The sequence below is a fragment of the Sitophilus oryzae genome, unplaced genomic scaffold (assembly GCF_002938485.1).
Source record: "Sitophilus oryzae breed Bouriz unplaced genomic scaffold, Soryzae_2.0 scaffold_813_pilon_pilon, whole genome shotgun sequence".
Classification (NCBI taxonomy): Eukaryota; Metazoa; Arthropoda; class Insecta; order Coleoptera; family Curculionidae; genus Sitophilus; species Sitophilus oryzae.
In genome coordinates, this window is record NW_022147432.1 from 4805411 (window position 1) to 4938930 (window position 133520).

A 133520-nucleotide genomic window follows, 5' to 3' on the forward strand; every position below is an offset into this window, starting at 1 on the left:
ATTTGTAGCACCCTGTACCCTGTATACAAGGTATCCCAGAAATAAGTGCAAGCATTTTAACTGGTAGTGTAGTTCAACCCGAGAAACACGCCTATGAGGTTTTTTTGCGAAAAAAAATTTTTGAAAATTCGGAATTTTTTGAAAAAAATTTTGAAATTTTTTGAAAAAAATTTTGGAATTTTTTGAAAAAAATTTTGGAATTTTTTTTAGTTTTTAGTTAAATAAACATCATTTCTTGATAATATGGTAACATAAGTAGTAGATTAAATTTACAAGAAAGAAAATCCAAAAATGATCCAGTGGTTCTCAAAATTTGAGCAAAAAATCATTTTTTTGGGAAATTTTCAAAGTAAAATAACTCTGTTGTTTTGGACTTATTTGAAAAAGGATAAAGAGAAAATATGTTTCTTTTATCGAGATCTACCACCTCTTAAAATACTTGCACTTATTTCTGGGACACCCTATATAATTTATCCATAATCAAGGATGCAACCGATGCAACCTACAAAGAGAGATAAATGGACATTACAATAAAGAAAACACACATCAAACAACTGAAAACTATGGACGCCATACACCATATAATACACTATAAACAATAAAAGTACACAATGAATATCGAATATCGATTCGGAAATAATGTACTGCCGGACTGTCGCGTCGGCTGTCGGCAGTTTTTATCCCTTTATCTATGAGTGCTAGCAGCATTCCTAAAATAGGTTTAGCATTGGCAACGTTGCTTTAAATGTCAGAAACCTTCTCCAGAAACAACCATCAACATGTGATAGAGACCTTCATCAGTTGTCTGAGCTTCAGCTAACCGGTCAAAGTCAATGGTGATGGGTGATGTTATTGCGTCTACCTCAGGTCGTGAGAGACAGTCGGCTACAATGTTCTTTTCTCCTTGGACATGTCGGATGTCTGTGGAAAATTGACCAATAAATTCCAGCTGGCGTATCTGTCGTGGAGATTGACGGTCATGTCGCTGCTGAAAGGCATACGTCAAGGGCTTGTGGTCAGTGTATATGATGAACGGCATGCCCTCAAGAAGGTAGCGGAAATGGTGAATACCGCTAAATATTGCCAACAGCTCGCGGTCGTAGGTACTGTAGTTATGCTCCGTCTTCGACAACTTCCGTGAGAAGAAAGAAATAGGCTGTAAGTGCTCACCGACAAGCTGTTGCAATACACCACCGATCGCGGTGTCCGAAGCGTCGACTAACATGCTCAACTGAGCATGGGGTGCTGGAAAAACCAACTCGGCAGCAGTAGCTAGGAGTTCTTTAACTCTGGTGAAGGCACTTGATGCTGCTGGGGTCAAGTTGAGGTCTTGTTGCTTTTTCTTTTGGTGGGAAAGTAGCTCGGCGAGTGGCATAAGCTCTTTTGCAGCATTCGGTAACCAGCGTCGATAGAAATTAAACCATCCCTAGGAAGCGACGTAGCTGTTTGTATGTTGTTGGTTGCGGAAAACTGCGAATAGCACTGACTTTAGCTGGCCTGACTCCAGTTGGGGGAGACTGTGACGCCCAAGAAATTTGCCTCTCGTATCCGGAATTTGGACTTTTCTTTATTGATTTGGAGTCCATTTGCTTCTAGGATCTGAAGAACTACTGCTAAGTGCTGCTCGTGTTCTGCTTCCGTCTCCGAGACTACCAGTATGTCGTCGATGTACACATATACAAATGAACACCCTCGGAAGAGATGGTCGAGGTACCGCTGAAGTGTCTGGGCGGCGTTACGTAAGCCAAGGGCATACGTAGAAATTCGTACAAACCAAAAGGTGTAATAACAGCCGTTTTTGTACATCTTCTGGGCGGACTGGGATCTGGTGGAATGCATGTACAAGATCAATGGTAGAGAAAATTTTCTTTCCATGTAGCTGATTTGCAAAGTCCTGAATATGTGGCACTGGATAGCGATCAGGCTTGGTAATTGCATTTAACCGACGGAAATCCCCACAAGCACGCCACTGGCCGTTGGCTGTTTGGACCATGTGAAGCAGGCTGGCCCATGGCGATTTTGATGGCTGAACAATGCCCATTTGTATAAGTTGATTGAATTCGGCCCGTGCAGCTTGTAGACGGTCTGGTGGAAGCCTGCGCGGCTTGGAGAACACTGGTGGGCCTTGGGTGTCGATATAGTGCTGGACTCTTCCAGGGTCGTCTGGTGCATCCGTTGGTCGGTCATAAGGGTGGGCAGTAGATATTCCCACCTCCAATGCTCTTACTCGTCGAGACATACACGTAATGCTGTTTGGTATAGTTGGACTCACAAGGCGCTTGTTTCGCATATCTACAGTGAAACCATGTTGTCGAGGAAGTCAGCACCTAGGATGGCAGTGGTGACATCTGCAACAATAAAGGTCCAAGTGACTGGCTGGCCAAAACCAAGGTCAAGTGTCAACTGTTTCTGCCCAAACGTTTTAATACAGGAACCAATAGCAGAGTATAGGCGTATCATACTAGGTTTTGAAGCAGAACATGCTTTGCGTGGCAGCACACTTAAGTCCGAGTGTGAGAACTTGCTCCAGTGTCAACAAGGAACTGCAGTTTTAGGGCTTTATCTGTGACGAAAAGGCGACGTGGTGCATGGGGGGCAGTGGTTGTCATGATTACTGCGCCCCCTCTTGATCGTTTTTTTGAGAAGGTACATGGTGCTCTACACTTCTTAGCTTGGGACCCAAATCTCCTGTGATAGTAGCAGTGCCCGTCAGTTTTCTCGTCCACACTTACTTTGTTGTTTAACGCAGGCTTTCCGTCCATGGCCATGATAGGAAAACTAGAACATTGTATATATTTGTCAGCTTTCTTGGCCAATTCCTCCAGGTCTCCATCCAGGATTGCTATGACTCCCCGGGCTTGGGGTGGTAGGCGGTCTAACCAGAGTTTCTTTAGAACCTGCGTAGAAACGTTATTTGAGGCCAAAGCTTGCATTCGGTGGAGAAGCTGTGTTGGTTTAAGGTCGCCCAAGGTCATCTCCATAAGCTGGTGAATTTTGTCATCAGCGCTACTGCCATATCTCTCTAACAGTCTAGTTTTGAGGTCTTCGTAGGCCCTACCTCTAGTTGGATTTCGTAGTATGTCGGCTACCTCTAATAGGACCTCGCTGTTTAAACTTGTTACGGTGTGATCGAACTTGCAGTCATCAGATGTTATTTTGGCTTGCCTGAATTGGGCTTCCAGGCGTAGGAACCATAGTTCGGGCTCTGTGCGCCAAAACTCCGGTGCTTTAATCCCTACACGGGCAATAACGACTTGATCGTCGGTTTGGAAGTCGTTCGTGTCGGAGGTGGACATTGCGTATCTGAATTTGTTGCACTCACACGTTCGTCGGGGTCACCAATGTGGCCGTTGAGTGTAGCAAATTAGGCACACCAGAGGCACACTAAATAATTAAGTCATTTAATTAACTCGATCAATTGTTACAAACTAAATAACTATTACAAAACATAAGAATTCGGTTTCTTGGCGCGAAACGTGAATGTTGAAGGTCGAATGTCTATCTACAGAATAATCCTTCTTCTTCCCCGATTGACAGATATCAGCTGGGTGGCGATTCAAGGCATAATTCAAGGTTGCTATGCTACTCAGGGGTGACAGTAAACCGGAAAATTGGAAACAGTTGTGGCGCGGTTCTACCCAGGCAGAAAGCATGGCCTTCTAGACTGTCCTAGACAAAAATCTGAATATTTCTATATGATTTCTGTCAATTTCTGCTACGGAACATTTTTTATGCACGTCGGCGTCCTGTTCTTTTGTCTTTTGTCTGTGTGTCAGCGGCAGCTCCCGAGGCCTCTGGCAAGGTCGGGCGCCATTTTAATTTTGCCGTTTACATTTGATTGGAAGTTTGTTTTTGATATTTCGGCTGAAATTTATAAGTACAAAGATGTTTTTGATATAAAGTTCCTTGTTAACACTTTAATAAAGTATATATGATATTAATTACATGAAGAAAATGATGAAATCGACGTTTCTGCGTGTAGCAGGTATGGGCCATATTATAGGTAAAAATAGGTAATATATTAACTGTTTTTATATTTTTTAACTTTAAACCCAAGGATCTTGGGATATTCTTTGCCAAGGATTTTTCCGTATCTCTACTTTAAAGACTGATCGGTGATTTTGAGCAATTGAAAGCAAGTTATACAAGGTAAATTATAATTATTGAACTATTATTAGCCTACATTAATTTTCTACAAGATGAATAGAAATGCGTAATTACATATCACATAGGTACCTATTATGTATTTTCATAGCAATAATGCTATAAATCTATGTATGTAGATTATTTTTAAAATACAAATGAGGTATTAGATGTATATGTATCATATTTTTTATTCATTTTATTTTCATTCAAGTCCTGTTTGATTTAATTCACAAAAGTCTTATGTAGGTACCTATATTTATGTTTTTTACATATTTTTTTTGATTCCAGGTTTTGTGTGGGTTCCGGTTGCTTTTTTCCTGCTTCCAGTTATTTAGTTTTATGCCCGTGAAGCTGTGAAAACATTTATTTATCTTCAAGTTTCTGTAAGTCAATGCACTGTTACTTTACTAATTCACTTTAACACAGCATCTCTGATATTATTTAAATATTTGATATTGATACAGTAGTTTATTGGTTTATAGCTCTTTAATTGTGTTGATTTGCATATTTACATTGTTCTAAATTCCAAATAAATATTTTTGAGTAATTTTGTTGTATTATTTACTACTAGAAAAGTAAAAAGTATATTAACCCTCATTTAAACCTCCTGAACAGCCCGCCATTAAAAACCGGAAACGGAAATAAATTTCATAAAATTGAAATTGTCATGTCTATGTCATGTCAAATGTCCCAACCGCCATATCTGAAAATTAGTTACCCAGGCAGCCACGCTGTTTCCATAATTTAACATTGACTTGACACTTCTTCTTGTATTTATTATTTTATGATGCTACCAGAGATATGGAAGTGGGAGAATGAGCTTCGACGAGTGCGCATCAAATTTTTTTGTCGACGGCAAGATGGCAGACATCTTCCAGGTCTCGCTGTCACTTCCCTCTTTAATTGACATCTGTTTGTTTTGTTTTTTTCGTTTGTGTTGTTATCTAGTTAAAATTTATTATTATCTGAATTATTCTAAACACTAATACAAAAAGGCTTGTTGTATATTGTCATAGTCATTCTAAGAAAGCTAATACGCCGGGAAAAATGATTAGTTTTCATGTGTAAGTTTATACAACATAATCGTGTTTACAGATGATCCAAAACTGTTTATTTTTAGTTTTCCTAAAGGCGATTTGCAAAAATCGTGATTGTAATTGGGAATGGTCAAGAATAAGTATATGATGTGGCCATTTAAAGAGGATGTTTTTATTACGTGTGGAGGAAGAAGATACTTGGAATCAATGTTCGTGCTTCTGTAAAACAGTGCACTCTTATAGTGTCCATGAAAGCACAAGTTCAAGTGTACCAGAAATATGTCAAATATTGTATCACTCAGGCAAACAGATTGGTCCTTACTTGACAAGAAGATTATTTGGAGGAAAAGAAAACATAAGATAGGGTATTTTAATCGAACAGCGAAAATTTAACATTTTTATTGTAAAGTTTGTTGTAGGTAGTTGTAGTTTTATGCTAAATATTTCTAACATTAGCAGCAGCAGTGTTCAGAGTGTCAAGAGGAGGAGAATTCAGTTAATTAGATTTATGCACAGTTACAGGTATGAAGGCTTTTCAAACATAGTATCGAGTTCTATAGTCAACATTTTTAGTATTCCTACAACTGTAAAAACAAGGAACATTGGACTGAAAAAATGGCAAGATTTATATAGGAAGAAAGGGTATTATGCCAATAAGAAAATTAAATCTGTGGGCAGAAGTTTCTTATTTAAAAACTGTTATGGGGCATATATTAATTTGTATCTGTGCCACAAATCACTGAGAAAAATCATATAATATTCATAATTGTTAACGAGATGATATTTAAAGAGTGTTAAAAATGAGATTATTAGTCATGAAGCTTACAATGTTACTTTGTTTCAATATTACATTTTTATTCTTGTAAAATCTATGATGAAGCTCAAAAGCATTTTGCAATGGCCTTAAATTGTGAGCCAGGATTTATAGCAAAGGTATTTGATGCAATGAAGGGGATTGTCAATCCCATGTTTTTAAATAGATAAAATACAGGCCAAAGTTGACAATATTACAGTTGAGAAGAAACTATTTTATCTTAAAAAAATTCAATATAATCTAATTTTCTTAATAATAAATTAGGTATATGTATGTTGTACATACAGAATTTTGGTATGGACAAATAAGAATCGACAAGCTTCTTTTGTGCAAAAAATAAATTATTTTTTGTAGTATTAAGACAAACGATAATGTGTTTTACAAACTTACCGGTAACAGTTTTTTTTATAATAAAATATTTAGTGTAAGACCCTGTATATTTTACCTCATAATATTCTAGATATATTTTAAACGCCGTAACAAAATCACACCAATTTTGTCAAGCGAGGCTTCAAAGCTTATCGCTCCAGATTGTTTAGACTACGTAAGGGCTGTGGTAAGGGCAAGCGGCGATAATATAAACAGAACGCTGGTCACGGCACTTAAAAAAAATATCTTAAGGCTCATAGTTTTTTTATGAAAGACGCAGACAATATCGGAGAGGTTCAGTTTAATATTTAGGTTGGCATTTAGTTGCTTTTGAATCTTTTAAAGAAGTGGAGTGTCGGTAAATGTTAATTTAAATACGATTTAATAATTAATTTAAATAGTTATAAAATTGTGACAGTGTTGAGGCAGTGTTAAAGATCCATTAAAGGGTGAGTTGATTCACTGAGTATGCATTCTCTACATGTTCTGTTTTAATTTTATAATTGACTTATTTAAGAGTTATTAGTTTAAAGAGTCATCTTCTTTATAATGATTTGTTTGTATCTGTAACTGAAACAGACCTTTGCGTTTGGTGTCATTGCACGTCTCAGTACAGGGTACATATATTGTTTTTAAGTTATTATTAGTAGTGGCAAGGGTTCACTAGGCTGGTGGCAAGGGTTCACCAGTTGTTTAAAGAGCTAGTGGCAAGGGTTCACTAGACTGGTGGCAAGGGTTCACCAGTTGTTTAGAGAGCTAGTGGCAAGGGTTCACTAGGCTGGTGGCAAGGGTTCACCAGTTGTTTAGAGAGCTAGTGGCAAGGGTTCACTAGGCTGGTGGCAAGGGTTCACCAATTGTTTAAAGAGGGCACTTCGCGTTTAGTGCCGTAATATGTTTTGGACATTTGTGAAAGGGTGTTTTGCGTTTAATACCCGTTGTAACATTTGAACTGTGATATTTTACCTAAATAATAAATATCAGGAATTTTGGAGGGCCGGCATACTCACAAAGATTTATTTTTTTCAGGCAACTCTATGTTATGAACCATCCTGAACAAGAACCTGCCATACCCATAGCCGTTCGAATTAAAGTTTTTTTTTGTTTATTTACCAATGATTATTTAATATTATTTTACATTTATTAAAATCGATTAAAATTTAATGTGCTGAGGCTTTTTGGTACCATAGAATTTTTCAGAAGTGGGATAATAAAAGGTAGATCCTAGGTTCTGGATGGTCGTGACATTTTTTTTTACAAATTTAGTTTCTTGATATTTAAAGATATACCGATACATGTGGTAAAACTGGCCACATTGCCAAAAAGTGTACGGCACAGAATCTTTGTGTGCACACTTACAGTGTACGACACAGAGTAAACTTAATGAGCGAAAGTGTAACTATTGTAAACTAAGTGGGCACATTGAGGCAAATTATTATAAAAAGAAAAGGGAAAATACTAAGCCGATTGCATGACTAGGCACAACAGATGACTTATAAGAAGTATTTTAAGGGTATTTTAATCAATGATAATAGAACAAATGTATTGCTTATATATATTTAGGAAGTTCGTGTACGACAATAAGATTAAGTAATTTAAATACTTTAGGAATTAGATATCATATATGTGCACGTAAAGACTATAGACAAGGAGTTACAACCACTTTGGGTTCGGTGCAATTAAAAATTAAAATTGACCAACTAGAGGCAGAAGTAAAGATTAAGATAGTAAGGGATGATTTACAAGAATTTCCTATTTTAGTTGGTAGACATTTTACAGAACCACCTCACATAATAATAGTTAAAGATTAGTTAATTCAAAAATTATAACGAACTTCAAAACGTCGAGCCAGCTTTTCATTTAAAGAAAGTTAAATTGCATGTACATAAAGACACAAATGTTCCTACAAGCCATGTTGCGAATATTCAAGTTTATTGTAAAAATATTAAAGGTGGCATTTTTATTGAAACAGTAGTATTGTATACAAGAAAACAGAGAGTATAATATAATACCTAATACTATTATACGGTTTTTTCCTGGAAAGCTAAACGTTTTATCGTGTATTAATCTTTCTGACCAAGACATCATTTTCCGCAATAACAAGGTGTTTGCAAGAACATACCTAAGATTTGTATTTCTGAGATATTTTTGAACAGGTATATTTATAATACTGATATGTATATTTTGTGTTGGTGATAAATATAAAATGAGTTTATCACTCTTGTTTGGGATTACCAATTAAAATTTAGCCAGAAATTAGCAATAAATTGTTAGGCCAAGACTGGAAATTACTTAAAGGAAGTAAAGTAGTAGTAGTATGTTTTACAGATATCTAATATAATTAAAATGTATTGTTTGTAAAACATGTTTGAATATTTCATTATCTATGTTTATATAAAACTTCGTGCTGATTTGTAAAGATATTCAAGATATACAGTGCAAGCAATACAACACAAAAAATATAGGTGCTCTTGTTAAGATAATATAAACAATATAGGGCGTAATGAACAAAAATCGATAAACAAATTGAATAAAAAAATATCCACAGATACTAGATATAAATAAGCAGGTGAAAAGGTTAGCTTTCAGTTTACTGCTATTTAAAATAGCAACTGTGTGTGCGATAGTTTCGAAATGGTTGTTTTACTGCTTTCATATAGTATGGATTATTTTTAAATACTAAATTAAGTTAAATTAAAAAAAAATATTTTTGTTATTTAACTAAACATGTGAAGATATCTAGATTTAAAAATCCTTAATTGGGCAGTCTCTGTGTGTGATCTCATTAATAAGCCAACGATTAAGAATAACCTAAAATACTGAAATAATATATTTATTTTCTACTACATGAAAATATAATGCGAAAACTCTCCCAGATAGCACAAAAGGAACATTTACATTCTAAGAATATTCCTCCTAAGTTCTTATAAGTATATTCTTTTTTTAATAAGTATGGCATATGAATAGTACATTCTACTACGAATGTGATTTAAAGGTATGTTATCAGCATGACCTTAGAATGTCTTCTTAAATTATGGTTTACAATAAATTTTAATTTCAGAGTCGTTTCTGATTATTTTTTCTTGTGAAATTTAAAATATTGAAAGTAATTTTTCTAGAAATATAGCAATGATAATTTGTATAGATAAGTTTAGTTTCTTTTTAAATAAATAAATAAATCTTCTCTTGAGCTGGTCGAAATAGAAATTGTTTACCAATAAAATAATTTTATAACAGTAAACGAGAAGAACAATCTCAACCAGAAATCATTAACTAGTAACTAGTGTTTTTCTTGACTTTTATCCAACAAATTTGTTAGATAAATACTTAGTAGAGTTAAACTAAACTTACTCTAAAACGTCTTCAAATTTATATTTATTAATAGTTAAATTTAAACATTTTTTTCGAAACTGCGAAGTCTAATAATTCAGAATTATGAATTTGTGGCATATCATGTTATTACAATAAGTCCTTCAATTGTATAAGTGCAAACAAGGCAATAACATCTATGCAAGCAAAGTTTTAGTTTCAAAGTTAAACTTGCCGGAGGTACTACAGCGACAGTCAAATGACAGATTACGCCATCCGGTTTCTAACAAAAATATCATTCGTTTAAGCTTGAAACATTAGCTGTTGTTGAAAGTCTAAGAAAATTTATAATTTACCTATTGGATATATATTTTTTTTACTCCTGTAGCATATTGTAATTCGTTAGAGCTAAAACAAAGAAGGATATGATTTCTCGAATTGCTATATGGTGGCTGGAGTTTCAAGAATTTAATTTTATGATAGTGTACACACTTTGTAAAAGAATGAAACACATAGACGTCTTAAGTCGCAACCCTTGTGATTCACATACCTGTGAGAAAGTAATGCGTAGAGAACAAGCTGACTGGGTTTTGTCAGGGCAAAAACCAAGATATTGGCTATTAAGAATATACTTCTGTAGCCTTCTGAAACCGAACACGAACACCAAGTTTATAAAAATTATTGTTTACGTGACGAACGGATCTATCGAATTACGGCACATGGTTTAAAATGGGCAGTCCCAAAGGGAATGCGTCACCAAATTGTCCAAGTAGCTCATGACGAGTTTGAGCTGAACCTATGATGTAGTACATATCGATCATCTGGGTCCATTTCCGAAAAGTAAATATTCTAATTTATATTTAATAGTTGGCATTGATGGGTTTATTAAATTTTGGTTTTTAAAACAAGTAAAGTCTACAAAAACAAAACATGTTATAGTTTACCTTAAAGATATTTGTTCGACCTGTGGTGTTCCCAAGACTAATCATAGATCGAGGAAATTGTTTTACATCCAAAGTTTCCAAAAATTTCTGTCAACAAAATAATATTAAGCATGTTCTTAATGCCGTCGCTACTCCACGTGCTAATGGGTAGGTTGAACGTTTAAACCGAACAATCCTTGACGTTCTCCTTGCCTTAACACCCAAGTAAGGGCTTTGGGACGAAAAGGTAAGAGATATTCAATTTGGTCTCAATACTGTAGTTAATAAATCGACTGGCAAAACACCAAGCCAATTACTATTATCTTACTCCCCAAAAGGTAGTACTGAAGGCACTGACAGCATCTTAACTGATGATATTAAGCAGATACCAGTAGTCATTGAAAACCTAATCGAAGCAAGACGCGAGGCAGTTGATTTTTTTTATAGTCGCACAAAATAAACAAAATAGATTCTTCGACAAGAAATGTAAGAAACCAAGAAAATATAAAGTTGGAAATTTGGTACCGATTAAAGAATCAGCAAGCAACAGGTATTAATCGAAAATTGACATCTCCATATGATGGTTTAATGGTTATACAAGTAGTACTACCGAATGACAGATATGTAGTAGCAGACATGTCAGGGTCGTATCACTCGTAAGGTAACCTATGAGAATGTGATAGCAGTGGATCGAATGTGTTCTTGGATTCCAGTTGGTGGAGGTTTCTCTGGTGAATCCGATGAAGCTAGTGATGAAAAAGGGTTGGTTTTGTTAGATCCAGATGAAGCTGCTACTAGCCAACTCGAGACGAGTTGATAGCAGGATGGCCGAATGTAAGACCCTGTATATTTTACCTCATAATATTCTAGATATATTTTAAACGCCGTAACAAAATCACACCAATTTTGTCAAGCGAGGCTTCAAAGCTTATCGCTCCAGATTGTTTAGACTACGTAAGGGCTGTGGTAAGGGCAAGCGGCGATAATATAAACAGAACGCTGGTCACGGCACTTAAAAAAAATATCTTAAGGCTCATAGTTTTTTTTATGAAAGACGCAGACAATATCGGAGAGGTTCAGTTTAATATTTAGGTTGGCATTTAGTTGCTTTTGAATCTTTTAAAGAAGTGGAGTGTCGGTAAATGTTAATTTAAATACGATTTAATAATTAATTTAAAGAGTTATAAAATTGTGACAGTGTTGAGGCAGTGTTAAAGATCCATTAAAGGGTGAGTTGATTCACTGAGTATGCATTCTCTACATGTTCTGTTTTAATTTTATAATTGACTTATTTAAGAGTTATTAGTTTAAAGAGTCATCTTCTTTATAATGATTTGTTTGTATCTGTAACTGAAACAGACCTTTGCGTTTGGTGTTATTGCACGTCTCAGTACAGGGTAAATATATTGTTTTTAAGTTATTATTAGTAGTGGCAAGGGTTCACTAGGCTGGTGGCAAGGGTTCACCAGTTGTTTAAAGAGCTAGTGGCAAGGGTTCACTAGACTGGTGGCAAGGGTTCACCAGTTGTTTAGAGAGCTAGTGGCAAGGGTTCACTAGGCTGGTGGCAAGGGTTCACCAGTTGTTTAGAGCTAGTGGCAAGGGTTCACTAGGCTGGTGGCAAGGGTTCACCAATTGTTTAAAGAGGGCACTTCGCGTTTAGTGCCGTAATATGTTTTGGACATTTGTGAAAGGGTGTTTTGCGTTTAATACCCGTTGTAACATTTGAACTGTGATATTTTACCTAAATAATAAATATCAGGAATTTTGGAGGGCCGGCATACTCACAAAGATTTATTTTTTTCAGGCAACTCTATGTTATGAACCATCCTGAACAAGAACCTGCCATACCCATAGCCGTTCGAATTAAAGTTTTTTTTTGTTTATTTACCAATGATTATTTAATATTATTTTACATTTATTAAAATCGATTAAAATTTAATGTGCTGAGGCTTTTTGGTACCATATTAGGAATAATTTGGGTTGTTTATCAATAGGTATATTAATGACTTGAATTTTGACAAATTGAATTTGTATCAAAATAATTTTACGAAATATAAAATTGATGTTCTATTACAAGACTGAGTTTTTTTTGTCGACAAAAACCAGGATAAATACTAATAATAATACCCATAATAAAATCAATGATGTTTATGTATTATGAAAATATTTGTTAGAAGACATGTTATGTCACAATTTTTGGTAACACAATTTGAAGGGACGAATAAAAAAAATAAAACAAAAACATATTTTTTCTAGGTTTATATTAAAAATACAAGGTAAGTAATCATCAAAAATAATTATGCACCAAATGTTTTTTATGAATATACAACTTGAACAAAAAGTTGTTTAGAACAATTTTTACCAAATTTGCAAAAATTTTAAATCGAAACGCGTAATTCTGTACAAGTAAACATGAAATAATTTAAATACTTATTTAATGGCATTTCGAGTGTTTAACGACGAAAAGGTCATCTGTCCTTAGCGTCTTTTGTCAGAATATTCGTATATTTAGTGTATTATATACCAATATTGTACGCAGTTTTGAAACTGATAATTAAATAAATCATATTAATGTTAACTAACCATAATAAATGATAGAATTTCACTAAATTTAAATTGCCCCCGTATGGTTGAAAACAGCAAATTGATATTTGATTACTTATAGATTACCACCTATATACAAAATGACACGGAGACCTGGAATATGGCGCCCAACTTGATTAGACCTTCCGCGCATGTTGAAGCTCATTCTCTATCCCTTCTATTTTCTGGCCCGGCCAGCTTCTTTGTTGACAAAATGGCCGCGGTATCATGATTTAAGCAATGTGAGTGACAAAGAAAGCCAATGCCTGGCAGATGTTGCTTTCTTTGTCGTTGGTCCTGGCACGTTTAAATTTGACTGTTGCCTGTTTTCCCATACAAGTGACACCCCCGTGATTGCACGAAAGCTATGAAAATATTTTTGAGGTTAGAAAATTTTTCTCGCTTATTTTACAAAAAATCGCATTTTTCCTCACCTCAAGTTCTTTATTTTAGTCTAAAAAGGCAGAATATCCACTTTATTTTATAGAAAATTTGTTAATTTTGACAGCCCTAAAGTGAAACGGACCCCTTCCGACACGTAATCGGCATGTAACAAAACGTCTTCAAATATTATGTTTCTCGCAGAATTTATATCCTGGCTATCAAAATTTACTATAAATGTGTTAACAGCTAACGACTGAGCCACAATATGCAACACCAAAATAATTAGTTTTTTGCACTACAATAATAAATAATACCAAAAATCAAAGAGTTAAAACCAAAAATCAACCGACAAAATATGAAACGGAATCTAACCTAATATCTAAGTATGTACAGCTGATGAAGTAAACAAAAGTCCGCCCGTAGGCTGATCTTTTAATAGAAGGCACTGTTTGAGCATCTGTGGTGAAGTAAAATGTCATTTTTTCTAACCTTTGTTTTTTATCATTTTTAATTGTGAATGTTTTTTAAAAACGTGTCAAACAGTGTCAAAGGCACGGAACAGAACACATTTAATTATTTTATATCAAAAATTGGTGATCTTTTAGATTAGTATTTTACGATGAAAGTGGTTTTAAGTAATATAAATCCACCTCTCGGTAAGTTAATTCTATTTCCTGTCTTGCATCATTTTTTAATTTATTTAATTTAGGTGGATTACTTGTGGCAACTTATGTTAACATAAAAACAAACAAGGCCCTAGATATATCTTGGGGAGAAGAGTCTTCGGTGGAAAATTTCCATTGCAAAACCAGCAACGATATTGCTAGGGCAATTTCCAGAGGAGTTTTACCAGCACTTTACGGCAACGATGCAATAGAAATGACTGAAGTGGATCATTGGCTTACATTTGCGTTAGGTCCACTCACAGCAAAATATGATTTTTTTAATGCTATACAAGTTTTGGATAGAGCCTTGGCTCCTGTCACTTATTTAGCCAACAAGAGATTAAGTATTGCCGATTTTATTGTTTTTGCTACATTATATGGTAATTTCTATTATAATATGGTCTAATTGTAACATTAATACTATTTATATCTTAGCTAGCAAACAGTATGAAGATTTGGTTTTGAAAAAAGCTATCCCAGTCAATTTACAAAGATGGTTCAATTTTATTAATTCTCAAGAGGCCGTTGAAAATGCTTTGAACAGCCTCACTCCTGAGCAGAAGGCAGCTCTTAATCCACTAAAGAAAAATAGTAGACAGTCTCTTGAAAAAAGTGTTAATATTACAGCTGGTGGAAGAGCTCAAGAAGGGAAATTTGTTGAACTACCAGGAGCTGAAATGGGAAAAGTAGTTGTTAGGTTTCCACCTGAAGCTTCAGGGTAAAACATTTGGTCACAAAATATTATGATGTATTAAAAAAAATATTTTAAGGTATTTACATATTGGTCATGCTAAAGCTGCCCTGTTGAATCAATATTACCAAGAAACTTTTAAAGGCAAACTCATAATGAGGTTTGATGATACAAATCCAGCAAAGGAGAACTCTCATTTTGAAAAAGTTATTCTTGAGGATGTTGACATGCTTGAAATCAAACCTGACATGTTTACCCATACATCGCAGTATTTTGATTTAATGTTGCAGTATTGTGAAAATATGATACAGCAGGGTAAAGCCTATGTTGATAATACTGAAGCTGAACTGATGAAACAACAACGGGAACAAAAGATAGAATCTGCAAATAGAAACAACTGTAAGTGAGTTTTAAGTATCTTGAATAGTTTAATGAATTAAATATATTTAATACAGCTGTAGAGAAAAACTTACAAATATGGGAGCAGATGAAAAACGGTTCTGAAACTGGACAAAAATACTGTGTTAGAGCAAAAATTGATATGCAGTCTGTCAATGGGTGTCTTAGAGATCCTACAATATATAGGTGCAAGAATGAACCTCATCCTAGTACAGGTACCAAGTACAAGTAAGTTTTTCCAAATACTTTTTTATGAAACAAAAAACTACTTCTGATTGTTTTAAAGAGTTTATCCAACTTATGACTTTGCTTGCCCAATTGTCGATGCAATTGAAGGAGTGACCCACACATTAAGAACCATGGAATACCACGACAGAGATGCTCAATTCTACTGGTTTATAGAAGCCTTAGGTCTTAGAAAGCCTTACATTTGGGAGTATAGTCGCCTATCAATGACAAATACAGTCCTCAGCAAAAGAAAACTGACTTGGTTTGTAGATCAAGGTTTAGTTGATGGGTGGGACGATCCCAGGATGCCCACTGTTCGTGGCGTCTTACGAAGAGGAATGACTGTAGAAGGCTTAAAAGAATTTATTATAGCGCAGGGATCAAGCAAATCTGTTGTGTTCATGGAATGGGATAAAATCTGGGCTTTTAACAAGAAAGTTATCGATCCAGTGGCGCCTCGTTTTACAGCTGTAGATGTTGAAAATGTACTGGTTTTGGTCAAAGGTGTTAAAGAGGAGTGCTTATCTGTACCAAAACATCCTAAAAACGCGAGTGTTGGTAATAAGAAGGTGTGGGTGGGACCTAGGTTGTTGATAGATCGCGCCGATGCGGATCTTTTAAAGGAAGGAGAAAACGCTACTTTTATTAATTGGGGTAATTTACTGGTTAAAAAGGTAATATTAAGATTATTTTATATGTAGAACATGAAAGGGTTTTTGTTTTTTGTTTGTGTAGATCATGCGTGAAAATGGCAAGATATCGTCTGTAGAAGCTGAACCAAATTTAGATAACAAAGACTACAAGAAAACTCCAAAAATTACTTTCTTGGCACATACAAAAGAGGCTGAATTTACTCCAGCCTACTTTGTTTATTTTGATCATATCATCAGCAAACCTTTGTTGGCCAAAGACGAAGATTTTAAACAATTTGTTGGGCATGAGACAAGAAAAGAAGTTCAGGTTATCGGAGACCCTGAACTGAAAAATCTTAAAAAGGGCGATATCATTCAGATTCAACGTAAAGGTTTCTTTAAGGTAATATTTATTGTTACCTTTTTTTTAAAATTAACAAGTCAATGTATATACGTTTAGGTCGATGTAGCTTATGAACCTTTAAGCCCTTTTACCTGCCGAGAACAGTCAATTATTTTGTTCTATATTCCTGATGGACATACTAAAGACTCCATTTTTACTGCAGCTACTCAGTCTACTTCTATATCAACTAAGGTAGGTGTAATTTTATTTAAAATTTATTTTTTAAACAATTGTACTGGCATGGTTGAAAGAAAAGCGCATCATCTGTTTTCAATCAATAATTTCCAGATTAAGGTAAGCGCACATTCATAGGAAGCGGACGGACGACACGTAGCGGAAAAATATTACTAGCATAAAATTAAACAGAGCAAAGCGGTCGGCATGGGTACGCATCGGACGGAGAGCATTTTAAAAATTCGCCGGGTTGTAATTTAAATCCGTTCTCTGCGTCCGCTGCGTGCCGATGACGACAAGTGTGCGATAGCGAGTCGGAACTTGCCGATGGAAGAATAATTAAAATAGCAGCATTTTGATACGGATTTTGATTTGGTTTCGTAAGTAACAAGTAAAACACATTGGTGGTCAGTATATCGTGAACGATACATATGTTTGACATAGCCGGTCGTGCAGAAATATAGTCGTTTGACATAACCGGTCGTGCACTTCTTTTTAAATTAATTTCCTAAACCCATATTTTTCTTTTCCTTTTTTTCTGGTATTTCGATTCCAGTTCTAGCACTACAAACAGTTCCTCGTCAGAGGAATCCATTATTCAAACTGATTTCAGGAAAAATATCCAATGATTCCAATGCGCTCTGTCCATCTGCTGCCGATAAATGTGCGTCTGGGCTTCAAAAATGCGCCGTGTGCCGTCCGTCCGCTTCCGATGAATGTGCGCTTGCCTTTAATAAGATTCAGAGAGATAAAATTTAATTTCTTTGGCATCTGTGACACTATTTTTTTTTTCGTATATATTATTACTAGGGTCAAGAAAAATAGTTTTTTCTTGCCCCTCGTATCAATAAAGAATCGGCTGAATCAGCAAAAAGAGAAAGCATTAACCTGGTTTTATATTCATTTACTTTATAAAGAGTTGGCATTTTTACCATATGTCTGAAAAGTAATATTTTTAAATTCTGATCTAAAAAAATGTTAATTATTTGAAATAAGTATGTTCATAGTTTTGGTAAAGTGGTTTCTTTAATTAATGGAATTTTATTTTTATAATAAGAAATATTTTAATTGATTATTTTAGAGTGCGACGAAGGAATCTAAAGTGCTCTTGCCGTCATCTTCGAGTGTTTTGAATGAAAAAATTACAAATCAAGGGAATATAGTTCGCGATTTAAAAGCTAAAAAGGCATCTAAAGGTGAAATTGATAGTGCCGTTAAGGTACTGTTAAACTTGAAAGAGGAATATAAAAAGGTACTGTCAATTTTCCTTAACATTTGTTTAGTTTTTTATTAAAAATACTCGAAATTTTGCAGGAAACAGGTCAAGATTGGAAACCCGTAACTACAACATCAGCACCAGTTATAGTAAGTGCTCCGTTGAGTGCCGGCAATGATTTAGGAGATAAAGTTCAAGCTCAGGCTGATAAGGTTAGTATCTATACCGGGTGCGTCTCAAAAGTGGCTCATCCCCTATAACTTTTTTATTCTTTCAGATAAAAAACGAGATTTGGTATGTTTATATAAGACTTAAATTAGGACTGATTGACGTATTCAGTTGTTTTCGGTCACTTCCTGTTTCATCGGAAATAACTACAATTTTTAATTTTTAAATGGCAACCTCGGTATTTTTTTTTTACTTTATTCGATAGAAAATGACTTTCTGAATAGAATGACATATCATATGTCAATTTTTGACATTCTCGCTTAATAAAAAGTCGTATGAATTTTAAAATACGATTTTTTATTAAGCGAGAATGTAAGATGATTAAAAATTAATGTTAAAAACAGTAATTCTTAATCAAGGAGCCTTGGAAAAATAGATTTGATCGTCTAATGTTTTTAGTGTCTTGTCATGACCAATTAGAAAATGCACAAATTGTATTTTTAATCATCTCAATTTTTTCAAATGGTACGAGGGTGGCTCATTAGTGTATTTCGAAAAAGCATTTTTTTACGAATAATTTGATACCACACACTTGGTATTTCGAGTCAAATTTTTGTTACGAATCGCAAGTTATAATTTCAAATAAACCATATGCGAAATATCAAAAGTTTGACATATGATATGTCATTCTATTCAGAGTGTTAAATAAATAAATGCCTTTATTGTCAAAAATTTTTACAATTTGTAGACAAAGGAAAAGTAAACAAACAAAGTAAACAAACGAACAAACAAAAGAGAATACAAAACAAGTATAGAAATTACATTGTCAGTCTTATTGTTTAAAATAAATATTTATAAATGTTTACAATGCCAAAGAATAAAAAAATTAAAATAAGATCCAAAAATATTTAGTAAGTTTATACTAAATCCCACACCCGGCATTGCATCAGTCGACTATTTTTATTAAAATAAAAATAGTTTGGGTACCTAGGTCGACTCAGCCTTAAATGAGTACTTGGGATTCACATTCCTGAGGTAATAATAGGCAGTTGAAGCGTAGTGCTAGCCACATTACCTTCCTTGTATACCGAACGGCTCTAGTATAGCAAGCTGTACCTTGCTATTCCCAAGGCGTTAAACGCTATATACGGGAGCTATTATTATTATTATACTAAATATAGTAATAGCAAACATTAGATCAGTGTTTACAAGATCAAACAAGTTATTTTCTATTGAATAAAGTTTAAAATACCTAGGGTGCCATTTCAAAATCAAAAGCTGTAGTCATTTCCGGTGAAACAGGAAGTGACCGAAAACAATTGAATACGTCAATCAATCCTAATTTATGTCATATAGTAACATACCAAATCTCGTTTTTTTTAACTGGAAAAATAAAAAGTTTAGGGGTGAGCCACTTTTGAGACGCACCCGGTATATTTCAGTAGTAATTATATCCATATATGCATATATCTAATTTGATTGTTTAAGGTTAATTTAGTTATGTTGATAGGATTTCAAAAAAATGAAAATAATAACAATTTTTGTGCTATACATAATAACACATTACGTCGAAAAGGCGTTAAAATAATTTATATATTTGTTGTAAGTTAGAATTTTTTTATTAGATAACAGAGACGCCTATTAAATAATTATACAGGGCGAGTATAAATATTTATTGAGGCCTGGTCCTGGTCGATCTCAATAAAAGAAACACATTTTCTCTTTACCGTTTTTCAAATAAGTCCAAAATAACCCAGTTATTCAAGTTTGAAAATTTAAAAAATGTATTTATTTTTCTGTAATTGCGTTTTTTTTTCTGTAATTGCATCCCTAATTGTACCGTGAGAAAATTTGCGGTGAACAAGCAGTTATAAAAAGTTTTCTAAAATATCCAGGAAAAGAAAATGCACGATTTTCAAGATCTTTTTTTTTTCGCGAAAAAGGCCTCATAAACGTATTTCTTGGGTCGAAATATACTACCCTTAAGACACACCCTGTGTATTAAACGTATATTGTTTATCACAACCAACAAATGCAATACAATTGAAAAAAAAAACGGTGTCAGAGTTGGCTGGAAATAATGATCGCTATCATATATGTAAATTTATATAGGGATAAGATTCAAAGCCAAATTGGGGCCGTTTTTTCTCACACTACATGTTGCACTGTTGACAGTTGTTTGTCATTTTTCTATCAATTTTTGGACGAACATCTAACATACATGGTGACGCTTCTCATACCACGCGAAGTCTCCAAGGAGAACGACAGTTTGTATTGAAATGAAATTTTGTGAGATATGTAAGTTCATTTATAGCATTTTTTTAAAAATAGACTTAGAGTTCTACAGATCTTGAAAAAAAGTTACACATCAAAGTCTTTTTTTGTAATGGAACGCCCTGTATACAGGGTGCTACAAATTCGAGGTACGAGCAATGGTATCTCGGAAACCGTAAGAGATACGAAGATGGTTAAATTGGGGCAAAGTCGCGCCTTTAGGATGTTCACCAAGATACCATCAAAAAAGTTTTAAAAATTTCAAGGAATGCTGAGTTTTTTGGAAAAAACGGATTTTTTTGAAAATCAATTTTATTTTTTCCTGGCGTTACTTTTTAGAAAATCAAAAAACTAATTGCACATTCTCATGGCTACTTTATTAGGGCTATCTAATATTATTTTTAGATTTTCAAATTAGCTGATAATTTGTGAGATACAGAGGACAACTTAATTTTTTTAAATACGGACCTGCATTTTTTATTTCAGATTTTGAAAGAACTCGGTCTCCTGAGTACAATGATATGCCACATTTTTTTTTGTTTCGGACATTTGAACACAATTTAAGTTAAGTTCGGCTCTGTTTTTTTAAATATTTAATCTATTCATCGTTACAATATTGGTAAGCTTTCAAACTTAACAATGACGTGGAGTAAAACATTGAATACGGATAATCAAATGCAATTAAACAATAAAAAATAATATAAAATTATTGGGCATTACTTGACGTCATTTTTAAAAGTTTTTTGATGGCATCTTGGTGAACATCCTAAAGCGCAACTTTGCCCCAATTTAACTATCTTCGTATCTCTTACGGTTTCCGAGATACCAATGCTCGTACCTCGAATTTGTAGCACCCTGTATTACTTGATTTTCGAATTCTAGGAGAAAAATAAAGGCGAGTTTCATTAGAGAAGTATATGACTAAAATATTTAAAGTTTTTGACATATTTAACATGTAGCATAATTAATAAAATATGTGGGAAATATTAAATATAATACATTAATTTAATATAATAGTAAAACAGGTTTCTGGATCTTAACATTAGGTTTCTTATAAACTAATATATGATGGCCCTGGTAGTTCAATTTATAAATTTCGCTTTTTTGCAATAATGGAATTCGGGTGATCGCCATTTTATTTATACCGCTACAAGTGTTAACAGCCTTTGGTTTTCGACTTTTTACCAAATATATTATATTCTTATTATTTTGGGGTATAAACCTGGTGTTAGGTAAGAAATTGATTTACAACCCTTAACACGGTTACCTATTAATTATAATTTATTTTAGAACTTTATAGAACTTTTCCTAAACCACACTTACAACCATCAGCGTGGAAAATAAAAAAAGATAATATTTCCTACAGTAGTTGTTTTATTGACCAGTCTTCAGAACCTTACGTTACATCTCGAAATTTATAAATTGAACTACCAGGGCCATCTATATATTAGTTTATAAGAAACCTAATGTTAAGATCCAGAAACCTGTTTTACTATTATATTAAATTAATGTATTATATTTAATATTTCCCACATATTTTATTAATTATGCTACAAACATTTTCTAAAAATGAAGAACAAATGTTAAGTTTCAATAAAAGCTACCTAAATTGGAGTATACTATGTATAGCCCGTATAAACAAGGGTATAGCCTAATATGTAAATAGCCATTGTATACTTAGTAGTAAGTTACATACAGGGTAAGACAAAATGATTATTGAATATTGGTCATTTTTAAAAGCAAGTTACTCTTTTTAATTTAAATAGAACACCGAATATATTATTCCGATATTCATGTCTCTTTAAAATATTATTAAGGTTGCTTACTCCTCGAACAATATGTCTGACGTTAATTTAAGAAAAGTTAAGATATACGGTAAAATATTCGACGGTAATAAAAAGATACACGCTTGAAATTTATTTTAATTATTGTAGAGTTAGAAGTAGATATCTAAACATATAGTTATGTGACAAAAATTAGCTAGATGACAAAAATCTCAACAGACACCGATTTGGTCATCGAAACTGTAGGTATAGATTTTAACGTGTAAGACAGCTGTAAGAAGATGTAGACATTTTAATGGGAAATCAAATGTATTAAAAAGTGATAAAAATTGTGTCGATGCATTTCTTCTATGCGGTATTGCCAGATTTTAAATCACAATTTCAAACCGCACAAGTAAGCGTTTACGAAAATTTTTCACTATTAATTACTCATTTTACTACAGCTGTAATCTACATATATAAAATGCTAATGTTTATCTGTGTCGTCTCTACTGAAGTAACGACTTGCTCTAGAAAGTTGCTTTTTTACTAAAAGATAGCTAATTGGCTCTTCTAAAAACTGTTGTCGCCGGATTTTTTGTTTTTCATTTAATTAAAAAAAAAAAATCCTGATGTCGTACCGGATGCGCCAGGCTTCAACTAGTAGATTATATTTAGCTTAGATATATTATCTTCATTTCAGTAATATACATGAAAGTTTTTAAAATAGCTTATATTTTTCTACACACATTTTCCTACAAACGTAAAAGGGTTACCAGATGAAAACTTGTCCACCCCGGACAAGCCTCCCCAAAAATCCGGACGACATAATTTGTTAACGAAGTAGCATTTTTTACATTACCTACCTACTGATTGGTGCTAGTTATTATTTTTTATTTTATTTATAAAATATGAGCAAAAGATACATTTAAAACTTTCAAAACTTAAAACTTACGAAGTAAAAGAATGAATTTACACTGCTGTATTTATCGACGATTTTTTAAGTATCTAAACTTATTAAAACTAATATATTGTTGCGGGCCGGTGTGGACTCGACCTAACCTCACAATATGGCCCGCCCTCGGATGACCTTAACATCGCATAGACACCGCAATGATTCATTCGTTCGAGAAGAATCGAGTTCCACTGGAATGGACTAGTACATACGAGAACATTCGAAAACCTTCTCTACGCACCTAACGATCTATGGACTATTCTAGAGTTCTTTACCTGTCGGTATAAAAGCCGGCGGCGGAGGCCTACAGGGGGCAGTTATAAATATACAGTTGACGCGCTAAAATTCAAAATAAATTCTTAGTTATAAATCGTTTGTAAATAGTTCTATAAGTCTTTTATCGTTATTGTTTTTGTTAATTAGTGTTAAATAAATAGTGTTTAAATAAATTGTGACTTTCTATCCACACGGAACCGACGAAAAACGTAACAATTGGTGTCAAGTGTGGCGTGTGTGATAGACTAGAAGAATAAAAAGACTGACCATGGCTCTGAAAAAATTGTTGAAAGACTTGAAAGTGTCCGAACTGAAATGCACATTGGAAGAGAGAGAGTGCGAAACAGATGGAAAGAAAAGCATTTTGCAAGCTAGACTGAGAGACGTTTTGGTGGAGGAAGGTGAGGATCCTGACACATTTTGCTTTGAGTTGGAAGGTGACCTTGACTCGTGCCTACACAAATTAGACGACAACTTGAACAATTTGAATAGTAAAATGATTAACTTGGAAGAGAGTTTGAATGATAAAATGACAGAGAATTCTCGAAAATTAGACGACAACTTGAACAATTTGAATAGTAAAATAATTGACTTGGAAGTTAATTTAGAAGAGAAAAATCAGTGATAAAATTAATATTTTAGAAGATAAGATCGCAGAAAATTCTAAAGACATACAGGCCAGCTTTAATAATAAAATACTTAATTTAGAAGAAAAGATAACAGAAAATTCCAGGGAATTAGAAGAAAAGATTATAGAGAATTCTACGGAGCTACAAGACAAAATAACACAAATTGAGGACGATGTAAATAAAAAAATGGAAATTTTAAAACAAGAAATAGAAAAGGCCAATTCACCAAAATGTCAAGAAACATCGGAGGCACCGAAACTAGTCGAAAATAAGTATATCTCAAAGTCAGTTATTAAGCCTCCACAGTTTGACGGAAAAACCGCTTGGACCAATTATTTTTGCCAGTTTGAGGCCGCTGCGAGAGCGAACGAATGGACAATCGCTGAAAAGGCTACCGCTTTGACTGTCGCACTGCGAGGAGATGCGACTGATATCCTGCAGACATTGTCACCATCGGAACAGGGAGATTATCCGCAATTGGTACAACATTTAGAAATGAGGTACGGCCAAGCTCATTTGGAACATGTCTATCATTCCCAGCTAAAAAATCGCATTCAAAAGTCAAATGAGTCTCTGCAGGAGTTTGAAGCCGACGTAGCCCGCCTCGTTCGCCTTGCGTACCCTGCTACGCCAGAGAATGTTATGGAGCGGTTGGCAGTACAGGCATTCTCCGACGACTTACGTGATAACGAGACAAGACAAGCACTTCTCCTAGCCCACCCAACGCACTTGATGGATGCTTTAGCACGTGCCCTAGAATTTGAGGCCGCGAAACGAAGTTCTCGGTCTCTAGTGAGAGTACGGGCGGTCAACCAATGTTCCGACGAATCCGTGGAAAGCATTGTGCGGAAAGTCATGGAGGAGTACATGGGCAAGAAAGGACCGACTTGTTGCTGGAATTGCGGCCAGGCAGGACACGTAAGAAGTCACTGTAAAGAAAAGGACGTGGACCCGGTTTCGCCAAGTGTCGAATCAAAGGGACACATATCGAGCAGTACCCAACAGGTTCCAACGAAAACTGCTCAAGTCGCATCGCTACAACACAAGTTCAACAGCATTTTTGTGGATGGTTTCGTGGATGGAGAGTTACGAACCATGCTTTTGGATACGGGTGCGACCAAAACGATCATCAGGCGGATATCCTTAAAACATCAAAAAGGATTAAAACAACACAATGGCGACTACGTACAGCTACAGGAAGCTCCGCTCTCATCCATGGAGAGGTAGATCTTAATTTTGTTATCGGAAGCACCTGTTTTAATCATCGAGTGTTAGTAGCAGACATCGAAGATGAACTTATTCTCGGAATGGACATCATGACCACTAGAGGTTTTGAGCTAAACCTCAAACAAGGAATTTTGAAAATAAATGAAGAAGAAGTGGTTCTGCATCGAAAATGTGAGGAGACGCTTCGCGTGGTGGTAGCAGAAGATGTTTCGATCCCTGAGCGCTGTGAGATATTTTTGGATGGTTGCCTAGAAGGTAAAATGAATAATGGGAGTATTATTCTGTTGGAGCCAAGGAACCATGACAGCGAAATAGGACGAGGGATCGCTGTTGGAAAAGCCCTGCTACGAGCGAAGAAAACTGTACCGGTGAGAGTAATGAACACGAATTATTATTCTGTATCCTTGAAGAAGGGAACCCTCTTAGGGTACTGTTGTTCGGTCTCCTCAGTCGTTCGAAGCGTGGAAGCCTCCAAAGTTTCGACTTCAAAAATTCCGGACAAAATGGTGAAGGAGTTAGTAAACGTTAAAGGATTATCTCCCGAAAATAGAAGAAAATTGAGAAACCTGATAATCAAGTATCAAGATGTGTTTGATAAAGGAGAAGCAGGACAGAGAGGTCGTACCAATTTAGTACAACACAAAATTGATACCGGAGATGCACGACCAATCAAACAAAATCCGAGAAGACTTCCGCTCGCCAAACGTGAAGAAGCTGATAAAATCCTTCGAGAAATGAAAGAAGAGGGTGTCATCGAACCATCTAACAGCCCGTGGACATCGCCGGTAGTACTAGTAAAGAAGAAAGACGGTACCACCAGGTTCTGTGTTGATTATCGGCAGCTCAATAATGTTACCAAGAAGGATAGTTATCCCCTGCCGAGGATAGACGATACTCTAGACACGCTGGCGGGGTCAACGATATTCTCTACGTTAGATCTGAAGAGTGGATATTGGCAAGTCGACATGGCGCCGAAAGACAGAGAGAAGACAGCGTTCTCGGTGGGCTCCGGACTGTGGCAATTTACCGTCATGCCTTTTGGATTGTGCAACGCGCCAGCTACCTTTGAGAGACTAATGGAGTCTGTGTTAAAGGGACTATCCTGGACTACCTGTTTAGTGTACCTGGATGACATCATAGTGGTTGGGAAATCCTTTGATGATCATCTGAAGAATTTGGAAGAAGTTTTCAAGCGACTAGGGAGCTCTGGTTTGAAACTTAGCCCCAAGAAATGTCAACTGTGTCATTAAAAGGTACACTACTTGGGCCATGTAGTCTCCTCCCAAGGAGTTGCGGTAGATCCACAGAAGACCAAGACAGTGGAAGAGTGGCCGATACCTAAAGATAAACATGAACTACGAAGCTTTTTGGGACTATGCACAAACTATCGCCGCTATGTACAGGGTTTTGCCACCATCGCAAAACCATTGACCAGACTTACCGAAGGCGAGAGGCGTTTCTCTTGGGACTCAGATTCTGACGAGGCATTCCGAAAATTGAAGAAGGCCCTGACTAGTGCGCCCATACTTAGCTACCCTCTTGGCAACGGAAACTTTATATTGGATACCGACGCTAGCAATGTTGGTTAGGCGCTGTTCTGTCTCAGATCCAGGATGGTCAAGAAAAAGTCATTGGTTATTTTAGTAAGACCTTGTCAAAACCGGAAAGGAACTACTGTGTAACCAGACGAGAATTACTAGCAGTAGTTAAAGCAGTGGAACACTTCTACAAGTATCTCTATGGAAGAAAGTTCTTGTTAAGAACAGACCATGCTGCTTTGAAATGGCTGTTGCAATTTAAGAATCCTGAAGGGCAGGTAGCTAGATGGATTGAACGATTACAAGAATTTGACTTCGACACAGAACATCGAGCTGGGGCAATCCATCGGAATGCCGACGCACTTTCCAGAAGACCTTGCGCTAAGGACTGTAAGCATTGTTCCCGAGCTGAAGAGAAAGAAGTGAAACTCCTAAGAACAACTGTGGTTAATGATAGTTGGCAACCCGAAGATCTTGCAAATGACCAAACCAGTGACCCAGAATTAGGTTTAGTAATTAACTGGAAAAACACAGGCCAAAGACCAACGTGGGAAGAAGTTTGCAGATATTCGCCGAACGTAAAGTCGTACTGGGCCCAGTGGAATTCCTTGGTAATAGATAACGGACTACTTCGCCGTGTGATCGAGAGACCGGAGGGACAAGAAGAGAGAAGACAGATCGTCATTCCAAAGAAGAGGGTCCCAGAAGTCTTGGAGGAAGTTCACAATGGAACCAGCGGAGGACATCTTGGTGTTACCAAGACACTTGGCAAGCTGCGTGAACGGTTCTACTGAGTGAACTGCAAAGAAGATGTGAGGGCCTGGTGTAAGAAATGTGACATTTGCGCAGCCATTAATGGGCCACAAAAGCGTGGTAAAGCCCCTATGCGCCAGTACAAATGGGTCGAGGCCTACGCGTTGCCAAATCAAGAAGCGTCCACGATTGCTGATGCCTTTGTTAAAGAATGGATCTGCAGGTTTGGTGTTCCCATGGAGCTTCATTCAGATCAGGGAAGAAACTTTGAGTCCAATCTGTTCCAAGGCGTCTGTGAAGTCCTGAACGTCCGCAAGACCAGGACAACTGCTCTACATCCACAATCCGATGGGATGGTTGAACGCATGAACAGAACTATCAACCGTTATCTGGCCAAAGTAGTCTCTGACCACCAAAGAGACTGGGACAAATTTCTTCACCTGTTCCTGTTGGCCTACCGTTCATCCGTCCAAGAATCTACAGGGCAAACTCCAGCCAGCATCGTTATGGGACGGGAAGTGCGCCTACCCTGTGATCTGAAATTTGGTTGCCGACCGGGAGAAGAAGTCGCCGGAGAAGATTATGTCCACACACTACGTCAAAGGATGGACGACATTCATCAGAGAGTCCGCCTAAATATTCAAAGTGCTAGTGACCGAATGAAGGAACACTACGACATTCAAGCTGAGCATGGAGGATACCAACCAGGGAAGTTGGTGTGGCTATATAACCCGCAGAGACGTCGTGGGTTATCTCCGAAGCTACAATCCTCGTGGGAATGGCCATACGAAGTCATGGATAGGATTAATGACGTCGTATACCGTATCAGAAAATTGCCAAAAGGAAAACCGAGGGTAGTCCATTTCAACCGTTTGAGCCCCTACCAATGCGAAATAGAAGATCGTGCTGGGACCGTGAGAACCTGCAGCTTTGATCCCCCTGATTCGGAGATGTCTTTTGACGATTTCATGGCCCGATACAACAGCAGTGAGAAGGCTCGCTATGGCGTAACCAAAGAAGATCAACGAGACCTCTTTTCCGTGCCTCCTGATTATTCGCTCGCTCATTGTGTGGCTCGAGATTTGCGGATGTCCAGAGGAATCGCTGCGACGTTCAATGAGAAGTTTGGGCGTGTCGGAGAACTACGCCGACAGGATCCAGAGGTTGGAAGCGTCTTGAGGCTAACCGACAATGCACATGGTCAAGCAAGGCACATCTTCTACCTGGTCACCAAGGAATGGTCCCCGAGTAAGCCGACTTATCTCAATCTATGGAAGACCCTGATTGAACTGAGAGAAGCCCTGCTAAACAACAACATTGCACGATTAGCCATTCCGAAGCTGGCGTGTGGACTCGATGGTTTGAGTTGGCGTACAATCCGGAACATGATTGAAGTCTTGTTCAGATTTACGGGAATCGAGATCCTTGTTTGCTGCTACAACCCAAAGCTGAGATCGGGAGAAAACTGTAGACTGCTATTTCTACTAGACTTCGCAATGTACCAGGGGCCAGCTTTGCAAATACCTTCATTCACCGTATACATCTCGGGACGAGCATGTGCCTAAGAAGGGGGCAGTGTTGCGGGCCGGTGTGGACTCGACCTAACCTCACAATATGGCCCGCCCTCGGATGACCTTAACATCGCATAGACACCGCAATGATTCATTCGTTCGAGAAGAATCGAGTTCCACTGGAATGGACTAGTACATACGAGAACATTCGAAAACCTTCTCTACGCACCTAACGATCTATGGACGATTCTAGAGTTCTTTACCTGTCGGTATAAAAGCCGGCGGCGGTGGCCTACAGGGGGCAGTTATAAATATACAGTTGACGCGCTAAAATTCAAAATAAATTCTTAGTTATAAATCGTTTGTAAATAGTTCTATAAGTCTTTTATCGTTATTGTTTTTGTTAATTAGTGTTAAATAAATAGTGTTTAAATAAATTGTGACTTTCTATCCACACGGAACCGACGAAAAACGTAACAATATTATTTTGCATTATTGCGAAATTTAAAACCTGGACGCTTATAAAAAATCCGCCCGGACCCAACCGGATGTAGTGAAAATCCGGACGTCTGGTAACCCCATCTCTCTCTGTCAACCGGTCATTTATATTATCCTCTGTCACACGCATTAAAATCCAGACCACATAGTTTGGATAATCACCAGGGTATAACAAGAAATGTTTATCTTGAAATAATGAATCTGACTCGTAGAACAGTATTACTTCAAGCCTTAAATTGTATTCCTGTACGTCAAATAAAAGAAAATTCCTCTTAAATTTCTATCATTAAAATAAATCGAAATATCGTTTAGGTTAGAAGACTCAAAGGAGAAAAAGCTTCCAAAGCTATTGTCGATTCAGAGGTGAAGGTACTGCTCGCTTTGAAGACTGAATACAAAAAAGTGACAGGCAAAGATTGGGTGGCAGGTCAATCATCTGCTTCGCCTGCAGGGATCTCTAGTGGCGATAAGGCTCCTGCTACGTCAGATGTCAACGTCATTTTACAGCAGATCGGGACTCAAGGTGATAAAGTACGCGAACTAAAATCGAAAAAAGCTGACAAGGCTACTGTGGATGCAGAAGTTAAGGTACTACTATCCTCAAATATAAAGAATAACAATACCAAAATTTACAGAATTTCTGTAAACTTTGGCACTTTGGAATTCCTGTAAAATTTATTAATTTAATTAGTTACTCATTTTACTACAGCTATAATAGATTATATTTAGCTTAGATATTATCTTCGTTTCAGTAGTATACATGAAAGTTTTTAAAATAGTTTAATTTTTTCTATCACATTTTCCTACACACGTAAAAAACCGGCAACACTATATGCCGGTACAAACCGGCATATAGTGTTGCCGGCAAAATACATTTAGAAAGAGAGGCAAAATACATTTTGCCTCTCTGTCTGTCAACTGAGCATTTATATTTATCTCTGTCGCATGCAGTAAGATACAAACCACGCAGATGAACTGTCCAGGATGATATATAATTTTTGGATGGCATCCGCTGTAATCAATTATTCTCAGGCAGTATACCGGGTGCGTCTCAAAAGTGGCTCACTCCTATAACTTTTATTTTTTCAGATAAAAAGAATACATATTTGGTATGTTAGTATATGACATAAATTAGGATTGGCTGACGTATTCAATTGTTTTTAGTCACTTCCTGTTTCACCGGAATTGACTAAAACTTTTCGGTATATTTCTACTTTATTCGATAGAAAATGAAACTCATATTTGAAATGAATGACATATTATATGTCAACTTTTGACATTTTCTCATACGGTTTGTTTGAAATTGTAACATGCGGTTCATAACGAAGTGTGTGGTACCAAATTATTCGTAAAAATCCTTTTTCCATATAAAAAAAATTGAGATATAACCGGCCAGGACAAGACACGAAAACATTAATTCCAAGGCTCCTTGATTAAAAATTTGTGTTTTTAACACAGCCATGGCACTCTAGATTGAAATTTAAAATACGATTTTTTAAGCGAAAATATTATGTTCTATTCATAGTGTCATTTTCTATTGAATAAAGTAGAAATATACCGAGGGTGTCATTTAAAAATCAAAAGTTGTAGTCATTTCCGGTGAAACAGGAAGTAAAAAAAAACAATTGAATACATCAATCAATCCTAATGTATGTCATATGCATATATTAGGATTATATATTGTTACGGATTCCGTGGGTCCACTATTTAAACTCACGATAAAATACTTAACGAATTTATTTGTTTCACTCTGTACACACAACTTATACTATTTACAACACAACTTATGCAACTACTATTACTCTAACGGTATTTCGCGGTATTTTCAAACTTCAGACTTCAGACTATCTTCAGACTTGTCCAACTGTCAAAGCGCGGGCCTTATATACCCCCTGGCGATGGTTTCCGGAATTTTCTAAAGAATTCTATAATTTTCTTTTACTTTCTGGCGAATGCGCCAGGTTCCTCAATGCACGTTGCGATTATTTAGCAGTATGCAGTTATGCAACCTGTAATACACCTTGACATTGCCCCCTTCTCAAATTTGATCGTCCCGATCAAGGTTTCCTGTCTGGTATCTCTTCAATCGATCCAGATGAACTACTTTCATCTTACTTCTAGGGCTGCGTTGAATCCGGTACACAACATCATTTATCCTCTTGATGACTGTATAAGGACCTTCCCATGCTGGAGTTAACTTTGGGGACCTCCCTTTCTTGCGCTGTGGGTTATATAACCATACCATATCGTCCTGTTGAAATCCCGTAGAATTAGCTCTGAGGTCGTAACGAGCTTTCATCCGGTCACTGGCTAGCGTAATCTTACTTCTCACGGCCTTATGAATTCCCAATAACCTTTCCTTCAGTTCATCCGCGTAGTCCTCTACGTTCGTGGTGCTGTCGTCTGGTGATCCGAACACCAAGTCACAAGGCAACCGTAATTCTCGACCAAATAAAATCTTCGATGGTGAAAGTCCGGTGGTGTTGTGAACTGCACTTCTATATGCCATTAGGAATAGTGGTATATGCTGATCCCAATCTCTTTGATGTTCATCCACCATTTTCGAGAGATGTTCTTCAATGGTCTTATTGAATCTCTCGACCATCCCATCAGACTGCGGATGTAAAGCTGTTGTCCTAGTCTTGTGAATACCAAGCAGATCACACATCTTCTGGAACAGTCTTGACTCGAAGTTCCTTCCTTGGTCAGTGTGAAGCTCTAAAGGAATTCCAAATCTACTGAAGACATTATGACTAATACTTCAGCTACAGTCGATGCTTCTTGGTTTGGAATGGCAAAAACTTCTGGCCATTTACTGAAATAATCCATCGCCACTAAAACGTACTTGTTGCCCTTGTGCGTTTCAGGGAATGGGCCTGCAATGTCAACAGCGATTCTTTCGAATGGCAGTCCAACGTTATATTGTTTCATTTTTCCCCTAGATCGAGTGCTTGGTCCTTGGCTGGCTGCACAAATTTTACATTGTCGACACCATTTCTTGACATCTTCGCAATAATCCACCCAGTAAAAGCGATCTCTCAGCTTGCTCAAGGTCTTGTTTACCCCAAGATGGGCTCCAGTTTTACCACCGTGAATTTCTTCCAATACCTGGGTAACTTTCTTCCTTGGTACCAGTAACTGAGTTGTTACTGTGCTGCCATCCGCACTTTCCCATGTGCGCTTTAACAATCCATTCTCAATAACCAGTGAATTCCACTGAGCCCAGAGAGCTTTGAAAACGAGCCCTCTGTCCGCAATATCCTGCCACGGTGGTCTCTCGCCGTTACCTTCCTTGAGCCGTAGTATTGCTCCGATGTCTGGATCTTCCATTTGATCTTTCCTCAATTGTGTCGTCGTCCACTGTTCATCGGTTCCAAGTTTAAAACTCCTTATCATGACAGTGCCTTCACGTTGTTCCGTTTTACAGCAGTGCTTACAATCGGTTTGACAGGGTCTTCTGGATAAACCGTCTGCGTTACCATGCATTTTTCCAGCACGATGTTGGATGGTAAAGTGATACTGTTGGAGCTTCTCGAGCCATCGTGCTATTTGACCTTCAGGTTGTTTCATCTCCATAAGCCACTTGAGAGCCGCATGATCTGTCCTAATTAAAAATTCTTGGCCGTACAGATATTTATGAAAATGATCAACTGCCTTCACAATTGCTAGCAGCTCCTTCCGGGTAACGCAGTAATTCCTTTCTGGTTTGGATAGAACTCGACTGTAATATTCTATCACTCGTTCTTCGCCATCTTGCACTTGTGATAGCACTGCACCTATGCCGATATTGCTGGCGTCGGTATCCAGGATATACCTCCCTTGTTGTTGCGGGTAGGCTAGAATAGGACTTGAACATAAAGCCGCCTTAAGTCTTCCAAAGGCTACATCACAATCGGTGTTCCATTCGTAGCCGACTTCATCACCTGTAAGTCTATGTAAGGGTGCAGCTATATTGGCAAATCCCTTGACAAATCTTCTGTAATAGGTGCATAAACCCAGAAAACTTCTAAGTTCATGTTTGTCGCGAGGTTTAGGCCAATCCTTGATTGCAGCGATTTTCTTCTGATCGGTGTAAATTCCGTCTGCCGAAACTACATGACCCAAGAATTCCACTTGTCGCTGGAATAAGCTACACTTCTTCGGGTTCAAGTACAGGTGCGCATTCCTTATGCGGCCGAAGACTTCTTCTAAATTTCGCAAATGCTCCTCAAAAGTTCTTCCCATAACCAATACATCGTCGAGTTAAACCATGCACGTTTTCCAAGTTAATCCTCTTAACACCACCTCCATGAGACGTTCGAAAGTGGCTGGAGCATTGCATAATCCAAACGGCATGACCTTGAATTGATATAGTCCGTTTCCTGTAGAAAAAGCCGTCTTTTCTTTGTCTTCCTCGTCTAGACCAACTTGCCAGTATCCACTCTTTAAGTCGAGAGTGGAGAACCAGCACGAACCTGCCAGAGTTGTTAATGTGTCATCTATACGTGGCAGTGGGTAGCTATCTTTCTTAGTGACGTCATTGAGCTTCCTATAATCCACGCAGAATCGTGTACTACCATCTTTCTTCGTCACCAAAACAACAGGAGATGACCATGGACTTGATGATTCTTCGATTACTCCATCTTCTAACATCTTATCTACCATTGTCTCCATTTCTTGTTGTTTGGAAAAGGGCACCCTTCTAGGACGTTGTCGAATCGGCTGAGCATGACCAGTATTAATCCGGTGCTTCACAAAATCCGTTCTTCCACTGTTGTTCTTCTCAAAAATACTGCCATGCTTTAGCAGGAACTGCTTGGCCTTCTGTTTCTCCTCAGGTGTTAGGTGATCCCATGGCTGTTCTAGATGTTTTAGTGTTCTTGGGATGCCTTTTGTGTAACAGCTGACGACACTTCATCACATCGGGTGACACTTCTTACAGGTTCGCAGATGGCTATCTTGTCACCTTTTTGGATCTTGACACAATTCATTGATGATCTTGACACAAAAACATTCGCAATTCTGATCGGTATATTCTTGTCGGTGTTCACCAATGATTTTCCCACCAAGTACCTATCTTGTTTCTTGTCGACACTTTGTACCAGTCCAACACAGCACCCAGCGATTTTCTCCACTTTACCGAATACGATCTTCTCGGTATTACCAGGTATCACCACAGTTTCCGCTGATCTTACATCCATCCTTCCTGGTCCCTCGTCTGGAGATAACATGAACTCTTCGTTTCCGATATTTAGGATATTTCTTTGGTGATCGAACGAAAATCCATGTTGACGAATCACATCCATGCCCAAGATGAAGTCATCTTCAATATCTGCCACTAAGACGCTATGCTGAAACTTCAAATTTCCTAACTTCAGTTCGACGATAGCCTTTCCCCGTACAACGGTCATTTCCCCCGTAACTGTACGTAAACACACTCTTCTTCCCAGAGGCATCAGCTTCAACCCTTGCACTGAGTTGGCCCGTACCAACGATACCATAGCGCCAGTGTCCACTGTCATTCGGATTCTCCTACCATTGACCTTCCCGTCGATCACCAAACTGTCAGCGGTTCTTCCTAAACTCCTAGTGGAAAAAATCCTGGGGGCTCTGTTCTCCCCAGTCAATACTTGCCCCTTAGTATTGACAGTTTTTCGATGTTTTTGTGTGATACGCGTCGGTATAAAAAATCAGAAAATTTCACTAGTGCTTCCTGTGATTAATGTGTATCCAAATAAGATGTTTTACATCGAACTGTGACTATTTAGAGTGGATATTCTAATAAATATTTACAATGGTTAATTGCACGCTATGTGTAAATCAGATAAGCCGGAGCAGGCCGGGCGTTTTTTGCGATGGCTGCAAAAACGGATTCCACGCTGTGTGCATCACAAAAACTGCCGATATTATTCAGCTATTAAACACTATACCGGGGCTATCTTGGAAGTGCTCGGATTGTACGAAGAACTGTATTTTGCTTAATTCAGCCAATCTACAAAATATGATGGAGTCTAAGTTGAACGATGCGGTATCTTCTTTAAAAACCGAAATAAATTTGATAAAGTTGGATGTATGTCGATCTACTGAAATAGAGGGACCTACACACCCTCTAAAATATTCTGACGTGTTAAAGGACAAGTCACAACCAGTTATTCTGATTCGTCCAAAGGACAACAAACAACTACACAGTCAAACGAAAGCTGATATATTGACTAATATTAATCCTTGCGAAGAAAATGTTCAGCTTACGAAAGTAGTGAACGCTAAGGATGGTGGAATAATTATCGCATGTAAAAATAAGGATGATAATGAGAAACTGAAAGCCCTTGCAAGAAGGAAAATGTCAGGCGGGTATAACGTGAAAGAAATTGGTGGTATTCTCCAAAGAATACGAATAGTTGGTTTATCTGCCAGCTACTCGTCGGATGATCTCTATAACTATCTCTTTGCCTGTAACACAAATATATTTCATGAAGAATCTCAATGTAAAATATTAAAAATATTTCCGACCAAGAAAAATCCAAATATATTTCAAGCCATAATTCAAGTAGACAGATCAGTATACGGGCGGGCATTGGAAACTGGCAACCTGTTTGTCGCATATGATAGCTGTAGTGTGTATGATGCATTTGACATTTTCAGGTGTTTCAAATGTAATAGTTTTGGTCATTCTGCTAATAAGTGTACTAACAAGCGGTCATGTCCTATCTTGCTGAAAATCACGAGCTAAAGGACTGCAAGTCAAATACTAAAAAATGCTCAAATTGCTTAAAACTTAATGATGAAAATGTGCCTGTGGATCATGCTGTATGGGAAAAAATCAAATGTTCGGCATATACAGATGCTTTAACGAGACTTGCCCCAAAGCCAGATAGGATCTAGCAACTACAACTTTTTATTGACTCTCCTAGTAAATATCTCTTTTATATCAAGTTTAGATTAAAGTCTTCAATCCCATTAAATTTATTTAATTACTGTTTATTGTTCTTTTGTTTTTTACTTTATACCTAATTTTTTGTTTACTTTTTTTCTCTACCAAATTAATATGTTAAATATTTCTGTTGCCTTTTTTAATGTGAGATCGCTTACCTGCAACTTTGTAAAATTTAAGGACATATTAAATGCAGAGCGTTATGATGTGGTCGGTGTGGTTGAAACTAGACTAGATGCTCGAATGCTTTCTGTTAATTTGAATATATCAGGTTATGATCTTGTAAGAATGGATCGTAACAGTCGAGGAGGAGGTGTTGCAGCTTACGTAAGTAATAAGTTAAAGTATATAAATTTGGGCGGTTCGTGTGCTGATGATCTTGAACAATTATGGATAAAAGTATACCTCTCAAAATGTACTTGTATAATTGGTACACTTTATAGACCTCCGCGTACCCTAAAAGAAAATTATTCAAATTTTTTAAACTTTTTTGAGGATAATGTATCTAATTTCGTAATATCTTGTAATAAATTTATATGTGGTGGAGATATAAACATAGATTTGTTAAATACGGAAAATAAATATACTATTCAGTTTTTAGATGCATTAGATTCTTTCGGTTTGAAGCAAATTATAAATTCTGCGACACGTGTTGATCGTCAGTCTGCAACACTGCTGGATGCTTTGATAATATCATCGGACTTGGAACCAATTGATTTTGGTGTAAAATATCCTGATGTTACGGATCATTTATTAGTTTTTTGTAGATTTAAGCAACCAAAAAGTGATGCTAATAGTTTAAAATTTACTTTTCGGAATTTTAAAAGACTCGATAAGGATTGGTTAATGGAATTGCTTTTGGTAACACCTTTTGACCTAATTCTGTATATTGAGAACATAGATGAGAAAGTTGCGGCATTCAGCGGTTTGCTGATTGATTTATTTGATACTGTTTGTCCATATAAAACTATTACATTTAAGAAGAAAAAACCACCTTGGATTACAGACACAATAATTCTAATGATAACCTTACGAGACAAATCTTTTAAGAAATATAAAAACTCAAAAAATTTACAAGACTGGAATTACTATAAAACACTTAGAAATCAGATAAATATAGCAATTAGAAACGAAAAGAGGGCATATCTCCAGGAAACCATAAATAATAATAGATCTCAAAAAGAATTATGGCAAAAATTTCGCGACTTAGAGATATATTCGAGGAATAAAAAAACTATAATACCAGAGTCACTGAATAATGCTCAACTTATCAATGATTATTTTTTGCAGCATAGTGGAATAGAGACGTCGTCAAACTTGGAATTAATACATTTTTATAAAAACCACACAGTTAAAAATTTCAATGCACTTTTTGAGTTTAGTTTGGTGGACGAAGACATTATATATAAGTATTTACTGGATATTAAATCGGAAGCAATTGGCATTGACGACGTGTCCATAAAAATGATTTTGCTTTGTTGTCCGTATATATTGCCTATAATAACAAATATTATCAATAGCTGTCTTTTATCTAACACATTTCCAGATGAATGGAAAATAAGTAAAGTTCTACCAATGCCAAAGAAGTCACATCCCTTAGAGCTTAGCGATTTGCGTCCGATAAGCATTTTACCAACGCTTTCTAAGTGCTTGGAAAAGATAATGAATGCTCAAATTAAAGTATATCTAGATAGAAATGTTTTACTTCCGAAGAGGCAATCTGGTTTCAGACAGGGATATAGTTGCACAACTTCTTTACTTGATGTTGTGGATGATGTTCTTAGAATGACAGATATTGGAAAAACAACAGTCTTTAGTTTTACTGGATTATACAAAGGCATTCGACACCATTTCTCATAAACTACTTTTGGCAATATTATCCTATACAGGCTTTTCCGCGGACGCGGTTGCAATGATTCATAGCTATTTGTCTAATAGATATCAAATTGTTCATACGGAAAACAGGCAATCTACTAAAAATAAAATTCTGAGAGGTGTGCCTCAAGGAACCATATTGGGCCCATTACTTTTTAATATTTATGCAGCACAAGTTTCTACGGAAGTGGTTACATCTAAAACATACTTTTACGCAGACGACACACAGTTAAGTTATTCATTCTATCCTAATGACATAGATAATGCTAATAAAGTCTTAAATAGTGATATAGATAAATTGGTTAAAGCTCCAGTAAACATGACTTAATTATTAATCCTAATAAATCTTCAGTGTTAATTTTTGGTTATAAACGCTAAGAAGTACAAAGTAAATTAAAGATAATGGTTGACAATAAAGAATTAAGTGCTGTGTCGTGTGCTAAGAATCTGGGAGTTGAACGGGATGTGGATCTTAGATTTAAAAAACATACTGCAAAGCTACTTCAGAGAGCATATTGTAACCTTAAGATGCTTTACCCCCATCGTAAAATACTTGATATACCAACTAAAATAATATATATATAATTACCGATACATTAGTTCTTAGTCATTTTAATTATTGTGATGTATTGTATGGGCCTTGTTTAGACGTTAGAGATACCGCCAGAATAGAAAAAGTTCAGAAATCTTGTTTGCGTTATATATATGGTATTCGGAAATATGATAGAATATCTCATAAACTTAAGGAGACAAAATGGATGAACATTGCAACTAGGCGTAGACTGCACTCTCTGACTCTGTTCCATTCAATTATAATAAATAAAAGTCCACCTTACCTTTATGAAAAAATACAGTTTCGTACTGCTATTCACAATTTGAATTTGAGGCAGAGGGGTCTCATTTCACCCACTCCGCACCGATCTGCATTGTTTGAACGATCTTTTACATTTAATATTTATAGTATGTACAACAATTTAGATGTTAAGTGTAAGAACTGCTCTTTGGGTGAATTTAAGATAAAAGCAAGAAAAATACTTTCTGAATATTGATTAGGTTGCATGTTGCGTGTAGGTGCTGTTTTCTATCTGATTTTTGTGGGAAATTTTAGATTGCCTTTTAGTTGTTTTGTTTTTATTATATTTAAATTATTATTTTTATATTACTTTTTTTTTTAACTTTGAGGCTGGAACTTGATCAGCAACTGTTGTTTTTCCAGCCTTTTTGTAGTTTGTAAGATTATATTGTTGTTTTTTTTGTATGATAATGTTTTTTAAACTCATCTGTATAAATTTGTTGCATTGTATATATACAAACTTCAATAAATATATTATTATTATTATTATTATTATTATTTTAGTTTTCCTGGTGCCTACGTTCTCTGGATGGTGAACGGGATCGCATTTGAACGCGGCAATCCCGTTTGATGTGGCCATTCCTGCCACATCTATAGCACCTTCTGTCCTGTGATCTTCTATGGTTCTCTGTCTGGGTGTTGTTGCTACTCTTGTTCACTAGTAACTCACATAGTTTACTAAACATCTCCTCCAAACGTATGTGAGAACTTCCGGGCTGTTCCTCAACCGTTACCGATCTTATCTTCGGTCTAGGGATGGCGCTAAATGCAGCTTCGATTTCCAGCGCCCTGACCAGTGCTTCGCTGCTGGTAGAAAATCGGGATATTTGCAGCGCCCTCTGCAATTCGTTGTCCCTCAGTCCGCTGATAAAGCACTGAGCAGCCAGTTCTTCCCTAAATCCTTCCGGTGCTTCTGGATACGCTAGGTGTACCAGGCGACGTAAGTCTGCTTCAAATTCCTGCAGACTCTCTTCGGACCTCTGCAGCGCGATGACAAGTGCCGCTGCTTTCTCCTGGTCAGTCCATCCATTCGCAGCAGCCGCTGCTTCAAACTGGCTGTGGTACATCGTCCAGGTGGTTTGTCCATCGTAGGTCGGGGCCTTGAGGTTCGCAGTTCCATGAACGCCAGGTGTCTTTACTTGTACCTTGGTCTTCTGTAGGTCCATCTCTAATTTTTCCATTTTCTGCTGAAGGCGTTCCTCAAGATCTTCTACGGCTTCTTGAAGGTGGATGTCTTGCCTTTTTCCAGTTCTTCAAAGTTCTTCTTAAATCGGTTTTGATCTTCTAATTTTTTCTTTCTGGCGACGCACTTCTAAATCTTCAACAATTTTCTCCAACCGTTCTTGTCTAATTTCTTGATTTTCAAGAATTTTCTGAAGCCGGTTCTGTTCTTCTTGTTTGTCGTGCTCTCGTTGAACTTTGAAATCTTCGAGAATTTTCTCAAGCCGGTCCTGTTCTTCTTGTTTGTCTTGTTGTCGTTGAATTTTCAAATCTTCGAAAATTTTGTCTTGTCGGTCCTGTTCTTCTTGTTTTTCTTTCTTTTGACGCGCTTCTAAACTTTCTAACATTTTTTCTTGATTTTCCATAAGTATTTTCTGTAGACGGTCTTGTTCCTCTTCTTTCTCTCTTCTCATATTCTCCATAAAATCGCCCAATAATTTGCTTACTTCCTCCATTTTCTTCGCTTGCTCCCTTGTACCAACCATAAAAATACTTAAATTCTGGCTAAAAATCTTCCAATCCACTTAATTTCTTCTTAAAATCCTCTTGAATCGCACTTCCGACACCAATTGTTACGGATTCCGTGGGTCCACTATTTAAACTCACGATAAAATACTTAACGAATTTATTTGTTTCACTCTGTACACAATAACTTATACTATTTACAACACAACTTATGCAACTACTATTACTCTAACGGTATTTCGCGGTATTTTCAAACTTCAGACTTCAGACTATCTTCAGACTTGTCCAACTGTCAAAGCGCGGGCCTTATATACCCCCTGGCGATGGTTTCCGGAATTTTCTAAAGAATTCTATAATTTTCTTTTACTTTCTGGCGAATGCGCCAGTTTCCTCAATGCACGTTGCGATTATTTAGCAGTATGCAGTTATGCAACCAGTAATACACCTTGACAATATTATATTATATATATTAACTAACGTATATTGACTCCAAACTGCATTCTGTGAAGCCGAGCCGGTGAAATGGGTATATAAATCTTCGCTCAGTTAGTGGAGCACAAGCGTTGTGCGCAAGCGTGAATTTTTAATTATCGATCGGATAACTAAACCAATCAGAGCATAAGCTGTTCATTCGTACGACTTCGTACAGCTTCGTACGGCTTTCGTTCGCGCTTTTTCAGCTGTTCGAATTTGAAATTCGTTCCGACGATTAATATAAATAATAATGTTAATAAATTCCATTAGTAGAATAAAGTTATTTTATCCTACTAGCTTATAAAATATCACTTTAAACGTGGATAAAAAATGCTTAATATGATTGTAGATTAAATGACTTAATGTTTTAAATAATTAAATGGTTACATAGTTTTACCACGGTTTTACTACGGATATACGGCGTGGTTTTAGTACATAAATTTAATTCTTAGATTTTAAATTAAAACCACAGCTTACAGAATAATATAGCTTGGACACTCGCCAATTTTTCCCACGCTCGAATTTAAAACGCCCCGCTCCGACGATGCTTAACTGAATTAAGCGAGCGACAGTCAGCCTCATTCAGTCTATGCATAACCTCCACCGGTGACCAAGAACGGTAAACTAATAGGATTGCTCATCCTCATAAGACGTACGTTCACCTCTTCCCGCGCTTCAGCTGACAGTTGTGACGTCATTGTAGTCCTTGTCAACGCCTTCGTGGCCTTGTCATGATAGTGTGTATTATTAGTTGCCTATGGTAAACATATAAAAATAACAGCTGAGAAATTTTGAGTTATTTATTTTGTCAATTTTAAATGTGAAAAAGGTGTCTTTAAAGTTTTTAGAGCTATAGAGTGTATAAATACGTACATTTTGTGTTGTGGATTGTGACAAAGTGCTTACTAAGTGCCCACGATTTTATTTATTAATTATTTTAAAGCAAAATATGGAAGTACTCTAAAAAGAATGCTTGCAAAAGGTGATGCTGGGAACTGCTGTTCTTAAAAATGCATTATCCGAGTATTTAATACGATTTATACAGTTAATTTTCTATACTGCATACATATAATGTGTTTAAATAAATAAACTAAATAATGAACGTTTTGCATTCGGCAACCAATAATGCACGTGTATATATTATTGGTTGCCGGATAAGGACCATGACGGATAAGGACCATGACGAATAATAATAACGATGAAGGAATAATAACCATGACAAGGACTACAATTACGTCACAAAGCGAGTAGTTTTCGCATGCACCTGGCGGACACTTTTGGCTGAATGAGCAGTCCTATTAGGTTAACTGTTCTTGACCGGTGACGAGTAGGGCCGTATTACGGAAGATTTTAATTCGATTTTTTCTTATATTTAACCAGAGGTATTTGTGCTTTTATTTCAATTTTATTTTTATTGTTGGAATGGGAAAAGGTTTTCCTGGATGTGCGGCTACTGGTTACACAAATAATTATGGAAATAATTCAAAATATAGTCTGTTTAATTTTCAATTCAAAATTAATGTTCAATTCAAAAGTATTCACACTTTAGAGCTTTTCAAAACGATAAAGACCACTTATTTGGAGGCTTGCTAATGCCAAGTGACCATTTTTTTATTTAGTGTCCTCATTGGAGGCTATTTTTATAAGCTTTGTATGTAACTATCTATGTATATGAGTATGTTTTTGCGAGGCAAATCTTGTAAGCTAAATTAGAACCACTTCCTTTTATTGTAGGAGATTGAAATTTGGCATGTAGGTTCAGACCCGATGACAATACATTTTTTGCAAGGCATGACCCGAATTTTTGACAGCTGTCAAAATGGCGGCATTTTTGAGGTTTTTGATTTTTTAAAATTCTATTTATGAATGGATCGGGCTAAAATTATATATATATATATATATATATATATATATATATATATATATATATATATATATATATATATGGGTATATTGTGGAAAAAAGTATATGGACGGTCATCTTGAAAAAATGACAGTTTAATGACATGTGAAAATTTCAAAGTCAACCGATTTTGATAAAAATTGATATATAGGATGGCCATGGGCTAAAATGAAAGAAAAAAATTTTGAGCTGTCAAATTTGACAGCTGTCAAAAAAATTTCAAAGTTGTCCGATTTGGGATAAAAATCGATGATGGCCATGGGCTAAAATGAAAGAAAAAAATTTTGAGCTGTCAAACTTGACAGCTGTCAAAAAAATTTCAAATTTGTCCGATTTTGATAAAAATCGATATATTGAACTACCCCATAGTCGGTTTTTTCATTTTATTTGTCTCACATTTGAACTGTCAAATTTGACAGCTGTCGTTTTTTTTAAGTTCTCCTTTTTTAATGAAAATCGATATACATATTATTAGGATGCCCATAGAAAGTTATTTAAGAAAAAAATTGAGTTTAAATGTGTGGCACTGAGAAACCAGCATAACTAAAAAGTAGAAAATAAATTTTACAAAAAAACTTTTTTTTAAAAACAAGCTTTTATTTAAATTTAAATACACTAAAAAGAATAAAATAAACTTTTTCTTTAAAACTTTTATTATGAACTTCTAACGCCATTACATAATTTTAATATTATATAAAAGCTTGTCGCGAGATTTCTCTACATCGATAAACAAGTAAATTAACTAAAACCTGTGTCTACCTTGTCTCATTTTCAAAGTTTGTGTTATGATAGACCACTAGACCAGGAATTACAAGATAAAGTCGTACCAGATTTTTATGAGTGCAACTGTACACTCAAATCTCGCGGCAAGCTTTTATATATTAATATTAAAATTGTGTAATGACGTTATAAGTCCATAATAAAAGTTTTAAAGGAAAAGTTTATTTTATTCTTTTTAGTGTATTTAAATAAAAACTTGTTTTTAAAAAAGTTTTTTTATAAAATTTATCAGAACAATTTTGAAGAACTTTCCTTAAATGAAAATATATTATGTAAATTCGTTAAATTATTTCAGACAATTAAATTCAACCATCCTTGTCAAAATTTTCCTATAATGTATTTTTTGTTAAAATTATACGCAAAAGTTATAGTTATTAACGTAATAAGGCCGATAAACAACAAATAACGGCCGGGCTGAAGTTTGTGATCCGAGGCGATAGCCGAGGATCATAAGCAGCCAAGGCCGTTATTTGTTGCCATCGGCTTTCAATGTTGCAATTCTAGATTTTCGTCATACTGCAGATTTTTAGAGCAATAAACACTACTATTTAATAACAAATTTTATTGAACAATAACACAAGTAAGGATAAAAAATACATAATGTCTTATACTAAAATTCATTTTTCATGATAATGAACATGGAAATTAAAAAGTGCACTTGTTGTTCTTAGAAATCTGTAATCCTTCCTGAGGGATTTACAGATTTTATAGAAAAGATGATGCTACTGAAGAATGGCAAATATTTGTATCCACTAAAGACACATTATTTTTGGAGCTATCATGAAAAAGTTGATTTGTTATTTTCATTCTTTTGGAAACTGATTTTTTATGTAATTTTCTGCCACTGTTGAAGACTCCCATCCTCCTAGCTCCTTTTAGCGATAGTAAATCACCACCATTTTCGGCGAGCATGGTTGCTGATGATCTACGAAATGAATGCCCTGTATAACGTTCTGGATTCTCCAAGTTCAAAAATTTTGCAATTTTCTGCGGTACGCTCCCCGATGGTATGTATACCGACGATTTGCTTAACACACTTGCCTTTCTTTGTAACCAATGAAAAATTTTGGATTGTCAAAGTTACGAGGACGCAGGTTGATGTATTTTTGTAAACCATAGGCATCAAACGGAGGCCCGTTTTGGAATAAGAAATTTCCTATCTTTCTTATTTTAGTATTTCTTAATGAGACAAGAATATTTTCTCCGAATCTTCGAAATCATCAACTGTGAGTGACCAAAGCTCGCTGCGCCTACAAGCTCAAGAATACCAAGCACCAATACAATTTTTCGAGTAACCAGGTGTAATCATCGGCATCCAGTAGAAATTATTTATGTCATTCTCCGACAGAACTTTGGCTTTTTTGGTGAATAACCTTCGTTTTTGCGCCTCAGAAACATGAACAGTTTACCAAATCTATGAACAAATATAATTTAGATGAGTATGATTAAATATCGAAGAATATAATGGCTTTTACCTTGATATGTCGATGTTTTCATATACTCTCAACGCAAGCTTCAGCATGGAATCTTTGTCCACAGTGATGTAGGAGAATACATTTCAGACATTCTTTTAGCATAAGCCAGCAATACCGCTTCATTTACGCTGTTTATACTTCTATCCTGCCGCCACTTCAAAAAATTGTCATATTCCTGCTGATATCTCTCTCTGGTTATAGTCGGAAGTATAATTTTGAGTAGCCGCAGCCGCTTCCTCCTGTATTTCCAACGGAATTTCTCGCGACATCTCGCTATGGTCTATTTTCCCAATTTTTGAAAAGTCCAACTGACAATAAATAGTCATTGTTGCAGGTGACAGACGTTACGATTACCTTAGAAACTTAACGGCCGCCGGCCGTTATGATAACGTCCGGCGGACGTTATATGCATCTTTTCCATTCTGATTTTGCTTATGTTATAATAATATAACAATATAGTATGACGAAAATTTATTAATACCTTAAAGAATATTAATAAGAACTTAAATGTAGCAAACAAAAACCGAAAGCTCCTAATTTGGAAACATTCGTAAATAACTATAAGTAATCAATGTACCTATTTCATTTTGCTGTTATTTCTAGAAATAAATTAATTAATTTGTTTTTTAAATGTTTTTCTTTGAGAATGCATATTTATTTAAAGTCAACAATTTAAAAAACGTGTTTCTAAATTATGTTCTAGCACCAGTCGAATAATTTTTTACGTCACGTGTAAAATTTTTTTTAATACATCTCTGGGCTGACTGCCGCTTACGCGGCTATTGGTTGTGGCGAGAAAGCTCGCCGCTCTAGTGTTCTCCCTCTTTTGAATCGCAAATCCGAGCGTAAAAAGATCAAAGCGGCACGCTACACTGTCCGAGCTGTTTTTTACTTAAGCTGTGTTAAAACTATAGATAGTAAAAATTAAAATGCAATTTTACTGTAATCACTTTATTTATTAATTTTAAAATCTGTAAACTAGAGGCAATATAAGGACACAGAACTTTACCAACTATGTACATTTACTTATAAAAAATTATGTTTATTTAATACGTTGCCGTACCATGTTAGAATTTTTAATACGGAATTTTAATTTTTTTCTAGCTGATCAAATTAGCTATTTTGTAGTAATACAATTATTTTAGTATTAATATATTTATGACATTTATATTCATAAAAATTTGTACTTGTTTGTCAATTTAACATTTAATTTTTAATATGAAATGTAATTTTTCAATAATCAATTCTGCAATGTTAGTAAGGCAAATGTTATTAGATATAATTAATATATTAAACATATTTTTATAAAATATAACATAAAAAAATTGTTTATATTTAATTTTTAGTAATTATTTAAGTGACACAAAAGAGAAAAGTTAATTTTATTTTGGCCTTTATAGTCAGTTTAATAACATTACAGTTGAGGGTTGGAAACTTTGGTGATATAACAGCAAAATAAAACATCAATTCACCACAATACACCAAAACACTTTTGCACCGGACGCGCATTTCGCTAACCATGTTAGCATTAACAGCAAATGATTAAAACTAAGTTTTGTCTGCTGATGATGGTATCATAGTTAGCGAAACACGCGTCCAGTGCAAAAGTAAAGTGTTTTGGTATATCGCAGTTTAATAACATGAATATTTTAGTAGGATATAAGAAAACAAATGAGTTAGCATGAACAGTTTATTATATACTTATGGAAAGCTATTCCAACAACCTTTTTCCTGTCGCACAAAAAACACAATTTTCTACTCATTTTTGTTTCAAAGAAATAAAAACACAAGTGAAGAGTGAAGCTCAAAATACACAAAAGCCGATGCGAACACAAAGACAGTTGAATAGAAATGAGGATCGTGTTTGCGCTCCCGTTCCACCACGCGTTCCACAAGGCCAAGCTAAAACTAATCGATATTCGGAATTTTGGAGGTGTGCTATTGCGCCAGCTTTTTTTTAACAGACGAACTTATGTGAAATATACATGGACCGGTTATCTAGTTGTCTCTAACTCAGCTTCAACTCCAACACATTGCAGGGATAGGCGATAATCAGTATATATTTAATATGTATATGGTCATATGTTAACATACCAATGTCGCTTTTTTATCTGAAAAAATAAAAGAGTTATAGGCGGTGAGCCACTTTCGAGACGCACCCGGTATATAAGTCCATATACTTAGGACTTTTCGAAAAAAAGTGAGTTCGAGTGACAAAATTTGTAAGGTAAATAAAACGCGAATTAAAATATTTAGAAACAAAAGTTTTTTATTAAAGTTTTTAAAACTTTTATTAAATTTGTAAATGTTTTAGCTAATACTCTAACTAATTGTTAATGTTAACATTTTAATATGAAATCTAAAATTTGACAAGTAAACCAAGTTACACAACTCTGACTGTATACTTAATTTTCGGTTTATAGGCAAACCAGAAATACAGATGAATATCGCAATCTCAAGTTTTTCGTTTATTTTAAACATTGAACATATTGAGAATCAGAGCTTTCAACTATTAATTTTGTTAAAATTCGATGTGATCGTTGTCTTAAACTTATTAATGGTTTAATATGTAGACATTGCTTGGCTTAAAAGCGAACTACAAGAGTCTTACTGGACAAGACTGGAAACCAGGTGTTGTAGCAAGCACTCCAGTGAAGGTGGAGCCTATTTCACCACCTCCTGATTCACCACCAGCATTTACTTCGCTATCGGAAGGTGATCTACTGGATCGAGTTGCTATTCAAGGCGATAAAGTTCGGCAGTTGAAAACAGGTAATTTGTCATTTAATTTAATTCGGTAATTCGGTTTAAATATTGTTTTTTTTTTAATTCTAGCAAAAGCAGATAAAACTACTGTTGAGGGCGAAGTAAAGATCCTTCTGCAGCTTAAAGCCGACTTTAAAGCTGCCACTGGTAAAGACTGGAAGCCCGGTATGAAACCTGAAGACCCCCCAGTACCATCAACAACCCTGAATGGCGCTGGAGATAATTCCAAAGATATCTTGACAGCGAGAGTTAACGAACAAGGAACGATTGTCAGAGATTTGAAGAGTAAGAAAGCTAGCAAGGCTGAAATAGACGCTGCAGTGAAGGTTTTACTGGATCTCAAAGCCGAATATAAGAAACTAGTCGGTGAAGACTTCCCTATCGCCGGTAGAGCACCTAGCAAACCTAAAGAGCCAGCCCCAGCCAAAGAGAAGGTTTCGAAGCAGAAGCAAGCGACTGGAAAGGAGAAGAAACCGGTAGATATAGATGAGAACAATGGTGGCCCGAAAAAACAAACCCGTCTAGGCTTGGAAGCAAAAAAAGAAGAATCGTTATCGGACTGGTATTCTCAGGTAAGGATGTGTCGTAGAATCGATATTTTGTATAATATCGATATACTTATTCTATTTGCAGGTTATTACCAAGGGCGAAATGATCGAGTACTACGACGTTTCGGGATGTTACATCTTCAGGCCGTGGTCTTTCGCAATTTGGGAAGCTATAAGAGATTGGTTTGATGCAGAAATAAAAAAACTAGGCGTGCAAAATTGTTATTTTCCGATTTTCGTGTCGAGAAGTGTGTTGGAAAAAGAAAAAACGCACATTGCTGATTTCGCACCTGAGGTACATCTATATGTTATATAACCTAACCTAACCAAACCTCTATAGTACAAAAAAAATGTTTTGTAGGTAGCTTGGGTAACCAAATCAGGAGACTCAGATTTGGCCGAGCCTATCGCAGTTAGACCAACATCAGAGACAGTAATGTATCCGGCCTATGCAAAATGGATACAATCCTACCGCGATTTACCCATTAAACTGAACCAGTGGAACAACGTTGTCGTAAGTAGAAACTCTATGGTAATCGCAAAACATTTTCCGATGCACGTGATCAGCTTTGAGTGACAAGCGTGGCGACAGCGCTACCAGATTGTGATGGATTTATGAGAGAGATTTATAGCTTGGCCTGAATCTTAATTTAAAAGTGACAAACAATATATTTATTATATCATTTTTTAAAGATTTTTACGTTTTATTTTTAATTTAATAACTAATATTTGAGTAATTAATTGATTTATTTGTTTTATAGTACTATTATACTGTTTATTTTACTTATTATATATTGGCAAAAACTAGTCTATTATGAAGATTTTTCTAAGCGTTATTATGGGTTATTTATTTATTTATTGATGTACATCTTACAACGCCATAAGTGGTAATAACAAGTAAGAGGGTGCTATTAATGCACAAACTAATAATCACAGAATTTAATAAAAACTAACGTGGAAATAACTGAAAGTGGTGTAATGTGCTTATCAATCAAACTTACTTCTCTGACTGCAGTAAAGGGTAATAAAGGACCTTTATTATCACGTTCTCGTTCACAATAGTTTATCAGGGAAGCTACAAGTTCTTTACTTCGACTGTTCAAATGCTTCGGCATATTTTCAACACACAATTTCAAGAAATGCAATACAAAAACTCGAAAATTTAGTTCTTAAAAGAACTGTTTGTGCTTAAAAGTACAATTGAGCGTCCGGATTGCACAACGACCTTAGCGCGTGGTCGCAGGCAGCCCAGTAGGCAAGCGAGACAGCGACTCGCCGATTTAACAAAATAAATAATTTTAAACCTGCCGTCATTTCGTTAATAATTATCGTATCGTGTTGATTTTTGCATAGAAATACTCATGAGTCTTTGGCGCTTCCGACAAGCCTAAATAACTGGATTATTTTTTATATCTTCGATTTGTTTACATTGCCCGAGCATATTATAACTTTGAGATAAAAATCTCTGTTATAAATTTTAAAACTGACAGATATGAATACTATCATTTAATTAGTTGTACATTTAGTTACAACATATTCAAAATTTAGGTCTATCGGTTTATGCTAGCAGTAATATCGAGTATAAATAAAAAAATGGTCAGTACAACGCTCGCCGTTTTTAGCGCACGTTCAGCTTTGGTTTTAGTTTTAGCGCTATTTTTACAGAAAATAAATTCTGAACTTTGATCAAATGAAAAGAACATTATCATTGCTGATATCTCCTGGTTATAATGTAGTTATTTTTTCAAAATATTGCATTGTTTTAGCTTAAAAAAAGCTTGAATTATTCGGCTTTTTTGCGAGAGCTACCGGCGCTGCGTTAATAAAGAGATGGCTATGTACCTCAATCGAAAGGGAGTATTTGCGATAGTCTTTTGTTTACACGGAGTATAGAAAATTTTTGCCACAGTTTGTTTACTACCAGTAGTATTTGTGCGTTTTTTTAATTATTTATTATTAAATAGAGGGAAATGCGACCGAAAAGAAAGGTCAAAAGTCAGTAGAAATCCGGATAAATGGAAGTGCAATATTTCCAAAAAATCTAGTGACGATGTAAAATTACAGTCTATTGTGGCTATGATTGACGTACATAGCCATCTCTTTATTAACGCAGCTCCGGTAGCTCTCGCAAAAAAGCCGCATAATTCAAGTTTTTTTAAGCCAAAACAATGCAATATTTAAAAAAAAAGAACTACATTATAACCAGAAGAGAGATATCGGCAATGATAATGTTCTTTTCATTTGATCAAAGTTCAGAATTTATTTTCTGTAAAAATAGCGCTAAAACTAAAACCAAAGCTGAACGTGCGCTAAAAACGGCGAGCGTTGTACTGACCATTTTTTTTATTTATATACTTGGGCAATGTAAACAAATCGAAAATATAAAAAATAATCCAGTTATTTAGGCTTGTCGGAAGCGCTAAAGACTCATGAGTATTTCTATGCAAAAATCAACACGATACGATAATTATTAACGAAATGACGGCAGGTTTAAAATTATTTATTTTGTTAAATCGGCGCGTCGCTGTCTCGCTTGCCTACTGGGCTGCCCGCCGCCACGCGCTAAGGTCGTTGTGCAATCCGGACGCTCAATTTAAAAAAAAATACTATGAAAATAGGCAAAAAAAACGAGAATTACTCACAAAGATGCAAGAACAACACGATATTATACAAAATAATGACATTAGGATAATTGTCAAATAATAATAAACAACCTTGCTGAAAACGGCGCAATGTGACCAACATAGCGATAATAAAATTGGGTTTAAACTAATTTTTGCACCTTTAATCTAAATAAAATACCTGTTACAATCATTTGCTCTATAATGTAAAATGAAGAGCTGCTCGGTATCTTAAATTATTCAACAAATTTAAACATTTTTGCCAAAATTTCATTTAGCCAGGTTTATAGACTTTAGTGTCAATGTCGATATGATTGATAACGTGCATTGGAAAATGTTTTGCGATTACAACATAGTCCAATCAGCTATAGAATATATGTAAAGTCCCAATATATGATATTAGTGGGAAGATTATATTATATTATAGATTAAACTGGGAAGTAGTATTTTTTCTTTTTTGTATGACATCTATCCAAATCCTATATTCTGTGGCATAATGAATAAATTGAAACAAAAAAAATTTGATCATTTAGAGATGGGAATTTAAACATCCTCAACCTTTTCTACGCACTAGAGAATTTCTGTGGCAAGAGGGACATACGGCTTATGCTTTGAAGGATGAAGCTGATGTTGAAGTCAAAATTATACTAGGTATGTTTAAAAACAATTATGTGTTAGGTTAGGCACTATGTGCGCATATTTAAAGGACATGTTTGAAAAAGTGTAGTTTGAAATGTTGAAAAAGTAATAAATTAAAAAATTATTTTTTACGCGTAAAAATTACGTGTTAATTGTGTGTAATAGTTTTATTTTTACGTGTAACAAATATTTTTTTACGTGTAACATATAGTTTTATACGCGTAAAAAATAGTTGTTTTGCGTGTAACAAATAATTTTATACGTGTAAAATAAAAATTAATAAATAATTTGATTCACTTTTACAAAATTTGTATTGAAATATTAATATTTTTAAGAAGCACGTGGACTGCTCACAAATACACGTCGCGTCACTGCGAATTTCTAAGCCATTACCAGTAGCTCGTGTGTCACGGCCTTGAATATTTACTACCAGCGCGCGTAAAGAAGTTTTACTTACGAGTCACTTAAATTTCATTAAAATTCACTAAAAATTACTAACTACTGCTTTTAAGCCCTGTTTACAGTATAACGTTCTACCTGTCACTTTTGCGTGATGTCAGAAAGACCGTCTAGAAAATTTACGGCAGTTGTCTGACGACTGTAAGACAGTTGACTGACGGTTGTCAAGACGGTTGAAGTTTTACCTGTCAGGTGAGATGGATTAAAAGCTAGCGTACACTAGGTTTTCCAAACCGGGATCCCGGTGTATGTTTATCTCTGAGATCCCGATTCCCGATATTAAATCTCGGGATCCCGAAAATCTAAAAAAATTTAAATGCCCAATCTAAAAGGATTCCACTTTATACATTTTACTCTTTCAAAGATTATGTTTAAGTTATACTAAGCAGAACGTCAATATCTAAGAGTTAAATTTCCGTGTTTGCTATAATTTTTTTTGCAACAAGAATTGTATTTTTTTACTTACTAAATATGAATGATACTCTGTTTTGTTTATTTTAATAAAGCTATTTTTTCACTTTCTTTTTGATATACACGGTCGCTGATATGTATGGGAACGGTCGATTATTAGGTAAAATATACAAGGTACCGCAAAAAAGCTTAATACAAAAGATTTGATATCTCATTTTAATTTTATACATCTATAAATGCTAACTTGAAAACGAATGTCAAATATTATTAATTATCACAGTTTCCGCAGAATGGCATCGTTAAATGAAACAGAACATATTGAAATTAATTAAATGGAAGAATGGAATTGTTTGAATAAGTAATATTTTCAAAAGTCAATGACTCGGAAACGGTTGGGTTGAGGTACTCGATTTGGTATTAGAATTCGGTGTGTATCTCGATTTTTCCTTAGAATCGAAGGAAGAATTGAAATATGTAATAATATACAGGGGGTTCCATTTAAAAAATTAAACTTTGATGCCTTGGACTATATGACCGATTCTGTATACTTAAATTTAATACTCGCTAATAGACATTTAAAAACGCTCTAACTTTTATATTTAACTTTTTGCGGTACCTAGTATGTATGTAGCTGCATTTTTTAATAGTATTTCTTTAGATAAAATGTCTCATTCTGATAGCCAATCCTGGGACTATAGGTTCTTACACCGGGATTTCAAAACTACCGCCTGGGACGTGGTAAAACACTGTACTATAGATAGAATTAATTTGTTTTAGACTTGTATGCTCAAATCTACGAACATCTGCTTGCCATACCCGTCATTAAAGGTCGCAAAACCGAAAAAGAAAAGTTTGCAGGCGGTGACTACACCCTCACAGTCGAAGCTTTCGTTTCTGCCAGCGGCAGAGGTATCCAAGGTGGTACCTCCCACCACTTAGGTCAAAATTTCTCAAAAATGTTCGAGATCGTCTACGAGGACCCCGAGACCCAGGACAAGAAATACGTATTTCAGAATTCGTGGGGCCTCACCACCAGGACGATTGGCGTCATGATTATGGTACACGCTGATAACCAGGGCCTGGTGCTGCCCCCTAGGGTAGCCAGCGTGCAAGTTGTTATTGTGCCATGCGGTATAACTGCAAATCTGTCGGAAGAAGTCAAGAAAAAACTGCAGGAATCTTGCGATAGCTTGGAGAAGGATTTAAAAAAATCTGGAGTTAAAGTTAAGGGAGATTACAGACAGAATTATTCACCTGGATGGAAGTTCAACCACTGGGAATTAAAGGTAAGTGTTAGATAGATATATTTTATATCAATTAAACTTTTAGTTACGTAATCGAGGGCGCGATTTTTAAATTCAATGTTTACAACCATGGACATATTCGACGCCGTGCTGACTAACTGGAATTTAAATTTCGCGCTGGGGATTCAGTTGGTAGCTCTGCTGTGAAAAATGTCAAGTTGCCGCATTTATTTATTTCCTGGCTGACACTGTTATTCGTTTTGACATTTTAGTTTTGTATTAAGAGTTTTTGGTTTAAATAAATGGTATTGTGATACTTTAAGCTTGAAAATCTTTACTAGCAGATATTGCAGTCGAATATTGTTCTTTTTAAAACCGTTTTTTCTGCAAAACGTGCAAGATAGCCGTAAAAAACTTATCGCAACTTTATTAGAATATTTTGAACGGGAAAGCGGTAGTGTAATGGTCTTTTATGTCCCTTAAGTGCTGTTAAGAGGGTGAGTTTTGTTGATGTAAATAATAACGGTTTATCTATACTAATATATAAAATCCTTAAGTGATGAACTGACATGAATGATGTGCTGACATACTGATTAATCACGATCTTGCTCAAACCACTCAACGTAAGAAGCTCAATTTTGGCATACAGGTTGATTCTAGGGTGTAAAGGTTCGATAAGAAGGGATTTTTCGAAATTCCAGTTCTAAGAGGGTGAAACCACCCGTCAAATATTACAATATTTTTTATTTAAAAAACGGTCAAGTTTCCGAAAAAAAGCTTAAACGCGTATATTTTATTTTGTTTTTTTACATATTTTAAGATTTTTTAAAAAATGTATACAGGGTGTTTCGAAAAATCTGGTCATTGATTAATCACGATCCTGCTTAAAGCGCTTGACGTAAAACGCTGATTTTTGGAAAACAGATTGACTTTTGGGTGTAGAGGTTCGATAAGAAGGGATTTTTCGAAACTCGAATTCTAAGGGGGTGAAACTATCCCTCAAATATTAAAATAATTTTTATTTAAAAACCGGTGAGTTTTTCGGAAAAAGTCTTAAACATTGTATTTTATTTTGTTGTTTTTGTTGTTTTACATATTTTAAGATTTTTTATAAATTTATACAGTGTGTTTTATAAAATATGACCATTGAGTAATCACGATTCTGCTTAAACTGCTTGACGTTTAAAGCTGATTTTTGGCAAACGGATTGACTGTGGGATGTAGAGGTTGGATTAGGAGGGGTTTCTCGAATCTCAAATTCCAAAAGGGTGAAAACGCCCCTCAAATATTACAATATTTGTAATTCAAAAACGGTTAGTCTTTCGGGAAAACGCTTGGATAAGCATAATTTATTTGGTTTTTTACGTATTTTGAAATTTTTTAAAAAATCATACAGGGTGTTCCAAAAAGTTAATAGGTAATTTCTTAACCACGATTCTGATTAAACTGCTTGACATAAAAAGCTTATTTTTGGCAAACGGATTTTTCGAAAGTCAAATTCCAACAAGATGAAACTACCCCTCAAATATTACCAAGTTATATAATAATATCGCCATATTGTTTTTTCTCATGCTGACATAAATGTGAGAAAATTTTATCCAATTTGTATGTTAATAGAAATTCTTGCTTTTCTTCATCATAACCATTACAAATGATTAATTCCATGCGAACGAAGTCGCTGGTACACGCTAGTATATTTATAATAATGTTTCGTAAAATATTTTGATTAAAAGAAAATATTTAAAAGTGGGCAACACTGTGCTTAATCACGTGACAAAAAGTTTATTTGGTATGAACTGTAAGAGATATAGATCGCCGACCTTATAATTTCTTGTGAGTTTGTTCGATACAAACGTCTTTTGTTACAGCAGGTTAAATTGAAGGATCCAGGGGAAAAACATGATAAGCGCCATTATACTAATTTTACAGGAGAGCACTAGACGACTGGTGGTTATCAGGTTCTTTCCGTGTATTCTATATTTTTACTAGGCATATATCATAGGATTTAACAACTTATTCCCCTGCAGTGTTTACACCTCGTTTACACATTTTGTAGGGACCAGTTAGACCTACTATAATATTGTAAAATCCTAAAATTAAGATATTGGCGTTTATCAAGTTTTTCCCCTGGACCCTTCAATTATAATTGGTTTTGTTATATTATTATAATTTTTGTGGCACACTTTGCTAACAACTATTTTTCTTTATACAACTAAATTAAATCTAATTCTTTCATTTATAAGGGTGTACCTATAAGGATTGAGTTAGGACCAAAGGACATTGAAAAAAATCAACTCGTTGCGGTACGCCGAGACACCGGAGAAAAACTGACCCTTCCCAGAGCTTCTGCGGCCGAAAAAATCAACGAACTCCTTAACCAAATCCAAGATAATTTGTTTAAAAAGTACTGTTACCCACGACCAATTTTATATTGAGATACTATTTTTATCTTGTTCTTTTAGAGCTTCAGATGACCTAAACAGCCATAAAATTCTGCTCACCGACTGGTCGCAGTTCTCCAGCAATTTGGACAAGAAAAACATCATTCTAGCCCCATTTTGTGGCCAGTCTGAATGCGAAGACAAAATCAAAAATGACAGCGCCAGGTAAATGATGAGTGACGATTTGAACAGCGGCGGCTCGTTAGGGTAGGCTTCTGAGGCCGCGCCTCACCTGTAAAATGAAGGAACGACTTATTTTTCCTATCTAGTTTTTTTTTATTTAATTCCAGTATAACTTATTAAAATTCTACAACACATTCAGCATAATAAAACTAAAATAATATATTTTATAAATACATCCAGGTCCAGGCGCAACATAAGCCGCCTAAACCCAGCCAAAAATAACGCGACTTGACAGAGGCGAAATAATTCTAGCTTGGAAAGTTCGAATTGCCTACCTAATAGCAGCGACGATTTAAGATCATGGCCGGTGAAGCGACGGCCCACGGCGGGGTACTCTCGCTCGCAGGTTTGAGGCGAGATATTTGGCGCTTGAGTGTGTTTTCATTGGTAGTTTAAATCATCTGACTATTGACTATTGAAAAATGCGACAAAGTCTCGATCTCATATGCATGACTCAGGAAGGTAAAGTGCAGGTGGCTGGCCGGTGTGGTGACAACAGGGTTGGTGAATTAATTAGCGTATGTTTTTGTTTTTATTTAGACATTTAGGGCGAGAATTATTTAGATTGTTTGTGTTTCTAAATTTAAATTATTTAATGGCTATTAGATACAATATTTTTAACTCGATTACACACAGGTAAGGTGGAATTTTAGCAGTTTTTGAAACTCAACGAAACAAATATTGTTGAAATTTGAAGGTTTTTTCTTCGCCGGTAAGATTTATTTTATTTATTTTAATGTACCGAAGAGGAGTTGAATTTTAGTATTTTCTTTAAAATGAATCCTATTTATAACGTTATTCTTTCTATACTTGAAACTCCTTTTCTAAGACGAAATAAAGCTGAAAGAAGACAAATAAATATTAAAAAGTCAAAAATTTGAGCAATATTTAAGGATAGAAGTAGACAATAGGTATTTAAGAACTTTTCAAATATCTTATTGGTACTATACCTACTAGATTTGGTACCATTAAAAAAAAAGGATAACGCGTCGCAGAATAATACTTCATAGGTGAGAAAAATTGTTCGTATTAAAACAAAATTATTAACCTCATGTAGCCTCACCTTCCGATATACTTATGAGCCGCCACTGTTTGTTATAGATATACGTGTTCATACAATCATGCAAAATTCTACGCCAAACTTTCTAAAATATAACATTTTTCTTTGTTTTTTTCTTAAATGGAACATTCTGTATATTATTTTTTATTAGATGGAGAATTAAAAAATAAACATTTTTTGTATTTAAAGTATTTCAAGGTTTCGCATACCGAGGGTGCCATTTAAACATCAAAAGTTGTAGTCATTTCCGGTGAAACAGGAAGTGACCAAAAACAATTTAATACGTCAATCAATCCTAATTTATGCCATATACTGAGATATCTAATCTCGTTTTTTATCTGAAAAAAAATTAAAAAAAAACTTCTGAGACGCACCCGTTATAGCCTTAGGTTATAGCATATTTGTATTCCATTTTTAAATTAACTAAAATCGTGTAGTATGTTTAAAGATTTCATAAAAAAAATTGATATTTTTAGTCGCCGAAATTGGTCACATTTTTGAGTTGCCTGTATATTCTTTTATCTTTTTCAAAATTAAATCCATCGTTCTTGTTTCCACGTTATCTGTCAGTTTTTTTGTTCAATCATCTGTTTAGATATAGATTTTCACAAAAATCGAAAGACACAATTTGGGCTGGAAATTTTTATGTATTTTTAAAAATTTTAGAGACGAAGATGCTGAACCAGGGGCACCATCAATGGGAGCAAAATCACTCTGCATTCCTTTAGAACAACCAGCGGAAATAAAACCCAATGATAAATGTATCCATCCAGCCTGTAAGAAAACTCCAAAATTCTATACATTATTTGGAAGAAGCTATTAAAGTAATGTCTAATTACAATTCAACGTTTAATTTATTATAAAGTTTATATATGAAATAAAATTCGAGACTTAAGACTTAACGCTGTTTATTTTTATTTTAACTGAAAATAATTACATTTAAATACTTACAAACTAAGACGCAACAGTTTCTTCTTAAATATATTAAAATTTTATTTTAAGTCTTAAAAAGGTCGATCATTTTGAAGATTACAGTTACACTCTAAAAAATTAATAAATTGGCCACAAACATATCCACTGATGGAAGAGTTTCAGATTTAAACTTAGGGACGTAACTAAGGCGTTTTTTTAAAATATTGCAAATAGCATAAATTAAAAACAACATTTAAATTATCTGTCATCCCCAAAATTGATCACTTTTCGAATACGCTCAATTCTGTTTTCGGTCAGGGTCGGCTTCAGCATCTGTTGAGCTCTGGTTTTTTCCCAACTCTCAATTGTGTTGACTCTGTCTTGAAGAATACCATCTTTTACAGCAGGAGTAATCTAAAATAATAATTATTGTATATATGTTACTGGTAAAACGCGAAATTAGTTAATTCGCGAATTATCCGGTTAAAATGTGAATTAACCAACGCAGTCGGTTAATGCTTAAAGAAACAAATATATTTTAAAAATGTTCGCAAATTATCCAGTTAGAACGCGAATTATGCAATATGATTGGTTATATCTGCTAACACTTGGGTATTTCGCGAATTAGCCAGATAATATTGTGTTAAGTGAGCAATTAATATCAAATTCATAGTATGGAAGTATGGAGTGTAGAGGTAAGGAGAAATATCTTCGTGCATTAAAAAATGGTAAAAAGACTTAAGATGGCGCTGCTGTAGTAAAAACCTAAATTTAAAATATGCGCAGAATATTTTTAAGAACAGGAAACGATTGATTCAAAAGATAAATATTTGACGTGAAGTTTCAAAAAAATACAAATTTTATTTTCATGGCACATGAAATAAATTATCGATTTTTATTCATCAGCATTGGCATCATAGCCAGTTTTAGTATGTCCTATTGATCACAAAAAATTAACATTTTTGCTATATCCACAATGAAGTTACAGAGGTGTCAGTACAGCAAATTGCTTTAAGAAATGGGTGGTACAGCTTGGCAGGAGTACTGCCATACTCCAGATATCCATTTGTAATTCATAATAAAAAATGTTATATACCTTCTTTTTCATATTGTTGTACTCTTCCGGCGCGACATAGCCTTGAGGCTTGCTGACTCTAGGCCTACTTTTCAAATACTCAGCAATGATTTCGTCAGCAGACTTGCCCTTGATAACAGACAAAATATGGTACTTTGCGATCCTGTTCATTCTTTCAGTGGTACCACCTTCCAGCTTAGCACCTACAGCCATACTAGCAGCGACTTGATGTGTGAAAAAGTATCGAACCACACGACCAAGAACAGCTGCAAAGATTTTCCATTGAGGATGATCTTTTGTGATATTATTTAATTGCAAAGCGCCATAAACTGCCCACTGCAGCTTCTAAAATATAAAAAAAAATTAAAAACTTCAAATAATCATTAATTTTATAATATTACCTTCTTGTGAGTATCTGTGAGTTCATAGTTAGATTGGCTTCGAGTCAATGATGCATTTAATTCACTCTGAGGCTTAAAAAATGATCTACTACCACTAGACACTGCTCTAATATCCATAGAAACACTTCTAGGAAACTTTGCTGGTGGTACATCATCTGATTCACTCCTTTTTCTTTTTTTCTCCATTCCCATTTGTTTAAACGGGGATTTTTTACCTTTTAATGGTGAACTCTTTTTAGGAGATGAAAACAGTACCCTTCTAAGTTTAGATTTTTCAGTAGAGTTCAATACACCTTGAGGGTAATCTGAAAATAATTCAATAATAATTAATATAATGTCTAAATTAAACAAATGAGGTGTTTTACATACTGGTTGTAAGACTAGAATTTCTATCACGATTTGGACTTTGAAACAGAGCTCTTTTCGAACTCATTGTGTTGCCTTTGTTATTTTCACTTGAAGTTGTTTTAGAAAAAGTAAATGATGTTTCGGAAGTGCTAGGAACTGATGTCTCAAATTCTCCAGTCAGCTTACGGAATTTCATTGCCAACTTCTTCTTGGCAGAACTACTTGGAGTTCGTGCCTTGGTTTTAGGACTCTTTCTTGGAGTCTTTTTAGGAGTCTTCCTAGGGCTCTTTCTTGGACTTTTGCGACGATTGAGTAACTCCATTTGCCTAGCATCTACTAATATTTGACGTGCCCTTGATCCTGCTAATCTTGAGCCTCCGGTCTGCAAATTTGCACTTGAAAAAGTAATTCTTCTGCGAGCCAAATGACTCAGTCTTCGTCCTGGAGATTTACCACCCCATCGGGGTTTAGTCATTTTTCTCTTTGTAGGACTGGACACTTGTAACTCAAAAACTGTGCAAGTGGACTGAGTTTCTGCACCGACAAATCTTTTTTGATATTTTTCACACATACTTTCAATCTCTTCTGATACTCTACTTCGATTGTGACTGAAAATAAAAAATAAAATACATATAATAGAAAACACTAAAGATTACAAAACTTACTGTAGTCCATGATATCTATACTTAAGTAGCTGAGTGAATTCAGCATTATCTAAATTTGTACTGGACTCTATATTGAGTAATAAGGATTTAGAGCAACTTCTGCTATCACTACTTGAATTCAAAGACGATTCGTTATTTTCACAATCAACTTTCTCTATTATTACATCACTATTCCAGAAATAATCTTTGTTTGCCTGTATCCTTTCCAACATCTCTGCTGATGACATGTTGATTATTGTTACACTTGGAGGAGGCAATACCCCACTCATTCCTTTTTGAACTCTCTTTAATAGTTTATGGTCCAGTTTATCAACATAAATTTCTTCATTTTTGGTTTGTGTTGAAAGTTTGCATTGCTCAAGAGTTTGGGTTTCAAAGTAATTTGTTGTGTTATTCACTGCCACTTCTTCATCGCCAAAAATATCAGGGCTTATGGTTGCACTAAGAGGTACATCAAACTTTTTCTCTGGTGTTATACTAGGATATTTTCTCTTGCACTCATAGTGATTTTCATTTTTTGATTTAGAAAATACTAAAGTAAGCTTCTTCTTATCTTTTGAATCCATTAATTTGTCTACATTAGATACTGATTTAGCAGATGAACAAGGTCCTTGTGTTTTTCCAGAGATTAATGGAAATCCTTTTAATGGAGTCATATTGTTGATACTATCAGCTGATGCTGTATTATACTTTTCAATAAGAACAGGATTATAAGTAGTGCATCCCAATGTGGTATCAGTCTTACTATATTGATTTGCACTACAACTATCCATTTGGCTTAGATCTTGACATTTTACTACTATGGGATCTTGTAACGGAATCTCCACAGACGGCTCAGAATTTGATTCTATTCCACTGTACCGATTGGTAGAATCTTCGCTTTTTACAGAGCTCTCAAGAAAACTTTCTGGAGAGTAAAGGCGATGAGCTCCCTCATTATTGAGAAAGTTTTTAGGCTTATCCAAATTTATAAATACCTCAGGCTTTTCCAGCAAGGCGTCTTCGTTTAAATAGAAATTATCTGGTTCGTCATAAACTCTTGTATGATCCTTAAACGAATCGTGGGTAATGCAATTTTCTGATCCCTCAATGTATCCAGAATCGTGATCCATCATTAAAAGCAGGTTCGTTGCATCCTTAAAATGTTTTCCGAACTCCAATTCCATGCTCCAACTTGTAAAGAATTAAATAAGAAAATTGGCAGTTTCTTCGAATCCTGTACGCCAACCACCCCCGTTTTGGCGGTACAAAGTTTCCAAATGTATATTCATTCAATGTTAAATTTCAACATTAATTGATTAAATGAACGTGAAAAACTAAGCTAGAAAGTTTCTAAACTAACTATTTAAATTATATCTACAATTTATTTAAAACGACCGTTAACTATTTTCTTCGTGTACACACTTTTTATCACATCACATCCACTGTCACTGTCAAAGTCAAAAGGATCAACTGTCAAATAAATATGTCACACGTTTTTTAGATATGAAATATATGTCTTTGATCATATATAATTTGTTCTTTTTAATAACGTGAATATAGATCATATTCGTCATATTCTCGCCCTGTGAATAAATTAATTTATAACATGACAAGAATCCATATCCTATGTTTATTATTTAATTTTAGATTAAACATTTTATGGAGAGGGGAGAGGAGTATCAATAATTTTGAATGGTAAATTAAGTTTTTAATTCATGTTTAATTTTAACTTTTATAAGCTTATTTCTTATTGTTCCATTAATAACAGAAATCTAATTTAAAAAATAAAATTTGTATTCTCCAGAAATCATAAAAAAGAAGGAAAACTAAGGATTATTTGAATGTAAGAAACTTTTTTAAATATACCAATAAAGATATAGCGGTATACCAATATACCATTTAAAAATATATAATGTAAAATAAACCTAACTTTCAGTCTACTGAAAAAAAAACACTGATGTGTGTAATAACAAATAAGTGTTAGATATACCTACTTAATGCGTAAAATAACAAAGCACACTATTTTTATATAATCACATTTTTTAAAAATATATTGATAAGATTAGCTATGGAAGACTATCATCTAGTTCTAAACAACGAGCAACGTGGTTTTCAACTGCTTGCAATGTAGTAAATCCAAAAGAACATTTCGGACATCTGTAAACATGCTTCTATAAAAGAAAATAAAAAAGTTAACTCTCATCATAGCAAAATATAGAAAGATAATTTTCTTTAGATATTAAATATTTTGATGAAACACAAACAAGTAAAAACACAGAATCACAATAGAAACAAATTATAATTTAATTTTTGCAGCTGAATAAAATTTTACCAAAACGTAATAAATATTTTTGTACAAATATTTTCAATTAAGTTAGACAAATAAATGAGTTGAAAATAATGCATCACAAATACATAACAGTACAAATTTTCATGTAAATATTAACTGTCGAGAGAAATATTAATTTAATTAAATTAAAAAGATATCCTATGTATAGCAACACACCTGCCAAATATAAAGATAATTATAACAAAAAGCATTTATCCCTACCATAGATCATGACAGATGCAAGTTTCTAAATGATCCTGAACAAGTTTTAATGATCTGAAGCGTAGGTTACAAATAGGACATGTATATCTGGACAGCGGAGGAGACTATATAAAAGAAAAAAAATTGTATGTAATCCTATTCAGACTATTTATTATACTTCTGTATCATATACTTTTGTGGATTCTATTATGCATACTTATATTGACATTAGCATAACTAGAGATTCATTCTGGGGATATCATAATTGTTAGTTAATAGCTTTATCCATCAAAGTATATACGTATACCGATTTGGTCATTTTCGAAGTGTGGTCTGGATTTTAACGTGCAAGACAGTGATGTAGGCAGCTTAATGGAAAATCAAATGTATTAAATATTAAATAGAGATAAAAGTTTGGTTGATACATTTCTTCTATGCGGTATTGCTGGATTTTGCATCGAAAGTTCAAACCGCACAAGTAGGCGTTTATGGAAAAAGTTGCAACTAGGGTTAGAACTTTGTTTTTCACAATTAGTTACTCATTTTACAACAGATGTAATAGATTATATTGAGCTTATATGTATCATCTTCATTTCAGTAGTATACATGAAGTTTTTAAAATAGTTTTTTTTTCTATACAAATTTTCCTACAACAAACGTAAAAACCGGCAATACTGTATATCCATATCCTCCTTTTGATTTTGTCTCTCTGTCTGTCAACCAGTCATTTATATAATTCTCTCTCTTACACGTTAAAATCCAGATCACACTTTTAAAAAGACCAAATCGGTATATCATATTGGTAACTTTATTTCTCTGGTCTGTATTTACAAACATATGACAGAGATAAATATATATGACCAGTTGGCAGCCAGAGACAAAATAAAAGGGGCATACAGTGTTGCCCGTTCCTAAACTATTTAAAAAAACTTTCATGAACACTTTAGTTTTTTTAACAGTTACGTCTATTAATCATCTATTTAAACCATCGACGTTCTGTTATAATGACATTACGAGTATAAATGAAGTCAAACTTCAAACTAACAAGTACTACCTGATAAAAATTATTACTTAGAGACAAAACACAAAAGCTTCAAACTTTCTGTATAAATGGGATTAGTTTTAGTTTGTTTCTAATTTTTAATATTATATAAAATCTACTCTGTGCCGTGTGTCCCATGAATGCTGTCAAATCTTGGATTTGCAAAAATCGCACTTTTTAATTTTAAATAATCTTTATGTTTGAATTCAAACATTTCAGTCTAAAGTCCATGTTTCACCAACATAAAATTTATCACATGCATATGGTATTTTGTATATTATACATTTTCTTTTGGTTGTTCATTGTTCACGTTTTTTTTGTTTTATTAGGAAAATACCACTATCAAATTGGTCTCCTTTGGATCAACGCTCAGTGGTGTTTACAAAAAATAACTTTTTTACTACTTATGGCGAAGAATACAGAAGTCTTTTTAACAAATGAACCTGCCACAAAGGTAGACATTAATTAAAATGTCTCCAACCACTCTTTTAAATTCCATAGAAATATATATTAGTTTGTTCAGATTAGTCCATAAATAGTGCTAGTAATTTTATTTGAAGGGTCCAGGGGAAAAACTTGATAAGCGCCAATTTTGTTAATTTTAGGATTTTACTATGTTATAATAGGTCTAACTGGTCCCTACAAAATGTATAAACTCTGCAGGACAATAAGTTATTAAATCCTATGATATATGCCTAGTTTTCTAGTAAATATCTAGAATACACGGAAAGAATCTAACAACCACCAGCTGTGTAGTAGCTCCTGTAAAATTAATAAAATGACGCTTATTATGATTTTCCCCTGGGCCCTTCATTTTAAGGTGTAAAGCTTGGTTCTAAAACTGCACAGTGTTGAGGGGTACATGTAATACAAGCAATAAAATGTGTAGTAAATTCAAACAGTTATTTTGACATTAGTTACTAAACAAAACAAAGAAAGCGTTAACAAATATGACTGTTTTTGTAGTTTCGCCAGCGACATAGCGAAGTTCTGAGACTCAAGGCATAATAAGAATCTATCACAGATGTATTAAAATGAGTAATTGTGGAAATTAAAGATCCAATCCTAGATCAACATTTATTATAAATGCCTACTTGTACAGTTTGAAATGTTGATGCAAAATCTGACATACTGCATAGAAGAAATGCATCAACCTAACTTTTTTCTTTTTTTAAAACAATTTATTTTTCATTAAGCCGTCTCCATCACTGTCCTGCACGTTAAAATTCAGACCACGGGTTTATGGTGACCAAATTCATATAGGTGACGTAGTGTTTTTCAAAAAGCTACATAATTATCAGGCTACCTTTTTAAGATTTTCGCACCAATATTTTCTTTGTGAAATACGCAACTATAAGAGCTTTTACAGAACACTGTGTCATCTTGTATGATCTATGATTATACTTACATCAGAACCACTGTTACTTCTTGCCTCTTCTCCTCTACGTGTTGTCGACACAGGATGGAATTGATTAACTTGTTCTCTGTACAATTCAATTTCTTCCTGCATTTGTATGTTCCTTCTGTGCAAGTTCTGTAGGTCTTCAGACAATTTCAATTTCTCTCTTTTTATATCCTCCTTCGCCTCTCTTTCAGCTTCAAAATCACTTTTATACACTTCCAGTTGAGCTTTTAAGGCATAGAGTGTGTCTTCCTCTTCTTGTTTAGTTAGGAGCTTTTGTGAAAATTCATAATTTTCTGTTTGTAACTTGTTACTCTGAGCCTGGAGTTGGACCTTGGCCTGATTACATTCAGTGTAAGCTTTTTGGGCTTGCATCAATTGTTGACGCAAGTTTGCTACTTGTTCATTGTCTACTCCACTCTGTTGCTGTTTATACTGTGATTTGAGTTGTAAAACCACACCTTGTAATTCCAAATTTTTGTCTGATAACTGTTGTTTCAAACTGCACAGTTCATTCTGTTTCTGTAATTTTAAATAAATTATTCAATAAATTTATGTAGGAATATAAAATCTAAGTAGTATATTAATATAATGTGCCCAAGCAAATGACCAGCACACATCACATATATAAATAAAAAAGTATATTTTAAGACAGTAATGCAGAAATATCTATTCAGAAATCATAACCTAATATTTAAAAAAAAATTCTAAAAACTATACAGGGTGGTTCGAACTGTATTCCGGAAACTTCGACAGCATATTCTGCAGATAAAAATAAGTAATAATGTTCATATAAATGTATGTTAAATACTTAGTTTCAGAGATACAGAGTGTAGAAGTTTCATTTTATTTCGATTTTTTCCAAATAATTTCTGAAGTAATGTCAATATTTAGATGAAAATTGGTGACTAGGAGTTTTTTTGACATGCGAAATTTGATTTTGTTGTCAATATGATTCCTACTAGTAGAGGGCGGCACCTACATGTGTTATAACTGTTTTGAAGCGTAATAACTTTTTGTCCGTACCTGTATAAAACTACCGAGGGAAAAAATATACATCTCTGTGACTTCTTAGGTAAAAAATATCTCTTTGTAAAAATTGCTACGACCAACCGTTCTCAAAATATTTAGAATGGAAATAGTTAATACATGTCATTATTGACGAAAAATAAACACATTGAGAGTAGATAGTTATTTCACTGAAATAATAAATTTGGGAAATTTTTATTTTTTTAAATTAATCATAATTTTTTTTACAAAAAAATAATGATAAAACAGTTTCTGTTGAACTTTTGGCACAAAAACATTTCAAATTTGATTTCAGTCTAATAACTATTTAGTCAACATGCTTAATTTGTGTCAATGATGACAGGTATTGATAATTTCGAATCCAAATATCTCGAAAATCCTTACTAGTAGCGATTTTTACCAAGAGACCTTTTTTACGTAAAAAACGTCGTAAATGTATATTTTTTTATTCAGTAGTTTTATACAGGTACGGACGAAAAGTTAAAGTTATTACTTTTCAAACTAGTTAAAAAATATGTAGGTGGCGCCCTCTACTAGTAGGAGTCATATTGACATCAAAATCAAATTTCTCATGTCAAAAAACTCCTAGACACCAATTTTCATCCAAATATTGTCGTTACTTCAGAAATTATTTGGAAAAAATAAAAATAAAAATGAAACTTCTACACCCTGTATCTCCGAAACTAAGCATTTTAGGACATACATTTATACAAACTTTTTACTTATTTCTATCTGCAGAATATGCTGCCGAAGTTTCCGGAATACAGTTCGGACCACCCTGAATAAAAACCTTAAACTTTTTTACTTTTTTGATGATGATATTACGTCTATACATGGACAATACATACCAAAAAATAGTTACTTACATCATCAATAACCTTAGTTAATGCACAAATACTTTCAGACAAGGCTTTTTTATCTGCCATAATAACATCACATCTGTTGTTTGCTTCTTTTAGATGATTTTCATTAATCTCTCTATGTTGTTCCAACTCAGTAATTTTGTATTTGGCCTGTTCTAATTCATAAGAAAGTCTAGAAGCTGTGTCAGAATGCTGCAAACTTTTTGCTAGCTGAGTTTGGAGAGATACTATCTCTTTCTGTGACTTCTCTTCCAATACCTTTAAAGAGCCTAAGGATGCTAGTTCAAGATTTTTGTTTGCCTTTAATTCTTTAATAGTTTTGTAAGCATCTTCAAGCGCTTCTTCATAGTTTGCTAGTTTCTGTTCCACCAAAGTTTGTTTCCCTACTTCAATGTTTATTGCTTCAGCATTTTTGAGAGTTACATTCTCTATTACTTCTTTTAGTTCTTTTATTTCATTTTTAGCTTTGTCCAGCTCTATCTTATCAACATTTTCTCCATTATTTTGAACTAGTTGTTGATTTTCCCTTAGGGCTTCCTTAAGGTTCTCAACTTCTAATTGAAGCGAAGCATTTTCCTTCTTTAACTAAGTAAATATAAAGTTAAACAACCAGTGAAAGAAAATTTAAGAGAACTTACTGTTTCAATGCATTCCTTCGCTTTCATAAATTTTTCTTTATGAGTTTGATGAACTTTCTCTACTTCACTTTGCCATGCAACAATTCTCTCATACTGTGCCTTCATGCTGTTGTTGTTCTGAATAATTGTATCTAAAATAAATATTAACTGAGAAAATTATATTGCACTAAAGGCATATTACTGAACCTTTTAAGTTTACGTTTTCTTCAATGAGCTGAGAAACTTTATTCTGAAGTTCTTCTGATTGAAATTCATTTGGAGCAAAGCTGATAATGCTTATTGCCTTATTTGTTTCCTAAATATGAATATTGAGGGATTAAAATCTACCAAATTGATTTGATTTACTTACGTCAGCAACTGCTAAATGTGAAGGCATGGTAGGCAAAGCTGTTGAATGATAGTTTTTATCTTCAAAGTTTGCTGTGTGGAATTTGCATTGGCTTGTTTCAAGATCAACTTTATTATCACTAACAGATGGTTGCTTTTCATTTACTCCATTCGCAAAAAGAGGGTTCCCTTGATGACCATTTTTAAGCTCTTGTTCCTTTACTTGGAGTGATATTTTTTCCAATTCTTCTTTTAACAATTGTTTTGCTTCTAAAATTATGCTGGTGCCTAAAAAAAATAATTCAGTACAGAAAGACAATAGCAAAAACACATTAACGATTTACCAGAATCTTCCTCATATAACAATCCTTCGAGAGATTTCCCCAATATAACAAATGATTCTTCATCAGAATTTAAAGTGGGCACCGGTTTAGGCTCAGGTGGTATGTTAAAAATGGTAGTTCCTATGTTACTGGTAGCCATGTTTCTGAAGATTAATAAAAAAATTTTGAAATCTAAATTATTAATTATAATATATTAAACAAAAACAAATCGCTAAGCATAATAATTGAAAGATGTGCACAGTACACTACTTGTTTATTCATCTACTAGCATGTACCCGCAGCTTCGTTCGCGTCGAATTAATCATTTGTAATGGTGATGATAAAGCAAAGCAAGAATTTCCATCAACATACAAACTAGATAAAATTTTCTCACATTTATGTCAGCATGAGAAAAAACAATATGGCGATATTATATAATTTGGTAATATTTGAGGTAATTTCATCTCGTTGGAATTTCATTTCTTTCGAAAAAGCCGTTTGCCAAAAATAAGCTTTTTACGTCAAGCAGTTTAAGTAGAATCGCGGTTAATCAATTACCCGACTTTTTGGAACACCCTGTATGATTTTTTAAACAAATTCAAAATATGTAAAAAAACAAAATAAATTTTGCGTGTCCAAGCGTTTTCCCGAAAGACTAACCGTTTTATAAATAACAAATATGGTAATATTTGAGGGGCGTTTTCACCCTCTTGGAATTTGAGATTCGAGAAACCCCTCCTTATCGAACCTCTACACCCCACAGTCAATTGCCGTCCTCCTTTCACGAAGTTGAGCAGCTCTGAACTGTTAAAGCACCCGATACTCTCACTCCATTCAATTGAGTCATAAAGTACCAGAACTGTTCCGCGCCATATGGCGGCACGAGGCTATCGCGCACAGCTCCTTTCAGAACCGTTCTCGAGTAGCCCCAGGGCGTAAAGCCCAGAACTCGAAGTTCGCGAATGGAGGACAGCAAATCCGTTTGCCAAAAATCAGCTTTAAACGTCAAGCAGTTTAAGCAGAATCGTGATTACTCAATGGTCATATTTTATGAAACACAGTGTAAAATTTTTTAAAAAATCTTAAAATATGTAAAGCAACAAAATAAAATATACCTACCTACGGGTTTAAGAGTTTTTCCGAAAAACACACCGGTTTTCAAATAAAAAATATTCTAATATTTGAGGGGTGGTTTCACCCCCTTAGAATTCGAGTTTCGAAAAATCCCTTCTTATTGAACCTCTACACCCTAAAGTCAATCCGTTTTCCAAAAATCAGCTTTCTACGTCAAGCGCTTTAAGCAGGATCGTGATTAATCAATGACCAGATTTTTCGAAACATCCTGTATATATTTTTAAAAAATCTTAAATTATGTAAAAAAACAAAATATACATGTTTAAGCGTTTTTTCGGAAACTTGACCGTTTTTTAAATAGAAAATATTGTAATATTTAAGGGGTGGTTTGTAACCACCCCCTTGGAACTGGAATTTCGAAAAATCCCTTCTTATCGAACCTCTACACCCTAGAATCAACCTGTATGCCAAAATTATGATGCTTCTTATGTTGAGTGGTTTGAGCAGGATCGTGATTAATCAGTGAGTCAGTCACTTAAAGATTTTATATATTAGCACAGAACAGATATATTAGTATAGATGAAGGTTTGTTTTAATCTTCTGGTGAGGACTAATTATCTCCTTATCACTAATTCAAAAAAAGGATCTTGATATCTAATTTATTATAAGAAAAAACATAAGGTTGTGGCCCAACATAGCTGGACGCGTAGAGCATAGCGTACAATAGCAAAATACATTTCAATTTGTATGAATATGTAGGGCCACTTCGGTGTACTTTAATGCATTTACACGCTTCGCGGTCCTCTCCGCGCTACCCTACACTGTGCGCCTCATGTGGGGCCACGCACTAAGGCAGCTACATATGTAGGTAATACTACAATCAAAACAACTATTAGGGTTAATTTTCTTAATCAGGGTTATAAATCTTACCCGGATAACGAAACGTACGACGTACATCCACAATATTTATTAAAAGTGCAATACAATATAAATTGTACGCTTCTGTGATTGTATGTTTTTACAACTATAAACTTACCTAATTATAAATTTGTAGATTATTCAGTTAGGTATATAGAGATAATTAATACAAATAAAATAAAACGTTTAATTCCCAGCAGACACTTATTTACAAAAATACTATTTGATAATAATTTATGGATATATTTATCAGATAGTGATAAAACCTATTGTTATTTTGAACAATGTTAACGCTTTAGACAGATGATCTGGTTTAGACGAAATAAAACGTTTTCAAAATACTCATTAACAATATATACTGCATTAAAAATACCGGTAATGGGCCAATAAGTGACATAAAATTTAATAATTATTGCATTAGAACATCAATTACACTTGATTCACTTGATTACTTACATAAAATACTTAAAACAGCAAACCAAACTACACCTAAAAGGGCATTTGAAATTTATGTCGTTTAGCGTTTAGCTGTCTCTTTCAAACACACGAAAATTTTATATCTCATTTCTCTATTCAGCAGACGTGAAGTGAGTGGAATATTTAGGGGAATCACCGAGTTCCAGACACACAAAAGGCTACCAATTTACCAATATGAAAAGTATACTGGCGTTTGGAAATCCACTTTTAGATCTAACAATTTCTTCACAGAATTACGTAAGAAAGTTAGTGGAAAAATATAATCTCCAAAAAGACGGACAAAAAGAAATTAGCCAAGATGAAATGCGCCTTTTAAGTAAGGATATTCAAGGGTAAAGACAGATATGTTTAGTCTTATATTACTTTCTACATTAACTTTTTGTTAGCTACGAGACGCACTTGTCTGCGGGAGGATGTTGCCAAAATTCTCTGAGAGTTTTGCAATGGATTTTACATGGAAAATGTCAAGCATCAATATTCGGTTCTGTAGGCAATGACACAGAGGCAAAATTGTTACAAAATTTCTTGCAATCGGATGGATTGCAAACCAGGTGAGCCCAAACTTAAATAATTTAATACGAATTAATTATATTGGCAACATTTTCATCTAGATATGTGGAACAACCAGCCCTACCAACAGGAAAAACAATAGCGTTAGTGGATGGGATTTACAGGTCTCTTGTAGCTCATATTGGGGCTGCAGAGGTTTTTCCTTTACAGACTTTAGTACAGTACAAAAATTTCAATTCTATTTTTGATTCAAGCGACATTATATTCCTGGAAGCATATTTTCTAACAAACCGCTTTGAAACTGCAAAATATGTAGTTGATCTGGCCAAAAAGAAATGTAAAATTGTAGCCTTTAATTTAGGTGGAGAATATATCTTTGAAGTGATTCCTGAAGAGATCAAATATATGGTTAAGCATTCAGACATATTGTTTGGGAACTGTTATGAATTTGATGCTCTAAAGGTGTTGCTAAATTATTCTTCAAGAGAATCTATGGCTGCAGATCTTTTACAACAAGAAAAACTAAACACACAGTACAGTAAAACTTTAATAATAACAAACGGAGATCAACCTGTTACATGCTTTTATGAAACAGAAAAAATAGAATTTCTACCTCCTCTAATGAAAGAATCAGATATTAAAGACACCGTAGGTGCTGGGGATGCTTTTATAGGAGGATATTTGGCTGGTTTATGCACTTCAAAAACTTTACAACAATGTACCAGAATAGCATTTTACGCCGCCTCAAATATATTAAAACAACATGGATGCACAATACCTAAATATAAATCTACAATACTTACATCTAACGATTTTTCATTCGCTTCAGAGTTACAATAAGTTGATTAGAGATTGTAATAAATGGCACTATTTCAAACTCAGTAATTTACTTTCCTATATAAATACAAAATTAGTCATCCAACAATAATTTTAAATATACGCAAGTCAACAATCAGCAAAAACCATAATAAAAAGGTCATAGTTCATTTTTCATTTGTCAGCAGGTACCTTGGTATAGAATAAATAAATAATGACAGGAATGGATATTTAGATCGAGAATATCTTGAAGGTTATTAGTATTTATCGATATTTAACTCATTCCTAAATTTTGACATTTATTTCTTCTTCCACTTTTAAAAAAGAGAATTCAAAGGTTGTACCCTTGGGTTGTACCATGGTTGTACCCTTAGATTAACAATAAAAAGTTGTACGGTTGTACGTTGTACCTATGTTGTATGTTGTTTTTATTTATAAGAAATTCAAGATGAATTTAACTTTAAATTTTATAAGACATACTTTAAGGAAACACATAATAAGTTATTATTCATACAGTACAAAATTATTGCCAAAAAATGAAAACATTAAGAAGATTCGTAACATTGGAATTAGTGCTCACATCGATGCAGGTTTTGATTCTACGATCTGTTTACGATCTAATTTTGTGTCCTTAATTATGAAACTTAATAGGAAAGACTACAACTACGGAAAGAATGCTTTACTATTCGGGATTGATTGAACACATGGGAGAGGTTCATGATGGGAATACAGTTACTGATTATATGGATCAAGAAAGAGAAAGAGGTATTACAATTACATCCGCAGCAGTAACTTTCTTCTGGAAGAATCATCAGTTTAACCTTATCGATACACCAGGACACATAGATTTTACAATGGAAGTCGAGCAAACATTAAATGTTTTAGATGGAGTAATTGTTATTTTAGATGGATCTGCAGGTACCAGGTGAAATTTATTTTCTGATCAACAATCAACAAATCAACAGTTAGGTATTTGTGTTCATATTGATAAACTTTTAGGCGTTGAGGCCCAAACATTAACTGTATGGAGACAAGCATGTAGGTACAATCTACCATGTATTATATATTTAAATAAAATGGATAGAAGTGATGCTGATATTCATATGTGCTGCTCTTCTATATTAAAAAAATTAGGAGTTATACCAATTTTACTACAATTACCTGTAGTGGAAAATCATAAATTTGTTGGTAAAAATATTTTTTTTGTACAGGCAGTCTAATTTTTAGAAGTATATAGGTATTGTAGATGTTGTAACGTCAGAATTAATTAAATATGGACAGGGAAAAAATAAAAATATGTTAAAAGAGCCATTAACAGAAAAAGAGTTTCCTAAATTATTTTCTGAAGCAAAAGAAGCACGAGTTAAAGCTATAGAAACCTTAGCAGATTTTGATGATGAATTAGCTAATACAGTAATCGCATCAGAATCTTTTGAGAATATTTCCAATGATGATATAATTATATCTTTAGTCAAAGTAACTAATCAAAAGGTGACCTTGTCTTAATAAACAAATTATCTATTTGAAAGATGTAATATATCAATTTTAGACTGCTGTGCCTGTATTGCTAGGTAGCTCTTATAAAAATATTGGTGTTCAGTCTTTAATGGATGCTGTGATATCATATTTACCATGGCCATTAAATTCTATAAGGGTATTTTCTCATTTTGATGATCATTTTTGTGGAAGAGCTTTTAAAGTAATACATGACAAGCAGAGAGGGCCGTTAGTGTTCTTGAGAATATACAATGGAGTTATTAAGAAAGGTCAGAAAATTTATAGTATTCAAAGGGATGTATCTGAACAGGTTGGAAGAGTTTATGTTGCATATGCTGATGATTTTACAGAAGTAGAGTTAGTGGAGAATGGTAATATTGCTGTAGTATCAGGTTTAAAGGTTAAATAAGTTTTATGCCCATCAAATAGTTAGTATATTCAGTATTTTTAGAAAATCATGTCAGGAGATCTAGTTGCAAGTTCACAAACAGCTTTTGAAAGAGCTAAAAAAAGCTTAATAAATGAATTACAGAAAAATAAAAAGATCATACCAGAAAATACAGATTCATTATTTGGAATTAGTGCTAAGATACCAGAACCTGTATTTTTCTGTTCAATTGAATCACCATCAATGTCAACACAATCAGCTTTGGATCAAGCTTTGTCTGAATTACAAAGGGAAGATCCTAGTTTAAGGGTTAGTTATAATGATGAAACTGGACAAACAGTTTTAGCTGGTAAGATTGATCTATTTTTTATTTAAATAAGTTGTATGTTTTAAATAACTTAAAGTAGTTTTGTAGGTATGGGCGAGCTTCATCTTGAGATAATCAGAGATAGAATTTTGAAAGAATATAAAATAGATGCTGACTTAGGACCTCTCCAAATATCCTACCGAGAAGCGTCATTAAACAAAGTTACAGATTCTTTGAAGGTTGAAACTAAAATTGGAAACACTAAGCATTCACTATTAATATCTATGTCTTTGCTACCAGATTTTAATCAGGATGACAGAAAAGAGTTATTACAGTTTGATAAAACTCCTGATAATGCTAGTAACCTGGCTGGAATATATCCAAAACATTTGGTAGCTATCAAAGAGGGATTGAAAATAGGATTAATGCATGGGCCAAAAATTAACAGCCAGGTATTTCCTTCATTTTTTTATTGTTTATTTGAACACTAATACTTTTTCTCTGAAATAAAGGTGATCAACACGGGTGTTATGCTACATTGGTTTGAAGCAGGCAGAGGTACATCAGAAACAATAATTTCAGCGGCTGCTAATCAGTTAACACAAAAGGTAAGAACTTTATATTTTAAACTTTATATTTTGTTGATATGCAACTAACATTGCACCGATTCCTAATCATTCTCCTTATTCCTTCTTTATTTGCTTGGTTTATTTCAACCTTAGAGCCCTGGGTACCTATTCTTGACATCATTTGCAACTTTTCATATACACATTACATATTATATTGATATATGGCTTTCCCGGCGATGTTAGTAACATTTAAAGATATGAGTGGTCAAGAATAGGTTGATGTCCTCGTAGTATGAGAGTTAGCAATGTCAAGTTATGCCCTCTGGAACATCGTGCGGGTCTGGCTGCGGTAAACGTTGCGTTCACTGCTGCGCATTGAAGGAATATTTTTTATTAATACTTTAAATTCTAGTATTGAATATAAACCGAGCGAGTCTCCCTAGCGCGGGGCGAAAATGTTCCGCCTGTGAAGCGAGGAGTCCGAGTTCGAGAGCGGCTCGGGGTATAAAACTTTTTTATTTTATTTCCGTTTATATTCTGATAGTAAAGTATTAAATAATACTGGTTTAAAAAAACAAATATTTAATACTTTACTATCTGAATATAAAGGAAAATAAAATAAAAAGTTCTATACCCCGAGTCGGACTCGAACTCAGACTCCTTGTTTCATAGGCGGAAACTCTGCGCTTTGGAGACTTGCTCGATTTATATTCAATACCCAAATTTCACGGATTAAATAAAAAAAATACAGGATCTTCTTCCGATGCGCAGTAGTGAACGCAACGTGTATCGGCAGCCAGACGGCCCGCATGCTGTTAAGAGATGTATGAAAGAGCCAGCTCTCTTAAAATACTTTCTCGAAAACGCTGCTAGTTCTTGGACTATCAGGACTCTGTTTAACTGCTATGGACACATTAATGGACCAATGAAACTAAATGTGTCTTGTACTAAAATCAAATTTGATAGCTGTTTGAAATTTGATATATGTACAAAATTCAAACAGCTGTCACATTTCAATTTAGTAGAACTCTCATTGGTTCTCTGTTTGCTTATTTGATAATAATTTTTTGAATAAGAATTGGTATTTTCAATATGGCGCCACTTCCGAAAATACCGGAAGTTGACAGCAGCTTTCTTGTTTTAAATGGGTGCCCCTATTTTTTGTTGCACGCTTTTTCGTTGCATTTCTGGTAATTCCCGTTCCAAACTAAAGCATTTTTTGGCTTCTGGAAAGCTCCTTTTATTATATCCGGGGTTTCCCACGTTGCTACCCAACCATACCTTTAGGGAGACACTGTAACAAAGATAATATAAAACAGTTGTTAAAAAATAAGTTGTTAAATCTTTATGCCGTGATTCACAATATGGAATTGAAACAAACCATGGCGTAGCAATGTGGTTTACAGTGACTAAAAACCTTAGACAAGGATGTTGCTTACGGCCCACGTTATAATGAACGTTAATGAAAATATTCAAACACTAGATGAGGCAATATTGGAAAGAAACAATCAAGACAGAAAAGCAGTTTCAATGCTTAATGGGATAAGAATATAATAGTAATTTAATACCATGGAAAAATTCCATTTTTCGAAAATTTCGAAAAAATTACTTGACACCCCCCTGTCGATTTTGTCAAAAACCGAAATCTCTCAGATCACAACTAAAATATTCCTACTGATAGTTCATTTTATGTAGAATTGACTGCCGCAAACCGTTTTCCGATATCTCTAACAGATTTCGAGTTATTTGAATAAATCTACGAAAGAAATATTTTTTTCTGTTTTCCGAAAGTTATAACACCAAATATCTCTGGAACAAAAAGTGTCAATCTTAAAAAAGACACGGTTCTGTAAAGTACACATTCAGCACTACAACATATTATCAAATAAGCAAAATCGATTTTCCAAAATTTTTCGAAAAAATTCCTCGATTCTGTCGATTTTGTCAAAAACCGAAATCTCTCAGATCGCAACTAAAATATTCCTGCTGATAGTTATTGTATTGTATTTGACTAAGAGTGGGTCCCAGGTGGGACCCTCCACTGCGGCCGCGAGGGCCTATTGTGGCTCACTTTCTACAAGCTCTTTAATAGTAAACGAGCAAAACCTGGTCCTGCCCCCAGCGGGGCAGGTACACATAACGTGCTTCATTGTTTCGTCATCTTCCATACAGAGTCGGCATTCGGCGTCTTCCACCAGGCAGTGGCCCATGTATACTGCAGTAAGCGTACGCGCTCCGTTCCTACCAGCCTTTAGGAGTTCATCTGTTCTACGTTTGGATGGCCCTGCTAGGGTTGTCTTGGCATGTTCCATTCCGGGACTGTCATACCAGTCCCGAAACGTCGCACCCCTAACCCATTCACAGAGCCTGTCTCTTGCGAGATTTTTTGGTACGCTAAGTGCCGGTTCTGGGCCCACAAATGGCGAGCCTGCGCCAGTTTTGGCGAGGGAATCAGCACGTTCATTTCCCTCTAGGCCGACATGTCCCGGTATCCATATTAGCGACACTTTGTTCTCATCTCCTAATATATTGAGTAGTTTCTTACAACGAAGAAATCGAAAGTCGGGTAGAGTTTCCATAGCTTTTGACGGCGTAGAATGAAAGGCGCCAGTCACCGCTAAGCATGCTTGTCGTTGTCATTTTGACAGTTTATTCTTTGCCGTTGTTTGGTTGGCTTTCTGCCACCAGGCAACTGCGCCATACGTGATAATAGGTCTGATGGCTGTCACGTATAGCTAGTACATATTTTTGGGGTTTAATCCCCAGTTTCTACCACAAATTCGGCGGCATACCCATAGAGCATAGCAAGCCTTTTTTGATATTTTTTCCAGATGGGAGTTCCAGCTAAGTTTTTTTCCAGGTTTAATCCTAGATACTTAACTTTCTCCGCAAACGGAATTGTCTCACCAAGAAGAGTGGGCGGTTTTAGTTTGTCTATTTTCCTTCTTCTGGTGAATGGTATGATCACGGTTTTCTGTGGGTTTATACTTAATTGTTCCAGTGTGCACCAGCCGTGAATTGCATCTAAGACTTCCTGTATTTTTGAGGAGATGTCCTCTTCTTTGTGTCCTTTTACTAGGATTACCAGGTCGTCCGCGTATGCTTGTGTGCTCAACCTCGTATGCATCGATGATTGCCATCAGGTCATCCACTAACAGGGTCCACAGAAGAGGAGAGATAATTCCTTCTTGCGGGCATCCCCTGCCCGAAACAAACCTGACGGACTCACCGCTGAGCGAGGTCGTTGCTATTCGATTTTTGAGCATTTGCTCAATCCATTCAGTTATGGGTGCTTCAACTCCTCGAGCTTTTACAGCGCCAAGGAGCGATTGAAGGGTAACATTGTTAAATGCTCCCTCAATGTCTAAGAATATCCCTACCGCAATTTCCTTGCGATCAAATGTACTCTTAATTTCCTCCACCAAATTGTTGAGGGCCAGTTCTGTTGATTTCCCCTGCTGATAGGCATATTGACGGACATTCAGGGGATTAGACGTAAGGATCCTACCCCTAATACGCCCATCCAATACCTTCTCCAGAGTTTTCAGCAGAAATTATGTAAGGCTTATTAGTCGATATGATCCAGGTTGTAGGTTTTGTTTCCCCACCTTCAGTATGTATACCACCTTTGCTCTCGTCCAATCCGTTGGCAGGTGTGACCATGCCAGACTTGCCCTAAAGATCCTTACTAAGCGAGGGGCGATAATTTTAACACCAAATATCTCTGGAACAAAAAGTGTCAAGTTAAAAAAGACACGGTTCTGTAAAGTACACGTTCAGCACTACGACATATTACCAAATAAGCAAAATCGATTTTCGAAAATTTTTCGAAAAAATTCCTCGATTCTGTCGATTTTGTCAAAAACCGAAATCTCTCAGATCGCAACTAAAATATTCCTGCTGATAGTTAGGATAAGAATGTAATGATAGGAAACAAAAAAAGATCGTAAGAAGCATAATTACCTACAGCTTGAAGCTTAACAAAGTTTAAAAGAACGCTGAAAGCCACGAAGATGGACATTTGGAGATGGAAAATCTTGGATTAAATTTAGAAGAAAACGAGGAAGACCACGCAAGAGCTGGAGAGGGGGTATTGATAAAGAGAGGTGCCCCGGTTATACCCCCCCCCCCTTACCACACCTTCCTATATCCTGGTCTGTTGGTATGCAGGAATAACAAATATTACATTTCTCATTTTTTCCAAAGAATATTTTTTGTGGCTTTACTTATATAAAGATAATTTTTCTAGGTGTATTTAAAAATTTCATTCTATAAAATTCTAGACATGTTTTTCTAGTATGGAAGCGAGTTTAATTGTTAAAATATGTTATTTCAAGGTGAAATTATACTTCAAAGCCGAAAATCTGACTCTTACTGTCGCTTCTGTATTTGTTGTTTTGTTCACAAATCAAATGAGATAATGAACTTCGTTAACATACCCTGTACATCTAGAATATATCTATATTTTTGTTTGTTCTGGTATTAATATATATGCTTTTTTAGTTGTTAAAAGAATCAGGATCATATATTCTCGAGCCAGTTGTGAATTTGGAAGTAGTAAGTCCATCAGAATATATCTCAGTTATTTTGTCAGATTTATCTCAAAGACGAGCTGCGATAAAAAATGTCGATGTGAGGGGCGATTCTAAGGTATTTTTGTTTAAATAATTTATTCTAGAGTTTGTAATAGTAATGTATAACTGATATAGGTGGTAATTGCGGTGGTTCCTTTGTCTGAGTTATTAGGATATTCGACAGATATAAGATCAATAAGTTCAGGGACTGCAACCTTTTCTACAGAATTTAAAAAATATCAGAGAATGTCACCTCTAGAGGAAGATAATGCAATAAGAAGTGTTAGAGGTTTTTAAATACGAACTAAAATGTCAGAAGTTTGTGTTTATTAAATAAGAATATTTGTTGTTTCAATTTGTTTTATTTCCTCTGCTTACACCACAATATTACCTAATTATAGAGAAGCGACAGGGGCGATATTTTCGTGGATCAAATTTTAAGTGAGAATATGTTTAGCCTATAGTTGCTGAGTTGTTATAGATTGTGCATCATGCATCCCCAATGTTGCGTATATTCAGTTGAAAATATGCATCTTGTAGTTTAACCCATACCTAAAACCTAACCAAACCCTAAGGATTAGTAACCTTCACATACAGGGTCCGGCAATAGTGCGTCGGGTATCTGTGCTCCTAAAATAAAAAACTTGGGAATTTTGTTTAAGTGCAGACCTAAAGTATGTACTAGGATGTATTTCAGGAAAATATTTTGACTTCTATAGAGTGGCTCAAAAAAGTGTGAGTGGATCGGGATGATTTTTTTTTAAATGGAACACCCTGTATATTATTGCATTTTTGGCTTCCTTTCAGGTCACTTTACATAATCCTAAGACATGAGTAAATATATTTCGATAATTTCAGACATATTAATAAATAAATAAAAATTATATATTTTTCAGCCTTTCTTAAAAAAATTATTAATAATACAAGAGCTGTTCTAAATTCAAAACTATATTCGGTATTTACTTTATATAGTCTGTACTTACTTTGCTATAAATATGGAAATCGTAAATCATACAGGATGTTTAAAATTCTATGCCAAACTTTCTAAAATATAAAATAATTTTTCTTTCTTTTTTTAAATGGAACACCCTGTATATTATTTTTTCAATAGATGGAAAATTAAAAAATGAACATTTTTTGCATTTAGAGTATTTCAAAATTTTTAACGGTTTCGCAGATATTCCCAGTTTTGTATTTCATATGGTATTTTCCACAGTAAATTTTTATCAAAGCCACCCAATGATTTTTCTCTCGTATTTTACCATTGAAAGCGCCATATAAAATAATACTGTGTGTATCCGGAAAACTATTAAAAATTTTGAAATACTTTAAATGCAAAAAATGTTCATTTTTTAATTCTCCATCAAATAAAAAAATAATATACAGGGTGTTCCATTTAAAAATACGAAGAAAAATTATTTTATATTTTTAAAAGTTTGGCATAAAATATTGAACATCCTGTATGATTTACGATTACCATATTTATAACAAAGTAAGAACAGACCATCTAAAGTAAATATCTAATATAGTTTTGATTTCAGAACAGTTCTTGTATTTTTAATATATTTTTTTAAGAAGGCTTGAAAAATATATATTTTTGATTTATTTTTTAATATCTCTGAAACTATCGAAATAGATTTCCTCATATCTTAGGATTATGTAAAGTGATCTGAAAAAAAACCAAAAATGCAATAATATACAGGGTGTTCCATTTAAAAAAAATCATCCCGATCCACTCACACTTTTTTGAGCCACCCTATAGAAGTTAAAATATTTTCTGGAAATACATCTTCATACATACTTTAGGTTTTCACTTAAACAAAATTCCCAAGTTTTTTATTCTAGAGGCTACAGATGCCCGACGCACTATTGCCGGACCCTGTATATCAGGTGGTGTCTAGTTGACTTGGAAATGACGATCGATGACATTCTCTATATAATTTTCTATATATAATGACAGCGATCTTCATTTCATAGCCACAAATGTCAAGGGACAACTTTTAGTCGGTTATTTATTTTTTTTTATTTTCATTTAAATCACTTAAAGCATCTGGAATTAATCATTATAATAAATCGAAAAAAAATATGACTATCAGAAAGAAAGCAAAACCAGCTATAAAAATTAATGTTACTTTTACGTGAGGAATCTCGCCACGAGGTCGCACATGTTTTTTGAAATACCCTGTATATTGAAATTATCGGACAATAAAAGATTACTTAAAAAGTAATTTATTTTATATATTTATTTATCCTTATACATATATAATCAAAACGTACAAAATGTTATTCTTACTAAAATTAATATCTATACCCTATTGTTATACCTCTAATATTCAGGGGTTTCTCCTATTAAAAATAATATACAGGGTCGCTGATATGTATGGGAACGGTCGATTATTAGGTAAACTATACGAGGTACCGCAAAAAGTTAAATATAATAGTATAGGGTTTCTAAATGTCTATTAGCGAGTAATAAATTTAGATATACACGGACGGTCATAAAGTCGCGGCACATCAAAGTTTTATTTTTTTAAATAGAGCCCTCTGTATATTATTGCATATTTCGGTTCTTCTTCAGTTCTACGCAAAAATTGAAATACACACAATATACCCCAAACCAACCGTTTCCGAGTTATTGATTTTTGAAAAAATATCACTTACCTAAACAATTCGATTGAATTAATTTTGATGTGTTTGGTTTCATTTAACGATGCCATTCTGCGAAAACTGTGATACTTGATAATATTTGACATTAGTCTTCAAGTTAGCATTTATAGATGTATAAAATGAGATTATGTCAAGTCTGGAAAATACAAAATTTTCGTTTAACATTACAAAATTAAAACTTGATAATTCGGAAATTGTTGAATTTAGCTGCATAATCGTAATACACATAAAATTATATTTGTATATTCGTCGTATATTTTACCTAAAAATCGACCGTTCCCATACATATCAGCGACTCTGTATAAACATACCGCAAACCTTTTCATATAACATGTTTCAAATTTACTTCTAGTATATATAATTACTTTTTTTGGAGACTTTTCTTGAGAATAAACTTAAGTTTTTTTATAATACTTTGTAAGAATTAAAAATAGTTTATACGCTTATGGAGATGTAGAATTAGAGACACTACTAATATCTATCTTATAATCTGAATTTCTAGAGGCTATATTATGTATGAAAGTACTATTGGTATTCTCACTTGATGATTCTGTTTCCTGATGGCTTGGCTGGACCTCGGAAATCACTCTGAAAAAAATATTACGAAAATTTGAATTGGTCCATTTTCGAGGTACCTTGCTTACTCTGGTGGAAAATACTGTTGTGGAAAATTCAGAAACGGATTTATGCTATAAGGATTATTCATTGCATAGTAAGGGTTAAAATAAGGCTGTGTGTCTAAGTTATTGTAAATTCCAAAAGATGTATCAGTGCCGTCCTGAAAAAGAAAAATAATAGACAATATTTATCTAATACTTACGAAAAATTGAATAGTAAAAAATTTTAATTAAAAAAAACCCTCTAAGGTTCTTGATTTTTGCCATGAGGTTTTTAGAATTTTAAAATTTTTCAATTACATTTCTGATGTACTGCTGATCGCAAGTTTTGCATGGTAAAGTTGATTGCATTCCACATGAAAAATAAGGCCAATTCAATCCATTCGTGCACATTGGACTTCCTTGGGGTACGGAAGAAATTTGCTGTCGACAGTCAACAACAGGTTCTAAAAATTCAATATTTTCTTAACATATTCGTGCCATATTTGTAGATATTACTTAAATTATTTGGAGTATTGCAATTTGGTCTTATCGGCTGTGGGATTGTGTTGAAAATACATATTGTACCGCACTGGCGCGATTTTGTATGAAAACATCTTAAAAATGGATACGTCTGAATGGGTATACATTGCCGTGGACCTAGTATAAAAAAAAACTAGATAATGATTTCACATAAAAAATAGAAATAAATCAAATTAAAAGATATTTACTGATTACTACACAACAGTTACTCCCGTCTATAGTGCCAGTACCATAACTGCTCACTACGTCACTGGATTTATTAAATCCTATATTATTCTTGTTAGTGTAATTCAAATTTATAGGTATATCTAGGTGATTTGTGTTGTTGATGACGTTCTTCAGACTGATGATGGTGGTGATATTACTTTTTGTAGAACTTCTGCTCTTGTCTGCATGATATAGTATATTTTCTGTTTCCATAGTATCGTAACATGACTTTCTGCAATCTGATTTGCATGCAAAAGTCTGACATTCGTAGTTGCATTGTTTGTGACAACAGTGGTTGCTGTGACATTTGACGAAATTGTTGCAGCAAGAGTTACAACAATTGTCACATCGACCTGAAAAAAATTGAAATATTTTTTAAAGCACTATTTATCGTCTTTTAATTAATTGTTATTATTGTAGACTATACAGGGTGCGTTTTTATGATGTTCTCTATGCAGTAGCGTTGCAAATTCTGCTCCCCCGCCCCCCCCCGTAAACTTTGTTAGCCTCCCCCCTAAGTATACTCAAAAATTCCTTCAAATACATCATTATTGTGATATCTGCTTGAAACATATTTTTTAACAAGAACCACGATGTGATATTTTTTTATATTTTGATAATTATTGTTTCAACATTTATTTATTTATTATTATAGTACTCTTAAAATACTTAAACTAGAAAACAAACATTTATGCTTCTAATTAATCAAAGTTTTGTTAAAAAAAAAACAACTCAACATTTTACTACTAATAATTAAAACACAAATGTGAACAAGAAGTTTTAAATATTTATGAAGTACCCTATGGTATATTAGAAAGTCTATTCCTATTTCCTCAACCTTAACAAAAGGAACTTGTTTACGAGGCTGTCAAAATCTACCTCTTTTGCTCGATCATTCTTAACTGATATTATGGCCAGTGAGCTTAGGTGATTTTGGGACATAGTAGAACTCGCAAAACTTTTTATTATTTTCAGCTTAGAAGAAGTTCTTTCTGTTCAGCTGATGTTACAGGGAGAACCAAAAATAACTGGAATACAGTGCAAATATCAGGTATACTGCAAATCAGTAATTGTTTTTTTTTCAAAAATAAAATCAGAAAACTTTCTGATACTGTGAAATTTTTGATTTTTTCATAAAGTAAATTTTTTGCTTGAATTAGCTCCCATGCTAGATTTTGTGTTAGGTCGTTAGAATATTTGTCTACTAATACTTTGGCATTAGCTAAGATATCAGATTCCTGGGATTTTAACAGTTTGTGGATTTAAAATTTCAAATTTTGAATAAATATTTTGATTCTAAACTGAGTTATTATTATATCCAAACAAGCATAAAAAACTGTGACTTTTAAACGACTTTTAGGATTTTCAATGGGCTCATCAGCTGCTATTTCATCAAAAAAAGTTTTGACTCTACGAACTCTTTTGTTTTTTAACTGAGGTTCAATATTTCAAGATTTCGCAATTGAAATTGATAGCTCATACACACTTTCAAAATTGTCCCTAAGATTTTCTATTTTAACAAGAACTCCTGATATTAGATCTGTGGCCAGTCCTATGTCAATATCATTTTTTTGTAAGCATTTTGAAAGCAAGTTAGTATTTTCCAATATTGTACCTTACCTAATTTAGTAACAAAATAAATTCGAAATTTTCTATTTTATCTTGTAACATCTTGGCCTCATTTCTATCAGTACGTTTTTTCAGTATTACAGCTACTATTTACAACTAAACCAAATTTCAAATTAACCGGTACAATAATTATTATCATTATACCTGTAGAGAATAATGTAGTGTAAAATAATTGTTTTATATCAGCCTAATTATTGCTGAAAAAAGGATTGTGTGCCTAAATGTAATTTCAGTTTTCGGTTTGTTTGATAATTGTTTTTGAAGGATGAAGGGGGCCCCCGCGCCACGCGAGGTCCGCGGGGGCGTTTGCCACGCGCCTGTCTCTATGGGTATCTCCAACAGCAGCAATGGAGGTCATTCTAGATCTAACACCATTGCACATTGTCATCGGTAGATATGCCAAGGCGACAATGATTAGAATCATCACTAACGGAATCAGTACTGGGAGAATTGTCAGATCAGGGGTCAAACCCAAAAACAACCCTCAAAAAGGAAATACCTCTCCTGCAACTCCCAGTGGATGATATGCCAAGAATGTACAACTTTGAGAAGCACCTCAATGTAGTATTGAGCAATAAAAAGGATTGGAAGAGAGAAACGTCTGCTCAGCAGTTAAAAGACCATACCATAACTTGGTATACTAATGCTTCCAAACCCAATGCGGGAACAGGTATTGGAGTATTTGGGCTGAGAACTAAATACTTCGAACCAATGTGCACCTACCCTAGGCAGAAATCTACGCTATCGAAAGATGCGTACAACTTATCTTAGCTACGAACTATCGGAAACAAGAAATAGCTACCTTATCTGATAGTCAAGCAACACTAAACGCAATCAACTCAGTAACCATCAATTCGAAGTTGGTCAAAGAATGCATAGAGAAGCTGAATAAATTAAGCAAAGAAAACAAAGTCCTCCTACTCTGGGTGCCTGCTCACCAAGGGATAGAAGGTAATGAAAAAGCAAATGATCTAACTAGAAAAGGAGCGAACACTCCACTAACTGGACCAGAACCGTTCTGCTTCCCCAGTGGCAACCAACTAAAAGCGGAACTCAAGAACTTGGACTCCATCCGCAACCTGGAGTGGGAATCTTGCAACGGTCTAAGACACTCGAAGAAGTTTCTGAGGGCTTACGACCAAGAAAAATCAAAGATCTTTCTGGATTTAATTAAGAAGAATCTTCGGATTGTCACGGTGTTTTTAACACGACACTGTCTTCTCAATGAACACCTCAGTAGATTGAAACTAAGAAGAAACGGCGAATGCAGATTCTGTGGGGAAAATGGGAAAACACCAGAACACTTCATCACTGAGTGCGCCGAGACGACAACCATTCGTGCCATGAACTTTTGTACAACTGATATTGGAGATGGAGAACTACCCTCTGTAAAACCGTCCCAGATACTGGCTTTTGTCAAAGCCCTGGAACTGTATGATGAGTTATAACTCAAGAAAGGGGGACACAATAGATCTGGAAGATCGCAGTGATTAACCCCCCTGCCAGTCATTCTAAAATGGGTATCTCGGTAACTACTGTAAGCTAGAAAGTCTGTTAAATGGGGAAAGAATTGCAGTTTTGTCAGGACAAGCATATGCGCCTATCGGATTTTGAAAAAGTTTATGGTCTGCGATATTTGAAAAAAAAAATTTCGGCTATTTTAACAATGCCCTCTAAGTAGTTCCATTATAATCAATTTTAGACAAAAAGTTTTCAGAAAAGAGTTGTAGATAATCATCTTTAATGACATTTTGTTCTTTTTTTTCTAAAACCTGTAATATTTGAGATATGAGAGAAACATATGTTTTTAGATGTTTTTATGATTAATTTTTTTTATTAAAAGTCAAAAACAATTAGTACTATACGTCATTGACTTACTTTTCAGTAGCGTCTCCGGAATTGATGTTATTAAATTAATTATTATAACTCATCTCTTTTTATTTGACGTCTTGCGTCTCAAAAGTGGCTCACCCATATATTTACTTATTCATAAAAAGATGCTTTTTCCAATTATGCTAATGAGCCACCCTTGTTTTATTTGAAAAAATTGAGATATGATTAAAAATACGATTTGGGCATCCTTTTAACCGACAAGGTCAACACACGAAAAACACTAGACGATTAAATCTATTTTTCCAAGTCTCCTTGATTAATAATTAGTGTTTTTAACACAGCCATGGCACTCTAGATGAAATTTAAATACGATTTTTTTTTAAAGCGAAAATGTCAAAAATTCATTCGTCATTGTACTCGCAGAGTGTCATTTTCTATCGAATAAAATAGAAATATACCGGGGGTGCCATTTGAAAATCAAAAGTTATAGTCGTATCCGGTGAAACAGGAAATGAACAAAAACAATTGAATACGTCGATCAATCCTAATTTATGTCATATACTAACATACCAAACGGTATACTGGGTGCGCCTCAAAGGAGGCTCACCCCTATCACTGTTTAATTTTTTCAGATAAAAAAATTTGATATGTTAGTATGTTAGAAATTTGGTATGTTAAGTATGTGACATACATTGGGATTGATTGACGTATTCAATTCTTTTCGGTCACCTCCTGATTCACCGGAAATGTTTACAACTTTTGATTTTTAAATGGTACCCTTCGTATTTTTTTACTTTCTTCGATAGAAAATGACACTCTGAGTAGAATGGCATATCTAGTATATGTTAACTGTTGACATCTTCGCAAAAATCGTATTTTAAATTTTAATTTATTTAGAGTTCCATGGCTGTGTTAAAAACATTAATATTTAATCAAGGAATCTTAGAAAAATAGATCGTTTAATGTTTTTAGTTCGGTTTTTAGTGTTTTGTCCTGACCAGTTAAAAGATGCCCAAATCGGTATTTTTAATTATAATTTAATTTTTTCAAATGTAACGAGGGTGGCTCATTAGCATATTTTGAAAACGCATTTTTTTACGAATAATTTGGTACCACATACTTGGTGTTTCGAGTCAAATTGTCATTATGAACCGCATGTTACAATTTAACATAAACCATATGCGAAAATGTCAAAAGTTAACATATTATTATATGGCATGCTATTCAGAGTTTCATTTTATTGTAATAAAGTTGTATTTTATTGTTAATAAAATAAAAAAATACCGAGGGTGCCATTTAAAAATCAAAAGTTGTAGTAATTTCCGGTTAAACAGGAAGGGACCGTAAACAAATGAATACGTCAATCAATCCTAATTTATGTCATATACTAACATACCAAATCTAGTTTTTTATCTGAAAAAATAAATAAGTTATAGGGGTAAGCCAATTTTTAGACGCACCCGGTATAGTAAAATAGCGAGGGTGCCATTTAAAAACCAAAAGTTGTAGTCATTTCCGGTGTAACAGGAAGTGACCGAAAATAATTGAATACGTCGATCAGTCCTAATTTATCTCATAAACTAACATACCAAATCTCGTTTTTTTATCTTAAAAAATAAAAAAGTTACAGAGGTGAGTAATGACATTTTGGCCTCTGATTATAATTTTTCAAGAGATTTTGTGGTTATAAATAAAATATTTATGGTTTTATAAGCTAATTATTCCACTAAATTCGAGGTTCCGAATGAGGCTATAGGAATATTAAAAAAAGTGTCACTTGTGTGTGTATCACTGCATAATATTGCCACTTGCTATCAATACGCAAACTTCTATCTTTCAAGAATTTTAGAAAAAAAAATGCTTAGCTTCTTTTATATTTATTAATAAAAGTACCATTGAAAAAACATTCAAACTTACCACTACAAGTACTATATTGACATCTGTCACAATTACAAGCTGAACAACTTTTATCGAACTCACAACCTGTTGAGTACCTTTTTATACGCATTTGGACACATTGCACGTAGTCCCCTCGTAACTTCTTCAAAGCTTCGCATTTTTTTTCGTGATACCTTTTTTGTTTCAAACAATCCTCTGCACATGCTTCGCTAATCAGTAGGACAATTAAACCTACGATCCAAATCTGTTTCATCTGAAAATACCACTTATTTTAGATATATTTTCCGAAAGACCTTTTTTTTTAGGGAAATCTAATATTTCGAATTTCAACTTCCTATTTTAAATTTTCTACCAAAAAAAAATTGATAAAAACTAGAAAATTACCTTTTTTCAATTTTTTGCCACACTTTAAATTCTATATTACATTCAACTAATTTATGCAGCTGTCTGACTTGTCACTTGCTAAACTAAGCTCACAGGATGATATCTTACTGTGTGTCTATATAATCTCAGCATATTGACTTAGCAGAAAAGGGAAAAAATCTGAAATGTAGGACAAGGAAATTGGCAATGGTGCAGTTTTGTTGAGACATCAACGAAACTCTCAAATAGATAATATTATGCACCTTGTTACATCATCGAGTAACTGAAAAAAAAATCCGAAAATTATATTTCTTTTGGTAAAAATTGGTGCAGAATCAATTTAGCATACGAAAAATTTTAAAATCTACATACCTGGTGCGTCATAAAAGTGTCTCACCCCTTTAACTTTTTTATTTTTTCAGATAAAAAATGGAGATTTGGTACGTTAGTATATGACATAAATTAGGATTGATTGACGTATTCAATTGTTTCACCGGAAATGACTACAACTTTTTATTTTTATAAATGGCACCCTTGGTATTTTTTACTTTATTCCATATAAAATAAAACTCTGAATAGAATGACATATCATATGTCAACTTTTGACATTTTCGCGTATGATTTATTTGAAATTATAACTTGCAGTTCGTAACCAAAATTTGACTCGAAATATCAAGTGTGGTATCAAATTATTCGTAAAAAAATGCTTTTTCCAAATATGCTAATGAGCCACCTTCGTTCCATTTGAAAAAATTGAGATATGATTAAAAATACGGTTTAAGCATTTTCTAACTGGCCAGGACAAGACACTAAAACATTAGACGATCAAATCTATTTTTCCAAGCCTCCTTGATTAAGAATTAGTGTTTTTAGCATAGCCATGGCACTCTAGATTGAATTTTAAAATACAATTTTTTATTAAGCGAGAATGCCAAAAGTAGTCATATGATATGTCATTCTATTCAGAATGTCATTTTCTATCGAATAAAGTAAAAAAATACCGAGGGTGCCATTTAAAAATCAAAAGTTGTAGTCATTTCCGGTGAAACAGGAAGTGACCAAAAACAATTAAATACGTCAATCAATCCTAATTTATGTCATATTCTAACACACTGAAAAAATAAAAAAGATATAGGGGTGAGCTACTTTTGAGACGCATCCGGTATATAAAATGCTAATGTTTATCTGTGTTGTCTCTACTGAAGTAACGACTTGCTCTAGAAAGTTTTTTTACTAAAAAAAACTTTTTTTACTTTTAGTAAAAAAAAACTTTTTTTACTAAAAGATAGCTAATTGTCTCTTCTAAAAACTGTCGTCGCCGGATTTTTTGTTTTTCATTTAAATAAAAAAAAATAAAAAACTATTTTTTTTCCTGATGTGGTAGCGGATGCGCCAGGCTTCAACTAGTATGGAAATAATTACTGAATTATTTTTCACATTTATGTTTAATAAAATAAATTGTATAATTTAGGTATTTATTTACTGGTAAATCTATTATACTTTAGATAAAAAAATTAAAAAAAATAAATCAATAATTTAAAGCAAAATTTTACCTTCCATTTTTGGAACATCTGTACACTTTTAAGTTTCAATAATAAATAAACAGTCTGGCATAGACTTGCACGAATTACCTACCTGCTATTGAGGGTAAGTCCCAATTACCACCTCCAGTTTTGTATGCAGGAAATGGAAGTAAGTCAAAGCTATAAATTTATAAATTTCGCATAAATATCAAATGTATGGGATATTTATACAGGGTCCGGCAATAGTGCGTCGGGCATCTGTAGCTCCTAGAATGAAAAACTTGGGACTTTTGTTAAAGTGCAAACCTAAAGCATGTACGAGGATGTATTTCAGGAAAATATTTTAACTTCTATAGGGTGGCTCAAATGTATGGATCGGGATGATTTTTTTTAAACGGAACATCCTGTATATTATTGCATTTTTGGCTTTCTTTACATTACTTCATCACTTTACATCATCCTAAGATACGAGTAAATATATTTGGATAATTTCAGAGTTTTTTTAACCATCCTTACAAATGAAGGGTCCAGGGGAAAAACATGATAAGCGCCATTTCACCGATTTTACAGGAAAGCACTGGACGGCTGGTAGTTATTAAGTTCTCGCCGTGTAATCTTTATTTTTACTAGGAATATATCATAGGATTTAACAACTTAATGCCCTGCAGTTGGTTAGGTTGCCCTGCAGTTGGTTATACATTTTGTAGGGACCAGTTAGACCTACTATAATATTGTAAAATCCCAAAATTAAGAAATTGGCGCTTATCAAGTTTTCCCTGTACCCTTCAAAAGCAAGAACTGTTCTGAAATCAAACTATATTAGGTATTTACTTTAGATAGTCTATGTGATACTCTAATTCTATGCGAAATTTTCTAAAATATATAATAATTTTTCTTTGTTTTTTATATATTATTTTTTTATTATTTTTATTTTACTCATTACAAACACCTATTGAGGTAGCTACATGTAAAGGCCTAAAGAAAACAAATACAATTACAGTTACTTAAAACTAGACATGTACTACAAAAGTACATAAAAATAATATAAATAAAGTATATATAACAATAAATAAAGTAAATAAGAATAAAGTACATAACATTTAATTTATAAAATGTGCAATAAAAAAACAATGAAACCTATCACGCCAGAATTGTCTCCTGATGCACCAACAAGATGCGCTTGAGTTCGCCAAACTTAATGCTAAACATATCGGGAATTGTGTTCCCAGACAACATATCATTACAAATGGTGAGCATAAACGTGAATGGCGAGGGGCTTCCAACATCAATGTAAAAAAGATTAAACTTACTCACTTTTAAAGTATCAAAATATTTGGTACCCTAAACTTGATGCTATTAATCAGACCACAGTCAGCATATTTTAAATTATTAAGAATGTTATATACAAAGATGACAGCCCGTGTCCTTCTAGAGGTCAGCGAAGTTAACTGAAATGTTTCCAACATTGATCTGTAAGAGATCATTGTTGGATACATGTTGTTTCTTTTAATGTAAATATAACGAAGGAAACGTTCTTGAACCTTCTCAATCTCGTTACTGTGGGTGTAACAATTGGGAGACCAGTTATTTGATGCATATTCAAGATGCGGTCTTACAAGAGAGGTATAAAGTCTTGTAGTTGACTGCATATCGAAATCTTTACTATTACGCATAACAAATTAAATTTAAAATTGTCCTGAAAAATCACTCCTAGGTCTTTAACTTCCTTACACCTCACAACCTTACAATTTCCAATGTAGTAGTCTTCAATGACTGTATTGATCCTCCGGGAAAAAGAAACAACACAACACTTTTTAGTATTAACAAGCATCTTGTTCTCCTTAAACCAGTCCAGAGCCAATTTCAAATCAGTTTGGAGAGCCCTAGTATCATCAATATTATTAATTGGTTTAAATAATTTAAAATCATCCGCAAACAACAGCCTCAAAGACACCCTCAGACTCTCAGGCAAATCATTAATAAAGATTATAAAACAAAAGAGGGCCCAATATACTGCCCTGGGGTACCCCGGAGGTGGCAACATATTGATTGGAATAAACATTAGGTACCTATCTTAACTCTTTGAACTCTCGAAGTTAAGTATGAAGTTAAAAACCACAGCGACTCACCGTCCCGAGATCTGCCAGTTTTTCAATCATAACACAAAAATACACCTTATCATAAGCATTTGCACAGTCTGTATATATGACATCAAGTTGCTGTTTGTTTGATATTGCCTTCGATACATGTTCAGAGAACACACATAGGTTTGTAACTGTTGACCTTCACGGCAGGAAACCTGTTGATATTTTGAAATTCTATCAGATATAAATGAGTATATGTAGTTATATATAATTCTCTGAAATATTTTAGCCAGACTATTTAATAAGCTGATAGGTCGATAATCGTGAACATTCTCCATCTTTCCCTTTTTAAATATAGGTGTTACAGTGGCTTCGTTAAGCTTGTCAGGAAAATATCCCTGTTTCAGAGCTAAATTAAAAATATGTTTAAGTATTAGATGGAGAATTAAAAAATTAACATTTTGTGTATTTAAAGTATCCCACATTTTTCATGATTTCGCAGATACACGCAGTATTATTTCATATCTAAACGGTAAAACAGGAGAGAAAAATCATTTGTTGGCTTTGATAAAAAATTACTCTGGAAAATGCCATATCAAATATAAAACCGCTAATATCTGCGAAACCGTTAAAAATTTTGAAATACTCTAAACACAAAACATGTTCATTTTTGAATTCTCCATCTATTAAAGAAATAATATACCTAGTGTTCTATTTAAAAAAATAACGAAGAAAATTTATGTTATATTTCAGAGTATGGCATAGAATTTTGAATAACCGAAATATGAAGGGAGACAAAAAATGCAACATTTTCAAGGCTAGGACAAATCTGTATGTACCATTGTTAGTTTCATAAAAAAATCTTTTATCGTGATATGAAAATCGAATCTTTGTATCTTTACTCATAAAAGAGAAACCACATAAAACACGAAAATGGTACACCCTGTGGTTATTAACGATTTTATTGTATTATCCTATTAATACAAACTTTTATGTAACCACTCAGTGGGTTAGTTTGTAGAACTTTATGTGATTTACGTAAATATAGATTGATATAGTTTTTTCGTAAATTCTTTACGTGAAATTCCGAGTTTTCAATGTTTACCTTCAATATTCGTAGTCCAAAGTTATAAAAAAAATTACTGGCCTATAATTTTAGTGTTGAAGATTTTAACTGATCTTATGGCGCATTCTCACGACTCGTGTACTTGACAAACATTTGTAATTGATATACAGGGTATACATGGTGCGTCGGGTATCTATATCAGAATTTGTGAGTTATTTATTATAGGAACTACGCCGCATTCCCGCCAGACCATGTATGCCAATAAAAATACTTGCCAAGTAGACGAGTCGTGAGAATGCGCCTTTAAGAGAACTATTTACATTATTGCAAATGTGTATTTGGCTGAACAAATAGCGCTTTATTATTTCTTGCTTTGATAAGAATTTATGTGAGGTAATTTTTATAAGTACACTCGATAGTGCAATGAACTGAATGGTTTAAGTACCTATACATATTTAGGTCAAAACATACAATGCAATGGTGGAATATACAATAGTATTAAAATTGAAATAAGTGTAAACTCTAAAAAGACATATGTTTTATTATATACACTGCTCGGCAAAACTAATGCACACTGAAAAACATATTACATAACAAAAAAATACCTACATAGATTAGGTATATGAAATAGTTCTAAACCATCTCTATACTCTATAGGCTTGGTGAATTTCAGTTGACTTCAAAAAATTCCGACCGTAGCGCTGTATACGGCAAAAATCAGAAGTTTTCACTATGTACTTCACGCCGTCCCGGTTACAGTTGATCGATAATATTGAAATCGTGGCTTTGTCATAATATCTAAGTATTTTAGATTTTTGCTAGTGCAGTTATTGAAACTAAAACACTCAGGTACGAGGTTTGTGTGATATAATGCTGATAGACTGAGAGCTGGCTACATAAAAAACCTCATCATCGTTATATGGCTAATTTTTCTTGTGAAGCATCCTTTTGTGTAGCCATTGTGAAATAGTCATGTCTGCCAGCGCGATCCCGGGGCTTAAAGGGGGGGCGGCCAATCGAAAGGGTGAAATTTTGCTCTGCTGAAGAGAGCAAGTAGCTTTTATTTATTATTATGAAACGTGTAAAATTGTTGCCAGACATTTTTCTCGCGGCTAAAATGCCGGCAGAAAACGCAACGCGAAAGAGGCATGGAATTTCGACAAAAAAATCATCACATACATCAAAACAAAATATATCAAAAAGACATCGCATGTTGATTGGTTGAATGTCATGTTTATTGTTTATTTATTTAAAAAGCCGTATGCCAAAGGGCAGACAAAAAAATAGTGGCTTAATCAGCCGTTATCAAAAGTGCGATATTACTCTACAGGGTGAATCTTGAAAAGTGCAAATATTTTCAGAGCTGGTAGATCTCCATAAAAGAAACATATTTTCTTTTTACAGTTTTCCAAAGTTTGAAAATTGTGAGCCACCTGTTTTTTTTCTGTATTTGCATTCATCCTTTCTAGTGTCGTAGTCATAGAGTAAAGCCATAAGCATGGTAGGTTAAGAAATAATTATCCTGTGGGTAAATTTGCGGTGAACAGGCAGTTCTAAAAAAGTTGTCTAAAATATACAGGAAAGGTTAAAAAACAATGCACGATTTTCTACATCTCTTTTTGCGAAAAAAAACTCATAGACGTGTTCCTGGGGTCGAAATATATCACCCTTAAAAGTATTTGCACTTATTTAAGACTCATCCTCTATAAGCGTTTTCAGGAAACGCTCGACGCGTTATCAATAGAAACATAATACATGTCACTCTAAAACAAAAGAAAAACATGTAAAACACAAATTTTACGGTGCAGATATCGACTCAGAGGAAGACTTGCGAGAGTGAGGATTTGTAGTACGATGAGTCAGATACAAATAGTGAGACAGAACAGCAAATATATGATATCTGTTATTGAAATAATAAAAAAATATATTTATAATATAATCGTATACCTGATTTATCTATAATTAAATGGATGAAGCGGCGAGCGTTCCCTGAAAGCGCTAGAGTAATATCGCGCTTTGATAACTGTTTGCAGCTGATTTAGCCACGATCTTTTTGTCTGCCCGTTTGCATACAACTTTTAAAATAAATAAATATGACATTCAACCAGTCGGCATGCATGTATGCCATATTTTGTTCTTCAAATTTAATTTTTTAATAATTTTTAAAATTTCATGCTTCTTTCGTGCGTTGTCTATGCCGACAGTCATTTAGCGACTAGAAAAATGTCTGCCAACAATTTTCCACATTTCTTAATAATAAATAAAAGCTATTTTCGCAATTATAACTCGTGTACCTTATAAAATTTTTAGTATCAAAATTTCACCCATTCGATTGGCCGCCCCCGCTTTAAGCTCCAGGATCGCGCTGGTAGACATGACTATTTCATAATGGCTACACAAAAGGATACTTCACACAAAAAATTAGCCATTTAACGATAATAAAATTTTTTATGTAGCCAGCTCTTAGACTATGATTCCGGTAGTAAAAATTACGTGGAAAAGAACTAGAACTGGGCGTCGCATTGTGTTCTGACCAGGGACGCGCCAAGTATTTTCGGCGCCGTCGTGCGAAATAAGGGTAGGCGCCTTTCTCCAATATTATAATATTAAGCCAAAATTTCCAATGACCAGCGGCGCGGCGCTCGACATTGGTGGATAATATATTTTCACCACTGGCGTTCATAGATAAAAGTATTACTTAAATTTTATGTTAATTTGTTGATAAATTCCAAAAAATGGTTTTATTATTTTTTAAAGTTAGGTGACCGCAGGCGCCTTTTAGGACTTTGGCGCCGTCGTGCGCCGCACAACCTTGCCTATATGGACGGGTCCCTGGTTCTGACAATTTCAAATGTTAGTAAAACTGCCGAAAAAATGTTAACGCGTAAAGGAGGACGTAATTACGTGGTTGTTAGGTGCAATAACATTCAATAACTTATAGTCCAAGAACCCAGAGCGATCTGACATCTATTTTTACAAGGATGACACCTTAGGCTCTCAGTAGTGCTCTAATGTGCTTTGAATACCGGCGTGTTTGGGGATTTCGCCCTGTGACACCTTGGCAGATACAGGGTGAGAAAGGTAACTAAAATTAAGAGTTACTTAACTTAAATTTGTATGGCTGATTTTTTTATAAATATTGTAGAATATTACTCTGAAGTAGTATCAAAAGTATCAGACACTTTCCATGGACCTGAACTTTTATCAGACGATAGCAAATCAAAAAGTGGATCTTTGATAAGGATAGACTTTATCAAAGCTCCATAAAATATAAATGAACGTTTCTTATAACTTTTACATATCTGATTTTTACATATGCTATTAAGACAGCTATTATAAAGTTATATTTAATCACTCAAACAGATTGTAATGACCAAACATCCTCTAAACACAAAAATTATTCAGCCGTGACTATTAGGGCGGTAGAACTATGCGCAAGCGTTTCCGAGTAAAGTATTTAAATATTTTAAAAATACTTACTGCTTTCGGTTATTTTTGCATCTCTATTTAAATCAAATGAGCTTTTTATTAAAGTAATAATTAACTGTGGTGCCCGGTGGCGTAAAGGTGCAGGTTCTCGTCTACCAATCTGAAGGTAGTGGGTTCGATTCCCACACCCGGCATTTCGTCAGCCGACTATTTTTATTAAAATAAAAATAGTTTGGGTACCTAGGTCGACTCAGCCTTAAATGAGTACTTGGGATTCACAATCCTGAGGTAATAATAGGCGGTTGAAGCGTAGTGCTAGCCACATTACCTTCCTTGTATACCGAACGGCTCTAGTATGGCAAGCTGTACCTTGCTACTCCCAAGGCGTTTAACGCTATATACGGGAGCTATTATTATTATTATAATTAATAATTATTAAAGTAAATTAATTTATTGCATATAAACTACTCGATATTAAATTATCGCATATTTTCTAAACAAATATTAATCTGAAAAACAAAAGTCACCTTGAATTCTCTGACTTCCGTTTTTAAATAGTTTGGATACTATAAATATATATATATATATATATATATATATATATATATATATATATATATATATATATATATATATATATATATATATATATATATATATATATATATATTAGATACTGTAAAGGGAAATATTCGAAAATAAGTCTGGGGGGTGACATGCAATTTTTAGTCGACCGATTATTTAGATGTAAAAGTGAAAACAATAGATACTGGAGCCGATCGGCCGACTATTATTTGACTGCATGTGAGCACGGCTCTATAAGAACTCTATTGGTTACAAATCTGCAATTAATTAGTCGGCCGACTAAGAATTGCCTGTCACCCCTAGATTTATTTTCGAATATTTCCTTTTACAGTATCCAAACTATTTAAAAACGTAAGTCAGAGAATTCAAGGTGTCTTAATATTTTTTTTAGAAAATATGCGATAATGGTTTTGAGTAGTTTATATGCAATAAATTAATTTACTTTAATAATTAATAACTATTACTTTAATAAAAAAGCTCATCTTATTCAAATAGGGATGCAAAAATAATCGAAAGCAGTAAGTATTTTTAAAATATTTAAATACTTTACTTGGAAACGCATGCGCATAGTTCTCCCGCGCTCATAGTCACGGCTGAATAATTTTTGTGTTTAGATTTTTGGGCATTACAATCTGTCTGACTGATTAAATATAACTTTACTAGCATGTACCCGCAACTTCGTTCGCGTCGAATTAATCATTTGTAATGGTGATGATAAAGCAAAGCAAGAATTTCCATTAACATACAAACTGGATAAAATTTTCTCACATATATGTCAGCATGAGAAAAAACAATAGGGCGATATTATTATATAACTTGGTAATATTTGAGGGGTAGTTTCATCTCGTTGGAATTTGACTTTCGAAAAATCCGTTTGCCAGAAATAAGCTTTTTACGTCAAGCAGTTTAAGCAGAATCGTGATTACTCATATTTTGGTGTATATGGTCATATGTTCATATTTTATGAAACGTGGTCATATTTTATGAAACAACATTCAGTGGTCATATTTTATGAAAAAACCCTGTATAAAATTTTAAAAAATCTTAAAATATGTAAAACAACAAAATAAAACATACGTGTTTAAGAGTTTTTCCTAAAAACTCACTGGTTTTTAAATAAAAAATATTCTAATATTTCAGGGGTGGTTTCAACCCCTTTGAATTCGAGTTTCGAAAAATCCCTTCTTATCGAACCTCTACACCCTAAAGTCAATCCGTTTTCCAAAAATCATTAATCAATGACGAGATTTTTCACACCAGATTTTTCACATCCCAGTTACATTTATAAAAAATCTTAAAACATGTAAAAAACAAAATAAAATATACGTGTTTAAGCGTTTTTTCGGAAACTTGACCGTTTTTTAAATAAAATATTGTAATATTCCACCCCCCCCCCCCCTTTTACCCCCTTAGGGGATAAATTTTAAAAATTCCTTTCTTATCTCACGTAAACATCATAAAAGAAACCCTTGTGCAAAATTTCAGTTTTCTAGGGTTAAGGGTTTGGTCTGGGCGTTGATGAGTCAGTGATCAGTCAGGACTTAGAGATTTATATATATATAATAGTATAGATAATAGCTGTCTTAATAACATATGTAAAAATCAGACATGTAAAAATAAGTAAAGTTCATTTATTTTTTGTGGAGCTATCTATATCAAAGATCCACTTTTTGATTTGCTATCGTCTGATAAAAGTTCAGGTCCATGGAAAGTGTCTAGTGTCTGATACTTTTGATACTACTTCAGAATAATATTCTACATATTTATACAAAAATCAGCCATACAAATTTAAGTTAAGTAACTCTTAATTTTAGTTACCTTTCTCGCCCTGTATCTGCCAAGGTGTCACAGGGCGAACTCCCCAAACACGCCGGTATTCAAATCAAATGAGAGCACTACTGAGAGCCTAAAGTTTCATCCTTGTGTAAATAAGTTATGTCAGATCGCTCTGGGATCTTACTTTTTTAACATTCCCGGATATTCAAAACTCTCCCGAATCCACATTTCATAGCTTCACAGCTTCTTTACACCGATTTGATCGAAAGCAAAAATGGATTCAAGCAGTTTGACGAAACAAGTGAGTAAACAAAGAGCCCATTAGATAATCAAAAAAATTAAATAGACATACTTTGAGAGAATAAAATATAATTTGCAATATTAATGGTATACTTTTTTTTATTAACTAGTGCTTAATTTTTTTATCAATATATCTTCTAAAATTATAATTATGTATGTACCTTCAAAAAATGAAGATATCAAAATATTTACTTTTTTATTTTATTTTTAAAATTTTCACAAGTTATACTTCGTAACACTTTTAGATAAATTATATAAAGTTTGTCGTATACTCGCTATTTAAACCCTTGTATTTGTATCTACCGACAATTTCCGATGGTGGCTGCACTGGCACAGAATGCGCCAAACCTATATGTGTAAAGCGGCCCATACATTATCAAACAAATTGCGCAACAAAGCGATGCGCAACGCTGCGTTGCACAATTGAGCGGTCCATACACTATCAAACAAGTTGCGCAACAAAGCGATGCGCAATGTTCCGTTGCACAACTGCATCACCCATGCACTTAGTAAAATTTTGATCAAACTTTTCATTAAAAGTTGTGCATTGTTTGAGAAACAATCATGTCCTCAATTGCCATTGCGTCAATTATTATCGTATATACCCTACATGATGTCGATGATACCAAAAGACGAAAAAGAAAACAACGAATTTGGATGAAAGAACTAAAATATTGCACAACGAAGCGCAACACACATATACACTACACAACGCGTTGCGCAAACAGTCCTGTTGCACAAAAGAATTCAAGCATTCTTGAGACTCATCAAACAATTGCGCAACGCATCAAACACTACCATACATTGGCAACTCGTTGCGCAACAGCCTGCGTTGCGCAATTTATTTGATAATGTATGGGCCGCTTAATTTAAAGAAAAAATACGATCTCTCATGAAAAATACATTTATTTTCTGAAAAACTTAAACCTAATATTGTTCTGTCAAGCATACATTTTCTAAATATATAATATATAAATACTAAATTAGTCCAGTCTTATTTTCTGAGTATCTCAACCATATTTACAAAGTACAGCTCTTGTTTTCAGCTTAAACCACACTCAACGAGTTTATAACCATTAAGAAGTATAATTTTTGTATTCTTAAGGCCTGATTGTATCTAGTATCCAATCCATGTAGTATATAACTAGAGTATATACTCCAGGGTATCCAGGTAAACCACAGTATTTTGGTCCAAAAGAAACAACTCCCTAGAAAAAAATAAGTTCTTATATACTTATTGTTATCTTTTCAACCACTTAAAAACTGTTTTAACACACACTGAACCAATGGATGCTGAACAAACAAAAACTGTAATATACAAAATACCATCTGAATGTGTTAAATTTTACATTGGTGAAACTTCTAGACCGATAATTGTTCGAATTAAATAACATAAACATTATTTAAAAAAGGGCGATTTTCATCAGGTGATAAGAGATCTTTCATTTAAAAAATCAATGAACGAAATTAGTCAAACCGTAGCCGCTTGGAGGAATTGAAACAATTATTACAGATTCTGTTATCTCTATATTACGAAACATTTTCGGTCAAGTTGTGTATACTTTCTTGTTCATGGTGGTAACTGGGAACATAAGGCGTCGAATAAAAAAGAGAGTCGGCTGGTCCCGGTTATTCTGACGGTTCTCAAAATGTAACCACTACTTTTTTAAATTTAATTTTGAAAACGGTTATTTTAAATTTATTTTTAAAATGGTACATAGAAACTATGTTCATTTGGCTAGCTAGATCTACCATCGCTTAAAATACTTGCTGTTAGATACAGGGGTTGCTGATATGTATGGAAACGGTCGATTATTGGGCAAAGTATACGAGGTCCCGCAAAAAGTTAAATACAAAAGTTATAGGGTTTTTAACTGCCTAACATCTTGTAAAAAAATTTAAATATACAGAGTCCCCTATAAAGTCGTGGCACCTCAAAGATTTTTTTTTTAAATAGTATGTTTATGATTGGGTATTTCAATTCTTCCTTCAATTTTAAGCAAAAATTGTAATACACATAATGTACCTAAATCCAACCGTCTCCGAGATATCGAGTTTTGGTTTTGAAATGTTAAACCAAAATTTTGTATTTTCCAGACTTGATATAATCTCATTTTATACATCTATAAATGCTAACTTGAAAACTAATGTCAAATGTTATTATTATTAAGTATCACAGCATCCTAGAATGGCATCATTAAATGAAACCGACACATCGAAATTAATTAAACCGAATCGTTTAAGTGATATTTTCAAAGGTCAATAACTCGGAAACGGTTGGTTTGGGGTACATTGTGTGTCTCTCTATTTTTGCTTAGAATTGAACGAATAATTGAGATATGCAATGATATACGGGGGAGGGGGGGTCCATTTATAAAAATGAAACTTTGATGTGCCACGATTTTATGACCGACCCCGTATACTTAAATTTATTACTCCCCAATAGACTATAACTTTATTATTTTACTTTTTGCGGTACCTCGTATATTATACCCAATAATCGACTGTTTCCATTCATATTAATGACCCTGAATAGATGCAATAATAATTATTATTAGAGCCCGTATATACAGGATGTCCCAGAAATAAGTGCAAGTATTTTAAGGGGTGGTATACTCTGTTTTTTTCTCAGGTAAGATTTACACAGACGATGACAGAAGAAAAGCAGATGACGTCCCATACCAATCTATTTATTTTACTAAAAAAAGTTTCTAATAATTTTTAAGTTAACTATGGATGGGTTTAAATATAAATCCGTCATGCGTCGTCTCTTGTTGTTTTTAACCAGTTTTATTGGTTTATTTCAAAAATGACAGATCGTATTTCAATTTTATTGGTTTGACGGAACGATGAACGACAAACGGACGCCGATGCGTATGAACTCGCCTTTAGATTTTTGACGCTTGTCAAAGTCTTGCCAAATTAGAGGTTATAATTTTGTGCCAACTTTTGTCAGTTTTGTCAAATACCCTGCGTTTTGGAAGATGATACATTTTGATTCGTGTTATTACGTATGTTTTGTGTCTTTTGAAGTCAAGTGGAGGAAAAATCGAGTGAAAATTAACTGTAGACCCAGACCACAGTTTATGGTTAATACTCGCTGCCCAGGCAAAAAGTCTTATACACCAATAAAGTTACCATCATTAAAGTTCGTACACCATCTCGTCGTAGATAAGTGCATCTCGAATATGGTAGAAGGATTATACTAAACACATGCTAAAAACTGGAGTAGCTGTAAAATATCGACATCACACGATACGTAAATAATGGATTTTAGTACTGCACAAGAAAAATAATGCCAAAGGTACTGGTTTAAAAAATTAAGATTAAAGTTAATTAATCAACCTTTAAGGTACCCATAAAATTTGGTAAGTGTTATTAATAATAAAATAGTTTGTTTTATTTATGTTGTTTTATTTATTCCTGCGGAATATTACAAATTTGTATTTGTACATAAGTTATATTGATAAATATAATCATAAATGCGGGAAGTTTCATAAAGCTTGAAAGTAAGAAATAGTTCTTTTTTATATTTTTTTGGTATGTGGTGTCTTGTTCTTGTTTGTTTTGTATTAACACATACCGTTTTTTATTAAATTAAATAACTCGATTACATTTTTTCAGTTTTATACAGTTTTTCGCACAATATTTTGAAGTAATCACTTGTCAGTCAAATTTTAAATATAATAATTTCCTGCTATGCGTTTCAGTTGTACCAACTTATTTCTTTGTAAAATAAAACAAACTACTTTGAAATTAAAATGACAGACACATCTATCAGTGTCAAGGATCTTCTCGTTGGACAGACTATAGATCTCGATAAAAGAAACATATTTTCGTTTATCGTTTTTCAAATATGTCCAACATAACGGAGTTATTTTACTTTGAAAATTTCCAAAAAAAAAAATGATTTTTTGCTAAAATTTTGAGAACCACTGGATCTTTTCTGGATTTTCTTTCTTGTAAATTTAATCTAATACCTATGTTGCCATATTATAAGAAATTATGTTTTTTAACTAAAAATAAAAAAAATTCCAAAATTTTTCAAAAAATTTCCAAAATTTTTTTCAAAAAATTTCGAATTTTCAAAATTTTTTTTCGCGAAAAAAATCTGATAGGCATGTTTCTGGGGTTGAACTATACTACCAGTTAAAATACTTGCACTTATTTCTAGGACACTCTGTATAATAAAATTAATAGTTTTTTACCTGTTGAACGTATTGGGCATCATCATTAGAGTCCACACCAGGGACTACCATAGGCCCTCCGCTATCACCGGGACATGAATCCTTATTTCTAACACCTCCAGCGCACAACTGATAGTTGTGTAATTCTATATTGTGTTGTTTGTAAATGTCAGCACATGTTGCTTTGTCTGTTACTGGTAAACCAACTTTTTGCAGAATATCTGCCGTCTCCTCTACAAAATATCGAGTTGTTTTACTAAATTTGATTTTAGAAGGTTGATTTACTAGGAGTACCTGTATCAGGGTTCACTATACCCCATCCTGTGACGACAATGTTGGTATAATTGAGGGTTCTTTGAGTTTTAGTTATGGGAAGGCATACAGGTCTTGTACTTTCTAAAAAAATATCGATACGTGTTGAACATCATTATTGCACAAATATATCGATACATTTTCACATCCCTATTTAATTTTAAAAAATTCTGTAAAGCTAAAAATGTTGTTTGAATCATTACCTTGTTGTAAGTTCATCTTTGAGACTCTTAAGAGGCCAATGTCGTTGGTAAAAGTGGCAGGATTAAAATCAGGATGCGGTATAACTTGTTCGATACTAAGATCGATTGCTGGGGGGTTGCATTTAATTTTTCTCTTGCGTCTTAGCTCGCAATCGGTCTCGTTTTGGATGCTGTGTTCGCCAATTCTAACTGAAACTCTAAAAAATAGGTATTTTACTCTTAGACAACAAAACGTCATCGAGCTAGAGGTGTAAAAATATATCGATATTTTTGATTTATTATTCTTGGCTTAAGTCACTAGAGATGTTCAAAAGATATCGATGTCCATAAAATATCGATACTTTTTAAAACCTCATCCTAGAATGGGTCACTTACAGCCTGCTGTTTTTTAGATTTGCGATGCAGTGAGCGGCTGTCAAAATATAGTTCTGGTTTATTATGGTTCCGCCACATTTAAATCCTGATTTCTCTGAAATACAAACAAGAATTTTATAAACATACACTTTACCAATAAAAATCTTTACGATTAAGATGAATTTTCACGTCTTTAGACAGTGGCGGCACGTGAGTTCGGAAGGAGTGTACACAGACACAGCCTCTACAAGAAAATATTGTTGCGAGCCGGTGTGGATTCGACCTAACCTCACAATATGGCCCGCCCTCGGATGACCTTAACATCGCATAGACACCGCAATGATTCATTCGTTCGAGAAGAATCGAGACCCATTAGAATGGACTCGTACATACGAGAACATTCGAAAACCTTCTCTATGCGCCTAACGATCTTTGGACAACGATCCAAAAAATGAGTGGAAATATAATTTACCTCTTTGAATAAATATATTTAATCTAATTCATAGATTTTAGGGCCTTGGCCCCATGGGTCCCCCCTCTGTATCCGCTACTGTAACTATAAACATGTTGATAGTTACCAGTGAAAAGTTATTCCCTTATTTGACTTATTTCTCTCGATTTTTGACCGAGATCATGGTTTAACTATTTTACAGTGTTTTTCGGGAAATCGTAATATTATCACTGTTAATTTCATTTCTGACACAATTTCCCTCGCAATTTCCTTATAGATTTACTACCTCTAAAGAAAATAATGACAAAAAATAAGCTCAGTAAAGACAAACAAATTCGTAAAACTTCAAATCGAATTTGAAGAAAACAGAATTGTCAAAGATGGGGATCTGTAATGTCGATTTATAATGCATGGACAACATTATACTTTTTCCTTAATATTTTTATTCAAAGATTTACCTGTGACTTAAAATGACAGACATAAGCGCCGCTGTCATGGATCCTCTCGTTAGATAGACTATATTACAGACACAATTATATACTGCATGATCGAAAAAAAACGGCGTCAGCGATGACTATGAAGTGAAGACCGCTGTAGTTTTATATGTAAAATTATATGGGGAATGCTATCAATCGTCATTTCCAAGCCAACTGGACTCCGTTTTTTTTCGATCATACGGTATCATTGCAGTTAGAAATAATTTACAACGGTCCGACGCACTGTGGTCCCGTAGACTCGAAAAACGCGAAAAAACGATTTTTGTGAAATTAGTCGAGACAAGCCTCTCGTTAAATAGACTATACTATTACAGACACAATTATACCGGGTGCATCTCAAAAGTGACTCGCCCCTAAAACTTTTTTATTTTTTCAGATAAAAAAACGAGATTTGGTATGTTAGTAGGTATATGACATAAATTAGGACTGATTGACGTATTCAATTGTTTTCGGTCACTTCCTGTTTCACCGGAAATTACTATAACTTTTGATTTTTAAATGGCACCCTTTGTATTTTTTACTTTATTCGATAGAAAATAACACTCTGAATAGAATGATATATCATATGTCAACTTTTAACATTTTCGCATATGGTTTATTTGAAATTGTAACATGCGGTTTGTAACGACAATTTGTCTCGAAATACCAAGTGTGCGATACCAAATTATTCGTAAAAAATGCTTTTTCCAAATATACTAATGAGCCACCCTCGTTCCATTTGAAAAAATTGAGATATGATTAAAAATACGATTTGAGCATTTTCTAACTGGCCAGTACAAGACACCGAACAACAACCGAATAAAAACATTAGACGATCAAATCTATTTTTCCAAGGCTCCTTGATTACGAATTAGTGGTTTTTAACATACCCATGGCACTCTAGATTCAATTTTAAAATATGATTTTTTTATTAAGCGAGAATCTCAAAAGTTGACATATGATATGTCATTCTATTCTGAATATCATTTTCTATGGAATAAAGTAAAAAAATTGGCGCCGGGAGGCACGTATAGCCGCCCATACTTGATATTTTTTTTATCTCAAAAACTGCGACTTTGACTGATATTGATGATGATTACAAATTTTGTTGCAAATATTATTCCTAATCTTAAATTGAAAACCGCGTTTCGCTAGCTAGTAATTTTGGAGTTACGATTTTATAAAATTTTTAACCCCCTCCCATACCCCCTTACCAACCCTCCACCCCCACCAAAAACTAATGGCCAGATTGTCAGGTGCCACAGTATTTTTGTGCCAAATTTGGTTAAAATCGGTTTAGCGGTTTTTGAGTTATCGTGTTACAGACGGACAAACGGACAGACAGACACCATGAAAATATTTTGTGTTTAGGTCATTTATGACCCAAATAACTCATTTTGAGTGAAATTAATAAAACTTTTTTTTGCCGATCTTAATAGCCTACCATACCTGTCGGTATGGTCGGCTAAAAATACCGAGGGTGCCATTTAAAAATCAAAAGTTGTAGTAATTTCCGGTGAAACAGGAAGTGACCAAAAACAATTGAATACGTCAATCAATCCTAATTTATGTCATATACTAACATACCAAATCTCGTTTCTTCATCTGAAAAAATAAAAAGTTATAGGTGTGAGTCACTTTCGAGACGCACTCGGTGTACTGCATGATCGAAAAAAAACGACGTTAGCGATGACTATGAAATGAAGACCGCTGTAATTTTATATGTAAAATTATATGGGGAATGCCATCAATTCGTCATTTCCAAGCCAACTGAACGCCGTTTTTTTTCGATCATACGGTATTTGGTTTTAACTTGGCGGTCGGTTGGGCACATGTCTCTGTGACATTTAGTGACCTTTAGGTAAGACTTCCTTATTGAAACATTTGGACAAATTTAATTAAATATTTCTTGTATTTTTTATTGCCCTTTTTGTCTGTTTATACAACATGTCTAATTTTGACAGGTAAATTCTTAATTTTAAACATTCAGTTGTGGAAGATATATAACTGATTATGTCTGTCAATGTTCTAAGCCCATTCTAGAATCTAAAACTCTTTGGTCGTACTGTATATGTACAGGGTCCTGCAATAGTGTGTCTGGCATCTGTAGGTCCTATAAAAAAGAACTTGGAAATATTGATAAAGTGCATATTTCAGGAAAAAATACTTTTAACTTCTACAGGGGTATTCAAGAAAGTGTGAGGGGATCGGGATGTTTTTTTTAAATGAAACACCCTGTATATTATTGCATTTTTGGATTTATCCTTACATACTAAACTACACACATACTAACTACATTACTAAATCATACTGGGTGTTGAAAGTTTCACGCCAAATTTTCCAAAATATAAAATAATTTTTCTTGTTTTTTTTTCGATGGTCCCTGTATACTATTTTTTGTTAGATAGAGAATTAAAAAATTAACGTTTTTTATACCTATTTAAACTATTCAAATTTTTTTAACGGTTTCGCAGATATTCGCGGTATTATAAATATATGGCTCTTTCATCGGCAAAATACCAGAGAAATATCATTAGATGCCTTTTGTCTTTCATGAACCCATTTACCGTTGAATTTGCAAAACCGTAAAAAATTGAAATACTTTAAATACAACAAGTGTTCATTTTTGGATACATTGAAAAATACCTAGTGTAGTCATTTCTATAATTATTGCTATACCTATAAAATGCTGAAAATATGTTTTTTATTTATTTATTAATATCTCTGAAACTAACTAAACAAATTTAATAATATCTTATGACAATGTAAAGTGGTCAGAAAGAAAGTCAAAAAATGCAGTAATATACAGGGTGTTCCCTTTAAACAAAATCATACCGATCCACTCACACTTTTTTGAGCTATGCTGTAGAAGTTAAAATATTTTAATGAAATACATCCAAGTACATATGAGTATTTCAGGTTTGCATTTTAACAAAATGCTTAAGGTTTTTTTTCTAGGAGCTATAGATGCCCGAAACATTGTTGCAGGACCCTGTATCACCCCTGTATGTCTGTCTATTGAACTTACTTCCGCTGTACGATAGGAGCGCCATCCACGGGAATTCATTTAAAAATGCATTTTCTCCGTTGATAATTCGATTATCGGTATCGATATAACCGCAATCTGTAGGCAGCAGATTCTTGTTTCTATGGTTACTGACATCCAGGGGATTAGTTCCTTCTAGGTCAATGGATTCTGACGGACAACAAACCTAAACAATACAATCATTATTAATTTATTCAGTTAATTATTAATTCAAAATATTATATGTTCAATATATCTTAATATGTAACTATATATATATATATATATATATATATATATATATATATATATATATATATATATATCTTAAGTAATAACTTCTCAAGCAAGTAGTGTGAACTACAATAAAACTATTATTTTTTATATTTAATTTAATTTTTTACAAATTCACTAAACTTTCTTAGAATAAGAAAGTATAAATATTTAAATATTTCTCTGCTTTCTTATTGAAGGAAAAATATATCTGGGTAGTAACGGCTACTTTCTGCCTTGATGTGACGTCAAATTAAAATTGATGTTGTCTTCGGAGTGAAAATTACATTACATATGTCTTTTAATTAATAAAGAGTTTATGGTTTGCCAAAAATAGATAGTAGCCTTATAGTAGTAAGGTAGTAATAGTGTAACATTAAAAGTATACATTTCATCTAGTATATCTATCTGATTAACCATACTATAACGTGGTATAATCTTAGATTAACAATAAAAAGGTATACTGATGCTTCCAAAACCAAAGCAGGGACAGTGATAGGAGTATTTGGACCGAAAACTAAATACTTTTTTTTGTTTCGTTTCTTTGACCTGGTATACTATATATTTTTTTCTTTTTATTCTTGGCTTTAGGTCGTTGGGGTTGCAAAGATGTTACTAGATTTTGTTCATTATTTTATTTTTATGACGAAGTTTCGACAGTATATACCTTTTTCAAGTCTCTTGAGCGTAGATTCTTACAGAATTAAAATTGTTAAAAACTAGACAAAAGCACAATAACACATTAAAACTATTATTTTAATTGTTTAGGGACATCACATTTTAGTATAGAGTAGGTACGTATTTTCTAGCAGACCATTTTGTATAAAACATATTTACCGTTTCATTAGCTGATTGTCTACTGTTTGAAACAGTAGACGTAGGTAGTTTACTGTTGATAAAATAATGAACAAAATTTAGTAACATCTTTGCAACCCCAACGACCTAAAGCCAAGAATAAAATAAAAAAAAAAAAAATACTTCGAACCAATGGGCATCTACCCCAGCATCCTTCAGACAAAAATCTACGCTATCGTAAGATGCGTACATTTATCTTAGATAAGAACTATCGAAAACAGGAAATAGCCATCTTATCCGATTGTCAAGCCATCAACTAAGTAACCATCAATTTCAAGTTGGTCAAAGAATGCCTAGAGAAGCTGTATAAATTAGGAAAAGAAAATAAAGTTCTCCTACTTTCTCGGTGCCCGCTCACCAAGGGATACAAGGCAATGAACAAGCAAATGATCTACCTAGAAAAGGAGCGGACACTCAATTAACTGGACCAGAACCGTTCTGCTTTCCAAGCGGAAATCAACTTAAAGTGGAACTAAAGAACCTGGGGGACTCCATCCGTAACCTGAAATGGAAATCCTCCAACGGTCTAAGACACTCCAAAAAGTTCCTCAGAACTTACGACTGAGAAAAATCAAAGATTTTCGTTAATTTAAGTAAGAACAATCTTCGGATTGTCGCGAGGTTTCTAACAGGACACTGTCTCTTCAACGAACACCTCGGTAGATTTAAGCTGAGAAACAACGGCGAATGCAGATTCTCTGGAGAAAATGGGAAACACCAAAACACACTATCACTGAGTGCGCCGAGACGACAACCATTCGTGCCATAAACTTTGGTACGGCTGTAGATCCGGTTCTGTAGATCCGTCTCAGATACTGGATTTTGTCCAAGCCCTGAGACTATATGATGAGTTATAACCCATTATAACTCAAGAAAGGGGAACACACAACAGATCTGTAAGGTCGCGTTGATTAGCCCCCCTCCTAAACGTTCTACATCTGATTGAGCTTGTATAAATTAAGCTTCTTTACAGTCGAATTCTTTTGTTTCTTTTATGATCACGGTCTATTAATAAAGCTGATCTTCTAATGGAAACTTAAATTTTGGAGGAAAGTGAAAATATAAATAATAAATATAGAGAGTGTTTGGTTTGGTTTCTTTTGGTCTTTAAGAAGGATGTATTTCCTTGTAAGAAACCAAATACCTATGAGGAAACCAGAACATATGACTTATAAATATACAGGGTGTTCTATTTGAGAAAACATAAGTTTAGTTCATATCTCCAAAAATATTTTTATATATACAACTAAGAGGGCTAGGACAAATCTGAGTGCAGCATATTTAGTTTCATAAAAATTAGCACAGTGTTTCACATCACTGTGCTACTTTTGTACTACAAACAAAACATATAAGAACATGTATGACACTAAGGATGCTATACTAAACCACATCTTTGTATCTCATAAACGAGAAACCTCGTAAAAAAAGGAAAATGGGACACCCTGTACATAAAAAATAAAAAATCGAATATAAAAGCTTTTGTCTTGTTTTTGAAAAATGTGGAGATTAATAAACAACATGTGTATTAAATAAATTCTTCTGTTTCACAGAACTGTAAACATACACAATTAAAATAGTAAAGCATTCTATTGCTACGTTTTAGCTGTTGGGATTCCGACAGGTGAATCAACGCTGAGAACTGGTTTAATTTTATAACAATAGAAAATTAATAAAACAATTTAGCAATGATATAAGGTCATGGCGGTAATCGGGGAAAATCAGACGTATTTTCCAGAGTCTGAAGCATTTTTTAGTGGATTACTGGATTATACTAAATAACTGATAATCACTATGTTTTCGTTCAGTGAGGTATAAGCTCACACAAACACGTATAGTACATGTATAGATAAACCTTATTGTTGAAAACGAAGGCAGACCTCACCTCACCTCACCTACCCAATATAGACAAACCAGATGTATAGTATTTCCGAAGACAATTGGATGTAGTGAGACTCTTAATTCCCTTGTCCTGTCGATACCGATAAAGACAGTGCCGAAATTAAGAGTCCCAGTCTATTCCAACTGACTTCAGATAAACTATACACAGAGCTGAAATTAAAACTATTATACTCAGAAATCTACAGTCCCTTGAAACTGTGAAAAAATCAAACTTCTAAGTTAACCCCAATAAAAAAGATACCGCCGTTTATGCCGCAATTATATTTCGACACTTTCAAGGGAATCAAAATTTATAGGGTATTTTCAGTTAACCCAGAACTTTAAAATTAAAATTAAAGTTAACAATCCATACCGTTTTATATTACAAGTATAGGGAAAACTATACATTTGTAATTAAACCATAGAAAATATGGTCTTGTCCGTTTCTTTAACTTGTCCGGTTTTTGAAGTGAAAGTTCTTTACGCGCAATGGGAGTAAAAATTGAAGATCGTGACAGACGAGACGCGAGACGCGACAGGAAAAGCGGTAACGATCGGATCTTACGACGGAGCGTCGTAACTTAGGCCCTATGTGAGCTATGGGACTGAAACTTGGAATGTAGATGGTGCTCGAAGAGCCCCACCTTTTCATGTTATTTTGATCATTTATCATTATCAATGAATCAAATCAAAAATTCGTCCGATTTAAATGAGATTTGTTATATCTATAGATTGGACCAAGACCAACTTGACCGTGTACGACACGTGTCACTGTGGCAGTTAGTTTTGACGTAAGAAACGTTAAAAGTTGATTTTTGGTGGGTATAGGCAATGTGAGCGACGATGCAATAAATAACGGTCCCACCCTGCAAAGTTGGATACGATGCTGACGTTTCGTTTACACATTCATTAAGGTGGGACTAACGATTTGATACTGAAGAAAAATGTGGGTCGATTTCGGCATAATTGGGGACGGGTTACAGGATGACGCCCTCGACGTTTCGAACCGATGCCTCTAAATGGACGAAATCATCAGGAATTTTCTTAACTATGGATTGATTAGAACCAAACTAGGCACGTGGATAGAGGTACCCGAATGGAGTTCTCAGACCGACAGACGGAGACAGACGTTTCACTTCAAATATGCGCACATAGTGCATTTTGTAGATGCTATATTTTTTGATATCATGTCATTTAACTTCTTTTTATGTAATTCTTAAATGCCTTTCGCTTAAATAGAGATATTTATTTATATGACACTCCTTTTCTGTTAATATAATACTAGTTTCAGTATTATATTAATACTGAAAAGACCAACGATTCCATGATATCTTGAAAAAAAGATTATAATATAGTTCATAGTCCATGATCAAAACAAACTCTAAATAATCCAACGGTTTGTGTACGTTTTGTTTGTATATGTTTGGTCAAAACAAACATATTATGTATCTGTATATGTTTGGTCAAAACAAACATATTATATATATGTATATTCTATACTTATCTATGGTATCGATATTTTTGACAAAATAGACATTCTTATTACTATTAGTATACCTTAACTTTCCTTCTGGAATCGACGCCGCAATTGTAGGCTTGCAATTTTTGCGCGACTTCAGTAGAAACCGGTCTTTTGATCGTTCTGAGAACTCGCAGAATTGGCTCACAGTTGGTGAGAGCAATGCAATTCCCAGTCTTCCTATCCGGCGTAGTGCAGCCTTCATCATCGATGACCCAGTCTAAACAAAAACATATATTAAATCAACAAATAATAATCAATCAATAAATCATTCCAGCCTTTCAACACCTTTTCTGTGTATTTTTGTGTCACGAAACACGAAATTACATTTTTTAAGTTAAACCGAAAAATATAACTGAGAATGAATTATTTCCCACTTGTGTTTTTCATATTTTTAAATTCGTTTTTTTTTAATTTAATGCCTAACATTCATAAATCATATTATTAACAATCTTTTCATTGTTTCTAATTCAAATTCATGTTGACCTTTTGACTATTTTCATCATAAACATTATTGGAAATATTTAAATTTGGTTATTGCAAAGTGAAAGTATGTTTTTGATAACATTCACAAGAAATATATCTTGTAAAATGAAAATAATTATTAAGAGAACTATACAGCTAATTCTGAATATTTATTATTGAAATTATATTTGTTATGTGTTGTTAGTTTTTGGGATCTTATAAAATTAAAGGCAATTTTTAGATTATCTTTAATTACGTTTCTTATTATATTGTTCATTTTATATTTTATATTAACTTTTAGGAGAGGTATAAAATTCACTTTTAATATACACTATACACTCACCGGTACGAAAAACGGGCACCTTAAAATTTTCATGTATTTTAAAGTTTTATATATGTATAGTGTTCTAGTGGACCGATTTTGATGATTTTTAATGCAATTTGTAGCTAAATTATTTGACTTTTTAGTCTCTTTCTAAAAATAAATAAAAAAATAAAAATAAAGCTGTTGTTGAGATGAATCAAAAAAGAAACTATCGAGAATAGACGAGCCTAGATGCTAGATGATAAACTGATTTTTAAATTCCTTGATTTGTTAACATATTCCACAGGGTGTTTCAAACTTTCACCAAAATATTAACATGTTTTCCCTCGTATAATTGACAGATGAAAACTTTCATTTTTAATTTAGAAAGAGTTACTGAAAAGTCAAATAATTTAGCTACAAATTGCTTAAAAAATCGTCAAAATCATAGAACCAGAACCAAATCCAGAACAAAATATATTAAACTTTAAAATATGTACAGGGTGGTCGAAATTGGTCTGTTTTAACAGAGAATACCTATTTCCTGACTAGATAAAGCAAAACCGACATAGACGTCATGTGCTCGATTCCTGAGATACGTTTAATGGCGTAAGCCGAGAGATTTTTGAATTTTTTACCATTTTGAAAATTGCCTATAACTTTTTTATTTCGCGAAATAATAAAATTCTCTAAAACATTCTTTTTCAGTGCAATCCAGTGGCGTAGTCAGTTTTTTTCTATGTTTGCTATTTTTGTCAGAAATAATAAAAAATATATTTTTTTAAATGGAAATCATAGTTGGCTATGAACTTAAAAAAATGCTGCCATTTAACCCTTTCCAACAATATAAAGTTATGGGTATCTATTTTTAAGAATCAGAGAAATATTATTTTTTTTTATCTTTATATCGAAGCGGGCTTTGATTTTGTGTTAACCTATTTGCCTAATTATTTTTATCACAATTTAATATTCTATATGATTATTGATCTGCATAATTAAAGACTTTTGAAAAGGTAAATTAACATTCTATTATTAGTAGTAATGGTACGTATTTTTTGAGTGACAAATATAGTTTTCTAAAAAAAATAAAGATGATGATAAAGCACCTCCTTGTTGAATACACAATAAACATCTTTTGCGCACAGAGTTACAACGATTTATTAGGCGAACTGGTGTAATAAGTCCAAAAGCTTGCCTAGTAGCCTTCTGCAATTATTCTTTTCTCGTCCCAATGGTTCTTCCGTTATATATAAGATCTTTTAATTTCCCCCCTAAAAAAGTCGAAAGGAGTTAAATCGCAGGACTTAGCAGGCTAAGATATGGGCACCTTGTTCCAACCCAATTCTCTATAAATTCTCCATTTAATAGTTCAGTTGTAACCCTGGAGTTTTAATTGTAATTAGTAATACTAATATAGAATGTTGATTTACCTTTTCAAAAGTTTTTAATTATGCAGATAAATAATATAGAATATTAAATTGTGATAGAAAATAATTAGGCAATAGGTACACAAAACTAAGGCCCGCTTCGATACAAAGATTAAAAACCAAATAGTTCTCTCATTCTTCGAAATAAATGCACATAACTTGATATCGTTGGAAAGGGTTAAACGCCAGCATTTTTTTAAGGTCATAGCCAACTATGATTTTCATTTAAAAAATTATATTTTTTATGATTTTTGACAAGAAAGCAAGTATAGAAAAAAACTGAATACGCCACTGGATCGTGCTTAAAAAAGTGCCTTAAGAACGTTTTCACAGAATTTTATTATTCCGCGAAATACAAAAGTTATGGGCAATTTTCCAAATGTTAAAAAACTCAAAAAAACCGTATCTCAGTTGGCAGTGAAAATATCAACAGGGGGTTTACGCCATTAAACGTGTCTCAGAAATCGAGCCCATGACATCTATGTCGGTTTTGCTCTATCTAGTTTTCTCTTTTAAAACAGACCAATTTCGACCACCCTGTACATCAAAATTTTAAGGTGCCTGTTTTCCGTACCGGTGAGTGTACTTATTTTTTATAGATAATTTAAACCTTCATATTTTTTACAGATTTTTTTGTAATATTATTAGAAGTATTATATAGGGTGAATCCCAAATAAATGTATATATTTTAGGGGTGGTATTTTCCAACACCAAATAACGCGTCAATTATTTTTTTCGTTAAAAAATATGAAATATTTTATTTTTCAATTTTTTTTAAATTTTCAATATAGGTTGAAGAAAAACAGAAAAAAATCAGTGATGGTTCTCAAAATTTGAGCAAAAACTCTTTATTTTTTAAAATTTAAAAAGTAAAACAATTTTTGTTTTGGGCTCAGGGGCGGATACAGGAATTTATTTTAGGGGGGGCCCAAATGAAAAGTAATGTAGAATATGCTTTTCACGGCGCCATTTTTAACCCAAAAGCCTAATATTTAACCCAATTTAGAGACGTTAGGGGGGAGGGCCGGGTCCCATGCCCCCCCCCTCTGTATCCGCCACTATTTGGGCTTATTTGAAAAACGACGAAGAGAAAATATACTCGAGATCTATCAGCCTTGAAAAAAATTATACTTATTTAAGACTCGCCCTGTATAATTATGTTCCTAATCCTCCAAAGTCAATGAATTAATATTTAAAATATAATTAAAAAATTGCATGTTTGTGTAAAATCAGAAATATTTTAAACTAACCTTGCCTTTTTAATGACTTTAAAAAGAAATATAGAAATCTATTAAGATCACTAGTAATACGTTTAAAAAAACAAGATTGTCATCGAGACGAAATATTTGTTTTTTGTTTGAAAATTAATATGACTTAATTAATAAAATGAAGTAAATAATATATTTTATTTAATTCAATAATTATTGGATAAAATGTTTTAAATATAAACTTACTTGAATAACTCTGGTTGACAAACAAAACTAAACAAAACAGAGCGATCGCGTACGAAAACTGAAACATGATTACCCTGAGGTACTGTCTGGTACTCTTCACTAACCGACTTGGACTGGCGCAGTGTATCGCAGATCGAAGTATTTTCCGTATATTAATACGATTGACCTATAGCACGTAGCTACAGAAAAACCAAAAATAATTGAACAGCTGTCGAAGATTCATAAAACAGGTTCATATCTACCAGACAAGAACAACTATATTCCGTTGTTTAAACGAGAGAGAAAGAACTAACACTGTATGTTATAGAAGTATATTTGATTATATTCTTTTATTATTTAACGTTATATTTTATAAATAAATTTATTTATAAATGTGATAGTAGCGATGTCTGATAGTGGATTTGTTCTCGGAAAATCCAATGTTTTTCGCGGCCAGAGATATGTAAATACAATTAAAAAAGCAATGCTTTCTCATCAAAGTCTTGAACAATACAAAGTACGTTCAAGGAAAGTACTTTTATTTTTAACCCTGTATATAAAACACGTAATCAAGTTAAATCTCTGAATTATACTTGCGTGATTTTTAACTAATACATTTGTGTTTTTTAATACCTTTCGAATTGACGTTTATTTCTATTTTTAATATTGTGTGGTATTTTAAATTGCATTATTTTTATTTTACCTGATATTATGACGTTTGTACAGGTAATATTTACGTACATGCAAAGAAGGTTTTCTTACTAGAAATATTTAACACTGACACACACTGACTTGTATAATTGTTTTATTCTGGGAGGATTTATTATTATTATATCTTTCCAAGTAATAGCGTGTAAGAAAAAGAAAATATTTACAGAAAAGTTAACAGAATTAACTAATAAAATGAACAAGAAATATACAAAAGTGAAGGATTAAAATACAGGGTGGCGCACCTCATTCGCCTCGGTTGATTATACCCTTATTATACGAAAACAAAAAGGTGTAGAAACAAAATATTCTATGGGTATATGTGGAGAGGCAATGTGGCACAATCTAAAATTATTTTGAAATATACAGGGTGTTTCAGAACTAAGATCCATACCAAAGTTATATTTTTTCTTATGGAACACCCGGTATTTTATTTCATTTTTGGATTCTTGAGCCCAAAAAAAGGCATTTATTATAAGGGTTAAATATGTCTAAAATCTTTAGTTTTTGAGATATTTAAAGGTATTTAAATTTGCATGCTGCAATAGAATAGATTATTAACACCCTGTACGTTACTTTTCAGTATTAATTCTTGTGCTGAGCTTAAAGGTAAAAAAAATAAACTTTACAGAAAAATGTTATTGCTTCCTTAAATTTATACAGGGGTATCAAAAATTGCTGGTCTATTTTAAATATATATTTTACATAAAAACTTCGTTATTTCAAATACAATACCCTGTATTTTTTTAAATAAATCGAAGCAGATTCAAATGCTCTTTCAAACTATATTAGGGTTTCCTATACCTATCTAGTTCAGATTTTGAATAAAGACCAATTTTTCAAAAAAATGGCAACCAAAAGGGCTAGTGTCGTCATGGCATGTTTCTAGTGATAGCTAGTAGCTATTTTCAAAATCCAAATTAGTTTATGGACTTATTTAAATTTATACCAGTTTATGTTTATTTAATTTACCTACAAGAGTTTAATAAAAAATATTTATTAAATATGTATTCATTATTCTATCAAGAAAAACGAAGAAGTAATTCTTTGATTTATTTTACGATGAGTTGTAGATATATGGATTTTCTATAAAAGAGCCAATTACGGCAAATTCATTTTCTTCACTTCTAATGACAGGTTTCTGCCAAATAGGTTTTTTATAAACCACAACCACACTACCAGCTCTGCCAAATAGGACAAATATATAGTTTTTCAAGAGAACGCTTATCAGGAAGATTCCTATTTTGATATCTTTAAGCATAAGCCCTTGAGGCCAAGAAGCAATTAATTTTCCTCACAAAATAAAATCACTAGTAACCAAAGCTAGTAACATATCCATTCGTTCCGCCAACAGATACTGCTTTATTTTTCTTGATAAAATAATGAATACTTACTTATTAAACTATTGTAGTTAAATTTAAGTAAACTGTTATAAATTATATATATTAATGTCCATAAACTAGTGTTGACTTTGAAAATAGTTACTAACTGTCACTAGAAAATTGCCATGGCGACACCAGCAATCTTGATTGAAATTTTATTTAAAAATCGCTTTTTATTCAAAATCTGAGCTAGATAGGAATGGGAAACCCTAATATAGTTTGGAAGAGCATTTAAATCTGCTTCGACTTATTTAAAAAAATACAGGATGTCGCATTTAAAATAACGGAGTGTTTATATAAAATATATCCTTAAAATAGATCAGCAACTTTTGATAGCCCTGTATAAATTTAAGCAAGCAATACCATTTTCCAGTAAAGTTTATTTCTCTACCTTTAAACTCAGCATAAGAATTAATTCTGAAACGTAATGTACAGGGTGTTAATAATCTATTCTATTGTAGCATGCAAATTTAAATATCTTTAAATATCTCAAAAACCAAAGATTTTAAACAAACAACCCTTATAATAAAAGCCTTTTTTTGGGCCCAAGAATCCAAAAATGAAATAAAATACCGGGTGTTCCATAAGAAAAAATATAACTTTGGTATGGATCTTAGTTCTGAAACACCCTGTATATTTCAAAATAATTTTAAATTGTGCACATGGTCTCCCCACATATACCCATAAAATATTTTGTTTCTACATCTTTCCGTTTTCGCATAATCAACCAAGGCGAATGAGGTGCGCCACCCTGTTTACTACTAAACTACTAAAACGACTAAAATATACATCCTGAATAATGTAAGACCTACAAGAGACTTGAAACTGAAAGAGAACTTGTTGAAAGAAAAAAAAAATAATTTAATTAATTTTTAAAACTTTTAAAATTTCATATTTTTCTAGACATTTTCTGGAAAATTTAGAAAGTTTTTAATGCCGAAGCTATAAAACTTACCTATTGTATTTGTCCTCTTTCTATGTCTGCACCAAGTATGTCTGCACCTGCACCACTCCTATCCCAGTACTCCGCTCCGGTTTTTGCAGGTCCTTAATAGGAGTGAAACTGAACTGAATATAGTTCTTCCGGTTCTAGTAAACTCTATATGACCCAGAGAAGCTACAATTAAAATACCATTGTGTCATTGTCAAGTTCGATGTCACATTTTGTTTACAAAAATTTGAAGGTACCAAATAGATTAATTTTTGTAAAAAATAATTAGGAATTTCCCAACTTCTGAAAAAGTTATGATGGTTAGAGGGCATTTTGCTGGAAATAGTATTCTCGCTGTGTTAGATATGTTCGCAGCTCAGTCTCCGGAAAGCCTATACCGAATAAGTCAAGAGTTTAAACTTTAAAGAATAAACGAGAGGTTTGAAACTATTTTGAAACTAAAGGCACTTTACTTTTTTTGTACTTTTTTTATTTATTTATTTACGGAAAACCCCATTACATTACAAAATTTACAAAACAATATTAAAAAAAAGAAAAAAAAATGTCTTTTCTTTTTCTTTCACATCGTATAAACATACTTAAAAATATTAAAAAATAATACAAAAAAAAACAACAATAAATACTTATAAGAGAAGAAAGGTACAGTAAAAAGAAGAATTAACACACCTATCAATCACCACCCCCATTTCTAATCTTCCTCCTAAATGCCCAGTAAGAGTCATTAAAAATGTCAACATCATGAAAGCTGTTCAGAGAATTAAGTGCCCTTGGAATTGGAGAATGCTTTCCATAATTAGTACCGTGCAAAGGAATAAAGAACAAATCATTAATTCTCAATGGCCTAAATGGAACTTTGAAATAAATTTGTCTAAGTATCTCAGGGCAGTCATATACGCCATTAACAACCTTATAAAAAAAAGAAAGATCATAGATTAATCTCCTTTTGTCCAGAGTCTCTAAATTTAATTGGTCTAAGTTGATAACCCAAGCAGCATTTGGACGTCGGGACAACGTTGTGTCACGCGACCAAACGTCGGGGCGCAACGTCGGCACAACCTCGTGCCAACCCTAGTCTGCACTAGTTTGGAGAATAATTTTTGGGTCGAAACGACGTTGGATACCGACGTTGGCTAGAAGCCTAATTTAGTACAAACTGCAACGTTGTTTAAAATCCTAATTCACAGAAATACAAAACTAATATGGCGTCTAAGTCGCGTTTTATCCTAAATTGGGATAATTATAGTAAAAATATTACTTTTATGATTTAGTTAGAGACATATGTCAAATGGCAGTGAAGGAAAACAAAACAAAAGTATTTAAGTGTGGAGGATGTTTGAAGATCATAATTATTGAAACACTTTAACCGACTCTGTAACTCGTTACCCAAGGCAAAAAAGTTAAACGCAAACAACTTTATTGATAAATGTATTGTTTCTACTTTGAAAAATACTAATGGGCCTTAAAATTAAAGAAGTTTTAAAAATTTTCTTGATTTTTTTTTTTAGTAAAATGTGAATAATTTATTCGCAGTCGAAAAAATTGTTTCCGCGTGTTTTTTAGGGTCAAATATTTCAAGTTAACGTATTCAAAAAGCAGGAATTGCTATTTTAGGAACGAAACATTTTCTTATTTAACAACATGGCGGCTTTAACTTTGTTGTTTTGGAGATTAAGATGGAGTAGTTCGAGTAGTCGCATACTGGACTAATAAAGTCGCAGTTCGGCCTTAACAAGTAGTATACTAGTCGCAAGATTGCCTAATTTAGTCATCCTAGAGTCTAGCTTGTGCCGCCCTCTATAATCTAAATTAACGAGGGAGTGGATAAACTATCGGTAATATATGTCGATGTATATTTAAATTTAGTTTTATATGTACCTTTCTTATGTCCCATTTTAATTAAGTTTTTTTTATAAAAATAAAAACAGCACTGAACTATCTGACTGAACAGAACAATGAAGTGAAAATTTAAGATTTAAGGTTATGGTTCAATACAGTTGCAAAAAGGTAGTGACTCGACGTCCTACCAACGTAAGAGTAAGGAAATCTAAACAACGTTGGAATTAGTAAAACAGACGACGTTTGCATAACGTTGGAATAGGTCCTGAAACTGACGTCGGAAAACTCTATATTGTCCAACGTTGTAATTACGTTGTCCGAATCACCTAAAGATCACTTAAGCAAAAAAGATTACAAGACAACGTTTATTCGACGTCGCAGAAGCTTCCTACTTTGCTGTAGTACTAGTCCAACGTCGGCACAACGTTATAAAAACGTTTAAATTTATTTTAATACCCAAGGTAGGGAGCTAACTATTTTTTGTAACTAATCCAACGTTGTGATTAGTAAACATATGGTCGCAAGTCGTGAAAATGCTACTTGGGAATGTAACTATATTCTTGATTGTGTCTGAAAGCGCAATACCTTACAAACTTCTTTTGAACCCTTTCTATTGTTTTCTTAGATACATCGTATTGAGGATTCCATATAACAGATGCATATTCTAAAATTGATCTCACCAATGAGCAATATACTATCTGCAAAGCCCACACCGATAAGTCTTTACAGTTTCTCAATACAAAACCCAGTGTTTTTAAAGCTTTATTTGCAATTATATTAATGTGTTCATTAAAAGAAAGAGAACAATCAAAGCTTATACCCAAGTCCTTGACCAAATCCACCCGTGTCAAATGAACATGATTCAAATCATAATCAAAGAGAATCCCTGGTGATCTTTTTTTGGAAAAACTTATAACTGAACATTTACTAGCGTTTAGGGAAAGGCCGTTCACCTTACACCCAGTCACCCATTCTATCTAAATCTCTCTGTAAAAGTTGGCAATCATCAACACTAGAAACAGCCCTATAAATTTTCATATCGTCGGCAAACAACAAGCAGGAGGAATTACTAACACTCGACACAATATCATTGATAAATAGGTTAAACAGTAAAGGGGAACAATGGACGCCCTGTGGAACACCAGACGTCACTGAGATCTGTCTAGAAGTAAAGTTATTAATCTTAACTACCTGCCTTCTTTCGGTCAGGTAGCTATGGAACCAACCAACCAAATCATCACAAAAGCCAACAGCTCTCAGCTTCTCCAGAAGGACAACATGATTAACTCTGTCAAACGCCTTAGAGAAATCCGTATAGACGGCGTCCACCTGGTTTCCATTCCCTAAGGCGTGTAACAGAGCCGTCTGATATGAGACCAAGTTTGTAACAGTCGACTTACCATGGGAAAATCCATGCTGGCAGTCTGTTAATATGCCCTTACATTGCCTTATCTTGAAGTTTTGGCCAGCTTATCTAGAAGTTTTGGAATTGCCGACTGATTACAAATGCCTCTATAAACAACCCGTCCCGATCAAGGTTTCCTGTCTGGTATCTATTCAATCGATCCAGATGAACTACTTTCCTAGAGCTGCGTTGAATCCGGTACACAACATCATTTATCCTCTTGATGACTGTATAAGGACCTTCCCATGCTGGAGTTAACTTTGGGGACCTTCCTTCCTTGCGCTGTGGGTTATACAACCATACCCTATCGTCCTGTTGAAATCCCGTAGAATTAGCTCTGAGGTCGTAACGAGCTTTCATCCGGTCACTGGCTAGCGTAATCTTACTTCTCACGGCCTTATGAATTCCCAATAATCTTTCCTTCCTAACGATTCTTTCGAACGACAGTCCAACGTTATCTTGTTCCATTTTTCCTCCAGATCGAGTACTTGGTCCTTGTCTAGCTGCGCAAATCTTACAACGTTGACACCATTTCTTAACATCTTCACAATAATCCACCCAGTAAAAACGGTCTCTCAGCTTGCTCAGGGTCTTGTTTACCCCAAGATGGGCTCCAGTTTTACCACCATGAATTTCTTCCAATACCTGGGTGACTTTCTTCCTTGGTACCAGTAACTGAGTTGTTACGGTCCTGCCATCCGCACTTTCCCACGTGCGCTTTAACAATCCATTCTCAATCACCAGTGAATTCCACTGAGCCCAGAGAGCTTTGAAAACCAGCCCTCTGTCCGCAATATCCTGCGACGGTGGTCTCTCGCCGTTACCTTCCTTGAGCCGTAGTATTGCTCCGATGTCTGGATCTTCCATTTGATCTTTCCTCAATTGTAACGTCGTCCATTGTTCGTCAGTTCTCAGTTTAAAATTCTTTACTCTGATAGTGCTTTCGCGATGTTGCATTTTCTTGTCCAAGGTAGCTCGTCGTCGATCTAGGTCGTTGTCGATAATTTGTACCCGTCCTACACGGCACCAACGGTTTTCTAGTTTCCCGAACACAGTCTTCTTGGTATCACCAGGTATCATCACAATTTTCGATGATCTTTCTTCCATATTTCCTGGTCTCTTCTCTTTAGATACAGAAAATTCCTCATTTCCGATTTTCAGGATGTTTCTATGGTGATCAAACGAAAAACCATATTGACTGATCACATCCATACCCATGATAAAATCATCTTCAATGTCTGCCACTAAAACGCTATGCCGAAACTTCAAATTCCCTAACTCCAATTCCATGAAAGCTCTCCCCGTACAACGGCCATTTCCCCGTAACTGTACGTAAATACACTCTTCTTCTAAGAGGCATCATCTTCAATCCTTGCACTGAGTTAGTCCGCACCAACGATACCATAGCGCCTGTGTCCACAGTCATTCGAATTCTTCTACCATTGACCTTCCCGTTGATCACCAAACTGTCAGCGGTTTTTCCTAGACTCCTAACGGAAAACATCCTAGGGGCTCCGTTTTCTTCAGCCAATACTCGCTCATTAGTGTTGATTTCCTGGTGCCTATGTTCTCTCGATGGTAAACGGAATCGCATTTGGACGCGGCAATCCCGTTTGATGTGGCCATTCCTGCCACATCTATAGCAACTTATGTCCTGGGATCTTCCGATGTGCCGATGTTCTCTTAATGATGAACGGAATGGCATTTGGATGCGACAATCCCGTTGGATATGGCCATTCCTGCCACATCTATAACACCTAATATCCTGGGATCTTCTCTGGTTCTCTGTCTGGGTGTTGTTGACTCTCTTGTTCACTAGTAATTCACATAGTTTATTAAACATCTCCTCCAAACGTATGTGAGAACTCTTTGGCTGTTCCTCAACCGATACCGAGCCTATCTTCGGTTTAGGAATGGCGCTAAATGCAGCTTCTATTTCCAGCGCCCTGACGAGTACTTCGCTGCTGGTAGAAAATTGGGATATTTGCAGCGCCCTCTGCAATTCGTTGTCCCTCAGTCCGCTGATAAAGCAGTGAGCAGCCAGTTCTTCCCTAAATCCTTCCGGTGCTTCTGGATACGCTAGGTGTACCAGGCGACGTAAGGCTGCTTCGAATTCCTGCAGACTCTCTCCGGACCTCTGCAGGCGTGTCTTGATCTGTGCCTGGTAAAGTTGGCGTCGATGTTGGTCGCCATATCTTCTGTCCAGTGCAGCGACCAAAGTTTGGTATTCCTGCTGTAGGAATAGGGCTGCAGGAATAGTTTGCAGGAGTTCCAGGGCAGGGTCACGCAGCGCGATGACAAGTGCCGCTGCTTTCTCCTGGTCAGTCCATCCATTCGCAGCAGCCGCTGCTTCAAACTGGCGGTGGTACATCGTCCAGGTGGTTTGTCCATCGTAGGTCGGGGCCTTGAGGTTCGCAGTTCCATGAACGCCAGGTGTCTTTACTTGTACCTTGGTCTTCTGTAGATCCATCTCTAATTTTTCCATTTTCTGCTGAAGGCGTTCCTCAAGATCTTCTACGGCTTCTTGAAGGTGGATGTCTTGCCTTTTTTTCCAGTTCTTCAAAGTTCTTCTTAAATCGGTTTTGATCTTCTAATTTTTCTTTCTGGCGACGCACTTCTAAATCTTCAACAATTTTCTCCAACCGTACTTGTCTAATTTCTTGATTTTCAAGAATTTTCTGAAGCCGGTCCTGTTCTTCTTGTTTGTCGTGCTCTCGTTGAACTTTGAAATCTTCGAGAATTTTCTCAAGCCGGTCCTGTTCTTCTTGTTTGTCTTGTTGTCGTTGAATTTTCAAATCTTCGAAAATTTTGTCTTGCCGGTCCTGTTCTTCTTGTTTTTCTTGTTGTCGTTGTAATTTTTCCTCTTCCTTATCTTTACGTAGTCTTTCTTGTTCTTCTTGTTTTTCTTGTTGTCGTTGAATTTTCAAATCTTCAAAAATTTTGTCAAGCCGGTCCTGTTCTTCTTGACGGCGTAATTTTTCTACTTCTTTTTCTTCTGCTTTCTCTCTTCTCATATTCTCCATAAAATCGCCCAATAATTTGCTTACTTCTTCCATTTTCTTCGATTGCTCCCTTGTACCAACCATAAAAATACTCTGATTCGGTCTAAAAATCTTCCAATCCACTTAATTTCTTCTTAAAATCCTCTTGAATCGCACTTCCGACACCAATTGTTACGGATTCCGTGGGTCCACTATTTAAACTCACGATAAAATACTTAACGAATTTATTTGTTTCACTCTGTACACACAACTTATACTATTTACAACACAACTTATGCAACTACTATTACTCTAACGGTATTTCGCGGTACTTTCAAACTTCAAACTTCGGACTATCTTCAGACTTCAAACTTCAAACTTTAAACTTATCCAACTGTCAAAGCGCGGGCCTTATATACCCCCTGGCGGTTGTTTCTAGATTTTTCTAAAGAATTCTATAATTTTCTTTACTTTCTGGCGAATGCGCCAGGTTCCTCAATGCAAGCCGCGACTATCCAGCAGTACGCAGTTATGCAACCAGTAATACACCTTGACAATATGTATGTTAATCTTTATTAATATAATATCACACCGGAAAAATCTAGGGATATCATTTTATTAAAGTTAAAAATAAATGTTTTGAATAAACAACCACATATTTGTAGGCCGATTCTTTCTACTTCGATTGAAACGAAGTAGTCACACTAGTTATTTCTAAATTTGGGATATTTGCAGAAGTGTTTGTGCATTTTTTGTCAAATGTTTAAAAAGCACCTAGCATCAATTGTTCGAATTTAACCTGTACTGGCTATGTTTTTATGATAACTGGCCAGAATTCATTCAAATAGCTCTGTTTAGTATTAAACGACATTATGGAGCGTAGACATCTTAACAGAGACGAAATGCTAAGGGCCATGGGTATGCTCGAAGCTGGAATGCGCCAAATCAACGTAGCTAGAGCATTAAATACAAGGCAAGGTGTAATATCGCGATTAAGTGCACGCTACCGTGAAAGTGGTGATGTTGCAGAAAGGCACACAGGGCGACATCGCATTACTACCCCTCAGGAAGATCATTTTTTACAATTAAATGATCGACGCCGACCGACTCTTACAGCACCAGAGCTTAGTTTAATTCTCCAGGAAACACATAATGTAACCGTTAGTCCTGACACTGTTCACAATAGATTAAGAGAGGTCAACTTAAGAAGTAGACGCCCCTGGAGAGCTCAACCCTTAACGAGAGGAAATCGAGAAGTACGATATTTGTGGGCTCAAGATCATGTTCAGTGGTCGAATGAACAATGGGCCAATGTTCTCTTCACGGATGAGTCACGCTTTGGAATTCATCCGGATTCGAAAAGACTTAGGGTATGGAGAGAACCGGGAAATCTTATTCGGTTAGATCATGTTCAGGAAGTGCACCCTTATCAAGGTGGAACAGTTATGGTCTTGGGAGGAGTCCAGTTAGGCCGAAAAACCGATCTCGTTTTTCTTGAAAGGTTTCTAACAGGAATCACATATCGTGATTTAATTCTTGAGCCTGTCCTGTTACCTATGACCTATGCTAATGATTTTGGGAGAAACTTCATTTTCATGCATGACAATGCACGGCCTCATACAGCCAGAGTGGTAAGTGAGTTTATCAATGCTCATCAATTAAACATCTTACCCTGGCCGGCACAATCTCCTGACCTCAACCTCATCGAGCACGTATGGGACGCGGTCCAAAGAAGAATTTTGGGAATGCGTATGCCTCGTGAAACTCGTAGGGATCTGGTTCGGGCCGTGAATGCAGCGTGGCAGGCTGTACCTCAAGAAGAGATCGACAACGTGATCAGGAGCATGGAGAGACGATGTAGAGCTGTAATGAACAGTAGAGGACGCTATACCCTTTATTAAGTAAAAATGGTTTTATCTTTTTTTTAATTCACAGTTTAGAATAAAAAAAAATGTGTGTATTTTGAGTTCAATAAAAATCAAGGTAAATTTGAAAAATTCGGTAAATTTCGCATTTTTATTTCCAATACGTCCTGTAAACTATTTGTTTATTTTAATTTTATTATATCAGAAATGCAAATAATAAAATTACTGACGATGGCTGGATAAAATTGTAATATCCCTAGACTTTTCCGGTGTGTGTAGATACGTTTAACTAAACTGAAAGAGTAAATAAATAATTATTGCAAATTCCTTTATCACCATATTCCGAAGTATTTTCAATCAAGTTAAATGTACAAGTACAGAAGACAAAATATAAAAGGTAACTGAAAGTTTAATCAATGTTTACACCGATGGGCCAAGAAGAAAAGAAGGACCGGTTTGAGAAATAATTTACAGAATTTGAGAATTTACGATGAACGGACTATGGATAAAAAACAATAGTATCTTACAGAAGATGAAGTTAAGGCAGGCTATATCATGACAGTTAAAGAAATATCTCGTAGGAAGATTAAAAAGCTTGAATGAATTGAAGAATTAAACATAAATGGACTATAAAGACTAACGTTGGCAGGCTTTGCTATAGATGCCATAAAAATATTTCATAGATAGTTAAAAGTTTTAGAGTTTTTATAGATATTAGGTAGTTACTTTTAACCCTACGAAGGTATAAAATAACGACTTAAGTCTGCATGTACTTCCTTGATCACCTACTAACATACGAACAAGAAAGCGTTGAATAAGCTTAATGCCGGTTAATCCGACCTGGCTATTCTCAAAATGTAAGCATTTTTTTTCAGAATTAAGTTTATCAAATCGGTAATTTTCAATTACCAAAAAGACAATTGGAAAAAAGTAAATCGGTAATTTTCAATTACTTACACGTGCTTTGATTAAGGCTTGACTAAGGGTTGCAGAGCTTTAGTATTTGCCATAAAATATCGAGCAATTTGTTACAAAATCATATAAATTAAAGTAATCACAAAACTTCAATCTATTTCCTTATTGTGACGGAATTTTAAATTATGTCTTTATTTTCGAGAAAATTTAGTCCAAACATAAGGAATATTTTGTTGATGTTTGACCTTCAAAATCTTAAAAATAAATAAGTTGTCTAAAAATGTGCTACAATATATAAATAGTATAATCCTTTATCTTTAATTTTCTTCTTCATTTGTGTAAAAACACCTATCCAGTTTTACATAAAGCAATTAAATGCCGAACGCTTATTTTCCTACTTTTTCGGGCTAGTGAAATGGACTCTCAAGAGAGACAAGTATTAATAACGGTAGGGAAAAAACAATATAACAATTCTTGTCAATATTTTATTATAAAATATTTACCTAAAAATATTTTTTTACATAAATCTTAAAACTTTATATTATCTAAAATTAAGGAATGTATTTAAGAAATATTGTGAATATTAAATAACACATTTAACCATAACAGTACTTAAGTACACCGTAATATTTTTAAAGAAAAATTAAAAAATTAACGTAAAAAGGTGGCACTTTTTAGTCATCACCATTCATAGACATTTACTATTATAATGATTGAATGTCTCATCAATTCAAAGTAGTTTTACATTTTGAATCTACGTCAAATACTGTATTTATTGGAATACTGTATGATCGAATAAGAAGATATCGTGGGCGTACAGCGAAAATCCACTAAGTCACATTTTTGGTTGAATTGGATTAAACACACCACTATGTCCAGTTTTTCACGGTCTTTAACATGAAAAACCCATTAAGTCCAATTTCGGCATCCTTATATTATATCACAGTAGTTGCAGAAATAATATTTTATTTTGAGTTATAATATACTCTGAGTGTATCTGTCACTGTGGTTATTGATAAGGACAGTGAATTATAAAAAATAAATACACTCAAATAACATAATATTTCTTTGCCTATGATGCAGATTCTATTTAATCATACATTATTAATAAGTTTATCTTATATAGTGGAAGTTTTAGTTATACAGGGTGGTCCGAATTGTATTCCGGAAACTTCGGCAGCATATTCTGCAGATAAAAATAAGTAAAAAAGTTCGTATAAATGTATGTCCCAAAATGCTTAGTTTCGGAGATACAGGGTGTAGAAGTTTCATTTTTATTTCGATTTTTTCCAAATAATCTCTAAAGAAACGTCAATATTTGGATGAAAATTGGTGGATGGGTGTTTTTTGACATGAGAAATTTGATTTTGATGTCAATATGACTCCCATTTGTTGGTGGTGCCACCTATATGTGTTTTAACTGTTTTGAAGAGTAATAACTTTTCGTCGGTACCTGTATAAAACTACTAAGTAAAAAAATATACATTTGCGACTTTTTTTACATAAAAAAGGTCTCTTGGTAAAAATCGCTACGAGTAATGGTTTTCGAGATATTTGGAATCGAAATTATCAATACTGTCATCATTGACTGAATACTGTCATTCATTGACATAAATTAAACATGTTAACTAATTAGTAATTAGTAATTAGACTGAAATCATAAATTTGAAATCTTTTTGTGTCAAAAGTTCAAAAGAAATTGTTTGATCATCATTTTTTCGCAGAAAAACTTATGATTAATTTAAAAAAATAAAAATTTATTATTTCAGTCAAATAACTATACTCAACGTGTGCTTATTTTTTGTCAATAATGACATGTATTGACTATTTCCATTCTAAATATCTTGAGAACGGTTGCTCGTACCGATTTTTACCAAGAGACATTTTTTACATAAAAAGTGATGAAAATGTATATTTTTTTAGTCAGTGGTTTTATACAGGTACGGTCGAAAAGTTATTACTCTTCAAAACAGTTTAAACACATGTAGGTGGCGCCCCCTACAAATAGGAGTAATTTTGACATCAAAATCAAATTTCTCGTGTCACAATACTCCCAGATACCAATTTTCATACAAATATTGACGTTACTTCAGAAATTATTTGGAAAAAATCGAAATAAAAATGAAACTTCTACACCCTGTATCTCCGAAACTAAGCATTTTAGGACATACATATATACGAACTTTTTTACTTATTTTTATCTGCAGAATATGCTGCCGAAGTTTCCGGAATACAATTCGGACCACCCTGTATAGTTAGAAGAATCTGATTTCATTGATACATAAAAATGTTTTTTGATGTTTTAGTATTGGCTCTTAATGATGGATGATTGTTCCAGAACAAAGTGATGAATCTAGGGTTTTATGTTATCTAAAATCCATGGTAAATAACTGGCAACTCTAGTGTAGATCCCCGGTTGTTCCTCGGTTCCACATTCGCTAGGCCCAAATGACACTATACCGTACTGTATGAATCTGGGGGTGCCCTGTATGAGTCCTGCGTACATCATGGGTCCCCCGCTGTCTCCCTTGCAGGAATCCCGACCCCTGTAACCTCCTGCGCATATTTGCTGTGACGTCAGAGTGGTAAAGCTCTTGTACAAGTTCTTGCAACTTTCTATAGGCAGGACTGGTATAGAGGCCTTGAGTAGAACCGAACTTTTGAGCCCTAGAAAAAAATCAGAACTTATTATTATCAAATTTGGGTTGTACAAAAACTAAAAGTTGTATTTTTCTTCTCTATTTTAAACGGATCGCCTTGTATTTTGTTTTTGTATCATATTGAAACGAAATTTTGTTTAATCTTTTAAATTTTAATTTTAATAAGCACTTTCTATACCTATAGCCGATATTTAATGAGAAAATTTCGTTTTTTAGAAATTATAAGACAAAATTTGTCTTTCGTTTGTTGATAATATGGCAACATAGGTAGTAGATTAAATTTACGAGATAGAAAATCCAGAAAAAATCAGAAGGTTTTAGCAAAAAATATATTTTTTTAAATTTCAAAGTAAAATAACTGGGTTATTTTGGATTTATTTGAAAAACGGTAAAGAGAAAATGTTTCTTTTATCGAAATCCACCAGCCCTGAAAATATTTGCACTTATTTAAGACTCACCCTGTATAATTACTGTTAATGTTTAAATGTACCTAAGTTATGAGATGTCGGGTATTGCTTGTCAAAATTTTGCCGATATTTTTGAAATTCATGACTGATGTGCGTGTTAATGTTTCAAAGTTCCTAAGTAACTAAATAA

The 133520-nt window shown here is 34.1% G+C and overlaps 10 protein-coding genes across 20 annotated transcripts in view; 4 read left to right on the forward strand and 6 right to left on the reverse strand.

Annotated features, from left to right (window-relative positions):
* Positions 1-2501: 2501 nt before the first annotated feature.
* LOC115889431 lies at positions 2502-3296 on the reverse strand. Its single transcript, XM_030909419.1, has one exon. The coding sequence runs from the start codon at positions 3294-3296 to the stop codon at positions 2502-2504; it is 795 nt and encodes a 264-aa protein (XP_030765279.1).
* Positions 3297-14040: 10744 nt separating this feature from the next.
* Positions 14041-58793, forward strand: LOC115889406 (bifunctional glutamate/proline--tRNA ligase). The gene is made up of 20 exons (XM_030909388.1): positions 14041-14218; positions 14272-14607; positions 14663-14945; positions 14998-15317; positions 15374-15545; positions 15604-16219; positions 16281-16580; positions 16638-16772; positions 17836-18006; positions 18069-18182; positions 29875-30150; positions 48092-48290; positions 48354-48856; positions 48918-49127; positions 49194-49346; positions 51987-52104; positions 53740-54248; positions 56450-56610; positions 56669-56812; positions 58557-58793. Exons 1-20 carry the CDS (start codon positions 14182-14184, stop codon positions 58711-58713), a joined length of 4914 nt encoding a protein of 1637 aa, XP_030765248.1. The 5' UTR covers positions 14041-14181; the 3' UTR covers positions 58714-58793.
* LOC115889410 lies at positions 36261-38650 on the forward strand. Its single transcript, XM_030909397.1, has one exon. The coding sequence runs from the start codon at positions 36587-36589 to the stop codon at positions 38330-38332; it is 1746 nt and encodes a 581-aa protein (XP_030765257.1). The 5' UTR covers positions 36261-36586; the 3' UTR covers positions 38333-38650.
* LOC115889407 lies at positions 58782-62717 on the reverse strand. Its single transcript, XM_030909389.1, has 5 exons — positions 61292-62717; positions 60648-61234; positions 60279-60583; positions 59899-60222; positions 58782-59216 (listed from the first exon to the last, which is right to left on the reverse strand). Exons 1-5 carry the CDS (start codon positions 62455-62457, stop codon positions 59061-59063), a joined length of 2538 nt encoding a protein of 845 aa, XP_030765249.1. The 5' UTR covers positions 62458-62717; the 3' UTR covers positions 58782-59060.
* Positions 62718-62878: 161 nt separating this feature from the next.
* Positions 62879-73280, forward strand: LOC115889411 (adenosine kinase-like). The gene is made up of 4 exons (XM_030909398.1): positions 62879-62968; positions 71997-72228; positions 72283-72447; positions 72508-73280. Exons 2-4 carry the CDS (start codon positions 72071-72073, stop codon positions 73244-73246), a joined length of 1062 nt encoding a protein of 353 aa, XP_030765258.1. The 5' UTR covers positions 62879-62968; positions 71997-72070; the 3' UTR covers positions 73247-73280.
* On the reverse strand, positions 62974-73348 carry LOC115889409 (optineurin-like). Of its 4 annotated transcripts, XM_030909394.1 has the most exons (9): positions 73210-73348; positions 69449-69591; positions 69127-69392; positions 68964-69072; positions 68778-68908; positions 68143-68724; positions 66254-66769; positions 63825-63928; positions 63234-63444 (listed from the first exon to the last, which is right to left on the reverse strand). In XM_030909394.1, coding segments are annotated over exons 2-9 (1848 nt in total). In that variant the 5' UTR covers positions 69588-69591; positions 73210-73348; the 3' UTR covers positions 63234-63443. The 4 variants fall into 4 exon arrangements, with proteins under 4 accessions (XP_030765253.1, XP_030765256.1, XP_030765255.1 ...); XM_030909393.1 differs by lacking the exon at positions 63825-63928 and having other exon boundaries at positions 62974-63444; XM_030909396.1 differs by lacking the exons at positions 63825-63928; positions 73210-73348 and adding an exon at positions 71876-71962 and having other exon boundaries at positions 62974-63444.
* Positions 73349-73487: 139 nt separating this feature from the next.
* Positions 73488-80908, forward strand: LOC115889408 (ribosome-releasing factor 2, mitochondrial). 3 transcript variants are annotated; one of them, XM_030909392.1, is made up of 10 exons: positions 73488-73812; positions 73874-74147; positions 74222-74410; positions 74460-74713; positions 74772-75119; positions 75171-75456; positions 75523-75866; positions 75927-76022; positions 80487-80633; positions 80693-80908. In XM_030909392.1, exons 2-10 carry the CDS (start codon positions 74129-74131, stop codon positions 80852-80854), a joined length of 1845 nt encoding a protein of 614 aa, XP_030765252.1. In that variant the 5' UTR covers positions 73488-73812; positions 73874-74128; the 3' UTR covers positions 80855-80908. The 3 variants fall into 3 exon arrangements, with proteins under 3 accessions (XP_030765252.1, XP_030765250.1, XP_030765251.1); XM_030909390.1 differs by having other exon boundaries at positions 73874-74140; XM_030909391.1 differs by having other exon boundaries at positions 73874-74140; positions 74469-74713.
* Positions 80909-83427: 2519 nt separating this feature from the next.
* On the reverse strand, positions 83428-94514 carry LOC115889367. Of its 4 annotated transcripts, none has more exons than XM_030909347.1 (8): positions 93947-94511; positions 90316-90474; positions 89950-90184; positions 84552-84923; positions 84340-84480; positions 84142-84287; positions 83869-84002; positions 83429-83812 (listed from the first exon to the last, which is right to left on the reverse strand). In XM_030909347.1, the coding sequence occupies exons 3-8, from the start codon at positions 90182-90184 to the stop codon at positions 83668-83670; spliced, it is 1173 nt and encodes a 390-aa protein (XP_030765207.1). In that variant the 5' UTR covers positions 90316-90474; positions 93947-94511; the 3' UTR covers positions 83429-83667. The 4 variants fall into 4 exon arrangements, with proteins under 4 accessions (XP_030765205.1, XP_030765207.1, XP_030765208.1 ...); XM_030909348.1 differs by lacking the exon at positions 93947-94511 and adding an exon at positions 91930-91984; XM_030909345.1 differs by lacking the exon at positions 90316-90474 and having other exon boundaries at positions 83428-83812; positions 93947-94514.
* Positions 94515-101947: 7433 nt separating this feature from the next.
* Positions 101948-118387, reverse strand: LOC115889345 (serine protease easter-like). Its single transcript, XM_030909322.1, has 8 exons — positions 118241-118387; positions 114629-114810; positions 110069-110252; positions 106135-106228; positions 105760-105956; positions 105539-105640; positions 105266-105477; positions 101948-102265 (listed from the first exon to the last, which is right to left on the reverse strand). Exons 1-8 carry the CDS (start codon positions 118305-118307, stop codon positions 102158-102160), a joined length of 1146 nt encoding a protein of 381 aa, XP_030765182.1. The 5' UTR covers positions 118308-118387; the 3' UTR covers positions 101948-102157.
* A 12442-nt stretch (positions 118388-130829) lies between these two features.
* The window catches only part of LOC115889349 (CLIP domain-containing serine protease 2-like), a 22567-nt gene continuing 19876 nt past the window's right edge, over positions 130830-133520 (reverse strand). For 2 of the 3 annotated variants that reach the window (XM_030909326.1, XM_030909325.1), the window contains exon 7: positions 132471-132930. In XM_030909326.1, coding sequence (XP_030765186.1) covers positions 132617-132930 — 314 coding nt within the window. In that variant the 3' untranslated portion in view covers positions 132471-132616. Of the gene's footprint in view, positions 131350-132470; positions 132931-133520 lie in introns of those variants that run through there. The other variant, XM_030909327.1, reaches the window with a different exon arrangement.

Coding starts and splice junctions, on each gene's coding strand:
- LOC115889431 (XM_030909419.1), bottom strand. CDS start 3,296: ATGTCCACCTCCGACACGAACGACTTCCAAACCGACGATCAAGTCGTT.
- LOC115889406 (XM_030909388.1), top strand. CDS start 14,182: ATGAAAGTGGTTTTAAGTAATATAAATCCACCTCTCG. Junction 18,007..18,068: donor TGAAAGAGGAATATAAAAAG/GTACTGTCAATT, acceptor GAAATTTTGCAG/GAAACAGGTCAAGATTGGAA. Junction 30,151..48,091: donor CTGTGGATGCAGAAGTTAAG/GTACTACTATCC, acceptor TTTAATATGTAG/ACATTGCTTGGCTTAAAAGC.
- LOC115889410 (XM_030909397.1), top strand. CDS start 36,587: ATGTTAAATATTTCTGTTGCCTTTTTTAATGTGAGATCGCTTACCTGC.
- LOC115889407 (XM_030909389.1), bottom strand. CDS start 62,457: ATGGAATTGGAGTTCGGAAAACATTTTAAGGATGCAACGAACCTGCTT. Junction 61,235..61,291: donor TATAGATATCATGGACTACA/GTAAGTTTTGTA, acceptor TTTTATTTTCAG/TCACAATCGAAGTAGAGTAT. Junction 60,223..60,278: donor TCACAGATACTCACAAGAAG/GTAATATTATAA, acceptor TTTATATTTTAG/AAGCTGCAGTGGGCAGTTTA.
- LOC115889409 (XM_030909393.1), bottom strand. CDS start 69,587: ATGGCTACCAGTAACATAGGAACTACCATTTTTAACATACCACCTGAG. Junction 68,909..68,963: donor AGAAAACGTAAACTTAAAAG/GTTCAGTAATAT, acceptor TATTTATTTTAG/ATACAATTATTCAGAACAAC. Junction 68,725..68,777: donor CGAAGGAATGCATTGAAACA/GTAAGTTCTCTT, acceptor ATATTTACTTAG/TTAAAGAAGGAAAATGCTTC.
- LOC115889411 (XM_030909398.1), top strand. CDS start 72,071: ATGAAAAGTATACTGGCGTTTGGAAATCCACTTTTAGATCTAACAATT. Junction 72,229..72,282: donor TTAAGTAAGGATATTCAAGG/GTAAAGACAGAT, acceptor ACTTTTTGTTAG/CTACGAGACGCACTTGTCTG. Junction 72,448..72,507: donor TCGGATGGATTGCAAACCAG/GTGAGCCCAAAC, acceptor ATTTTCATCTAG/ATATGTGGAACAACCAGCCC.
- LOC115889408 (XM_030909390.1), top strand. CDS start 73,635: ATGTTGTATGTTGTTTTTATTTATAAGAAATTCAAGATGAATTTAACT. Junction 74,714..74,771: donor TCAAAGTAACTAATCAAAAG/GTGACCTTGTCT, acceptor TATCAATTTTAG/ACTGCTGTGCCTGTATTGCT. Junction 75,457..75,522: donor TGGACAAACAGTTTTAGCTG/GTAAGATTGATC, acceptor GTAGTTTTGTAG/GTATGGGCGAGCTTCATCTT.
- LOC115889367 (XM_030909345.1), bottom strand. CDS start 93,976: ATGATTGAAAAACTGGCAGATCTCGGGACG. Junction 84,924..89,949: donor TCAATATAGTACTTGTAGTG/GTAAGTTTGAAT, acceptor AATTTTTTTCAG/GTCGATGTGACAATTGTTGT. Junction 84,288..84,339: donor CAATACTCCAAATAATTTAA/GTAATATCTACA, acceptor TTGAATTTTTAG/AACCTGTTGTTGACTGTCGA.
- LOC115889345 (XM_030909322.1), bottom strand. CDS start 118,307: ATGTTTCAGTTTTCGTACGCGATCGCTCTGTTTTGTTTAGTTTTGTTT. Junction 110,253..114,628: donor ATTCCAGAAGGAAAGTTAAG/GTATACTAATAG, acceptor TGTATTGTTTAG/GTTTGTTGTCCGTCAGAATC. Junction 105,641..105,759: donor AAAGATGAACTTACAACAAG/GTAATGATTCAA, acceptor ATATTTTTTTAG/AAAGTACAAGACCTGTATGC.